The following is a 144179-nucleotide window of genomic DNA, read 5'->3' as shown; positions in this document are numbered from 1 at the left end:
CAGTAACAGTTGGGTCTAGAGCAATGATTCTCAACCTTCCCTTCCCACTCACATTCCACCTTAAACAATCCCTTACTAATCACAGAGCAACGATGGCATCGGGATTATTTAAAGTGGTATGTGAAGCAAGGCTGCGTTCTCGCACCAACCCTCTTTTCAATCTTCTTCAGCATGATGCTGAACCAAGCCATGAAAGACCTCAACAATGAAGACGCTGTTTACATCCGGTACCGCACGGATGGCAGTCTCTTCAATCTGAGGCGCCTGCAAGCTCACACCAAGACACAGGAACAACTTGTCCGTGAACTACTCTTTGCAGACGATGCCGCTTTAGTTGCCCATTCAGAGCCAGCTCTTCAGCGCTTGATGTCCTGTTTTGCGGAAACTGCCAAAATGTTTGGCCTGGAAGTCAGCCTGAAGAAAACTGAGGTCCTCCATCAGCCAGCTCCCCACCATGACTACCAGCCTCCCCACATCTCCATCGGGCACACAAAACTCAAAACGGCTGCACCATTTCATCAGATGCAAGGATCGACAACGAGATAGACAACAGACTCACCAAGGCAAATAGAGCCTTTGGAAGACTACACAAAAGAGTCTGGAAAAACAACCAACTGAAAAACCTCACAAAAATAAGCATATACAGAGCCGTTGTCATACCCACACTCCTGTTCGGCTCCGAATCATGGGTCCTCTACCGGCATCACCTACGGCTCCTAGAACGCTTCCACCAGCGTTGTCTCCGCTCCATCCTCAACATTCATTGGAGAGACTTCACCACCAACATCGAAGTACTCGAGATGGCATAGGCCGACAGCATCGAATGCACGCTGTTGAAGATCCAACTGCGCTGGGTAGGTCACGTCTCCAGAATGGAGGACCATCGCCTTCCCAAGAATGTGTTATATGGCGAGCTCTCCACTGGCCATCGTGTCAGAGGTGTACCAAAGAAGAGGTACAAGGACTGCCTAAAGAAATCTCTTGGTGCCTGCCACATTGACTACCGCCAGTGGGCTGATATCGCCTCAAACCGTGCATCTTGGCGCCTCACAGTTCGGCGGGCAGCAACCTCCTTTGAAGAAGACCGCAGAGCCCACCTCACTGACAAAAGACAAAGGAGGAAAAACCCAACACCCAACCCCAACCAACAACTTTTCCCCTGCAACCGCTGCAACCGTGTCTGCCTGTCCCGCATCGGACTTGTCAGCCACAAACGAGCCTGCAGCTGACGTGGACATTTACCCCTCCATAAATCTTCGTCCGCGAAGCCAAGCCAAAGAAAAGAAATGTGAGATGAAAGAAAAAGGTTGAGAACCACTGGGTTAGAGGCTTTATACAAGCTCAAAAGCGGGAGGGGCTACAGGTACAGTCACAGGATGGGGCAAAACCAGATAATCAGGAATACAGCAGTTCACCACATTGATCTGGTGGGAGGATGTTACTCCCTTCATTAGAAATACAAGGCAAAATATGAGAGCTAAATCATATCCAAATAAAGTAATATTTTCAAAGTCTTAGGCAAGGCTGAAATTCAACCCAATAATTTCTGGTGAAAATGAAATGAAATTTGATTTCATCGTGAATGGAACTGTACACTACTTTCAGTAAAAATATTTGTTATGTATAGTACAGTTATAATTTGTTTAATTAAATCCCAGGTGAGTATTTGATAATGGATACTCCAGGGGTTGTGGTTGTTTATTTTCTGGATCTTACTTCAAGCTCTATTTCAGATTCCAAGATCAGTTTTTTGTCATTTACCTACAACATAGAACTTATCAACATGTGCTTGCCATAAAGGCATACCAAGAGGTACCACTAACCTGCTGCCCCTACAAATGAGAAAAATACAAGCAAGTACCTTCAGAGACACTGAGTGTCCAGGGATTCACCTCCTGTGTTCTTGTAACCTCTGAAACTGCATGGACTTCGACCAATTCCAGTGGTGAACCGAAGCTCCTGGTTCTGAACCTTCGAGTTGATCAGGAAGCTACTTACACACAAGGCTCTTTGGGAGTCCTTCTTGACACCTTCCCTTGCCCTACTTCTTCCAGTGACCTTAATTATTCCAGAAACCTATAAAACAGCATATCATCTGTGAGTGAATTCCATTTGGAATTTGTTCACGTTGATTGAAAATCAAGTGCTCTGCTAAATGAACCAACAGAAAGTAGTGTTAACAAAGATGAGATTTTGTGCACTCAACCAGGCCATTTTAAGTGGATTCTACATGTGACATGACATATTGCAAACTAGTTATGTTTGAGGTTGCTTTGCTTTACTAAGCTACCAGATGAACCCATTGCCAATACTCTTGGGATATCGTTTGACTATTTCTTATTATTTGGTGTTTGTTAAAGGATGCTTTGGGCTTTCCACATCATTTCTGCTACTTCAGACCATAACAAAAGCACATGCCACATATAAGAATGGATTATTTTAACCCAGTGGTATCAGTCTGATTATGAAGGCTAAAGTGACATAAAATCAACGGTTGAGAGAAAAATCTAATGCATAAAATATCTTGTCCAACCCACACACACACCAACACAGCAGAAAACTCATCCAATCACTTCACATTTATTAATCACAATATATCTTGTCAATACAGTCTTTACATTAGACAACAAGATGGAATCTGGAGCTGCTTTTAGCTTTCCATGGCTGTCCATGTGGAAATAATTGGAGTCTGTTAAAAATTTTTCCAATAAATTATACCTCCCCTACTTACTGTAGTATCGAGGAATTTATTCCGCTATTTTATGGCTTGGGGCATATCATAATGAATTGTCCTTTTTCACAATTGTAACATTCATATGTAATATTTTTCAGAAGGGATGGGTGGGGTTAAAATTACATTTCCTAGAATAAGAACAGCCTGAAATAATTTGCATTCCTGTCTGCTTGATCAATTTGTCCATGTTGCCAAGAGAGCATGAAAAATACAAAATAACACATGGGGATGTGATAATCCTTCCAATGATACAACATTAGAGTTAGTATTGATATGTTTTCTTCCAACTCCAAACCATTGTGAATATCTCCTGGTGGAAAAGGTTCGAGACACATTAAAAAGGATGCAATAATAGAATCTACAGATAATGGCTCCTTATTTAGTCAGTTCTGTATCTGCAGGCTGATTGGTGCCTTACTATAAACCAGATAGAATGTGAGCAGGGAGGGGAAAGGACAATCTCCCCCTTCAGTAATCTGAAGCAACTTCATATGCATTCTACAGAAGGAGGACTAATTGTCTTTTGCATTCTATTGTACATTTATCTTTGGAGAAATAACATATACTGTAGTGTGTAATGACAAATGTAAAATCCAATGGACATAATCTTATGAGCCATGTTATTCAGCCAACATTTTGCAGTGAAACTAGAGACAGAATTAGACCGTCGAAGTTACCATTAGAATTAAAGATTAAAACTGTGTAAGGTTGTCAGATACAGAGGTCATATTAGTGCAAGGCATTGTTTAGTAATTTATATCAGCCATTATCAATCTTTTTTTTGGCTATGGCCCCCTTAGGTCCCTGCTCAAAGTTTATGGGCCCCCTTCCCTGTGAAACAGTCAAGTTTTGGTTTCTTCCGTACTTCTCTCCTAACGACGACATAAAAAACATTTTAAAAAATTTATGTTGCGTGAGGTGAAAAGTAAACAAGGCTTTTAATTAAATGTGGTATGCCCTCCCACCCACCCCCAAGGTGGGGGGGGGGGGCTGTAGAACCCCTGTTGAGAATGGTTGCTTTATATCATACAATCATTGCCAGTTTATTGTAGCATTTTATCATACTTTTATTTGTTTTATTTCATTTCCAGCATTTGTTTGGTTATAATAAACTTATGAAGGAGTTTTCTGTTGTGCTCCTCTATTACACCTGACCAGTTTCTCATCTTGTTGTGTTCAGGCTGAAATTGGAGATTAGGGTCAAGGAAAACTGTCTAGATTATGTATGGAGAAAATGACAGGATAAATTCATGCTATGTAAATTTAATAATGCATCTGAGTGATAAGATACAATTGCTCTCTTGCAATCAATGCACCAATTTTCCTTAAAATCAAGAACATCAATATCAGTTTCATGGAGAACAATGATATTTATAATACCCCATTATCTGAAATGTAATGACACATATATTGAAAGATTAACTATTGAGATACAGGATTAGCTGCAAACACCTGGAATTCAGGTTCAGTGAATGGGGACAGAGCTCCAGTCATCGGGAAGGTCCATCAGCCTATGGTTGACGGGATAACTTGGGCAAGAGAGAATCATGGCCTGTGGTGGAGGGAGGGGGTGAGGTTGTTGGGTTCAGTGTTTGGAGCATCGTGACATTGGGCAGTGGGGAAGGATAGGATCATTGAGTGTTTGGAGATATGGTTGATGCCTTAATGGGTTGAAGAGGCTGTCGGGTAGAACATAAGAACTGGCTCCAATTATGCGGCACTTTATCCTGGGATAAATTTACAGCATGGTAGAAGCTGATTCCAGCTATTTAAACACATGCACCCAATTGACCTTAAACTCCTGGTATATTTTGAACAGTGGGAGGAAACTGAAGCACCCAGAGGAAATCCATGCAGACATGGGGAGAACGTCCAAACTCCTTGTAAACTGTGCTGGATTCAAACCTACATTGCTGGCTCTGTAATACACTAACTGTGCCACCGAGGTGTCTTTTTAATCACACAGAGTACTGAAAAAAGCAAGTATTATTTTAATTTAAACATTTTGAATGGTGGGAGGAAACCAGAGCCTCTGGGGGAAACCCATGGAGACATGGGGAGAATGTACAAACTCCTTACAAACAAGTGCGGGATTCAAACTCTGGTCCTGATCGCTGGCGCTGTAAAGACGTTGCACTAACCACTATGCCAACCATGCCGGCCTATAAAATTTCTAGAACAGTGTTTCACAATAGTTTTTATTCCCCTCATGTATCAACTTAAGTAATCCCTTACTAACCACAGAGCACCTATGGCATAATTACTTAAGGTGGCATGTGAATGGGAAAAAAAAGTTGAGAAGCACTGCTCTAGAATATTTTCCACCTCAAATGTTCCACAGTAAGTTGCCACTGAATAATTCTATTGAAGAAATACACTCAAAATATTTGTCTTGGCCTTAGCTGAAAATTAATTTCGATAAGAAAGATTTAAACATTCATTGGAATAGGGGAAGAACCTGTTTGCTGAATTTGCCATGAAAAAATCTCAGTTGAAAAGAACTTTATTCTCAAAGGTCATCTCATCTAGAGTATGAAACTTTGAAAGGTTTATTTTCAAATAGAATATATGGTTCATTTTTTTTTTTTTGCTTCATATGAAGCAACATGGAAACTCCCTAGTACAGCTGATTTCTCCAATGGCAGGATATGGCAGGAAAACATTTCTTTCAACTCTACAGCTGTGACAGCTGTGGAAGGGATCACTTTTATTATTTGGAACACCGGTTTTTTCAAAATGGCAAGTTGCAATTGTATTTTGAAAGAATAGACCTTTAACTGTTACTATTCTGGAGTTTAGTAAAAACACACTGAAATACTGGAGGAAGTTAGCTGGCCAACGTTTCAGTCCTGAGCCCTTCTTTAAGGAATAGGGAAAGAATAAGCAAAACAGAATCTCAGAATAGAGACAGGGCTGGCTAGGGGGCAGAGTCCAGACCAACAAAAGGTATTAATTGGATATGATAAGGGGAACAATGAGAATTGATTTTGGCTGTGGAAAGGAGACAGAGGGAAAAGGAAGAGGGACAGAGCTGGGGAAAATCTGAGGGAAGGTGTGGGGAAGGGCGAGGGGGTTAACGAAAGCCAGAGAAGTTGATGTTAATGCCATGTGGTTGGAGGGTGTCCAGATGGAAGATGAGGTGTTGTTCTTCTTTATGAGAAAAAATGCAAGTTCTTCACCTCAAAATATTTATCTTGAAATAACCATATCTTTCATTTTACATTCTCTTGCATAAACTTGTTATTTCAAACATTTTAATCTTTTTTTCCAGGTCTCCTTCTACTTTTACCATTCTGTGAAAGAATAACTTTGAAAATATTTACTTCTTTCTTATCCATCTACTTCTGCTTCAATATATTGCTTTGTTGAGTACCGCTGCAATAGCGTGGATCTCCCAGTGGCATCCTATTTCAATTTCCCATCCCATTCCCTTGCTGACATGACTGTCCTTGGCCTCATGCATTGCCAGACTGAGACCACCTGAAAATTGGAGGAACAATCCCTCATCTCACCCTCCAACCGATGGCATTAACATCGACTTCTCCAGTTTCCACTCCCCCCCCCCCACCATCTTCTTCCCCCATCTCCTTTCCTCTATTTCTGTCTGTCTGTCTCTCTCTTCCCCTTTCATTCTGTCTTATTTTTCACAGAACCAAAATCAATTCTCACCTTTCCTCATCATGTCCAATTAATACCTTTTGGCTGTTAATTTGGACTCCTTCTTTCCTTTTCCCCCTTAATATCTAGCCTTTAATTAAGATTTTTGTATGTGCCTTGAAGAAGGGCTCAGGCCTGATACATCGGCAATATATCTTTCCCTTCTATGGAGTCTGCAAGACTGGCTGAGTTCCTGCAGCATTTCTGTGTTTTTACTGCAGTCTCAGTGTCTGCAGACTTTATTGTTTTACTGCATTTATATGGAGCCTTACCTAACCTCTGGATGTTCAAATGTTTTACAGCCAATCATATGCTTTTGATATATGACAGTCAATTCACATTCAGCATGCTTTCATGAAATAATGACCCGGGTTTAATTTAAGTAGCATAGCACAGTTGCCTCATTCGGCCAAAATATCATGGTGCACATTCAGATCAATTTGACTGAATTTCATTTAAATTGTTTACATCTCAGGTAACCGAATAACACAGACTGCTTTTCACAGTTATACAGAAGTTTTCATGACCTGCTGAGTTTCTCCAGCATTTTGCATTCCTGACAAAGGACTCTGGGCAGAAATGTTGGTTACCCTTTACTTCCTATGGATGTTGCGTGACCTGCTGAATTTCTCCCACACTTTTGTGTATTGCTTTTGACCCCAGCAACTGTAGATTTTCTCATTTAACAATGTATTGATTTTTTAATCCAGTGCAAGAACCACTGAGCATGCTATTCAATTGAAATGTCTATGGGGAACGATGTTTATTCGATGAAACTATCCACAGAATCAAACATAAGAACACTCTTTATAAAGTTGGTTTCCTAAAACATCTCTTACTGTTTTGAAATACATAAGAAGCTTTTACATTAATGGTGCAGTGTGGAACTCTATGGGAACAGATTAGTTACTTGTTCCATAAGTTGAAGCCAAAAGTGAGGCATGGATGAGGTTGGCTCATTTGCCTCACTATGTATCTACTTTATGCTAAATAAAATAGGAAATACCTGGAACCAAATTTGAGGAACAAAAAATGAAGGAACTTTCACTTCCAAGACTAATGAATTATTTTCAAATAGTGGTCCCTGAGGGTTTGTGGCCCAATAATACAGCAATAGAGGTGAAAAATCAAAGATAGAAAGTGACCCATTAGGCCCACTGACAGCAACCTATCCAGGTTCTCTAACCCTGCAACTCTTTTCCCTTTCAGCACTTTCTCAAAGCCAGTATCAGGACCCAAACTTGCTCCAGAGTGGCGAGGCTCTCTCGATAGGTTACACTGAATTGGACATTGAATGTGCCGTAAGTTCCCAAAAATGCTGCATCAAATCTCACCACTTTGTAAACTCCCCTAACTTCAAAGACTGCTCCCTTTCTCATTTTCCAATCGTTTATCTCAACAACGTTGAGAAGAAGTTCGACAGAAGGGTTCAACATCACGACAGGCCTAGACAGTGAACAAAAAAAATCACTTGAGGGAAGAGTTAAAAGCCAGAAGATGCAGGTTTAAGATGATTGGCCAAACAAAGAGGGTGCAGAGAAGATTTATAAGGAGGCTGCCTGGATTGCAGAGCATGCTTTACGAAGAGAGGTTGAGAATTTGTCATCTAAGATGTACATGGTGGAAACAGAATTGATTGTGGTTCAAGGAAGGAATTGGATAAGTTCTTGAAGAAGAAAAGAATGATGAGACCACTGGATACTGTCTATTAATGGCACTGGGGGATTATTCTCACAAAAAGAATGATGAGACCACTGGATACTGCCTGCTAATGGCACTGGGGGATTATTCTCACAAAAAGAATGATGAGACCACTGGATACTGCCTGCTAATGGCACTGGGGGATTATTCTCACAAAAAGAATGATGAGACCACTGGATACTGCCTGCTAATGGCACTGGGGGATTATTCTCACAAAAAGAATGATGAGACCACTGGATTCTGCCTGCTAATGGCACTGGGGGATTATTCTTACAAAAAAGAATGATGAGACCATTGGATACTGCCTGCTAATGGCACTGGGGGATTATTCTCACAAAAAGAATGACAGGCACAATGGTCCAAATCGTCTGCGCTGTTAAATGAACTGATTCCATTCTATTTGCACCTACAACAGAAAAATACACGGCTCTGCCCAGTCCAATTCCTGGGATCATACTGCAGCCTCCTGCATTGTTTCAGTTCTAGCCAGGCAACGTTAGACTGGATATCCAGCCGTAGACACCAGGCTGGGAAGACAGAGTCCAAATTAATTAGCCACTCACAACATCATCCTAATCGCTGTGTCTTCAAAGACTGTCGCCTACAATGTTGTGTGGAATAACCTAACTAGCTCTATTTTGGCTTGTTTCAATGCAATGAGCCAAATGGTCCACTGTGGTGTGTATGAATGACTATAATGCAACAATAACATTTTGTCCAACCACAAGTGACTGCCTTCAAAGTAGATGTTCCCTAGATCAGTTCTGCTTTAGCATTCTCCCATAAACTGATGAAAGTTTGAAAACAGGAAATTTGGTCTGGTTGAACACACTGTAAATTCCTCTCCTACATTTGATGAGAAACTGACAGATGCAGGTTAACTGCCAATTGACCAAAATAACTACTCACACTACCCTTCCGAGACTCTCATATTCATGAAACAATATTTATTTGTCCAAATGAATGTGTTTGCCTTGCATATGTATTTGTCTGTATGCACGTTATGTCTGGTTGTGTGTCTGTGTGTTTTGCACTGAGGATCAGAGAATGCTGTTTCGTTGGGTTGTACTTGTGAAATCAGATGACAATAAACTTGACTTGACTATTACATGATATGTTTGGCGTAGCCATTAAGAGGGGTGGACTTGCAGTGGACATTAATCGTGTAAAATGATTAAAAATGAAAAGTTGCAGAGGACACACTTTTGGATCAAAGGTAGAATCGCTGAATGTTTGTTCAGATTTAATTTTCTTAAAGCTAATTCAGCTTGTGAGTAGATGGTGTTAAATGCCATTTAACATAAGAGCATCACATTCGTTTTGAGAATAAAATATCAGTTCGTAACAATACGGTTTTCCGAAGGAGTTCCCCACTGTTGGCGATCAAACAGCCTGATCAATGGCCCAGAGTTGATGGTGAACATTGAAATCCTCTATCCAGACCATGTTCTGTGTCCTTGCAAAACCACAGAACATTACAGCACAGAAATGGCCCTTTCAGCTCTTCTAGTCTATGCTGAATCATTTTTTTTGCCTAGTCCCACTCATCTGCACCCAGTCTACTGTCCTTCATACCTCTCCCATCCATGTACCAAATTCAAATTCTTATATATTAAAATTGAGCCCACATTCACTACTTCAGCTGGCAGCTTGTTCCACACTCCCACCACTCTCTAAGTGAAGAAGTTCCCACCCTCAAACACACAGGCTTAATACCGTAAGATTGAGTGGAATCTGTTGAGAATTCCCAAGACCACTCATTCCCATCTCTCTACCACAATGCTAAAAATTTTGCTCGATAGACCTGGGAGAATCTGTGAGGACAATTTTGTCAGGCTGTTTCTTGACTACTCTGTGGGACAGCTGCCTCACTACAGCCTCAGAATTTTGTGAGGAGTGCCTTGATGCTGGACTGAATGAGCCAGTTCTGACTGAGCTGGTTAACCAATAATTATGAAAAAAAAACAGATGCCTCGATTAAGAGGTAAAACACAAAAGTCTGCAGACACCATGGTTGAAGTAAAAACATGATGCTGAAGAAACTCAGCAGGTCAAACAGTGTCCTTCATGTAGCAAAGACAAAGATCATCACCAATGTTTCGTGCTTGAGCCCTTCATCAAGATATCATCAAGGCAGTTTTAAAGAAAAATAAAATCAACCCTTGACAAAAATGTAATCATAAAATATTTTCACTACAAAAAAAGAGCATGTGATGCTTGAAATTATGTTTAAAAGTGAACATTGCAAAATAAAAGCTGTAATGGAAGATTTAAACCATGTTTTTTACTTTTGCAGCCTTTTGCTTCTGCAAGGCTGAGAACCTGCTTGTTTTTAGAATCAGCAGACATAAGCTAAATTCCACCGAGGGGCCAGAGATGCAGTTATCTGACGAAAGGACATCTGTGTACCAAGAACATTTAATCTTCCTGCTTGTTTTGGTCACAGACTGTTAGAGACCTAACCTTGACACAAATGGAAAGCATTCACAGATCTAATGGAGAAATTGCAAAAATCATTTATACCGGTTTGGCATAAAAATAAACCAAAAAAGATGACTCAACCGTGGATAACAAGGGAAATTAGAGACAGCATTAGGTCCAAAGAGAGAGCATATCAATTGGCCAAAAAAAGTACCACAACCGAAGACTGGGAGCAGTTCAAGATGCACCAAAGGAGGACAAAGGGATTAATCAAGAGAGCAAAAATAAATTACGAAAGTAAGCTTGCGGCAAATATAAAAACTGACTGCAAAAGCTTTTATAGATATGTCAAGAGGAAAAGATTGGTGAAATCCAGAGTAGGTCCTTTGCAGTCAGAATCAGGGGAATATATAATGGGGAATAAGGAAATGGCAGACCAATTAAATTCTTACTTTAGTTCTGTTTTCACAAGAGAGGGTACAAATAACCTCCCAAGGATGTTGGGAAACAGAGACTAATGCAAGGGAGGAACTGAAAGAAATCAGTATCTCTAAGGACATGGTCTTGGGGAAATTAATGGGATTGAAGGCAGATAAATCCCAAGGGCCTGATAATCTACATCCTAGGGTACTTAAGGAAGTGGCCATTCAGATAGCAGATGCTTTAAGAATTATTTTCCGGAACTCGATAGACTCAGGATCAGTACCCATGGATTGGAGGGTAGCTAATGTTACCCCACTATTTAAAAAGGGGGGAATTATCGACCGGTGAGCTTTACATCAGTAGTGGGCAAAATGATGGAATCCATTATTAAGGATGTAATAGCGGAGCATATGACTAGCAGAGAAGGGATCGGACAGAGTCAACATGGATTTACAGAAGGTAAATCGTGCTTGACAAATCTATTGGAATTCTTTGAGATGGTGACAGGTAAAATAGATGGGGGAGAGCCAGTGGATGTGGTGTACCTGGACTTCCAAAAGGCCATCGATAAGGTCCCGCATAAATGACTGGCTTCCAAAATCAAGGCTCATGGGATTGGGGGAAAAGTATTGATGTGGATTGAGAACTGGCTGGCAGGTAGAAGACAGAGAGTTGGGATAAATGGCTTGTTTTCTGAGTGGCAGGCGGTGACCAGTGGGGTGCCACTGGGATATGTACTGGGACCCCAGCTGTTCACAATTTACATTAATGATCTGGATGAGGGGATTGGATGTAATATCTCCAAATTTGCAGTTGACACTAAGCTAGGAGGGGTTGTGTGCACGGAAGAGGGGGTCAGGAAGCTCCAGTGTGATTTGGATAATTGAGGGACTGGGCAGATACATGGCAAATGCACTACAATGTGGATAAATGTAAGGTTATCCACTTTGGTCATACAAATCGGAGGGCAGATTACTATTTGAATGGCAATAGATTAAGAGATGGGGAAGTGCAGAGAGACCTAGGGGTACTTGTACACCAGTCTCTGAAGGTGAGCATGCAGGTACAGCAGGCGGTTAAAAAGGCAAATGGCCTTCATATCAAGAGGGTTTGAGTCTAGGAACAAGGATACCTTACTGCAGCTGTACAGGGCCTTGGTGAGACCCCACCTGGAGTATTGTGTGCAGTTTTGGTCACCTTATCTAAGGAAGGATGTTCTTGCAATGGAGGGAGTGCAGAGGCGATTCACCAGGCTGATCCCTGGAATGGCAGGTATGACTTATGAGGAAAGATTGCGCAAATTGGGATTGTACTCGCTGGAGTTTAGAAGATTGAGAGGGGATCTCATAGAGACCTATAAAATTCTGGCAGGACTGGACAGAGTGGATGCAGATGGGATGTTTCCAATGGTGGGAAAATCCAGAACCCGGGGCCATGGTTTGAGGATAATAGGCAAACCATTTAGGACCGAGATGAGGAGGAATTTCTTGACCCAGAGGGTGGTGAATCTGTGGAATTCATTGCCACAGAGGGCAGTAGAGGCAGGTTCATTAAATATATTTAAGAGGGAATTAGATCTATTTCTTCAATATAAGGGTATTAAAGGTTACGGAGAGAAGGCGGGGACGGGGTACTGAACTTTAAGATCAGCCATGATCTCATTGAATGGCGGAGCAGGCTCGAAGGGTCGAATGACCTACTCCTGCTCCTATCTTCTATGTTTCTAAAATAAACCATTGTATTCAAAGTGATAAGCTGAAAATTATGTTATTCGATAGAAGCCTAGCATGCTAGCTTGCTTGCTTATCTTTCTTGCTGTGCTGGGAATAGGTGCTTGGGTAAGCAGTTTTTGGGTAATATAAGCCATGGTCCCGCTGCTGAAGGGGAGTCTCTCCGAGAGGTGGCAACATCTCTCAGCAAGAAGAAGAACTTCTAGAGTCCAGCCAACGTCCCGGTTGGGGGAGGTGGAGAAGCTGCTACCGGTGCCCCGACAACCTACTACAAGTGTGCAGTCGTTGCCTCGCTTTGGCAGTTGGGACCAGTCCAGGCGTTGATAAGTATAATTGGGAAGGGCTTTGCATATTGTAGTTTGATATCAGCTTTAGAATTTGTAATAAAGATTTGTATAAACTGAAGTGCTCTCGGCGTGTGTGTCTATTTTCTTTCGGTAGCTCAAACACTGTGACCAATCTAAAACGAACAAAGTGAGAGGTACAAGTTTACCCAGGACAAAAGCACACCATACAAATGAATTTCTTTGTGATAAGTTTGCCTGTATTAGGCGTCATTGCTTGTTGCCGCTGTATACCTGTGATGCTTACAGATTGGTGTCACAAGGGTTGGGGTCAACCAGTGCGGTAACTCATGGTATCACCCAACTCCCCCCTTCTCCCCCATGGACCTTCTCCCATACCAGACCATACAGAATCCTTAGTAATGTTTTTGGTATTAATATTACTTGTAAATTCTAATCACTGAATGTAATGGCAATGGTAGCAAGATAAACAACTAGCAAAATTAAAATTACAGCTTTAAATTACAATATCATATGCACAGCCTAATTAATATATAATACAGTATATATAGTTGTAAAAATATAGAATATGTGATAAATTGCTTAAATGTAAATTGCTTAAATGTAATATTTCTTAGATTATATGAATACTATCCACAAAATTGTTGTGTGAAATCTTTCAAGGTTAAATTACAACATTATTAGTTACAACATTATTCTTATTAACTGCGTGGAAGCCTTCTTTTGATTTTTCTCCTTCTTTTCCTTTAATTACTACTTCATTCTCAAAAAGGTTATCGATACAAGTTCACAAATACTAATTATCACAATTTTGCAGCTAAAACACCAGAACATTTGACAAAAGCAGCGACTATAAAAACTCCAGCAGTTACAAAAACAACATCACGTGCTTGTAGCGCACGCAGACAAAACCATGTAATTCGAAGTGTCTTTGTAATTGGGCAATAATGACAGCTCTGACCGGAGTACATTAGAATGTTCAAAAAAAAAATGATCATAGAGTTTTAGCCTATTGATACATGTAAGCATCGGACTGGTCAGCCACAAACGAGCCTGCAGCTGACGTGGACTTTTTTACCCCCTCCATAAATCTTCGTCCGCGAAGCCAAGCCAAAGAAGAAAGAAAGACATGTAAGCTGGGCTTACAGAAAATGGTTTTATTGTTATAACTAACTACAGAGATATTTTTATAAAAGTAATCAATTTCTGCTGAAACACTGTACAAAACTTTTATAGAGAATCAATTTGGTGTCACCCTCTCTGATGGTGTCACCTGGTGAGGTCCGCACCCCCCTAGTGACACCAGTGTGCTTATGCATGAATGCGTGCCTACAAAAACCAATAAATTTAAAAAGTTTGAGAGTCCAGATTCTCAGGTGGTCTGGATTTCTGGCATCCAAATTTTATAGACTTCTACAGTACTGACCTCTGACTGGAATGTGATTTAATCTTCATATCTATTTGGCTCCACCTAGTGTAGGAACAGGTAAATGACAGCACTGATTTTTGAGCCTCGTTTGACCATCCCGTCGGATGCATGTACCCCTGGAGCACTGAACTTGGAAGCAGCTGGAAGTTATTACTCTGTAGGTGGCAGTAACACACTAAGAAAGTGGTACAGCTAAAACAATATATTGCCAACATTTTGAAATTTAAAAAGAGTTTGAAAACACGAGAGTTTAGCTTTCGGTCTTGAAGGCAATTTATCAGAATGCTCTTCTGAGAACCCATTGACTTCAAACTCTTTCTATCACCACTGTTAATCCACCTGTTGAAAATTTTTAGCATTTTTCTGTTTTATTGCTGATGCATAACTGAACAATTATTACAAACACAATACACATAATTATTCACATCTCTTATGGATCATTCAGAGAAAATAGAAGTTCTTTTCCTTGGGTGGGATGTTAACTTGGTATTCCAGTGGTTCTGGTTAACTTTCATTTCTATCACAATATCATGGGGGCCAGGAAAAAAAACCTTTAAATCTCACTTTTCTCAGTACTGTTGTGAGATCCTGATGCAGCATTTGTCTTGGGGTTCATCATTTTAAAATTTACATTTAAACATACAGCATGGTAATAGTCCCTTCTGGCCCACAATCCCAAGCCACCCAAACACACCAATTGACCTACAAATCCTGTACATTTTGAAAGGTGGGAGGAAACTGGAGCACCTGGAGGAAGCCCAGAGGAGTCACGAGGAGAACACACAAACACCTTATAGACAGTGCTGGATTCCAGCCTGACACTATGTTAGCCATGGTTGGAGAGCCTTGCTATTGCACGATATAAATACAGTAAAACCCCTGTTATCTGCAATTCAAGCAACTGACAGCCTCAAGCAACTGGCAAAAAACCCCAAAAAATAAATGGATAAAAAAATACAGAAGTTTAAAATTGTTGCAACTTGCTGTTCAATCCACGCAACGTGCAATCTCAAGCAACCGGAAAATCCCCCATAGGTGCCGGATCCCAGGGGTTTTACTGTATAAGCTTTCCTTCGAGAGTCATTATGTACACCAGCTCCATTTAGATCAACTTAACGGGGATGTGGATTGATGCTAGTTGAGGAGAATTGTTTCACATATTGAGTCAAAGGGATGATGGGAATACTGTGTTGAGCAGGCCAGCCTGCCCCAAGAAACAAAGTTAATATCTCAAATGAATGATCTTTTGAAAGACCGTAGTCCTTGCAGCTCGGTAGCAGAATGTCGAGCACCATCACGCTGAGCCCTGGCACACCGCAGAGCTGTGTGCTCAGCCCGATCCTGTTCACACTACTGATCCATGAATACATCACCAAATTCAGGTCCATCAGTCAGCAACAACAATGAGTTGCACTACAGAGAAGAGGTGGAAAATCTCATGAAATGGTGCGAGAGTTGAGAGACTCAATGTGGACAAGATGAAGGAGATTATTATAGGCTTCATGAGGACCAGGAATGACCGCCCTCCACAACACATCGACAACTCTGTAGCAGAGAGAGTGGAGAACACCAAGTTTCTTGGAGTTCCCTTAACTGTGACCTATCATGGACACTCAATATCTCCTTATTTGTCAGCAAGGCGCAAAAAAGCGACTACACTTCCCGAGAAGACTGAAGTGGTCAAGGTTACCAGCCACTATATGTCAACCTTCTATAGGAGCCAGCTGCATCACAGTGTGGTACAGTTTCTGCAGAGAAATGGATCAGAGGTCAATCTACAGGACCATAAGAAAATGGCAGAGAGGATCACTGGAGTCTCCCTTCATCCTCCCCCCCCCCCAACCTCCATTGACATGATCTACTGGGATCATTGTCTGAAGAGGGTGTGTATAATCATTGAGGACCCCTTCCATCCTCCACACAGCGTCTTTCAGCTGCTCCCATCCAGGAAGAGAAGTATCAGAGCTAGCACATCCAGGCTGAGGAACAGCTTCTTCTCTCAGACAGTGAGAATGCTGAACAACCAAAGGATCTGCTCATATGAACCATCCGAGACTCTCATATGTACAAAACAATATCTATTTATTTACAGTATTTGTATAGATAAAATACTTAACCTGCATATGTATTGTTTGTCGATGTGTGCTATGTCTGGTTGTGTGTTTGTATGTTTTGCACCAAGGACCAGAGAAAACTTGACTTGACAGATAAAGGATCATTAGCTTGAAGCTTTAATTTCTCCCATCTATGATGGCAATCTGATGGAGTTTCTATGCAAATTCTCTTGCTCTTCAAATGGAATTTTTAGCAGAGGATTGGAAATATAGAAAATGCAGACAATGCTGTTTCTCGAGGATTTCCATTGCTCTTCTGCCAAATTCACAGAGAATCCCCTACAGACTGTAAACCTGCAGTCTCTCTTTTATAAAAAGGCAATTGGACAGTTATCAAACAGTTGGTAATGCAGCTTTTGGGCAAACGAATTAGTCGCTACATCAATAACCATTAAGTTAAATTCATTGGAAGATCTGCTGTGAAACACAATAAAGCAGTGGTTCTCAATCTTTTTCTTTCCACTTTAAGTAATCCCTATGCCATCGGTGCTCTGTGGTTAGTAAGGGATGGCTTAAGGTGGGATGTGAGTGGGAAGGGAAGGTTGAGAATCACTACTCTAGACCCAATTGTTACTGAAATATTTTGCTTGACAAAAATTATAATTGGCCCATTTCCTTTGGAGTTATGAAACCATGCACATAACAAGTCAACGAGGGATGATTAAAACAGTGGTTTTCAACCTAACACCTTAAGCAATCCCTTACTAATCACAGAGCACCGATGGCATAGGGAATACTTAAAGTGGTATATGAGTGGAAAGAAAAAGGTTGAGAACCACTGCAATAAAGCAAGAAAGCATGGTATTAGTTTCTATTTATAGACAAGCCAATAATTGTTGCCATAAATCACTTTTAATTCTTAACCTAAACTGTGGGTAGTCACTGTAAAAATGGTATCTACATACATATTTCAAAGAGAACCAAAAGGGCAGTTTTTATTCTCTAATCCAATTGCTTCACACTGTATATATCTGTGTAAAAGTTGAATTTTGTAGATCATTTTATAATGCTAAATTTATGGGGTTGACTGTTACATGGATACTATTTTTGAGGGGCTGAAATTCACATTCAAATCCAAAATATTGTATCAGTAGCAGAAGTCCAAATGATCTCTAATTGAGTAAAGAGCAAAAACACAATGAATTAATGTAATAATAGAGAGTATGCACATCAAAACACACATCCTACCACAGGGGAGGTCGGGTCCGCCATAAATATCTGCGTCGCGGAGGTGTTGGGGGTACCAATTGGCGGGTGGTCAGGCTGTGGTGGGAGCCCATATTTGAGGAGTCGGGAGCTCCAATGGACAGGTGGCTGGGGCCAAGGCGTGATCTCACAACCGAGGCATCAGGAGCTCTGATTTATGAGCTGCTAGGACCGAGGTGAAAGACTTTTACAAGAGATATATGGAAAATTCCAGGTTTTGTAGCCAAAAATAGGAGGTTGGCCAAATTTGGAGTATTGTGTACAGTTTTGGTCACCAAATTATAGGAAAGATATAAACAAAATAGAGAGAGTACAGAGAAGGTTCACAAGAATGTTGACAGGATTTCAAGGTTTGAGTTACAGGAAAAGGTGGTGCAGACTAGGGCTTTTTTCTCTGAAGTGTAGAAGATTGAGAGGGGACTTGATAGAGGTGTTTAAGATTTTAAAATGGACAGACAGAGTAAATGTGGATAGGCTTTTTCAATTAAGAGTGGGGGAGATTCAAACTAGTGGGCATGGTTTAAGATTGAAGGGGGAAAATTATAAGGGGAACATGAGGGGAAATTTCTTTACGCAAAGGGTGGTGGGGATGTGGAATGAGCTTCCGGCAGACGTGGTCGAGGCGGGATCATTGGTTACATTTAAGGAAAGACTGGATCGTCACATGGATAGGAGGGGACTAGAGGGGTATGGACCGGGTGCTGGTCAGTGGGACTAGGAGGGTGGGGATTTGCTACGGCATGGACTAGTAGGGCCGAACTGGCCTGTTCTGTGCTGTAAGTGGTTATATGATTATAGGGTAATTTCAATTCTGCTGTCCAGAGCTGAATAGTCCTCCACAGAAACTGCCGGGCAACCTTGATCTAAGCACATTGCTCAACAGAGAATAGTGCAAAATTTAAGAGGGCATTGTATACCCTTCAGTGGGAAGCCCATTGGAGGTGAGGAGCAGCAATACCACATGTATGTTTCAGGGCAATGATGCAGCTTTCACCGAGTTTTACTCTGCTGTTGGATGCAATAGTTGAGATCATAACTTTCAGGCAATCATAAGTATCTTGAAATGGAGAAACCAGGGATCTCTGCTGTCCAGTAAACTACGATATTTATGCCCTTTTCCTATTTCAGCAAAGGCCTGTTCTGGGAGTCTGAAGATGATCCCGTAATCCTGTAGGCTAACATCAGACTCCCGGAACAAACTATTTAGAGATCTGTCACAGGCAGAGATTACCAGGTAGACAGAGGAAAAGATTCAAAGGTATCCTCAGGTTCAGGATGGTAGCAAAATCTTAGGTCCTATCACACTGAGCACTGGCGCATTTCAGGGCTGTGGGCTTAGCCCACTTCTTGTTTATACTGTTGACTCATGACTGCAATGCCAGATTCAGTTCCAATGGAATCATCAAATTTGTGGATTATAGAACAATAATTAGCCTCATCACCAAAAATGATGAATTACATTACAGAGTGGAATTTGAAAGTCCTGTAAAATAGGACAGGAGAACAGCAACCTGAGTCTCAGTGTGGACAAGACCGAGAAAATGATTGTGGTCTTCAGGACAAAAGTCGACTATTCTCCACTACACATCAACAGTTCTGTCATGGAGAGAGTGGAGAGATCTAAGTTCCTTAGCATGCATATAAAGGATGACCTATCCTGGACTCACAACAATGCCTCATTAGTCAGGAAGGTGCAGCAATGTCTACATTTCATAAGGGTGCTGAGAAGGGCAAGGCTACCAACCCCATCTTGACAACCTTTAACAGGAGCACAACTGAGGGAGTCCTGTCTGGCTTCATCACTGGTAGCTGCAAAGCATCAGACTTGACGTCTATACAGAGGATCATTAAAACGGCCAAGAGAATTACTGGGGATTTTCCTTTCCTCTACAGATGACATTTACTGGGAGTCTATCTAAATCAGTGGTTCTCAACCTTTTTCTATCCACTCACATACCACTTTAAGTATTCCCTATTCCACTGGTGCTCTGTGATTAGTAAGGGATTGCTTAAGGTGGTAGGTGGGTGGAAAGAAAACATTTGAAAACACTGTTTTAATCATCCCTCATTGACTTGTTATGTGCACAGTTTCATAACTCCAAAGGAAATAGGTCAATGACAATTTTTGTCAAGCAAAATATTTCAGTAACAATTGGGTCTAGAGCAGTGATTCTCAACCTTCCCTTCCCACTCACATCCCACCTTAAACAATCCCTTTGCCATCGGACAAAGGCAGACCCATGGATTCTCCTTGAAGCAACTCACCAAATCACCTGCAGAGCAATTATGCAACATTGGCAGGTGACTCAGCATAGTTTAACTCTGAGGATTTAAAATGTAATACAATATCAGCTGCAAATTGAATATTCTTAAATTGACCTTTCCTTTTCGCAACTTTATAATGGAAGTAACCCTATCCTTTCCTGCAATTTTATAAATAAAATCTCAGGTAGATTGTCTTCTCCTTTTCTAAATCACTGAGATTTCCAGAAGTCATTTTTAGCAGCCCAAACAATTCAGCTGATGTTTCCCAGAGGGGTTCCACTGCTTCATTTCTGCACCTGTCGGATTTTGCTATACACCTCATTAAAACAATGAGCTCGACACAAAACATTGTAGAGCAGATTCGCCGCTATTCAAGCAGAATTCAAAACATCATCAACTTGGAGTTTCTAATTCAAATTAAAATTCAACGGCAGAATTTGCTGCATACAAAAGTGGAATTTGATACACATTGGATATCGTTTAAGTCCAAATTCCACATTGTCTTGCGGGCTCTTCAGGCTTTTTAGAAAATTAGGGCAAAATGTAAATAGGGAATAGTTTATTTTAAACTATAAGCCTCTGTGAAATACATGATTTTGCTTGGTCTCATTATTTTTCTCAGTTGTACCTGGTTTTATTTGCAATTGTTTGCGATCTTACTCAGTAGTTGTGTTTGAGCATTACATAGAAATAATATTATTAAACTGCCCAATAATGATTGACTTCACTTATTGTGACAGATTTCAAAAAATGTCTGTTGTGGCTTGTAGCTTGACAATATTAATATCCATGCTGCTGTTAAACGCTAAAAATATCAACAAATAATTCACTCTAACTCAGTGTTGAGTGGCACAAAAAATCTCAGTTCTTGTTAAGTTTTGTTTGAAATATTTTTCTGCTCAAGGCATTAAGGTATAAGGCTGTACAGTCAATAACATGAACCTTTTACCTTAATTGAAGAACTGGTCCCTTAAAAGACTAATCCTAGGAAACTATAACTGTTGAATTGAGTCTTTGACATGGGCAGAATGAGCTAAATTAATTCCTTTTGGGCTGTTTATTTTTTATAATTCTATGTTTAATAACCTTGTTGTTCAAATCTTTCTTGAGCATATATGCTACTGTAGCACAATTGTCTGGACATTTACTCACAGAATCTTTTTAGGGCTGACAAGCTCTTGAAATTCCTCTGCTCCATACTGAGTTTTCAGGCAGAACTTGTATGAGGAAACTCACAGGGTAGAAAGAGCCAATAGTCAGATCAAAATGAAAGGATCCCAGATTTAAGAGACTAGGTTGGAGGTGGGAAGAGGGAAAGTGAGGGGAAAAGTTGCTTCAAGGGATTCAGATGTCATTGAAGCATTCTGCAAAGGAATGGTAGGCTGAACCTATAGAATTTGCAACCACAGAGGGTTGTGAAGGTCAAATCAGAAAATATATTACCTGAACAAGCGCCACAGGTCCGTGTTGATTACCCTTCACTTCCTATTGATACTGCATGACCTGCTGAGTTTCTTCACTCAACCCCAGCATATACAGACTTTATGGTTTAAATATATTTAAGATGGAAGTAGATAGATTTCGAAACACAAAGGGAATCAAGGGGAAAGTGGAGGGAGTGAGAATATGTCATTGAGATGGAAGATCAGACATGATTTTAGTGACGGAGGGGCAGGCTTAAAGGCCCAAATGGATTATTTCTGTCCTTATTTTTCTGCCATGAACAAAGAAAAACCTGATGTGCTATCAGGCTTGCCAGAAACTTGCATTCAATTTGAAAATATATGGAAAAAGCCATTACCTGCCTTGTACTGGGTTTTGTACAGAATTTGGACTGTATGTTTTCCAAAATGGGGATGTGATCAACATACTAGTAAATGCACCCAAACTGCGGCTTCCAATAGCCAAACCTAGATCCCAACACCCAAGGTGCAGCAATCAAAATTCAAATCACTGCATGGCAAACTTCCTTTCCTACTCTGTTGTTCAAGAGCTGGTGGTACGAGTTCTGTGGCACTGTACCTCCTTCCTGACGCCAGCAGTGAGAACAGAGCATGTCCTGGGTGATAATTGATGCTGCTCTCCGATGGCAGTGTTTATGTGGATGTTCTCGATGGTGGGGAGAGTTTTGCCTGTGTTGTACTGGGCTGTGTCCTCTACCTTTTCTACGACTTTCTGCTCAGAGATATTGGGGCCCTCATTCCAGACTTTGATGCAGATGGAGAGCACACTTTCCACTGAACATCTGTAGGAGTTTGCCAAGGGTTCCAGTGTCATACTGAACCTCTACTGACTCCTGAGGAAGTAGAGGCAATGTTGTGCTTTAATGATGCATTAATATGATGGGTTAAACTTGCATATTGTGAACTTCAAGGCACCAAGATTCATAAAGGCGTGATGCTGAAAAGCGTCCATGATCAGACATTGAAGGGAAAGACAGATGTTGACCACTTTAAAAATAAGTCAAAATATAGGGTGTGAAAATTCAACTAAAAAAGCTTTTAAAAGCAACATTGCAGATTTGTGAACATATTTTTTTTACCGAGAAATCTGAAATCAAGGAAAATGAGTTCTTATCCCGGATCCACTCTGGAACATGAATAGTGAGCTCTGAAGTCTTGATGCACCCATACACCTCTAACATTATTCATCTCTACATAGGCTTTGGGAGAGGTTTATTTGCACAGATGACAGAAATGTCTATAAAATCTAAAATTATAATTATACAATATATTCTGCAATAAAATCAAACCAAACCAAACCAAAACTTGATTTCAGAACTGTTGCAACTACTCCCTTAGGATGTGAAATAATATTCTAGTTTTATATCTCGAATGGTTCTGTGGTGTTCTGGGTGACAATATATCATCCGAGAGTTAAACCTCATTGATTCTTCAGGAAGCTGGAGAAGAGTTGAGTCTTTCAAGGACACTGAGGTGGATCTCGGTTAATATAACTTGCAGAAATGGAACTGCTGCTATTTATCATTTCAACAAGTGTAAATCCAAAGCTTGGACACAGAAGTCATTTTGAGTCCTTTCTTATTGTGATTCCCCAGTGTTGTCCATAGCATCCAAGATCCCATTGATTTTATTGGTGGTTGTAGGGCCTTGCTTAAGGTGGCACAGTCTCCATAGTGATTAGCGTGACACTATTACAATGCCAACCATCCCTGAAGTCCTCGAAGAGGCGGAGGTTACCAGCATCGAGTGTTGAAGACGCAGCTATGCTGGGCAGGGCACGTATCTAGGATGGAGGATCATTGCTTGCCCAAGATTGTGCTGTACGGCAAACTTTCCACTGGCCACCGTGACAGAGGGGCTTTGAAAAAAAGGTATAAGGACTCTCTGAAGAAATCCCTTGGTGCCTGCCAGATTGACCATTGCCAGTGGTCTGCTCTGGCCTCCAATCGCGCGGCCCTGCGAAACACCATTCACCAGTCTGCTCCTTCTTCGAGAATGCACACAGGGCTGTCCTTGAGGACAAAAGGAGATGGAGAAAGACCCTTGATACAGCAGCACCAAACCTAGAACAGAATTTCCCTTGTAGCCGCTGCGGCTGGGCATGTCTGTCCCGCATTGGCCTCACCAGCCAGCAACAAGCCTGCAGCAGACGTGGATGGCCCCCTTCCTAAATCTTCGTTCACAAAGCCAAGCCATGATTGCAGGGTTGTTCGAATCCAGTGTTGTCTCTTAGGAGTTTGTACATTCTCCCCGTGACCAGCATGGGTTTTCTTTGGGTGCTTCAGTTTCCTTCCATCCTGCAAAATCTACAGGGTTGTAGGTTAATTGGCTGAAACTGGACAGCATAGGTTTCAAAAGCCTCTGAGCGGAAAGTCCTACCTTGCTGCAAATTTAAAAAATTAAATTTAAAAAATCTTTTAAAATTATTTTGTTTCAATTTAATATTTTAATGTATTTTTCTTTCTACTCACATACCACCTTAAGTAATCCCTATGCCATAGGTGCTCTGTGATTAGTAATTGACTCGTTATGTGCATGGTTTCCTAACTCCAAAGGAAATGGGCCAATGACAATTTTTCTCAAGCAAAATATTTCAGTAACAATTAGATCTAGTGCAGGGGTTCTCAACCTTCCCTTCCCACTCACATCCCACCTTAAGCAATCCCTTACTCATCATAGAGCACAGGGACTACTTAAGGTAGTATGTGAGTGGAAAGAAATTTTTTGAAAGCCACTGTTTTAAATGGTCACAAGATTCTGGAGGAGCTTTGCTGTCTACGAAGCTCCAGAGCATTTTGGTGGTGGGGCCTTTTCAACAGAAGCTGAACAGCCACCGTAACTTTGGGCAGTTTTGGACCAACAAGCTTGACTCTCTGCATTCAGATTAGCTAAGTACAAGTGATCACTAAAGATGGGCAAGAGGAGAGAGTCACCAAACTCTGAAAGACCAAAAAAAAGCATGAAATATTTCAGTAAAAATCTTTTAAAATTGTGGTTATTTCAAAATATTACCTGCAATAAACTAAATTAAGGGCATGAAGAAAGAAGTTATTTATTAAATAAGTTTAATGACATGACATTTACACAGAGATCTACAGCCGAAGTCATGCTACGGAGAGGAGTGACTGTTGGACTACAGGAAGAAATATGTACACAGCAAAAACTCTTTAATAATGGATAGATTTGTCCTCAGCTGTACGTGGTAAACTATTTCGACATACATTCATTGAAATTTGCTTCTGCAAATTTGTTATCTTCTGTAGAGTGAAACATGATACACAAAAACACTGCCAGACTGAGGCCATCTGCAAATTGGAGGAACAACACCTCATCTTCCATCTGGGTACTCTCCAACCGGATGGCATCAACATCGACTTCTACAGTTTTCGTTAAACCCTTCCCATCTCCTTCCTGTCTCCCTTCCTGTAACTCTGTCTGTCTGTCTGTCTCTCTCTCACACACACATATTCTCTTCCATTTTCCTTCTGTCTCCTTTCACAGAACCAAAATCAATTCTGACCTTTCCTTTTATCAAATCTGGTTAACACCTTTTGTCCGTTGATCTGGACTCCTCCCCCTCCCATTCTCCCCCCTTTCTTTCCCCACCCTTTAATTCAGATGCTTTGTTTTTTCCCAGTCATACCTCAAGGAAGGCCTAAAACCGCAGTAATATATCTATGAACACTGCAAAACCAGCTGAGTTCCTCCAGCATTCCTGTGTTTTGACTTATGCAACCATGACATGCATTTAGTGCTTACTAAAGAGAACACATTTTTAGTGATATTGTTCACAACACAAAGTATAAAGTGCCTGATGGTGAAGTGTTTTCACAACAAGTAGGGCCCTTTTTTTCACGTTTGCTTGAACTATTGGTGATTTGGCTTCTATGCATGTGGAACATCTATAATTTATAGCCAGTGTGAGTTCTGTTACACTGCATCTCACTGTGTGTCAAGTGCAGAAAGAAAATAGCCAGCTCTGCTCAATAATCATCCCATTTCAAACATCATTCAGTAGGAACACAATCAGCATTGTCAATGACAAACTGGTTCCCATAAAACAACAAGAAAAGGTTTAAAGTTTAGCTTGACTGGTTTTAGAAAAATATATCCAATGATTTAATAGGCCTTTCATCATCTTGTGTGTATCCTGTGGAAAACAGCACTTCATCTGAGGGCTTACACACAATGACATTTTAAAGAAGGTTGCTTAGTAATGCAGTTTTCTCAGGCATGGAGTTGCCAGGCACAGTTCTGTGGGCTGTTTTATCTCAATGACACTTCTGAAGGTAATCTTATCTTGAGTACATTGAGGTAGCTTATTCTTACGAGGGTCAACAAAAGGGCTGGATGTGTCAAATGGAATCAAGATTAGAGAGCTGGAGGAGTTGTCTATTGTCCACAGCTCGTGCTCCTAAACATGGGATTAAAGAGGAAACAACCCCAGGCTGAGGGGAGCCATTCATGTGGAGCTTGTCCCAAAAATCTGACAGGGGCCTTATTCTATTCAACTGCTCCACTGACATCATCAGCCAACACAAAGAGACGTTAGGAGGTTAATTAAAACCAGGTAATGGAGGGAATCAAGTATCAGCTCTTCAGAATGCCAGCGCAGTCCCAGAGCAAATGAAAGGCATATGGCAGGAGAGCTGCCTCCCTGCTGCAGGCTCCCTTCTCACTTTCAAAGACTGATTGAAAACTTGCTTGTCTTCTTTTTAGGCAAGAATAACTAGACAGCATCTTCTTCTTAAAATGAAGTGGTGTGAGGAACTAAGCTCTCAATGAAACAAATTGAGGCAATCCTTTAGCTTTGGTTTGGTGACGAGAAGAAGCAGGAAAAATCCCAAGCAACAGCTGTGTCATGGGACTGTCACAAGGCAAGAGGTACAAATGCATATTAACTGAACTCTTCTCGTGCTTGTGAACAAAGGTAACACAAGGAGGAGTCATGTGATGGAGTAGTGGCCAGTAGGAGAATACCAGCCCTCTCCAGAAAAGAAGAAAAAAGTGAAGAAAAAGCAAAGGCCCAGACACACAAATCACAACAAATAAAAAATAAAGGTGTGGAGAAAATGGCACCTAAGAAAGAAAAGCCAAAAACAACAGGATGAAAAGAAGAAAGAAAGACGCTGGAAGAGAAAGATGAAGACCTTACCTGCAAGAAAAAGCAGGGACCCACCATGGAAAGAAGAGCCCACTCCCCGAGGTTAGTGGAGACCATGCAGGGTGCAAAAATGGCACATGGAGCCAAACAGGGGTGCGCAACTGCATATGACAAGGACAACACTGACGGGGGGGGGGGGGGGGGGGGGGTGGTGGAACCAGCTGTGGAGTGAAAATCCACAGCACGAACAGCTGAGAGAGACCCGACAACAGGGCTCCCAGCTGAAAGATAAATAAAACAATGGAAACGGGAGGGGTGAGAAAGAAAAAAGGAAACTAGAGACACAACAGATAACCAGCCCAGAAGAAGAGGACCAACATCAAGACACCATGGAAAAAAAAACCCAAGAAACTGAGACATGCAGCTCAACAAGAAAGTCAGAAGAGATACAGATACAAGGAAGAGAAATAGAAGACACAAACCCTAGAGCAGACACAGAAGAAGAAGTAGAACACCAAGCTCTGCACAAAGGAATAGGAGGTAAAATGAATGGACAGTACATAGATTAAAAAAAAATTCAAGAACAAATGAAACCATTAAAAGAATGGCTGACACTAGAATTTAGTGAAATGAAAAGAAAAATGAAAAGTACAGAAGAAAAAGTGAGAAGAATAGAACTGGTCATAACAGAAATGGGGAAAAGGTTAGAAAATGTGGAAGAACATGTAATGGCGGTAGAAATGGAAGTGAACGACTTAAAAAGAAAATTGGAAGAAAGTGACAAAAAAGTTAAAGAAACACAGAACTTGTTAGCTCAGAAGTTGGATATAATGAAAAACTATAGTAGGTGAAACAATATAAAGATAGTGGGCCTAAAGGAAGATGAAGAAGGCAAAGATATGAAAGAATTTATAAAAGAATGGATCCCAAAGGTCCTGGGAATGCCAGAAATGCAGGAAGGAATGGAAATAGAAAGGGCACAGAGAACATTAGTGTCAGAAATAAAACTTCTCACACATGAGTCTCTTTAAAACTGATGACACGACAAGCTTTATTTACAAGTCTGCAGAGTTGGACTCAACTGGTTTCTCACCAGTTAAGCCCCGATACATACAGTGCATTGATTTTTATACCCTTATTGTTTGCCCTTCCCCTTCTTATTCATACTGTTTTAATTGGTTAGTATTGCAAAAGCATTCTAAGTATAACTGCATTTTTAATTATCACGTTCGTTACGTACGCTGTGAACTCTACATACACTAAATTCTGTTTCTCACCCTTCTTATCAATCTTTTGTCTCCTGCATGTCTCTCACTATGACCATGAAAAGATAGGTTTAAAAAAACATATTCAGCAGCTCCTTCTGTCCTTGACTGCTAGTAAACTCTCTGTCCGTTCTGGCTTCCCTGTTTATGATTAATCATCACATTTTAACTTAAGTCTTTTTAACCTAAATTCTCTATATCACAATCCACCCCTTTCTCTCTTTAAAATGTGTGTAATATATATATAGATATGAATGGGGATTTTAACCTGGGGAAGAGAAACGTTTTATGATACATTAATCTCACGCTGAAATAAAAGTCTTACAGGGTCTCCCATCCCCCCTGGTTGCATAGCTTGTTCGACCATGGAAATCACCAGGCTGCGTAGACAGGGAATAATACAGGGCAAAATAAGTAGGAGGAATAAAATACCTCCGATGACCCACAAGAAGGTACGCCACCAGGTTCCTCCAAACCATTTGTCCATCCAATTAAATTGTGGGCTTGAGTCACCTTTCCAACCGTTAAGAGGGAAAGGAGTGGTATTAGGAATCTGTATATAATGACCCATATTATTTCCTTCTTTTTCCACACAAGGGGTATATGGATGTTGGGTGGTATTTTCTGCCCAGCATTTCTCAGGAACTGAGGTATGGGAAATGAAATTACCTTCCTTTCTTCCCCAAATGTGGTCCTGAAACAGGACCACTGTGTCTCTGCATTTCTTACATTTCAGACCTGATAAAGACATAGGCAAACTAAGAAAAATCAAAGAACATAACAATAACATTGTGAATCAAGTCTTTCTGTGAAATCGTAAGGTAAGAGGTTTTTCTCCAGGAACACAAGTCCAATCTGAGTTCGTATCAGGGTCCTGAGGCGCCTCTACAGGTCCCTTAAATCTGGATGCGTGCGTCCACCCCTTCTCTCTTGTTCGTGCTGCAGCCTCTGTAGTTAAGAGAACTTGGTATGGACCTTCCCACTGGGGCTGGAGTTTTTCAGTTTTCCAGGTCTTGATGAGAATCCAGTCTTCTGGTTCCACTTTGTGTAAAGAAAAGTCTAAAGGCGGTGTTTGTGCCAATAGTCCTCTCTTTCGTAAATCTGCAAGAGAGCGTGACAGTGCCTGTAAATAGTTCCTAACAAATATATCCCCTTCCCCCAAGGTGGGACACCCCTCAACTGTACTCCAGAAGGGAAGCCCAAACATCATTTCATAAGGGGACAGTCCTACATCTTTTCGTGGGGCAGTACGAATTCTTAATAAGGCTAGGGGCAGACACTTTATCCAAGGCATTTTAGTTTCCACCATTAACTTTGTCAATTGGATTTTTAGTGTTCCATTCATACGTTCGACCATCCCTGAGCTTTGTGGATGCCAAGGGGTATGTAATTTCCAAGAGACCTGTAATGCATCACAAATCAATTGCTGGATTTTTGAAGAAAAATGTGGACCCCTGTCTGAGTCTATAGAATCCATTATACCATATCTGGGGATTATCTGCTCTAGGAGGAGGCGAGCTACTGTAGAGGCTGTAGTATTTATTGTTGGGAAGGCTTCTACCCATCGGGTAAAGTGATCTATTATCACCAACAGATATTTCCATCTTTGAACTTGAGGTAACTCTGTGAAGTCGATCTGGATACGTTGAAAAGGGCGTATGGCTAATGGTTGACCTCCCATGGTCCCTGTCCTCATTATCTTCTTATTAATTTGTGTGCATAGGTAACAATTTTGCACCTCTTGTTGGACCAAGGTGTAGATTCCCTTACACACATAATCTCGAAGCACTGTGTCACATAAGGCTTGGGTGCCCCAGTGGCTCTGTTGATGCAGGTGTTTTAAAATATTGCGAGTTATTTCTTTATTTAGAACAGTTCTTCCATCTGGTGTTTTCCATGTTCCATCAGGTAATTGGCTTGCGCCCAGCTGATCCATGTTCTTTTCTTCCTTAGCAGTGAAAATGGGAGCTGTCTTTATGCCTTGCCTTATTGGGATTAAAGTCAGCAAACGGACTTCTTGTTGCATGGCTGCTCTTTTGGCTTCTTCATCAGCCAGTCTGTTTCCAATTACTGTCGGGTTATCTCCCCTTTGATGGCTTGGTATGTAGACCACTGCTATTTCTTGGGGTAATGTTAAGGCTTCTAAAGTCAGAGTAATCATCTGTTCGTGTGCCAATTCCTTTCCTCTTGATGTAATTAGACCACGCTCCTTCCAGATCTTACCAAAGGTATGCACTACCCCGTATGCGTATTTGGAATCTGTGTAAATCGTTCCAATTTTCTTTGCCAGTATTTTGAGGGCTCTCTGCAAGGCATATAGTTCACAGGATTGTGCTGACCAGCTTCCGGGTAGTCTTGTGGATTCTATTACTTTCCAAGTATTTCCTTCTATTATAGCATACCCACTTCTTCTCATTCCGTCAACACATCTGGCGGAGCCGTCAATGTAGAATTCATATCCTTCTCCCAGTGGAGTATCGCAAAGGTCTTCTCGGGTCTTGGTCTGAAGATCTGTCAACTCGACACAGTCGTGCTCCACCTCTCTCTCTGTTTCACTGCCGTATAAAAACTGAGCTGGGTTGCAGCTATTAATCTTTGCAAACTGTCGATCTTCTCCGACCATTAAAATGGTTTCATACTTTAATATGCGAGAATCAGTCAGCCATCGATGGGCAGTTTGTTTTAATAAAACACTCACAGAATGGGAGGTGTACACAGTCATCTTTCCTCCCTTAGATTTTGATCCTCCCATTTTCCCACCTAGATCTGTTTATCGTTGCTGAGGACCCTCTCGCTCTGGACCCTACTCCCTTCCTCTCAGACGCCTCGTCGGAGGTGCTGTCCCTCCTTCGGTTACCGCTGAGGTTTTCCTGGGGTTGACCCCTCTCTTCTCGGCACTTCGTCGGAGGTGCTGTCCCTCCTTCGGTTACCGCCGAGGTTTCCCTGGGGTCTATCCTAGAGTCCCGCGACAGGGTCCTCACACAACGACAAAAGATCTATACTTAATCTATTCCGTTAGGTTTTTATCCAAACAGGTGTATCCCGTTACACCTGTTACCCAATCCCCACACCACAATCGTAAGTCGTCACTTACCGGTGTCTTCCCGGGGATTGAACCGTCACCCTTCTCCTCTCCGTCTTGTCGTGTCACCCTGTCCGGATACCACTCGCTCAAGCCGCCCGAAGCGACGAGCAAGGGACTAGGAGCCGCTGAACTCAGCGGGGTGCACCGCCTCCGATGTCCCTCTTCTCGCCTCCCCTCACGGCCGGAGTGTAGATCCCGGACGAGCCCCCATTTGTCAGAAATAAAACTTCTCACACATGAGTCTCTTTAAAACTGATGACACGACAAGCTTTATTTACAAGTCTGCAGAGTTGGACTCAACTGGTTTCTCACCAGTTAAGCCCCGATACATACAGTGCATTGATTTTTATACCCTTATTGTTTGCCCTTCCCCTTCTTATTCATACTGTTTTAATTGGTTAGTATTGCAAAAGCATTCTAAGTATAACTGCATTTTTAATTATCACGTTCGTTACGTACGCTGTGAACTCTACATACACTAAATTCTGTTTCTCACCCTTCTTATCAATCTTTTGTCTCCTGCATGTCTCTCACTATGACCATGAAAAGATAGGTTTAAAAAAACATATTCAGCAGCTCCTTCTGTCCTTGACTGCTAGTAAACTCTCTGTCCGTTCTGGCTTCCCTGTTTATGATTAATCATCACATTTTAACTTAAGTCTTTTTAACCTAAATTCTCTATATCACAATTAGCACCGAAACCACAGTCACAACAAAAACCAAGATCCGTTTTAGTAAAATTCCTAAGATACATGACAAGAGAAAATATATTGGAGAAGGCAATGAATAAAATGAGAGAAGACAAAAAACCACTGGAATACAAAGGTCAAAAAATTTTTTTCTAACCAGACATAAGTTTTTAGCTCCTGAAGAAGAGGAAGGAGTTTAAAGCAGCAAAATCGATCCTATGGAAGAAAGGCTATAAATTTATGTTAAGCTATCCAGCGGTGCTTAAAATAGTTATCCCGGGGCAACAAAGCAGACTGTTCTCAGATCTGGAGAAAGCACAAGAATTTGCAGAACACCTGCAAGACAGAAAGAGAGATGAAGAGATGTAACAAGAACAAAGAACAATGACAAACTACATATAAAGAAGTAAAAGTAACGTATAAGTAAGAACTAAAGGAGGGAAAAAAAGAGAAGTAAGGGAGAAGAGGGGAAAAAGAGGAGGGATTAAATAAAATTAATAATAAATAAATAAAACATAAAAGAAAAAGAGAAGAAACGAGGGGGAGCTTTGTTGTAATCTGAAGATAAAAGTCTTTTCTGGAGGGGGCTGGGTGGGAGAGAATAACAATCACTGCAAAATCAGTTGACACTTGCGAATGGGTTCGCAGTCCAAATGGAGAAGGGAGTTGTGGTTACCCGGCAAGGGACAAGGGGTGACTAAGAGAGGGGGGGGGACGACACTTGGGGTTAAGGGAATTTTATGTTTTAGAGTGTTGTCATACAGTGTGTTCAAAAAAAGAAAACTGAGAAATGAAAATGGGGAAAAGGGGAAAGGTGGAGGTGAGGAAGCGGAAATGAGATGTAAACAAAGTATGAGATGGCCATGTTGAACTCTATGACTATAAACATTAATGGAATACATAACCAAATCAAAAGGAAGAGGCTATTAAATTTACTGAAAAAAGAAAAAATAGATATAGCATTCGTGCAGGAAACGCATCTAAATGAAGTGGAACATAATAAATTAAGGAGAGACTGGGTAGGACACGTAACGGCAGCATCATATAACTCAAAAGGCAGAAGTGTAGCTATATTAATCAATAAAAATGTACCAATCAAAATAGAGGAGGAAATAATAGATCCAGCAGGCTGGTATGTAATGATAAAGTGTCAGATATATTCAGAACTCTTGAATTTGGTCAATATATATGCACCTAATAAAGAGGATCAAAAGTTTATGCAAGGTATTTTTTTGAAGATTGTAGATACGCAGGGGAATATATTGATAGGAGGGGACTTTAACCTTAATTTGGATTCAAAGATGGATAAAACTGGACAAAAGACTAGTAGAAAGAACAAAGTAGCCAAATTTATGGTTAAATCAATGCAGGAAATGCAGCCTTTGGATATATGGAGGAGACAACACCCAAAGGAGAAGGAATACTCATATTATTCGAGTGGACATAAAATGTACTCAAGGATTGACCTGTTCCTGTTGTCAGCCCATATCCAAGGGAGAGTTAGGAAAACGGAATATAAAGCTAGATTGTTATCGGATCATTCACCCCTGTTATTAGCAATAGAGCTGGAGGACATCCCACCAAGAATGTATAGATGGAAAACTCCATGCTACTTAAAAGACAGGATTTTAGAGAATTTATTGAGTGCCAAATTAAAATGTATTTTGAAATAAATATGGAATCAGTGAAAGATAAATTTATATTATGGGATGCAATGAAAGCCTTCATCAGAGGGCAAATAATAAGTTATGTAACTAAGATGAAGAAGGACTACAATTGGGAAATAGAACAGCTGGAAAGGGAAATAGTAAGTACAGAAAAAGAACTAGCAACAAGGGAAGATACAACAAAAAGAAGAGAATTGGTGGACAAAAAAATAAAATACGAAACACTACAAACATATAAGGTGGAGAAGAACATAATGAAGATAAAGCAGAAATATTATGAGCTAGGAGAAAAAAACACACTAAATACTAGCTTGGCAGCTTAAAACTGAACGAGCTAAAAGAACCGTATTGGCATCAAGGAAAAAGGACAAACAAATTACATATAACCCAACAGAGATCAATGAAAACTTCAAGGAATTCTACGAGCAATTATACCGAACTGAAAATGAAGGGAAAGAAGACAAAATAGATAAGTTTCTAGCCAAAATTGAACTACCAAAATTGCAAGAAGAGGAGCAAATCAAATTGATAAAACCATTTGAAATAGAGGAAATACAGGATATATTCAAAAAGCTACTGAACAATAAAACGCCTGGAGAGGATGGACTCCCAATAGAATTCTATAAAACATTTAAAGATTTATTAATTCCTCCTCTCCTGGAAGTAATGAACCAGAATGAAGAAACACAAAACATGTCAGATTCATGTAAAACAGCAATAATTACAGTAATATCAAAGACAGGGAAAGATACACTAACACCAGCATCATATAGACCAATATCTCTACTCAACACAGATTATAAGATAATAGCAAAACTATTAGCAAACAGATTGGCCGACTGTGTACCAAAAATAGTAAAACTAGATCAAACTGGATTTATTAAAAGACGAACAACGGACAATGTCTGTAAGTTCATTAATTTAATCCATGCAGTACAAGGAAATAAGATTCCAACAGTGGCTCTTGCTTTAGATGCAGAGAAAGCCTTTGACAGGGTAGAATGGAATTATTTATTCAAAGTACTACAGAGGTTCAACCTACCAGAGAAATATATTAATTGGATTAAAGCATTAGATCCAATGGCGAAGGTGACAGTAAATGGATATATATCAAACCAATTTAAATTAAGCAGGTCAACTAGGCAGGAATGTCCACTATCTCCCTCACTGTTCGCTTTAGCAATAGAACCATTGGCAGAACTGATAAGAACAGAAAATAAAATAAAAGGGATAAAAATAAAAGAAGAAATATAAAATCAGTCTATTTGCAGATGACATCATAGTATACTTAACAGAACCAGAATTATCAATAAAAGAATTACATAAGAAATTGAAGGAATATTGAGAAATATCGGGGTAGAAGATCAATGCAAATAAAAGTGATGCCAATGAATAATGTGGATTTCACAAAGTTTAAAAAATAATCACCATTTAAATGGCAAATACAAGCAATCCGATACCTAGGTATTAGACTAGATAATAATCTAGGCCATCTATACAAATTAAATTATCAGCCATTAATGAAGAAATTACAAGATGACTTAGAACATTGGAAAGATTTACCACTAACACTGATAGGAAGGGTAAATTGCATTAAAATGAATATCTTCCCAAGGATGCAATACCTATTTCAATCGTTACCAATTCCCTTAACAGAGAAATTCTTCAATGAGCTAAAGAAAACAATAAGGAAATTCTTACGGAAAGTGGGGGGGGGGGGGGAACAGAGGATAGCACTAGATAAATTAACAGAATGGTACAAACAAGGGGGCTTACAGCTACCAAACTTTAAGAATAATTATTAAGCAGCACAATTAAGATATCTATCAGATTTTTATCAAACAAGGGAAAAACCAGATTGGACCAAGATAAAGCTAGATAAAATAGGGGAGAAGGTACCAGAACATATACTTTATAAGTGGGATGAAAAACTGATGCAACATACTACACCGTCTGGTCAACATTTGGAAGAAGATTGACATAGAAAGGAAAAAAACAAATTACCAACTACCAAAATTATTATTATCATTATTATTATTTTTTATTTATTTTTCACACTATAAACCATATTAACCAAAATACACACAAACATTTCCATCTTGAATATACACAGTGTCATTTTCTCCCCTTTTCCCCCCTCCCTTCCCTCCCTCCTTCACCCCCCTCCCCACCCACTCAACGTTCAACATATGATACATTAAACCCATTAAACAATGACATCACTCAATGAAAATAAACAAGAAATTTGTGTTTTCTACTTTTCCATACTGCGTCAGTTCATTTCGTCTTCTTCTCCTTCTGTCATTTTAGGCGGTGAAGGTCCGCACTAGGACTTCTCTGTTGTGTTCCATATACGGTTCCCAAATTTGTTTGAATACTGTGTCTTTATTTTTTAAGTTAGAGGTTTTTTTTTCCAATGGAATACATTTATTTATTTCTATGTACCATTGCTGTATTCTCAGGCTATTTTCTAATTTCCAGGTTGACATAATACATTTTTTTGCTAAGCCAAGGCTATCATAATAAATCCTTTTTGTGCTCCATCCAAATCGAGTCCATGTTCTTTACTTCTTATATTACTTAGAAGAAAGATCTCTGGATTTTTTGGTATGTTGCTTTTTGTGATTTTATTTAATACCTGATTTAGATCTTCCCAAAACTTTTCCACTTTCTCACATCCCCAAATTGCATGTGCTGTTGTTCCCATTTCCTTCTTACAGCGAAAACATCCGTCTGATACTGTTGTGTCCCATTTATTTAACTTTTGGGGCGTGGTGTATAGCCTGTGTAACTAATTATATTGTATCATGCGTAACCTCGTGTTTATTGTATTTCTCATAGTTCCAGAGCATAGCTTTTCCTATATTTCATTCTTTATCTTTATGTTTAGATCTTGTTCCCACTTTTGTTTGGGTTTACAGCTTGTTTCCTCATTCTCTTTCTCTTGCAGTTTGATGTACATGTTTGTTATAAATCTTTTAATTATCATTGTGTCTGTAATCACATATTCCAAACTGCTTCCCTCTGGTAACCTCAGCCTGCTTCCCAATTTGTCCTTCAAGTAGGTTTTCAGTTGGTGGTATGCAAACATTGTACCGTTGGTGCAATTATCAATTGGAAGTTGATAATTTGTTTTATTCCTTAGAACTAGATAAAAGAGGGGAGAAGGTACCTGAACATATACTATATAAGTGGGATGAAAAGCTGGTGCAACATAGGAATTCACCAGTACTGCACCATCAACATTTACCAAAATTATTATTGACGCAAAATCAACTAATCCCTTTTACAATAGATAACCTTTCCTTTAGAGAATGGGAGAGAAAAAGGATTAAAAGAATAGAAAATTGTTTTTCGGGAAATAAATTATTATCTTTTGAACAAATGAAGGACAAATATGGTATAACTCACAGTAAAATGTTTGCATACCACCAACTGAAAACCTACTTGAAGGACAAATTGGGAAGCAGGCTGAGGTTACCAGAAGGAAGCAGTTTGGAATATGTGATTACAGACACAATGATAATTAAAAGATTTATAACAAACATGTACATCAAACTGCAAGAGAAAGAGAGCGATGAAATAAGCTGTAAACCCAGACAAAAGTGGGAACAAGATCTAAACATAAAGATAAAGAATGAAACATGGGAAAAACTATGCTCCGGAACTATGAGAAATACAATAAACACGAGGTTACGCATGATACAATATAATTGGTTACACAGGCTATATATCACGCCCCAAAAGTTAAATAAATTGAACCTAACAGTATCAGATAGATGTTTTCGCTGTAAGAAGGAAACAGGAACAACAGTACATGCAATTTGGACATGTGAGAAAGTGGAAAAGTTTTGGGAAGATCTAAATCAGGTATTAAATAAAATCATGAAAAGCAACATACCAAAAAATCCAGAGATCTTTCTTCTAAGTAATATAAGAAGTAAAGAACTTGGCCTCAAACTGGATGAAGCACAAAAAAGATTTATTATGATAGCCTTAGCTGTAGCAAAATAATGTATAATGTCAACCTGGAAATCAGAAGATAGCCTGAGAGTACAGCAATAGTACATAGAAATGAATAAATGTATTCCATTGGAAAAAAATAACCTATAACTTAAAAAATAAAGACACAGTATTCGATCAAATTTGGGAACCGTACATGGAACATAACAGAGAGGGCCTACCATGGACCTCCACCCCCTAAAATGATAGAATGAGAAGAAGACGAAATGAACTGACCCAATGTGTAAAAGGAGATGACACAATTTTCTTGTTTATTTTCATTCTGTGATGACATGGTTTAATGGATTTATTGCATTGTATATATTGAATGTTTAGTGGGTTTGGAGAGGGGTGGGAAGGAGGGAGGGAAGGGTGGGGGGAAAAGGGGAGAAAATGACACTGTGTATATTCAAGAGGGAAATGTTTGTGTGTATTTTGGTTAATATGGTTCATAGTGTGAAAAAAATAAAATAAAATAAAACAAAGATAACACAAAATTGTGACTTTATCATTATATCCATGTTGTAGACCCCCTCCCTTATTATTCAATAAATCAATTACACATATGTTATTAACATACTTACAAATTAAATTTGTTGCATTATTTGTTAGTTTAATTCACCTGATTGATGGAGCTCAGCTATGGAATGGGGCAGCTGGGTTCACAGATGAATTCAAATCAGTCATCTGATTATTTTCCCTCTGGATTAATGGTTGTTGTTCTAAAGTGGTAATTTTACAAAATGGGCAACAGTGGACCAGCAGATCATTAAATACCTGCTCAAATTTATTTTCCATTACAGCATAATACATGGGCAAACAACCTTTGACCACTTGTTCTGCTCCTGCCAAAGGTTGATTCCATCTTCGTCAGCAAGGCACTGAAGGTTTCCTGATTGTGTCAGAGGTTCATCTCTGGAGCTTGGGCTGTTGATGGTTTGGACTGGATTCTGTGTGGCTGCGGGTGCACTGGAGGTGAATCCATGGACATGGCGGCTCTGAGGTGACTCTCTTTGCTTCTCTTTCTCTGACGTTAAGAGACGCTTCAGGCAATTTCTGTCAATGGCGAATGTGTCTGCCTTATGGCAGACTAAAACAAATTCCATGTAACATTGCACTGTTTTTATTACATGACAATAAAGGAACCTGGAATCTTGAACCTTGAATGTCTAAGCTATTCCAGTGACCCAGCCAAAAGGTGGAGGGGGAAATTCTATCCAAAAATGCTTAATGGCAGGAAGCAAAAGGTATCTTTGTGACTGGAAGGCTGTTACCAAAGCAGTTCTAAAGGGCTTATTACAGCTCCCTTGCACTTGACAGGATATTCTAATCATTTGAATTAAATATGGCGATATGATAAAGAAGTTAGAAAAATTAACAGTGAGGAAGACTTTAGTCTGCAGGAAGAAATGAACAATAGGTCAGGTGATGGAAAATGTGCAAAAGGGATAAAGTTCAGCTAGAGAGTGATGTGTATCCAGAAAGGCTGATAAAAGCAAACATCATAATTTCCAGAAAGTATCTGTGTTTGCAAATGAAGGGCCATTATCTGCAGAACTATGGGTCAGGACCTGAAGTTGGGTTTTGGCTAGTTAGCTCGTTTGTGAGATATGACCTCCTAGTGTTTTGTAAATGTCTATGATTATGTGATATTGAATTAATCAGTTAAAAAAGAACATTTACCAGAAGCATTAGTTCAAAACACTAATTCTTTATAACTTTTATTCAAAAAGGTCTGATGATGTTTGCTGTAAGACAGTTCACTTCAATGAACTGATATCCAAAAGGAAGATAATAATTTTTAAAAATCATGGATATTAAACTTCCTGTATTCTTTTCAGTTCAGTTCAACAGCATTGTTGTCAGTTCCTCCATACATACTTCTTAAATGTATGACAACCCCTCCCTTTTCTCCCACTTTCCTAAGGCTTTCATAGCTAATCTCCTCTCTTTCATTTTAAAATTTTAATATCACGCTGAAGTATGGGCAAAGTTTGATTTTATTCCTCCTTTATATCTCCTTTAGGCAAAGGTGAAAATTTACATGTTCTCTGATAATCTCCAATGTTACCAAATCACCCCAGAGGCACTGTCCATTTGGACACCGGCATTCACCTTGCTTCATCTTAAGGTTATCAAGACCAAGGCTTCCTTTTGGGTTTTCTGATAACCTAAATATGTTGATTGTATTTTCTTTCAAAGTGGCATTGTCAGTCAATTCTGCTAGTTTAGAGTTTTTGGCTAAACTTTCAAAACTGAATTGAACATTTTGATATCCATGTCATTACTCAATCTGCACTTTTTAACCTTTAACATTTTTTCTGGCTGCAACTAAAATCCTAAACCATGTCTTTATGTCCTCACTTGTTAGGTATTCTGATTCTAAAAAAGATATTGAGAATGCCATGCCTCATGTTTACACTCAGGCAAGGCCTCAAACGTCTCATTTCTCCTTTCTTTCCCACATCTGTTGCTTCCTCGTGCCTCATTAAATCTTTGCTTCAGTCTTTAAATCTTTCTTTGATTAAATGCTCTCTTCCTCCACGACCCCTTTCTGCTAGGATCTTGCATCTATTGGTCCTCTAATACTAACCATTATCAGCCATCTCCATGATCAGCTTTTGTATCTTGCCCTTGGCAGCTCTTCCAACCAGGCCACCACCTTCTCTCCTTTTTTCCAATCACCTTCAACCATCCCCATTTCACCAAGCAGTTACTTTACTAATTGTTTCAATTTTACCCTATTCATTACATCAGTTTAACTGTAAATCCTTTAAATTATCTTTTTCTGCATTTCAAAAATAATCTGAAAATAAAAATGATTACTTATAAAATTGGTTTCTGCTGTGGACCACATGCCTTGCAGGTTTTGGTTAGATTATATCAGACGACATTTTTTTCAGGTTCGCTTCCTGAAAAAAGGGGGTCGTGATAGCTTCAAGCTGAACATGAAGATAATGAACATGCTGAATCACGCAAGATGGAGAAACATTAACATTATTGAAAGTAGCAGGTTTAATCAGATAATGATGCTGACACATTGCATTAGTTCAACTGACTGAAAAATGTTTGCCGCTGATTTTCCCTTATACTTAGCATCTGATGCCTCTGCTATCAATGTCCAACAATAGTTGACCAGCATTGATGGATTCTAGTTGCCCTGATTCAGCTTTTCCATGATCACACTTTATGGTTTTGTATGCTTGAAATAGATGTTAATTATGACAGGAAATTAAAAAGATAGGTTATATCTAAACAACGGTATGTGATAGGAATATTTTAAGGTGATATTCATGATCAGCCCAAAATCCATAACATACACCCAAAAGTGTTCAGGAAGAAAAGTCTTCATTGTCTAGTGTTATTTAAGTAAATAGTCAATAATTCAAAATATGACTTGAAAATTATTGTTTTCTACATTATTGTAGTTGATATTGTCTTCAAACCAAAGAACTAACAATATTGTTGATTCAATTTGATAAAATCTTTTTTTTTAACATGACAGCAATCTAATATTTATTCTATTTCTAAATAATATAATTTTGTATAATTGTATGCTTTTAAGTTTTGTTGATTGAATGTGTTCATGTTTCTGAGGGCATATAAGCAGATGTGAATGTGTTTGCATAATATAATAATATATTTGTGTACAGAGATTTAAGTGTGCATATGTTTATATAGGTGCATGTGTGGATAATTGCAAAAATGCTTATTTGACATTTTAAAATCCATTGATCTATTTTGTGGCAAAAGCTTTTGTGGATGCTGTCCATGGTACTGATACATCCATGGGATAGAACAGGTTTAAAGTATGACAGGCTGGGACTGTGACTTAAGATAGTAAATATTCCTGAATTTTAATTCTTTAAAAACCTGAAATAGAACAAGAATTTAATAGATCATCTGCTCCATTTTGTTGATAATGATAATCTTATGCACATTATGAATTTGCAATGAGTAAAATGGAATTTTCTCCTCCGTAATCAGAATAACCTACATTCATGTGCTTCTTCTGTGACTTTGTCATGTTTGTAATTGCTGAAATTCAATAATCTCACAAATTAAAAGATCTGAACATTGCTTTCATGCTGTTTGTTCACAGAGGTAATCTTGTCAAGACGAGGCATAAGAAACTGACACCACGTGTCACGATGCAAACACTTGTGGAATTTGTGGATGTTACAACTATCTGCTTTAATGTCTTCACCACTTTAATGTAAGTAAAGTCTCAATTTCACTGGGGTTTCAGCAATAAAGCTTGAGAGACAGCATTCCATAGATTATAATTTTATTTCTTGCACGATAAGAGATATATTTATGCTATGTTGTCTTTTGAATTTGCGTCCATGGGTTATTTTCTCTTAAACCTATTTGGCACTGACATCTAAAGTCCAAAAGCTTCAGGTGCAGTGATGGGAAGAATTGAAGGTCGGAGGTAATAAATCTTTGACCTTTTACAGCTAACCCTTTCTGTCGGAGCGATGGCTTGCAACATGTTGAATTTTTATCAAATGTTTAAGACCAGGACGCAAATTGTGATCCCTGGGTGCTCGCCTTTAAAAACGGCCTTTCTTAAAGTATTTGTGAAAGTGCCATCCAGTATCCCAGATGGTTTACCGGATGCTATAACCAATTGGATTAGCTTCAGTTCCATGATCATTTAAAGGTTGACTAACTTAATGATTGGCTTATTGGTTAGAACAGGAAGAACTATCCCTGCTGGATTTGTGCAGCCATTTAAATTTGTTTTAAATCCTTTGGTGTGAATTTAAAAGAAAAACCCCATCAAATATGTATGTTTAAAAATATATATAAAATGATTAAAACGGTTCATTGAGTAGGAACCTCTATGAAACACATTAAACTGAAATAAATAATAATAAATATTTTAAAGAATCAAAAATATAGAGTCAAGCTTTATTTTCTCTTTACTATTGCATTAAATTTATAACATTGTCTTAAATAAAGCTCATCCATATAGCATTTTTGGCCTATCATTTTACAGTTATAGCTCAGGATTTTAGAACTAATTGGTTTCACTCTTAGTTTTGATGTTGAGTTCATTTGTGCATTTTTTTTCTCTATCCACTATCAAAAATAGACAGAAATATTGATGGAGACATTCAATTAGTGGATAATGGAGGAAAATATGTAGATATTTTCTGGAACATTCTTGCTCTTTGTTGCAAGACCTGTCTTCACAGCTAGTGATGGGTCATAAGAAGAATTTCCTCATGGTCAATGCCATGTCTCTGGCAAGATCCTTTGATGCCTTCATCTGCTGCCAGAGGCCACTGCTTCCCAAGGCATTGAATTCTGGGGGACAAGGACTACCCTCTATCTCCCTGACTTCTCCTCCACTCTGGCAGCTGAATGCCACCACAATGAGAGCAGTTGCAGGAAAAAGAATTGCTGTGGAAAAGGTCACTGGTAATCGGAAAATTCAATTATCCCCCATCAGTGCAGGACCCCTGTAGTGTGTAACAACTATGTTGGAGATTTTATCATCTGCCGCTGTATGCACCAATAGAGGGCAGTAGGCAGTGCTAGAGGATGAGCACGTAGAAGTCCCAGTGACTGAGTCAGAAAAAGAAGGAAACCGGTGTGATGCCACAACTCTACATCTACAGCCTCATCTCCTGGTCAGGTAGGTGAGGTTGGCATAATTTGCAGGGGACTTTGTTCTCTAATCATTACCACCAATAGTTCACACCAACAATCAACTAGGGGCAAGGTGCTGACTTTCTTAATTACATTAAAATATAGGAGGCCTTTCAGCCCATTGGATTCAGGGCAACTCCCAGCAAAGAAATTCCTTCAGTCCCATTCCTCCTTTTATTCTCCTGTAACCCTGGAGATTATTTTCTCTCACATGTTGATGAACTCCTCCTTGGTTCTTTTGCCATTTGTTTGCTCCAAGGATTAATTTGCATTGATCACTTTAACCCATTGGGATGTGGAAGGAAACTGGAGCACGTGGCAGAAACCCCCATGCAAACTCCTCACAGACAGCACCTGAGTTTGGGATCAAATCTAGGTCCCTAGGTTTTATCAGTAACTGCTGCACAACCACCCCACCCTAAGAATCTCTCACATGCAGCTTTGCAGTCCCATCTGTTCTGATTATAAATCTGGTCCAATTACCAAAATAGTCTGTGACATCTGTGCTCAATGGTGTGCAGTTTACTCTCTCTGTTTTCTGCAAAGAAATTAAATAGATGAATACATCTCTTACTTGAGTGGGGAGGGCCACATAAGGGGGAAATACCACATTACCCATCTCCTGCCAGGTACATCCAATAGAGGAAGGCTCCCTGACCCCCAACACACTGAATCTATTGCCTGCATGGTCTTAACTTGAATATACCTTTGAGTAAATATCAGAGCTGTCTTCCCATTCCTGCAACTATGTCTTCCATGGTAACAGTAGTGTTGCTGTTGTGTGGCACACATGTCCTGGCCAGTGTGTTAGAGAGGATCTGAGGGGGAACCTTTTTCAGATGGTGTGTATCTAGAATATACTGTCTGAGATAGTGGTGAAAGCAGAGTTGGAGAAGGTATTTAAGAAATGTCTGTATGACCACAAATCACCTAGGCATGGAAGGCTATGGGCCAAAAAATGGAAGATGGGATCAATACAGATCGGTGCCCACTAGGTGGCCAAGATGTTGTGGCAGAATTGTCAGTTTCCAAGCTGTAATATTATATGAGATACATGCCAAGAAGGTGGTCTTTTGTGTCAGGAAGGTTGAGTGTCCTGCTTGGACCTGCTGAAGAGTCTGCAGAAGGTACACATTTGTTTTCCAAGTTGTGACATTGGCATGAATGGAGAAGCATCCAATTAAACTCACATCCTCACAATGAAGGTCATGTTACGATGCATACCACTGAAGACAGTTGAAGCACCAGCTGCAGAAATTGGACGTGGACTTCCACACTTCTCAGATTGGTGCTCAGCACTCTTCTCTCTCAGCCATGTGTGTTTGCGCATGCACCCACATTTTGCAACCATCGCACAAAGGAAATGAAGGTGTGCACAAAAGGTTAATGACCTAAAATAATATAGTAATTAATAATTATACTTCGTGAAAATAATCTCTTAGCAAACTGTTTCTGTTTACTAATTAGTCGTTTAAACAAGTAGTTAATCATTAAAACATGACAATACAGATTTATTAGCCATGAGAGAGACTGTGCCAAAATTATCTTGAAACAATATCAAGTTTACATTTGCACAAGCCGTCAGGGCACACATACTCTTGTCACAGGGGAAAAAAAATTTGCACAACGTAAGATTTTTCCACATACTGACTACTAAAACTTAGAAGGAATTTTGGTGCTGAAACTGCAGTAACTGAGTGTGTTTCCATCAGGAACCACTCTGTCCCATGGTTTTGGGTGTAAATTCAGTTTCAAATAATTTTAGGCCTACTCCATGGTTCTTTTTAGTCAGGGATCTGATTGGTTTCAGTATAAACATAACAGTTGAGGACAGCAGGATAACATGAAATCCACTGATGGCAGAGTGTCCCTCTAAATCACGCCATTAGCCACATAAGTGGAGGATTGGCCTACTGGTTTTAGTGAGATTCAATAAATGTCAGCACGGGAGGAAAAGGGGGTTGTGTGAATTGTGACGTCATGAGGTGTGTGCCCAACACTAGAAAAATACCTCAGAGCCCACAGATATTAGATAATTTTCTCTCGAGTGAACAAAACATGCTCAGAACACGAGACTTTTATGTGTTATCTCTCCAGTAGAACAACATATATATGTGTTGATATTTTTGACAAGAGACCAAAATTCATAAGTTTAATTGGATGTGGAAAGATTAGGGACAGGCTTGTGAAATAGCCAATCCATCTGTGAAAATATCTTCTTAGTACTTGTGTGACCTTAGCTTGCTGGCTGATAACTGTGGAATGAACAGGTGAATTGATGCTTTAGGTTTACATTTACTTGAATCCTTAAGCCTTGGTCCTCAGTTCCACATCTGAACTAAGATAACTCACTTCTTCTGCAGGGAGATAGTGTGTGTGCATGGTAATTTTCATAGAGGCAGATTCATTCCCTGTGGATTCTGGCTCAAATGTTTAAAATTCATTCTTAATAAACAATATTGTCATTACATTTATTATTTATGTAATCACAGCTATCTGTGCTGTCTACTTAAACACACTGGAGTGGAGCACTGGGAGCTGGAGTGTGCATTAGATTTTGAAGGGAGCTGAAGGGCATTTTCTTCACACAGAGGATGGTGGGTAAATGGAACAAGCTGCCAGATAGGGAGAATTGTAACATTTATAAGATATTTAGACAGGTTCATGTATCGGAAAGGTTGAGAGGTTTATGGACAAAGGTCCTGTGTCTGTATTACCCAACTCTGTGACTGATTCCATGCAGTGGACATAGTACTGGTTGTGCTGTTCGATCTGCCAAGCTTAATGTCAGGAGAAATCAAAATGGGGCATGATGGAAATACTCAGCGGAGCAAGCAACTTTGGTGAAGAGAGGAACTGAGTCAATGCTTCAGACTGACAACCTTCATCACTGACTGCCCTTAGCCCCAGTTTCATTCCAGTGAAACTTCCTTAATTTCCTCCCTCTCTGAACAGAACAATTTCCAGGTGTGTTTTAGCTAGAGCTTTACACAACTGTGGTATTCCATTGAATTCTAGATACCGGCCAAGATTATACTACTGGTTTGCACACACACACGCACACACACCCATAGAGAGACCAACACACACTCTATATCACACACGAGGAAGAATGAAGCAATTAATATGTGACCCAAGGGTTTTGGATTATTGTTTCAGTCATGAAGACATACAGCACAGGAACAGGTTATTCAGCACATTGCATACCTCCCAGCATCTACCTGCACGAATCTTTAATTGGACCCTTAAAACATTGAACTCCATATTTCCTAGCTCCTCTCCATTTTGAAGGAAAATAGATCTTTGATCTGAAACATTACATCAGTTTCTCTTCCTCCAGATGCTGCCTGTCTAGCATCTCCAGCATGGTCTGTTTTTATGAAGTATTTAGACAATGATCTCATACTTCCTCACACTAAATTCCTTTGGGATTGTCCTGTTCACTCAATACCTCTTGGCTACTTTCTGCTCTCATCTACCATAACTATTGTTGCATCTAAATTGTCAGCAGGAAATACTGCACCATTCAATTTTGTCAGAAAAATTAAACTTAAAATACTGCAGGAAAATATTACCTATCAAGGGAAAATAGTCACTAATCTATTTGCACTGGATTTTCAGATAGTTTTTATTTAATGTTTAAGATTATTCAGCCTGAACTGACCTAGAAGTACAACCAAGGAACCAATTACTCTAACTCTCAAGTGACTGTCTATGGGTCTTACCATGAACCAGTTCTTTTGTTGGAGCACATACAACATTCAGCATCATCTTTACATGTTACCCTTGAATCATGTCTGATCAGGGAGTTTGATGAAGCTGTTTTGATAAACTGGCTCCTCATTATTTCAAGAATACAAGAACATAATAAATAGGAGCAGAAGTCGTCCATCCGCCCGTCGAGCCTGCTCTGCCGTTCAATGACATCATGGCTGATCTGATGATAGGCTCATCTCCACCTACTTGCCATTTCCCCCATATCCCTTAATTCCCCTTACTATGTAAAAATCTATCCAACCTTGCCTTAAATGTATTTACTGAGGTCACCTCCACTGCTTCAAAGGGTGGAAAATTCCACAGATTCGTGACTCTCTGGAAAAACTTTTGGGTGCAGGAGCATTACTGTCAATGCTTTACACAAAAATGTACAAATTGCCTCACCAATTTCTCAGAAATGTATAGCAATAACATGGAAGTCAGTAACAGATTTTAGGCATGAAAAGATGGCATGCAGAACTTTGTAACTATATACCACTTGAGACAATTACTTGTAGTTTACAAAATAAATATCGTGTATTTTGGAAAATATGGCACCCATATTTACGAAAGGTGGATTTGCATGTTTTATAGACTCTCTGAAGACCTGATCTTTTGGTAACCTCCAATATTAGACTTTATGATACAGATCCTCTACTCCTTTGGCATTTTCCGGTCTATTTTTCTATTTTCCGTTTTTTCTTTCTAGGGGTTTTGGGGGGAGGGGAGGTGGGAGGGTGTGCGTGTGTATGTGTGTGTGTGGCGGGTGGGGGAGTTATTTACCACATGTATAATTTTTGAATAATGTAATCATTAAATTTGTAAATAAAATATTTTGAAAAAAATGCACAATTGATGAGCAGAGAAATAATTCATGGCCCAAGTCTTCAAAACATATTGGGGTTGTAGGTTAGTTGGGGTAGTGAGACAGCAAGAAGGTCCTGTTACCATGATGTTTGTTTACACCGCACTGACAAAAGCACTGCACTGACAAAAGACAAAGGAGGAAAAACCCAACACCCAACCCCAACCAACCAATTTTCCCTTGCAACCGCTGCAACCGTGCCTGCCTGTCCCACATCGGGCTTGTCAGTCACCAACGAGCTTGCAGCAGACGTGGACATACCCCTCCATAAATCTTCGTCCGCAAAGCCAAGCCAAAGAAAGAAAAGAAAAGAATGTTTACATTTAAAATTAAATTGTTCTCGCAGACTTATTCGAAATAGAAATGCATATAGAGTACGAGGTGTAAAACATGAATGTCTACAGACAGTGTGATTGAAGTATGATGCATTATCAATAACTCGAAAGACTGGAGTTACAGAATAACAGTCTTTTAATTACAATAAACTCTAAGGAATTTTGTGCTGTGACCCAGGTTTTCTGGGGAGGGTTTATGGTGTTGGAGCCTTTAGACAGGCTCAAGAGGGAGGAGTCACAGGTACAGGCACAGCAAGTGGGAGAGCCAGATAACTGAGTGTAGAGCAGTTCACCACAAAGTAAAAACACAATGCTGGAGAAACTTAGCAGGCTCAGTACACTATATAAAGCAAAGATAAAGATATATAATCAACGTTTCAGGTTTGAGCCCTTCATCAAGGTATAAAACCTTTTTTTAAAACAAAGATTATGAATGGTTTAACATGACCTAACTGACCATTTAGCTTTAGGCAAAAAGCCACTGTTCACTGGCAATAAGACCTATCCTCCATTCTTTGGATCTATCTACTCATTTACTCAAAGAAATCTTATAATTTTACAATTGTTTCTTTAATCTTTGTGAATGATAATACTGGAGTAAATACTGATCTTAATTTTAGAGGTGGTACCCAGACTACATTGAAATAATTCCTCAGCAGCTCAAACAGCATCTTTGAAGGGAGAAACTGTTAACATTTCTGTTTTATTACCCTTCATTGAACTAAAATTAAAATATTCATAACATACATACAGCACAATAACAGGCCATTTTGGCCCACGAGTCCGTGCCATCCAATTTACACCCAATTAACATACACCCCCGGTACATTTCGAACAGTGGGAGGAAACCAGAGCCCCTGGAGAAAAAACACACAGATATGTGGAGAACATATAAACTCCTTACCGACTGAACCCAGGTCCTGATCGCTGGTGCTGTAAAGGCTTTGTACTAACCACTATGCCAAACGTGAAGACCCTTTTCCTTTAATCTGCATCGCTGCATGACCTGCTGAATTATTCGAGCATCTGCTGTATGCCAATTTTGTTCAATTTATTTCTTCGTCTTGGTGATCCTGTTATCCAGTAATAGCATGAGGGAAAATTTACAAACCAAACATTTATACTTTTCTTCATTTCACATGGTTTGCAAAGGTTCATGGACTCTGTGAAAAATGATTCCAGATTATAAAAACATCTCCAAGTAACAAGTGCACAAATCTGGAATGAACCAGCAAAGGAAACATAAAAGGTTAATTTAAAAAATATTGAGTCATACTTGAAATTGTAAATACAATTATTGGTATGGAATTCTATATATTTCATTTATCCAAAATATTTGTTGGTCTTTATGCTGTGGCAAAATAGCCATCCAATTAGCCTCTAATTTTTAGTCGTCAGTGCACAAAAAATCTTTTGTGGTCCAAAAAAATGTCCTGTGACAAAAGTACGTGCGCATTGAATGCTTGTGTAAATGTAAACTTGAAATTGTTTCAAGATCATTTTGGCACAGCCTATCTCTCATGGCTAATAAAACTATATTGGCATGTTTTAATATAATACAAGTGTGACTGCATTCTACGAAGTAATGTCCTTAGTTAAGATTTTATTCTATACTTTGAACTACTTTGTTCAGTTTGGTTGTTACATTAAATAAAAGATCAATGAGTATTTATTTTTATGTGATGCAATGTCAAAATACATTAATAACAATAATATTCATCAATTCACAGATTATTGCTATTAAAGTTGCTGGAAATGGTTAAATCAAAACTAGTTGACCAACTATCCAGATGCTTAATGTGAAAATCTTCACACATAGCATGGTTTATGTAGGTTTACAAAATATTTAATATAAAACTGCACAGAATAGCAGTTCTGCTATTAGTTATTTTGTTCTCTCTCCTGTCTTTGGTACTTACTCATTCTTTGTAAACTCTATCTAGACTAATAGAACTTCCATCCAAATGCTAGCTTTTGATTCTTATTAGCATATCCAAATGACATTCACCTAAACGGTTTCTCAGCTTGTTTTTGAGTTGATTCATTAAGCTAAAACCTCGCTCACAGTCCACACTAGACACGAGAAAGGTCCCCCCAATATCCATCGACTTTGCAAGGTTGCAAAACTGTTCATTTTGAAGTACAAATGCCATCATTTGAGCAAGGTTTGAAATAAGTTTGGATTTATTTTTTTCTTGCATGGAAAATTTGAAATCATTCACTAACTATTACAGTATTTTCATCTAGAAAATCTTGATATTTTAGACATAAGGCATTAAATGTTTATCGCCAAATGTGAAGTCACTATCTGCAATTATGGAGAAATCAAAAGCTGACCATTCTTGTACCTCATCCTCAGGAAACCTTCCTTCGAAATGAACATAAAGACGATTTATAAAAGTCAACAGTGAATTCGACATAGTGAATCAATATGTTTTTTCAATAAAAACTCAATAAGCTATCTATCCAGTGAATTTGAAACAGATCTTTGTAAACATGGCTGTAGTCGTGCTGCAGCTCTACAAACCGGAACAGGAAAAGTGAGGTGGCACAAATTAGTGATGTGCAAATGTGGTATTTGAAAAATGGACGAACTAGTTAACAGAAATAGTTGGCTAAGAGATTATTTTCATTAAGCATAATTATTAATTGCTGCATTATTGTGTGTACATTAATTTTCTTTGTGCGCGAGTTGCAAAACATGTGCGCGCGTACACACTCACAGCTTAGAGGGAACAGAGTAGGCATCATAATATATTCCCTTCCCCAAGAACCATTGTTTTATTGTTCAGAAATGGTTAAATTCTATTCTAAAATTATGTTAGAATTGATGACTTGGTGTTATGAAGATGTTGAATTATTTCTCTGGACAAAGCACCAGTGTAGCATTGTATTTTGTGGTGAACTAAATCCAAGAAAAATTATCTTTCTTTTTCCTCCCCTTTTTTTTTGTTTGGCTTGCATTCACTTGCAAACTTCTATAGTCCAGGATAATTTGTAATTACAAATCAGTGGATTTAAGTAACCTGGATTTAGAGCCATAAGAGGACACATGCTGTAACTGTTTGTGTGCCAATTGGTTTGTACAGTCTTAGCTGACAACATCAAACTATTTATTCTTTTGTGGCTTCCATTTCAACAACTTTAACCTTTAGAAACTCTGTGGTGTGAGGGCTGAAAAGCCTCTCACTGCAGAGCTTGTATAATGGCCACAGACTGTTTCATTAGCTGGATGATTCAGAAAACCCAGCCTCGCATTTCATGTTCGCCATCAGTTTTGTGAGTGGAATTGCATTTGGGATAGACAATGTGCTGAGGCCTCTATGTATTAGCACAAGTACGCCAGCCAATTTCATGTGTATTCGGAGTCTGAGCCTCACAAGGCCCCCAGCATGCAGATCAACGGATTAGGTGTCCATAACATCAGGTCAAGTGCCTAAAATGTAGCCGATAAACACCCAAATCTGACAACAGATTTTTTTCCCCCCTTTCTTAACAATTTCTGAAGGGTCTGATTAATCTGCTATGTCGCAGATGAAACTGGGATTGTTATCATTCTGAGCTGTAATTTCCAGAAGACTTGGGTTTTCTTAACAGTAACATGTATATCTAACTCTAATCCATTTAATTCCACCAAATAAAACATCTGTTAAAAGTGGATGTAGTTTGATGGTGCGAGTTTTCAATTTTTTCCCAATGCCTTGTGCAACTTTAATTAATTTTTTTTTTCTGTACTTTGGAGAAAGAATAAATGGAGTAAATCCTGTAAACCACACTTCCCTCAGAAATATTGTTCAATTTTGATATTTTTTAAAATGTGCCTACATGCAAGTTATTCTTATTTTATTTGGTGAAAGAAGGAAAGGATAGTTTTTCAGTGAATTCCTTTTAAATACAGGAGGAAAAAAGCAAATTATATCCCTTGCAACTGAAGGTAAGTTTCCACATGAGTTAATTCATTCTGAACCAACAAAAAATGGCCAAATAGTTAATTTTTTGTGAAAATGCACAAAAATTATCGACGTTCCTCATCCCATTATATGATGAATACTTTTGCCTGTTACGTGGAAGACTCGAAAATAAAGTATTTGAGGCACAGTGGACCAATCAACAAGATCATCTATCCTAATATTAAACATGTTAAGATAGTTTTTCTAACTAATGGTTGTAATGACAATCATATATCTTTTTAACATGCCAAAGCCAATCAAGACTAAATTCTAAAAAATCTGAGCTTCCTTTGCCACAGCTCAACTGCCTGTCATTAGTTCCATTTATATTTTGTACTTATCAATTGTATTTCCTGTTGTAATCATTGAGGCCGTAACCAGTTTACTCTTCCAAGAAATGAAATATCAAGTGATCGCAACAGCGGCTTCATAATATTAAATGTTTATTCCCATTAATTCTGGCAACCAGAAATATAATGTCTCAGTTCTTTCCTTTGTGCAGTCAGTTAATGTTATGCAAAAGCTGCTTCAGAATTAACAGATCCTTCATTTCTGGAATGTTTGGATCTAAAGTTTGACTGAATGTTAACCGAAATGCATTTCATAAGATGCGAGACCCATTAGGTTAGAGAAGTGTTAAGCGTCCCCTGCAAGATGTATTGCTCAAATGTAAAAAAGATTTCTGCCAATTAAAGTCTTGTCATTTTATTTTTTGCTGAGCAGCTTGCAACTAATGTGCGTGTGTGTTACACTGAAGGGAATATTGGATCTTGGAGCTTGAGCAGTTGAACTGTCGTGTAAGGTCTGGGGGTGTGAAATGCTTTGTAGGCTGCACCTTACTTGAGCATTGATCAGTGGGGCCCCACAGCTATTGAATGCTGTTCCTCTTGTAGGATGCAATTGTTCAAAGGTGTGGCTCATTTCAGGCATTTAATCTTGGGTGAATGGAGCTTCTATGCCCGTTTTGTTTTGACCTAGCGATCACCAGCAGCTGGTCAGTGGAAGGCAACAATGACCACAGGGGTGGGACAGGGCTTGTGCTGTCTGCAGATGCCTACAAACCCAGCATTGACCTTGGATGGTTCCATAGCAGGGTGCCTTGTTAGTCCCAGTGGGAGTCCAACATCCCAAACCGCTAAAGCCACAGGGGGCTACCTGAGGGCTTTGTCCTTGCTTAATAACATTTAGACCTGATACACATGCAGAACAAGTGACACAGATTTGAGCCAATATGTGCGAGGCTGCCAAAAACAAAACACAAACAAGAAAAAACTAATTTACAAACTAATTCCAGTCACCATTAGCTGATAAATGCATTCATGTTCGAATCTGCTGTTTGAAGTCACCAAGCATTAACATATGGTACTTTCAGTTAACATTCACTCAGCTGAATGTTGAGTTCCTGCCTAGGGCATACATTGCTGCTTGGCTCTGTAGAGAGACACACCGTGGAACAAGTTTAATGGGAATGATTGGTATAGTGATTACAAGCTTGTTCTCATTTAAAGCAGGTATCTGAACAAATTAAATAAGACATGAAAGTACAACATGAAAAAAGGTGTGTCACCTTCAACTAATTTACAGTATAACTCTTTGATATCTGTAACAGACTGATTTTTGACCTCTAAACTAGGGCCCTAATATGTGGAATTCCCTCTTAATCTCTTGTTGGTAATGCCAGTGGACATCAAAGGTAGTTTGTTTGACTCTCTATTGTTGAAGATGGTCAGTGTCAGGCGGTTTTTGTCTGTGTGAAATTTACTTGACAAGCAACTTATTGCCCCTTGTCTGAATGTTGCTCAAATCTTGCTGTGAATGCTTGAATTGAGCATTGTAAGTAAACATTCCCACTTCTGACTTCTGACTGAAGTTCATTGATAAGGCAGATGAAGATGGCCTTGCTCTGATGAGCTCCTGCAGAGATGTCCAACAGCAGGGAGAGTTGAACGCCAAGAGGAATGATTTTTCAGGCAGTATCTTGCTGCACCTTCAAAGTAATAATAGCAGATGTCTTGTCAACGTCAACTCTCTTTTAGGCCAGGGCATTTTCAAGGTTCAACCAGAAGTTTGAATCTTCCATGGTGGATGAACATTGCACATTGGTTTCAGGTTAGGATGAAGCAAAGGTCAGTAAGTGCTTGTTATTTCCAGGAGTCCCTAAGACACTGACATAACTCACTCTTGATATTGAGGCTTCCATTTTATTCCTCCAGAAGTAAGTGTACTCACAACCTTCTTTGAACTTGCAGTTTTGTGTCTGTGGTGTCTCACTCAATGCATCCATGTGAACATTAAAGTATCTGCAGTCCCGAACACCAGAGTAGGAAGGGAAATAGCCCTCTGGCAAAGTGTGATCAGCAATGAAGGAGGAGTCCCTTAACATTATGTTTGGAGTATGACCTCATCACAAAAAGGACCCTGTTTTATCAGGAGGAAAAGCTGAAGAAAATTCCAAACCCTGACAATACATCTTGTCCAAGTAAGAGACCATTAAAGTATCTGGTTCACCTGTGTCATGATGGTCATGGTGACAGTGGGACTGGCCATTAGCTAATCTGTCCCATTTGCTCCATCAACCTTTTGCATATAGGAAATCAGGGAAGCCTTCATGGTCTCTGATGACTATACCTGTAAGAAGAGGATCCAACTTACCAAGCATGCCAGGAAACTGGAACTGTAGCTGAATGAACTCCAGATTAGAATGAAGATTTTGCTTGCTATACATTTTTGGGTGTATTTTATGGATTTTTGGGCTGCTGTTCACGAAAGTCACCTTAAAACTTTGCTATCATGACTTTTAGATATAATTAATTTTTTGTGAGTCGTATTTTAAGTCTACAAGCCTGCAAAACCATAAATTGAAACGTCATTGAAAATTCATTTTCTGCATTCGCACTTGCACTTCTTCCCTGCTGATCTTGGTGCAGTCAGTGATGAACATGGTGAAGGGTTTCACCAGGACATTGCGACCATGGAAAAGCGGTATCAGGTTAACTGGAATCCATCAATGCTGGCCGACTATTGTTGGACACTGACATGAGAGGCATCAGATGCTGAGTACAAATGAAAATCAGCAGCAAAACGTTTTTAGGTCAGTTGAACTATCGCAACGTGTCAGCGTCATTATGCAATTCAACATGCTAATTCAATAAAAGTTAATTTAATGTTTCTCCAACCTCCTTCGTGATTCAGCAAATCTGAAATTGTGTTCAGCTTGAAGTTGTCTATCGTAATCCCCATTTTCTTCAGGAAGTAAACTTTTGAAAATATGAGTTGTTCAGTGTTATTCAGGGGTCTGAGAGGGTGATGGATAATAGTTACAGGGAGGCAGTCACACCAAGGAGGCAGGTAACTGCGTGACCATCAGGAAAGGGAATAGGCAGTCAGTGCAGGGAATCCCTGTGGGCATTTCCCTCAATAACACTTACAGTATACTATCTTGGATTGTATGGGGAGGTGGGGGGAGGGGAACAGGGATAAACCACAGTGGTGTGATCTCTGGCAGGGAGTCTGGCCCTTTAACACAAGGGTAGGGGGATGGGGGAGAAGAGGCAAGCTGTAGTGATATTAGATGTAATGATTAGGGGAACAGATAGGAGGTTCTCTGGATGAGATCAAGACTCCTAGATGGCATGTTCCCTCCTGAGTACCAGAATCAGTGATGTCTTGGATCAAGTCCACAGCATTCTCAAATAGGAAGGTGAGCAGCCAGAGGTCATGGTTCATATGGGGATCAATGATGAGGTTAGGAAAGGTAAGGAATTCTTGCAAAGTGGAGAGAGTTGGGTGCTACATGGCTAATGATATGCTGCAAGAGGGGAACCAGATTTTTGGATCATTGGGCTCTCTTCCAGGGAAGATCGTCAAGATGGGTTGTATCTGAACTGGAGGGGGGGGCCAAATATCCTTGTGGAAAGGTTTGCATGTGCTACTCCAGCGGGTTTAAACCAGAGTTGCAGGGAGATGGGAACCAGATGCAAAGCAGATAGTTGAATGGCTGTGGGGAGGTGGGGTGGGGGGGTGGGGGGAAGACATTGCTAAGCCTGTAGGCAAAGACCGAAAGGTTGAGCATGGTGGGAATAATGTTCTGCATTGCATCTATTTCAATGTAAGGAGTATTGTAGGAAAGGCAGGAGAGCCTAGACTCTAGGCTCTAGAGCAGTGGTTCTCAACATTTTTCTTTCCACTCACATACCACTTTGAGTATTCCCTATACCATAGGTGCTATGTGATTAGTAAGGGATTGCTTAAGGTGGTATGTGAGTGGAAAGAAAAAGTTTGAAAACCATTATTTTAATGGTACCTCATTGACTCATTATGTGCACGATTTCCTAACTCCAAAGGAAATGAGCCAATGACAATTTTTCTCAAGCAAAATATTTCAGTAACTATTGGGTCTAGAGCAGTGATTCTCAACCTTCCATTCCCATTCACATACCACCTTAAGCGATCCCTTACTAATCACAGAGCACTGATAGCATAGGGATTACTTAAGTGGTCTGTGAGATGAAAGAAAAAGGTTGAGAACCACTGGTCTAGCATGTGGAATTATGACATTGTGGTCAGCAGTGAGACTTGCTTGGAGGAGGGGCAGGACTGGAAGATTAATGTTCAGGGGTACCGTTGTTTTAGATGTGATAGAGTGTAAAGGATGAAAGGGGGACGGGTTATGTTGCTGGTCAGGGGAAATATCATGGCAGTGCTCAGACTGGACAGACTAGAGTGCTTGTCTGTGAAGGATATATGGATAGAACTGAGGAAAGAGAAAGCGATAACAACATTAATGGGATTAAATCATAGACCACTCAATAGTCAGTGGGATTTGGAGGAGCAAATTTGTAGGGAGAGATCAGAAAGTTGCACAAAATTCATATGGTTGAGATGGTAGGTGAATTATAACTTTCCACATATTGGCTGGGAGTCCCATACCATAAAAGGGCTGGATGGTTTTGATTTTGTCAAATCCATTCAGGGAGGTTTCCTTTATCAGCGTAGAGAGCTCTCAACTAGAGAGACTGCAATACCGATTTCCTATCAGTGAACAAGTCAGGACTGGTGATGGAAGCATGGTCCTCGGATTGAGATTCTAAATTGGAGAAAGGCCAATTTTGATGGTAGCAGAAGGAATCTGGTAAGTGTGGTTTGGGACAGGTTGTTTTCTGGCAAAGTGTGCATAGGAAGTGGGGATGCTTCAGAGAGAACTTTGAGAGTAAAGCGTTTGTACATTCCTGTCAGAATTCAAGGCAATACTTTGTTTTTGAGAGATATTGATGCACTGGTTAAAGGTTATCAGCAGCAAGAATAAAGTACTTGAGGAGAATAATAAATTAGAAAAAAAACACTTAAAGAAATCAGGAGGGCTAAAGAAGGCATGGGGTTGCTCTGGCAGAGAGTGAAGGAAAATCCCAAGGGCTTTCACAGCTATATTAACAGCTAAAGGGTAGCAAGGGACAAAATTAACCTTCTTGAAGATGACAGTGGCCATCTACACATTAGAATCAAAAGAACTGGGGAGATCATAAATGGAATTTTTGCATCTGTATTTACTTGGGAGACAGAGACAGAGTCGATAGAGGAGGAGGAGGAGGTGCCTGCTGTTTTGAGGCAAATGGGGCGGATCAATCCTTGGGGCCTGACATGATAGTTCCTCGAGGGAATCTAGTGCAAAGATTGCAGTGATCTTGGCATTGCCCTGGAAAGAAAATGTAACAGAATCATAATGTTGCATAGAAACACACCTTTTGGAGCAGCAAGTCCATACCTCTTTGCTGCACATATTCTAAACAGTTCCAAACCAGTAACTAAGATTGATTTAGCAGGAGGGAGATTGAAAAATTGGCTGAATGGTGTACTAACAACAACCTCTCACTCAGTGTCACCAAAACCAGGGGGATGATTGTCAACTTTGAGAAGCAAGAACCAGAGGTGTGCAATCGAGTGATAATTGAGGGAATCAGAGGTGGAGTGAGTGAACAAATTTAAAACTCCCGGGAGTCACTCATCTTGAGGTACCTTTCCTAGACCCAACATACTAATGTCATTGTGAAGAAAGAGCAGCAGCACCTCTATTTCCTCAAGAGTTTGTGGAGGTTTGGTTTGACATTGGAAACCTTGGCAACTACCACGGATGTGTAGTGGAAAGTGGGCTGACCAGCTGGCTTGAGGGAACCAATACTCCTGCAAAAAGTAGTAAACACAGCCCAGTACATCAGAGGCAAAACTCTCCGCACCATCAAGAAAATCGACATGGAACGTTGTCATTGGAGAGCATCAGCAATCAACAATGATCCACACCATCCAGGACATGCACTGTTCTCACTGCTGACATCAGGAAAGAGGTCTAGGTGCCACAAGACTGGAAACACCAGATTCAGGAACAGTTGCTACCCCTCCACCATCAGACTCCTCAACATAAACTCAAATCTATCCTGGGACCCCTGCTCTTTGTGATTCAAAAAAATATAGAACTGACCCAAAGTTTGCGGACAATATGAAAGTTGGAGGAGGAGTTGTGGATGGTGCTGAAGGTTGTTGTAGGTTACAAAAGGATATAGACACGATGCAGAGTTGGATGGGAAAGTGGCAGATGGAGGTCAATCTAGGTAAGTGTGAGGTGATGCATTTTGGAAGGACAAACCAGAAGGTTGAGTACAGGGTTAATGGTCATTAACTGAAGAGTGTGGATAACAGAAGGACCTTGGGGTCCAAATCCAAACATCCCTCAAGGTTGCCCCCCGCAGGTTGATAGGATAGTTAAGAAGGCCTGTGGAATGATGGGCTTCATTAATAGGGGGATTTATTTCAAGAGTTGAGAGGTCATGTTGCAACTCTACAAATTCTAGGTGAGACCACATTTGGAGTATTGCGCTCCTTTCTGGTCACCTCATTATAGGAAGGATTTAGAAGCTGTGGGAGGGCGCAGAGGAGTTTACCAGGACGTTGCCTGGATTGGAAAATAAATCTTATGAGGCAAGGTTAACAGAACTGGGACTTCTCGCTCCCTTTTGAGTGTAGAAGGATGTGAGGAGACTTAATAGAGGTCTACAAGATTCTGAGAGGTGTAAATAAGATTGACAGTTAGTACTTTTTTTCCTCCAAGGGCAGGAATACAAAACACCAGAGGACATATGTACAAAGAGAAGAGAGGGAAGTTTAGTCAAGAAACCAGGGTAAGTTTTTAACACAGAGTGGCGGGTGTCTGGAATGCCTTGAATATCTGGATGGTGGTGGAGGCTAAAACATTTAAGAGATTCGTAGAGAGGCAAATGGATGGAAATAAAGGTTATGGGTTGGGAGGGTTTAGTACGTTTTATTAAGAAATATATGGGTTGGCACAACATCCTGAAGGCCAAAGGGCCTGTAGTGTTCTGTTTTGAATCAGATACTCATTTAAGGGCTTACTTTGCACATTATTTATTACTAAATATTTATTTTTCTGTATTGCACAGTCAGTTTGTTCACATTTCTTCTTTTGTATACATAATTTTCTACTTGAGTAGAGTTAGTTAAGTAGTAATTCTGCCTGACCCACAGGAAAACAAATCTCAGGGTTATATGTGCTGCCAGGTATGTACTCTGACACGAAATTTGAACCTTGAACTTTGAATAACACGATTTTAAAGTTTTCAGTGTTTTAAGTTAGTTTATGGTCCTGCCAGTTTATTTCTTTGTGATCACTTCATTCCCTGTGAGATGTCCTGTATGAAATTTCAAAATACTTTTGAGGAGGTTACACATAACAGAGTAACTTATTTCAGGGATATATTCCTTGGACCTCTGCAAAACTCACAAAAGTTCACAACTGCAGGTTCCAATTAAATCATTTTAGTAGGGGATTAAGTGGTTTTGTGAACATTTCTGCAAAGTGCACACAATTAAAAGGAATCCCAAAATAACTCATCAAAGTCGTTTACCATCCCAGACATAAAATCTTGCTGGATATTTTATTAATCAGACACTTGAAACTGCAGAGAGCAATTTGTGGAGGTTTTGAAAAATGAGGATATAATCACTGAAGAGAACTTTGCAGATGGACTTTTAAGTGGTTGTAGAGCTTCCATTGAAGCCCTATCTGCATCACACTTTGGAGCTATCTAGCATCTCCTTAAATGCACGGATGATCTTCTTCTTTGGCTTGGCTTCGCGGACGAAGATTTATGGAGGGGGTAAATGTCCACGTCAGCTGCAGGCTCGTTTGTGGCTGACAAGTCCGATGCGGGACAGGCAGACACGGTTGCAGCGGTTGCAGGGGAAAATTGGTGGGTTGGGATTGGGTGTTGGGTTTTTCCTCCTTTGCCTTTTGTCAGTGAGGTGGGCTCTGCGGTCTTCTTCAAAGGAGGTTGCTGCCCGCCGAACTGTGAGGCGCCAAGATGCACGGTTTGAGGCGATATCAGCCCACTGGCGGTGGTCAATGTGGCAGGCACCAAGAGATTTCTTTAGGCAGTCCTTATACTTTTCTTTGGTGCACCTCTGTCACGCTGGCCAGTGGAGAGCTTTGTCACTTAATATATTCCACGTTCTTACCAGTCCTTAAATTAAAAAAAAATCTTTCCCCTGTCTTCCTTTCTGAATATATTATTGATTATCTTTTGGTTCCTTGATTTGGTCCTCCTTCCTAGTTCTTCGCACTAAGTGCCTAAATAGTTGTAGAATACTTAAATATGCTGCTCCGCAAACCTCATCTACTGATGAGAAACAGATTGTACTGACTTTCCTCACTCCTGGAAACTCTCCAATACATAATATTGGCAGATTATCTTCCATATGGTAAAGAATTACTTTCTCAAGGCAAGAAAACATTTGGATCTTGAACAAGTTCTAATGATAGTGGTAATGAGTTTATTGTCATACTCAAAAGTACAATATACATACGCACTGGAATTCTTATTTGCTGCAGCCAAAAAGACACTTTTGTAAGCAAAAATAACTCCAATGCTATATATTAAATCATTCTCTATGAAAAGAGATAAGTATAAAAGATAGATATATAATAAATATTCACGGTTCATTGGTGCAAGAAGTGGTATTTCAATAGTTCAGTCTGATCTTTTGTGGTGTCGCAGTAGTTTATTATGGTTTTTCCACAGCCGCTGCGATAAATTCCTATTGATAATTTTCACACTTCCCTTCTGGAGTGGCTGTTCACACAGGAAAGACATTTACACTAAATACCTGAGTTGTGGTAATACTGTCGGCCGGACGTGGGTCAGTGTCGACCGGGACATAGACCCTGCATGCATCGTACAGTGTCGATGCCATTCTATTCATTTAGCCCATTGTTGTGGACTGCCCGCTGTTCAGTTATGTCTCGGGCTGTTGCAGGAAAAATATCGGAACGGGAATGAGTCACTCATTTCCGTTCCGAACTTTTTACACAGCTTGCGATGCGGGGATTTTGCAAAAATTTCCCATTACACAGCAGCTGTGTAAAAACCATAAGTGATCTAAGAGGGTAATAGTAATAAAATGGGAAGAAATATATTGAAGCATTATAGGTATCTAGAAGTGGAGGTCTAATCGTAATGAAATACAATTAAAGAGGTCTGTCATTGAAGAACGGGGGCAACATAAAGTTAAGTAGCGCAAAGCATTAAGACTTAACGATGTAATTGGTTTTGATTTCACATCAGCATGTGTTAATAATGGCTTTGGATGTTCGGCTGGAGTGTCCTCTATAATTAATCTAATGGTGTGCTGCATGCCACTGAAATTCAGTGCCATAATGTCTAATCTGGCAGTGATTTAATTGGCACAATTGAATTTATTATACTATCAGTCTCTCAGCTGCTGCTGTGTAACCCCTCATCAGAAAATAAATAAAATGTGTTTCTAACACACTTTATTAGTGCTGTTAAAGAGTTGAACTGATTACTGCTAGAAAAGCTGTAAGTTAGTGGCAAATTTCTATAATTATCTACCAGGAAGGTCAAAGCATTTGTTGAACTCGGCCATCAATTCAAATTGATTTTCTCTCCTATTTACAGGCTGAAGTCACACGTGTTGTTAAAAGTGGATAGAGCACAGCAGATACTTGTGGTATGTTGTAAATAATTACTTGTTGGAATTCAAAGATTAATGCATGTAACATTGTCTGGAACACGATCCTAATTAGATTCAGAAATGATACAGTAAATGCTTTGAGTTTGTTCTTGTTGACATTCAGCCTCAATGGTATATTTAAGATGGTCTTGTGGGGCATATTTTTCACCCAAGGATTGGTTGAAATCTGAAGCAAGCTCTGATTAGAAAGTGGGTGCAATTGGGACATTCAAAAGACATTTTGACAGATATAGGGAATGTTTGTAAGGATATACACCAAAAAAGCAAGCAATTGGGAATGCCCCTAAATGCCAACCTGGTCAGCATAGATGAGTTGGATTTTGCTGTATGGTTCCATGCCATTTACCTATCATATCATTAAGGGGCAGAATGTTTGGCGTAGTGGTTAGTGCAATGCCTTTACAGCTCCAGCGATCGGGACTGGACCGGGGTTCGAATCCTGCGCTGTCTGTAAGGAGTGTGTACATTCTCCATGTGACTGTATGGCTTTTCTCCGGGGGCCTCCGGTTTCCTCCCACCCTTCAAAAACATACTGGGGCGTGGGTTAATGGGGTGTAAATTGGGCAGCATAGACTCTGGGGCCCAAAGGGCTTGTTACCGTGCTGTATGTCTAAATTTAAATTTATACAACATGTTTCTTTCTTTTTTCTTTGGCTTGGCTTCGCGGATGAAGATTTACGGAAGGGTATGTCCACGTCTGCTGCAGGCTCGTTGGCGACTGACAAGTCCAATGCGGGACAGGCAGGCATGGTTGCAGCGGTTGCAAGGGAAAATTGGTGGGTTGGGGTTGGGTGTTGGGTTTTTCCTCCTTTGTCTTTTGTCAGTGAGGTGGGCTCTGCGGTCTTTTTCAAAGGAGGTTGCTGCCCGCCGAACTGTGAGGCGCCAAGATGCACGGTTGGAGCCGATATCAGCCCACTGGCGGTGGTCAATGTGGCAGGCACCAAGAGATTTCTTGAAGCAGTCCTTGTACCTCTTCTTTGGTGCACCTCTGTCTCAGTGGCCAGTGGAGAGCTCGCCATATAACACGATCTTGGGAAGGCGATGGTCCTCCATTCTGGAGGCGTGACCCACCCAGCGCAGTTGGGTCTTCAACAGCATGGATTTGATGCTTGTGGACTCTGCCAGCTCGAGTACTTCGATGTTGGTGATGAAGTCATTCCAATGAATGCTGAAGATGGAGCGGAGACAGCGCTGATGGAAGCGTTCTAGGAGCCGTAGGTGATGCCGGTAGAGGACCCATGAGTCAGAGCCGAACAGGAGCGTGGGAATGGCAACGGCTCTGTACACGCTGATCTTTGTGTGTTTCTTCAGGTGCTGTTTTTCCATACTCTTTTATGTAGTCTTCCAAAGGCGCTATTTGCCTTGGCGAGTCTGTTGTCTATCTCGTTGTCGATCCTTGCATCAGATGAAATGGTGCAGCCGAGGTAGGTAAACTGGTTGACCGTTTTGAGTTCAGTGTGCCCGATGGAGATGTGGAGTGGCTGGTGGTCATGGTGGGGAGCTGGCTGATGGAAGACCTCAGTTTTCTTCAGGCTGACTTCCAGGCCAAACATTTTGGCAGTTTCCGCAAAACAGGACGTCATGCGCTGGAGAGCTGGCTCTGAATGGGCAACTAAAGCGGCATCGGCTGCAAAGAGTAGTTCACGGACAAGTTGCTCTTGTGTCTTGGTGTGAGCTTGCAGGTGCCTCAGATTGAAGAGACTGCCATCCGTGCGGTACCGGATGTAAACATTGTTGAGGTCTTTATTGGCTTGTTTCAGCATCATGCTGAACAACATGTGATATGCATACAATATGCGTAGCTCTTCACACCCGAGTTTTGCAATAGAACACAAAAGGATATTTTTGATTCCCACCCACTTAATTTTTGGAAGAAAAAATTTCTCACTCAAAAGGCAAAACAAAATCTCTAAATTTCATGGCATTGTAGATCCCAGAATGATATGGTACAGGCGTTCGTCATTCAGCCTGCCTTGTGCATCTTTCATAGTGATTGCTTTGGTTCTCCTGTAAAGCTGTTCAATTAATTCCACTTCTCTGCTCTTTCTCCTTTGCGCTGTAGATTTTTTTTCCCCTGTCAACTACATGTCCAATGCTATCACTGAAACCAAAAAAATGAAACACAATGCTGGAGGTACTTTCCTGTTTTACTTCTTACCATTGAATCTGCTTCTCCCACCCCACCCTTTCTGCAGAAAATAAAAATGACCCACGCTGTCTCTTGTCTTGATGCTGGAATTCCTTTAAAAGGCCTGCTACTGATGCACATGATAAGTTCGAGCTTAACTTTTGAATTTTCACTGTGTGACAGTTGGGCTTTGTGTGATGATGCCTTTAGGTGGTGGGGTTAGTTTAGGCTGCTGGCAGTGAGCGTTTGCGTGCAAGGATGCAAAAGAATCTCTGCTCACAAATGAGCAGAAATAACTGTTTCAGAAAAATCCAGAAACAATTAAGAATGAAATTGCCATTTATTTTTAAAAAAAAAATCCAGTTCACACAACCAGTTAAAAGACCTAGCCAATCTCTTTCTTTCTTTTCTTTCTTTCTTTTGCTTGGCTTCGCGGACGAAGATTTATGGAGGGGGTAAAAAGTCCACGTCAGCTGCAGGCTCGTTTGTGGCTGACAAGTCCGATGCGGGACAGGCAGACACGATTGCAGCGGTTGCAGGGGAAAATTGGTGGGTTGGGGTTGGGTGTTGGGTTTTTCCTCCTTTGCCTTTTGTCAGTGAGGTAGGCTCTGCGGTCTTCTTCAAAGGAGGTTGCTGCCCGCCAAACTGTGAGGCGCCAAGATGCACGGTTTGAGGCGATATCAGCCCACTGGCGGTGGTCAATGTGGCAGGCACCAAGAGATTTCTTTAGGCAGTCCTTGTACCTTTTCTTTGGTGCACCTCTGTCACGGTGGCCAGTGGAGAGCTCGCCATATAACACGATCTTGGGAAGGCGATGGTCCTCCATTCTGGAGACGTGACCCATCCAGCGCAGCTGGATCTTCAGCAGCGTGGACTCGATGCTGTCGACCTCTGCCATCTCGAGTACTTCGACGTTAGGGATGTAAGCGCTCCAATGGATGTTGAGGATGGAGCGGAGACAACGCTGGTGGAAGCGTTCTAGGAGCCGTAGGTGGTGCCGGTAGAGGACCCATGATTCGGAGCCGAAGGTAAGTTAGCTAATTTGACCTTAATCCCTCATGTACCTTCCTCTTTGTAGAAGTGAGTGAACTTGCTCTTCCTTTGCCAGGTCTAATTTGACAAATGTTCAGCAGACACCTTGCGCTTTGCTCCGAATTATGTGGTGGGTTCATCGTTTTTGTGGAGTCAGGCAATAGCCACTGAAGAAAGGTCAGTGAGTTCAAGTCTTCCTGTGCTGATCCCAAATTCACTGATTCTTACACAGGAAGGTACTCATTGTTCAACACAGAAGCATTGACTTTTCTGTGACCTGCTGAGTTTCTCCAGCACGTTTGTGTACTTGCTGACTTATCCCAGCAAGATTTGCCTGTTAAATCTGTGGCCTTTGGTTACTGTCTATTCTGCTGGCCAGAAACAATTCATTGTTTCATATACTTCTCAAAATTCAGGACAATTCTCACCATCAAGTGTTATAATGTTTATTGTTGCAAAATGTATATTGCTAAGAAGTAAGGGGTGGCACATTTAGTGTAGTGGTTAGCACAGCACTGTTCCAGTGGCAGCGACCGGAGTTCAAATCTCCCGCTGTCTGTAAGGAGTTTGTACTTTCTTCCTGTGTCTGTGAGAGCTTCCTCCAGGTGCTCCAATTTCCTCCCATCCTTCAAAACATACGGGGGTGGGGGGTGGTATGGTTTGTACAACAATTGGGTGAAACAGGCTCATGGTCTAAATTTAAATTTACATGGATTTTAATGATCCACGATTACCAAATGTATTATGTACATAATAACTTGCTGCCTTTACCCTGCTTCTCCAGCCCAGGAGATGGTCAGGGGAAGACAGTTCAAGACCATCTGCCTCGTGCCCCCTGACATCTGTTCATAGGAATGGGGTAGGTGAAGGTCAGGGTAAGACAGTATCAACTGGCATGGGCAGACCACGCCCTGCGTTTGGGGACTCCCTCAGGCCATAGTTTGTGGTCCACTGTGCAGCAGACCCACAGCAGGACCACTGCATGACCTCAGTCAAAGTTCAATGTCCTGGCAAAAAGGACTCAGACACAAAGCATGACCTTGCTGAGCAGTTCAGCCTATTCTAAAAGAAGTAAGGAGTAAAGTTACCTTTAGAAGGACTGCTACTTGGTAAATCGAGCACCTCCTAAGTTTTAAGTGCATAAGGCTCTTAAAGATTTTTTTAGTGGCCTAACAGAGTGAATGGAAAAAGTTGATATTAATATGGACTTCACAGATGAACTGTTCTTCATCTTAAGTGCAGGTTTTGTGTTTCAGGTCAAAAGTTTAGGCTGCAAGTCGAGATGTATCAACTGGTTTTCATTTCTTCATCATTGCATTTTGCTTTCACAAAATTTGGTTTTAAAAAAAAAAATTGTATTTACATTTAGACATGTAGTGTGGTATCAGGCTCATAAACTCGTGCCACCCAAATACCCCAATTAACCTCCAAACCCCATACACTTTGAACAGAGGGAGGAAACCCATGCAGACACAGGAAGAACATACAAACTTCTCACAGACAGCACTGGATTCTGTTACGAGCCTAGAGAACCCCAAAATCAAATCTGTAATCTGTCACGTTTCCAACCTGGATCATTGGTGCTGTAATAGTATTGTGTTAACCATGCTGTCCAATTCTTGCTACTTCCTTTATTTGATTAGATTTTAAAAATTAGGATTTTTACCACATCTCAAACTAATTCTGCTAATTCCAACATTTATTATGCTAAGTCCTATCCATTTATCTCACCAGCAGATAGATAGATCCAAATTTTTGTGGCTCTGGGTTTACAGAAAAATAGGAAACCTTTGCATTTCAAAGAACATTTTTCACATCTTCCAATCAGCCAATCTTTGAATTGCAGTCACTGTTTAAATGTGGGAAACATAAGCTAATTTTAATATTCCAAGGCCAGAAATCATGTCATACATCCACCTGGGAGCACAGATAGAGCAGCAACCCCATCCAAATGGCAGCAGCTCTGACAGTAGGCTTGTGGCAGTGTCTGCTTCAACTGGGACTTGAACCTACAACCATTGGACTCCGAGGTCAGATTACCACCATTGACTGGCACATAGCTGTTGTTGGTATAAAGGACAGGAATGATTCAGTGATACTGATTTCCTGGAATCCTAACTATGAACGCCAATGCTGGAGGAACTTGTTCTATTTGGCACCTAATCATATCCTCAGGACACCCCAAAGCACCTCCCAAACAATGAACCACTTTTGAAGTACATACACTATTGCATTAAAGTACATATTGGCAGACTACATAAATGGCATTAATACTGTAAAAATATAACACTAATCCTCAACAGTTTTGGAAGCTGCAGTGCTGGTACTTCTCACGATCCTGTCAGCCAATCTGGTGATTACTTGACATACAATTTTAATATTTTTAGCATTTCTAACATGCCAATCTAGTATGAATTCATAGCCCCCTCTAATTGGGGAGCGTGATCACAGAATCCCCGAAATAGTAATAAGCGTCACCATAAACAAAAAAATGACTGATTTCTCATCTGACACATAGCGCAGTATTTTCCCCTCTTGGGACATGTACAAATGAAGACGATCAGAGTTGGGAGACAGAAAAGACAGCTTTCTGTAACATTCCAATTTGAGGAAACTGAAATTGCAGGATAGATGGAACAAAAACTGTGAAAAGTTAAAGTTTTGATTTGAATTATACAAATGGACAATGCATTGCAGATCATTAAATTGATCTTGGGAAGAATGCAGCTCAACCAATTGTTAAAGGCTGAAATAATTGAGCTTCACAATCCAGTTAATATTGAATATGCCATATAGAAATTCATATTAATTGGCATCTAATGAAGACCCTGTGTGTGAAAAGTTTGAAAACAAAAATAGAACTGTGATATGGGTGTTTCTTTTAAAGTCAGGGTGAGGGTCCAGAATAGAGAAGGTCGTCTTGTACATCCAACCTTTAATCAACATTGATCCGGGAGTACTCGAAGGTCAAATTAATGCGAGTTCTTACTTGGAGCCGACTATTCCATTCTGCAATGCTACATTCAGTATGGATGCCTTATTATGTGTCGAATCTCAGCAGGGCATCTCCATGTCTGACTAATGTTTGTTGATTAAAGTTTGCATATCCACAAATGTTGATGCTGCAGGCATTTTGACATTACACTGTCAGCCATGATGAGCTGCAGGCAATCAAAATAACTTGTAACTAAATCTGATTTTTTTTTTACCCCAAATGCCACTGAATGCATTAGCAACTTATATTACCCAATAATAAACTGTTAATTATAACTACGCAGTCCTTAAGTATATAATGAATCATTTTGAAGACCGTGTTTCATGTAAATTGTTTATTATAATTATAGGTACAAAGAATTGAGGGCTCCTTTAAAAAAAATAAATGATATTGTATTATTGCAAAAGATTCAGAACTCCAAAAAGGTTCTATGACGCCATATATATTTGCAGTGAGGGCCATTAGTGCATCCACAATAAACATAAGCAAGAGGACAATTGGATACAAAGGTAGATGGGGTGTTACCCTCTTCCTTCAAGTGTTCATCTAGTTTCCATCTGAAGGCCCCTATTGAATCTATATTCGCCAGCCTATTCGTAGTCATTTTACAGAGCCACTCGTGTATCCTTTCTATTCAAACCCTCCATGGTTTTGTGAACCTCTATAAAAACTTTTCCTGCCCATTGACAACACAGCATTCCAGCCTATCTATGTAACTGTAATCCTTAACCCTGCAATCATTTTAGTAAAGACCCTTCTACAAGTAGGGCTTCCTAAGCTTAAGATCCAAGCTGAGGTGTCCAGAATTCTTCTCAGCCAAGCATGTAATTAAGTCTTCTGCCCGGCTTACGATTCTCCCAACTTACATCACCTGCACATCTTAAAATTGTGTCCCATCACTGATGTATATTAAAAATAGCAGTGGGTTCAGCACTGCATCTTCAGGAACCCATCTTTCTCGCCGGTCCAATGGTAGTGGGTTTTCGTTGATATTTGCTTACAAAGTCAGTTACTAGAATCCATCTTTCTCGAGTTCTCTATCTCCATTTCAGAGGATGGATCAGTTGACCTGTAATTACAATGACTGTGGATTCCATAAATACATCCTGCCTTCAGTAAGAACTCCATTCCATTTTGATTGTTTCTCCATCTCTGTCACATCCATTCTGCAAACATCATTTTTCATCCACTGCTTGTCTGTTTTCCTATTTTCCCTATCAGGGATTTCCTAACTGTTAACATTTCTTAACAGTTCCTCAATCATATTAGTTTCCTATCCATTTATTCTGCGTTCATCCTCCTCCCTATCACCCAGAACAAAGATCAGTTTTTTTTATTCTGAACTTCCACATTCAAAGGACGAATCCTCCATAACCTCCCACAGCTCCAGTAAGATATCACCACCCACCACATCTCCCGCTTGCCTCCCCTTTCAGCACTTCAAAGGTACTAGTATTTCTGGCTTGCTTTGATTTGCACTTGTACACATTTTACTTCTCGTGCTTCCTTTCTGTACCACATTAGGAAATACAATATCTACCCTTCTACCTCCTTTGTTCCCATTTTTGAGCGATCTAGACATTATGTAGAATGGAACTATAAATTGACAAGAACTTTTAATTTTGTAGATTGCACTTATTTCCTACCATTTTTTCTCCTTCTCATTGGCAAACACAAATGTGCGTTGGGTATCGACATTGCAGAACATCTTGGTTTGCCCCATAAGAGTAACCTGAAGCATTCAGCTGCCTGTCACTCCAGTTCTCCTACTCTGATCATTTCATATTCTTTCTGCTACATCATTCCAACAAAGTCCAACATAAGCTTGAAGAACAAGACCCCAACATCCGATAAGGCACACAAAGCCTTCTGAGCTCAATATTGAATTCAACAATCTCAGATAATCCTCTATTCCAGCCTTTGTAGTTCACAACTCCAGCAGTTAGTTTTACTCCTTTTGGAGTTAAAAAAATATAAGGTTTTATTCCTCTTTTTCAATCTATACTTCCTCCAGATCTACCTTTTACCAGCCTTTATAACATTTCTTTGTCCGGCTCCAGTAGCATTTGTGCTATTCAATCTTTCATGCTCACCCACCCACCTCATCATAGAGCTTTCCTTTTGTTCTCAACCTCTCTCCCTTTTCTTTGCATTTTAAAATTCTTCTTATGTCCAATGTTTTCCAGTTCTTATGGAAGGTCATTGACCTGAAATATTAATTCCATTGATGAAATGCAAAGTTGCCACAACATTGAAACTGTCCAGATCTCACACTGCTGTGCTCTTTGTTTTGACTTTTGTTAACGTGGTATTTAAAAATATGGTTATAATGCATTTAAAAAAAAGACCATTTTGGTGTGTACCATTCAGTAAGAGTAAGTGGAGTTGAAGGCCATGGCTGAGGCATGATCCACGTTTTTGTTTGGTTTGAATATGTGCACTGATTGACAGGGAATGCAGACACAGAGTAAGGTAGGTGGTGACTGTGGTGATAGGGGATGGGTGTTGCTATTTTCAAAACTAGTTAGACCTCAAAAGGAGGTCCAGTGAGATTGCGATTGTTTACTGGTTTTGGTAATGGGGAGAAAGCAAAGAATGTGTTGGGTGATCAGAGCCTCAAACACTTGGAATTGTAGGCAGCAGAAGGAGGAGCAGTAGATTAGGTGCCAAGAGGGTGGACAGGTTGTGGGTAGGATCCGGGGATCTGAGTACCAGGGATTCATAATCATGGGCCATGAGGGGGGTGGGATCGAATGTCAAGGCCAGAGTTATGATCCAGGACAGGGGAGTCGTTTGGACAGGCGCAGACCTGAACAAATGGTTGGTCAGGGTATCTCGTCAGTTCTGTGTAAAGTCAGTAGAGAACTAACCTTAACTAGGAGACCATTTCAGTAAACCATAATAAAGTTATTCCAGGTGTGAACACCAACCATTGATTGAGAATTGAACATGGAATAGCAACATTCAATTTCCCACACAAGATTCCTTAAGAAATGTCAGACATGAAAGGATAAAATTGAAGCATAGTGATAACAAATTCAATGCGAGGTGAAAGAGGAGCAGAATTAACTGGTACAATAGCAACCCCCTCAAAAATTGCAAATGTATTTTGTTGCTTACAGATGTATTTTGGATCAAATTGCCTAAAATAATAGCGTCGTGGGTTTAATTTTTAGCTGTGGGATCCAGAAACAGATTTGCTTTTCCTGGATAGCACTATTTGCCAGCCTTTACTTATTGGCTTGTGATCAACCTTAAGGCATAGTTTGAAAAAAATTACATTTTTCTTCTAACGTAAAATACACTGCCTAACATTCTACCTCAAAGTGTCTTTTCTGCATTTTCTTCAACCACCTATCGTCTCATTAATTCAAAGGCAGACATTGTGGTGAACCACTGTATATGTTTGGATGTGTTAGGACATGCCCCTTGCTGACTGTGCCTGAGGCTTCTCCCACTGACCCCCGAATAAAGGTGACTGTGCCACAGTCCAGAACAGTTAACCAGCATGGATGTACCTCCATTCAGTTGTGAATAAAAGCCTATTGGTTTCTCTTCAACTTCTATTCTTTGAAGTCATTGATAGTGCATCAGGCATTTTCCAAAATGATGAATTTGAATTGTGGAGATGGAGTTTTGTGAGTACCCCATAATCAAGGCTGTGAGTCTAGATCAGAAAGCCAGCAGTGAAGCATAAACTTTTATTGTAGAACATTACCAAATGCCATTTATCATCTGAGTTCCATAAGAAAATCCAAAACCTGTTTGTCTGCTACATTCTTGAAGAGTTATTGGCCAAATAGTCAAGTTGTTGACTTAACTCGAGCCTTACAATTACCTTGTCAAAAAAAACAGTACCCCTCCAAAAAAAAACAACATGGAGTCTTATTCAAAGTAATTCTCTGCATGGGAATGGATACAGTTAAGTCTAAAATGTCAAAAGCACAAATTTTTCCATTGGGAACGTTTAGCTTTCCAATAGATGCTTTGACACTGAAATTAAAACTGCAAGTGTTAGAAACAAAGTTAGCATTTCTGATCAATGACCTTTCACCAAAAGTGGAAAATGATGAGAGGTGAGAAGCTCAATGCAAGTAGAGTCATGGAAAGGGGGGGAAAAAGGGGGAAAGAATGACAAGGGAAGAGCTCTGATTGAGTGCATAAATGATGAAAGGGAATAATGATTCAAGACATAAAAGGGATGATAATAAGAAATAAAATGAAGAGAAAATAAGTCTAAAGGAGCAGGAAATGACAATGGCAAAATCATTTCCCATAACTGAATAAATTGGAGTTATGATTATTATCTGAAATTGTTGAGTTCAGTGCTAAGTCAGGAAAGCTTTAAAATACAGTTACTTTTGTCTTTATTGTTAGAATGTGGTAGGTCATTGAGTTCAGAGTGGGAGCAGGGTAGAACAGCCATTCTCAACAGGGGCCCAACAGCATCCCATCCCCACCCCTACTCCCCTCATCACCCCTGGGGGCCACAGCACATTTAAGTTAAAACCTTGTTTTCTTTTCACCTCACATAACATACTCTTAATGTTTTTTTTAAGGGAGTTGGTAGGAGAGAAGCTCAGAAGAAACCAAAACTTGACTGCTTCTCCGGGAAGGGGGCCCGTGAACTTTGAGCAGAATCCTGGGGGAGGGGGGAGGAGGGGCCATAGCTGTAGAAAGGTTGAGAAGGGCTGGGGCATAAAATTAAAATGGAAACTAACCGAAGGTTCAGAACTGAATGGAGATCTATTCAATCTGTATTTTATCTCCTCAATGTAGAGGAGGCCAACCGTAAGCAGCACATGAACTAAGGCTGTACACAAAAGATATGCAAGGTAAAATAAAATAAATCCAAAGGGTTTCTACAGGTACATTAAAAGTAAAAGAATAGTGAGGGGTAAAATTGGGCCCCTTGAGGATCAGTGGGGTAGGCCATGTGAGAAGTCAGAAGAGATGGGGGAAATTTTAAATGATTTTATTTCTTCAGTCTTCACTAAGGAAAAGAATATTGAGCCAGGTGAAGTGGGGAAATCCGGTAGTGAGATCATGGATAATATACAGATTAATGAGGCTAATTTAAAGAGAATAAAGGTGGATAAATCTCCAGGTCTTGACAAAATATTCCCTAGGACCCTGTGGGAGGTTAGTGAACAAATAATGGGGGCTCTGACAGAAATATTTAAAATGTCACTGGGCTGGGGGAGGTGGAGGATGGCTCATGTTGTTCCACTTTTTTTAAAAAAGGCTCCAAAAGTAAACCTGGTAACTATAGGCCTGTGAGTCTGATGTCGGCAGTGGGTAAATTAATAGATAGTGTTCTTAGAGTTTTTCGAGGAGGTTACTAAGAAGACTGTGGATGTTGTCTGTATGGACTTTAGTAAGGCCTTTGACAAGGTCCGCATAAGAGGTTAGTGAGGAAGGTTCAAGCATTAGGTATTAATGTGGAAGTAGTGAACTGGATTAAACAATGGTTGGATGGGAGATGCCAGAGAGTAGTGATAGAAAATTGTCAAATTGGAGGCAAGTGACTAGTGGAGTGCCTCAGGGATCGGTACTGGGTCCATTGTTGTGTGTCATATCTATTAATGATCTACATGATAGGATAGTAAGTGATGTATAGATTGGTGATGTGGTGGACAGTGAAGAAGATTATCAAAGCTTGCAGTGGGATATAGGACAATTAGAAGGGTGGGCTGAAAGATGGCAGATGGAGTTTAATACTGATAATGTGAGCAAAGGTCATACATGTTAAATGGTAGGCAATTGAGGAGGACAAAGGGATTTAGGAATTCTGGTACATAATTCTCTGAAAGTTGAGTCACATGTAGAAAGTATTTGGTATGTTAGCCTTCATAAATCAGAGTATTGAATACAGGAGTTGGGACGTCACGATGAAGGCATTGGTGAGGCCATATTTGTAATATTGTAGGCAGTTTTGGTCACCAAATTATAGGAAGGATATAAACAGAATAGAGAGAGTGCAGAGGAGATTTACAAGAATGTTGCCTGGATTTCAGGGTTTGAGTTACTGGGAAAGGTTAACAGTCTGGGACCTTATTCCCTGGAGTGTAGAAAATTGAGGGGTGATTTTATAGAAGTATTTAAAATCATAAGTGGACAGATAGAGTCAATGTGGAGAGGCTTTTTCCATTGAGAGTGGGGGAGATTCAAACAAGAGGACATGGATTGATATTGAATAGGGAAAAGTTTAGGGGAAATAAAAGGGGGAATTTCTTCACTCAGAGGGTGGTGGGAACGTGGAATGAGCTTCCAATCAAAGTGGTAGATGCGGGTTCAATTTTATATTTAAGGAAAAGTTGGATAGGTCTATGGATGAGAGAGGTGTGGAGTGTTATGGGCTGGGTTTTGGTCAATGGGACTAGGTGGGAGAAGATATTTGGCATGGACGAGAAGGGCTGAACGGGCCTGTTTCTGTGCTGTAATTTTTGTATGATTTTAATGTAAAATAGATTCTTAACATTCTAAAAATGTTAGAAAAAAATCCCCTCTCAGATCCCCTTTCAATTTTTTCCAACTTAACCTAAACTCACACCCTTTAGTTTAACTTAATTCTAAGAAGGGGAAAGAGTCCTCGTAATTTATATATATTTCATTCGTATCCTCTCTTAAGCTCATCTCAGGCCACATCCTGGTGAAGTTCCTTGGCACCCTCACTGGAATGATCACATCTTTTGCAGAGTGTACCTGAGGCCATGGATAATAGGATGTAGAACATAGAACATTACAACGCAATACAGGCCTTTCAGCCACGATGTTGTGTCGACCCATATATACTTTAAAAAAAACTAAACATTCCCTACCTCATTATTTCTCTTTCATTCTCCAAGTCTCTTAAATGCCCATATTGTTCTGGCCTCCACCACCAACCATGGCAAAGCATTCCAGGGACCCTTAACTCTCTGTATTTTAAAAAAATCTTATCCCTGATGTCGCCCCTAAACCTCCCTCCCTTCAAGGTTTTGATGAAAGAATCCAGGGCTATTATAATTTCTAAAGCTAAGTATGGAGTGGTGAATAAAATGGGAATATAAATGCACCTGGAATAATAGTCCTAACATGCTGAGCCACTTAATATCCAAGTGTTGGGGAAATTCATCCTTCTCTTCTGAATGACTACTTTCCTTATGGTGTCTAATTAATTTCTTATTGCTTAGCACATCCCTTTTGTTTCCAATGTTCAACAACCATCTCATTGCTGATATTCTGTTATAAAATTATGCCCAGCAGATTAAACACATTAGCAGAGAGATTTTGTACTTTTTGAGTCAAGTTCATTTGTCAATTCTACTTTGGTGAACAACCACATTCACCTCTGGCTAAGGTTAAAACCACCTCCTGATAATGACCACTGATCACGTACTTCAAAATAGTGCACCATTAGCGATAAAATGAGTTGCAGATGTGAAAGGTATTTTATAAATACAAATCTGTGTTCCATTTCTTTTGTGCATGAAGCATCTTCTGTTCAGAATAACAAAGGAATTATAGAAATTTACAACACCAAAGAAGCCATTCAGTCCATTTTGAACATGGATGACAAAAAGGGCATAGAACATTACAGCACAGTACAGGCCCTTTGGCCCATGATGTTGTGTCGACCCATATAAACCTACTCAAAAACAAAACCATCTTAACCCTCTTTTTATCTTTATTTGAGAAAATGTAGACATATTTAAGAGCAATCCCTCATTCCAGAACTTGATCCCTAACCTGGTTGTTCATAGTCTATCAATTATGCAATTGGATTCTTCATATATATGCTGAGGGATCCTGGTCCACCACCCTTTCATCTGGTGAATTCAAGACTCCTAGTATTCTTTGAGGGAAAAGTTAACTCTCCACTAATCCATTTAATTGCCTACAATTTGATGCCCCTCTTTGTGGACCTATCTGCTAATGGAACTGAGTCCTGTCCTCCTCCAGTGATGGCCTACTCATGCTCCTGATCACACATTTACCTACCCTTTAAACTTCTGCTCTGGACTGCGCCACAGCTCCATCTCCTGACTACCCATAGTTTTGCCCAAATTCTCTCTACCCAGTCCCTGTGGACCAGCACAAAAGACTTCATATACTTGGTCTCCATTGTAAAGATGGCACTGGAGGGGGCAGAGTACAAAGCTCCTACAATTAGATCTGTTTTCTTGCAATATAGCATTGAATCTCCAAGAACAACTACATTTTGCATTTGAGAACTAGGAGAGGATCTCCCTTTGTTAGTCTTCTCAGTAGATGGTATCCTTGCTGAAGTTCTCACCCTTCTCAGAGAGAAAAATGAAGTCACAAGTTCACAGCCTTGTTTCCTATGTATGGGAAGAGGAGAACTTGTTAGGGAGCCTAGAGATTTTGTGATTGTGACTGTCTTCTCAAAAGGGGCAAATTAAATTGCAGTAACGATAGAGGACACTCTCTTCTGTCTGCCAACAGGAGACCATTCATCAGGATCAACTATGTTCACCAAGTGGCTTAAGAGATGCTCCCTGCATTGTTATGTACATTCTACCTAGCTAGAAGCACAGTGGACCTAATCTTCACTTCCTGTCACCCAAGAGAAATCTAGAATGTTACATGGCACAAAAACTGTTGACTTCATCAATTGAGATGAGCTGTGGATCTTTCTCAAATTTTCTACGTACAGAAATTAATCTCCACTTTACATTTAGTTCATGATGACGTGCAAACAGTGGAAACTGGTTTCCAGCAATGTTGTATCATTGCTGCAATATATTTCTCAGTCTTTCTTGTTTCAATGTGACTCTTTGCATTCAAAGGTTCCCCCATTGGAATGGAGCTACCCCACAGGGCTTTGCCTCCACTCCTGAAACAAGATCACCACAACTTCAGTCATTTGCTGAGGGTGAGCTCACGCTCAGGAGAGAGTCGCTGTGGTGTTGCCTGAATTGGAGCTTTTCAGTTAAGAGAAAAAAATTAGATAGGCTGGGTTTGTTTTCTCAGGAGTGGAGGAGGCTGGGAAGTAAGAGATAAACACAATTTTGAGTGGGGTCATTAAGAAGATTTGTAATAAGAATCTTTTCTCCAGAGACAGGAGATAATGATGGTGAAAGTGACTATTTCCTCTCAAGTGCCATCCCAGTCTTTGTTTGCCCGACGAAAAGAGTGTTTTAAGAACAAGACCTCCAAGACAGCTCAAGCCTATGGTCTACCAGGTAGCAAGTGATCTGAAGCCTTTCGACATGTGTTTGAAAGATGGACTCTCTCAGCAGGCACTTCAAAGCATTGGAGAGTTGCTACCAATGTTGTTTTCACAAAATCCCCCAAATCTACTCAAAGTGTAAGTGTAGCAATTTGAGTATCCTCTTTCAAAAACCACTTCGCAGGCAACGAGGCTTTAATTATACTCAGCTGGTTCCATGACAGATCATGTTTTTGAATGCCCATTACCAGAATAAAAAAAGCTATACTCAAACTTTTTCTTTCCACTCATATACCACCTTATGTAATCCCTATGATTAGTAATGGGTTGCTTAAGGTGGTGTGTGAGTGGGGGGGGGGGGGGGGAGGAAAGGGTGAGAACCTCCCTCTAGACCCAATTATTACTGAAATACTTTGAGAAAAATTGTCATTGGTCCATTTCCTTTGGAGTTATGAAACCATGCACATAATGAGTCAATTGGGTACATTTAAAATAGTGGTTTTCAAATTTTTTCTTTCCATCCACATACCACCTTAAGTAATCATTATTAACCACAGAGCACCGATGGCATTGGGAATACATAAGATGGTATGTGAGTGGAAAGAAATAGTTTGAAAACCATTGCTCTATTACCTTGAATAGCTACACAAATTCCTGAAGAGACTCAGTGGGGAAAGAAGTTTATGTTTTAGGTCAGTGACCTTTGAACACTATTCCATGGTGCATCACAGCAAGAGATTATCAGGTGGACAGAGGAAATCGGGCACATTCTCAAAATCTCCTTGACAGTGTGCAACATCTCTGATTCCTGATTGGTCCAAATGGAGCAAGAACATTTAAGGTCATAAACTCAGGTTCTCCCTCACTGGAAACACAGTCAGGTCCAGCATGAATGGTGGAAGCATTGCTCCACCTCTCGAAGAACTCATCTCTTTGATCCTCTGCTCCTACCTGTGGCAGAGTCTATGGGTCCCACAGGGGTCTCATCAGTCACCTTGAAACCCATAAAGCTTGAATGTAAGAAAGTAATTTTCAATCATGAAGACATACAACATGGGAATAGGCCCTTTCGCCCAACCTGGTCTCATAATCCCTCTGGTTTTCAAACTTTTTTCCCCACTCTCATACAACCTTAAGTAATCCCTATGCCATAGATGCTCTGTGATTAGTCAGGGATTACTTAAAGTAGTACATGAATGGTCACGTCTCCAGAATGGAGGACCATCGCCTTCCCAAGATCGTGTTATATGGCGAGCTCTCCACTGGCCACTGTGACAGAGGTGCACCAAAGAAAAGGTACAAGGACTGCCTAAAGAAATCTCTTGGTGCCTGCCACATTGACCACCGCCAGTGGGCTGATATCGCCTCAAACCGTGCATCTTGGCGCCTCACAGTTTGGCGGGCAGCAACCTCCTTTGAAGAAGACCGCAGAGCCCACCTCACTGACAAAAGGCAAAGGAGGAAAAACCCAACACCCAACCCCAACCAACCAATTTTCCCCTGCAGCCGCTGCAACCGTGTCTGCCTGTCCCGCATCGGACTTGTCAGCCACAAACGAGCCTGCAGCTGACGTGGACTTTTACCCCCTCCATAAATCTTCGTCCGCGAAGCCAAGCCAAAGAAACATGAAAGGGGGGAAAATGGGTGAGACCACCATTCTAGATTGTTACTGAAATATTTTGCTGGATAAAAATTGTCAATGGTCCATTTCCTTTGGAGTTATGAAACAGTGCACATAATGAGACAGAGGTACGATTAAAACAGTGGCTTTCAAACTTTTTCTTTCCACCCACAAAGCACCTTAAGCACCCCCTTACTAATCACAGAGCCCTTCTGGCACAGGGAATACTTAAAGTGGGATGTGAGTGGAGAGAAAAGGTTTGAAAACCACTGATTTGAACCCACCCTGAGGATCTGCTGAAGAAGGGAAGAAAAATCAAGTTAATTTGTGTGAATTAAATTTTTCACTTCAACAAAAGGGGAAATTCTCTCTGGTGTCCATGTCGGATGGTAGAAGCCAAGAGTTCTTCAAATTTTCAATGATTTTGAAGCCTGATCCTGGAATGGATTATTTCTTATTTACCAAATGAATTCAGGACCAGATGCTTCATCTCATTGTGTCAGAGTTTAGCCTTTGGTTCAGAACATCTGTACAGCTAGGGACTGAAATGGACTCTTAAAATGGATGTTGTCCCAAACATTTATCATGACTAAACATTTCGTACTTTCAGTAACTGTTGACTTGAATCAGAAGTTGATTTCTAAACAATGCATGGATTAATATTGGCCAGGTCTAATCCATGTGATTCTATACCGCTGGCTACAATTTATATTTTGCTTAATTATTAACAAAAGGTTGACTGAGAGACAGATGATGACTGTTTCAATTAGCAGTAACAGAATATTAAAGTAGAATTCTTTTCAATTGAATAAATGGGAGGAATTTTAATTTTAAACCACTGTTAGACAGAAGTCAGATTAACTGTGAGCATGCTGGGCCAGTTTCTCTTGTTGCAAATTTATACTCAGAAAGCAAGTGGATATTATTCACCTCTAACATATACTTCTTAATGTTCTAAATATGAAAGATTTAAATAGGAACCCTGTAATTTGTTTCCTATGCTTTCTAAAGAATGGGGGGAGCTACTCAATACAGTTCTAGCATTTTTAAATTAGCCACAAGATATTATTGTAGGAACTTTAGAGATATTGATTATACCTGCAAGATTGATATTATTTTAAGAAGGAAAACATGAAAGTCTACAGACAACATGACTGAAGTAAATCCTCAATGCTGGAGGAACTCATAAAATATTTGCTTATACCTTGATGAAGGGCTCAAGCACTAAATGTTATGTATCTTTATCTTTGCTACATAAAGTACACTGTTTGACCTGCCAAGTTTCTCCAGCATTGTGTTCTTACTTGGTATTATTTTGGTTTAGCAGTCAAATAAACAATATTAACAGTATGATCTTCAAAGTGAAATGGTGGATTATCACACTTGGCCTGAGTTCAGAGATTTTTCAGGTTGAGAGGATGAAAGTTTGTATGTGAAACTAACTTCATTTTACTTCTATAAAGGCAAGACTGGTAGCGGTAAAGAAAATAATGTGGTGGGGAGAACTGATGGAGGGATAGATGTAAAACTTCCAAGTATAGATCATTTAGCTGAGCATTGCAGAAGAATTTCTAAGCAGGGCCTGCAAAGGATGTGCTGTTATTGCCTGTGAGCAAATATCCATTCCTACTAAAATTATTCATGGCACAAAAATACTTGTCAGATTATGGATATTTAGCTAATCCATAAAATTATATTACCATGGATCTTTTTTTATTGCTTCAATGCAAATTTATAAAACATGTTAATGATTCATTAACATTTCATCTGTGATTAGCTTCTTGAATTATTTCAATAATCGTAAAAGCTGGGCGATAACCAGTGGCATTACTCATGATGACATGGGCAATAGGTTTTATAGCAATAGTGATGGGACAATCTAACAAGGAATATCCAATATAAAGTAAATGCAAGGCAGGAATGATAGGTATATTTATTGAAGACCAAATATATTACAAATAAGTTGACTTCAGCATTGTTCCAACTGAATCTAGAGAAAAACCTTTCTGCAATTATATTCATAGATTAAAGGTTCAATAATTCATAGATTGCAATGATTAAATTCATGCCCCAAATTATTGACCCAAACATTGTAGAAAAAACTGAAGCGATAGTTTAATTCTTGGAGAAACTTTCATTGATTAAAATCATTCACACAACAAAATGTTTCTACATTTGAAAATCTATTCCACTGCCATTCATGTGATTGACCAGTCAATTTCACTGGTTATTGAATTATGGTTTATGTTAAATATTAAAGCTAAGCTTTATAGCAGAGAAATTAAGAGACATTTTTGTATGAAGAGGGTGGAGATAGTTTGGAGCACATTTGATTTATGTTCATTGTTAACTTAAAACTTGATACTTTTAGATTTTTGTTAAAGAATGTAGGAAGGGATATAGGTAAAAGCAAATAAGTTAATTTGGTCACAGATCAACACTCTGAATGAAAACACCCTTGGAGTGAAGCTCAGACGGAAAAAAATTGTGCAAAATTCCACTTGATCTGATTGCGTTCCTATATGTCTGATATATTGGAAATTATAGGATGCACTGGATTCTTTAGCAACTCTCCTGTTTGGCTGTCATAACTTTGCCAGCAGATCTGCAACAAACCTGGGACCAGGTGTAAGGTCTGAAAGAACAATTATGCTAGAATAGATCTTATAGAATAAAATGGATTTTTTTAAAAATGACTTCTTTAAAATATTTTGTTTCATATCCAGATGACAGTCATAAACTAGTAATATAATTTCATGGCAATTTCACAAGGCTGTACCTTTCAATAATGCTTAGGTTTCCATGGTACATTCCCATAAAGTTTCCATTGTCCATTACTCTATTTAGCTATTGCTAAAATCTATTTGTTGAAATATCTGCTGAACTTTACGAAGATGATTGCGTTCCATGTATTTGTTATAATTTGCTGATTTTTGCAGAAATATACAATTCTTATGAAACATATTCCATGATTATGAAATATGGTATAATCATTATTAATGTTATTTGTCCTTTTGCCCTTCTAAACAATGCGAGGAGGTATTTTTACATTTCTAGTATTTTGAATTTTGTTACCCGATGTTATTGTAGAATTTTTGGTTTAGCAGTCAGTTAAATAATGTTAACAGTTTTATCTTTAAAGTGAAATGGGGTTATCACACTTGAGTCACAGTTAGGTGCTGTGATCGGCCACTGCTTTTTTTTTATACCATTTTTCATGAAATAACTCAACTTTTCAGTCCAAGCCCATATTAATGATTGGTTGAAAGATAAAATGTTAATTTTCAAATCATTGGATGATTTTTCAGTAACTATTAAATTCCACCCAGTGTAACTATGGTAGGGTAGTTTATAAACTCTAAAGCTATTCATTTTTCTGATCTCACAATAAAGCAATAATTTGAATGTTGATGCAATCCCTTGTACAACATGTGTATCCCTCTCACTCACATGCAGTCTAATGGTGTGCATGAAATAATTATAGAAAATCACTCACTCTGTATAAGATATCTGGTTATCTGTCTGCTCAGTTGTCAGCAAACATGTTGGTAAAATGCCACAGATGTCAGAGAGATATTATCACATTCTGTTTGATTATAACATATTCCTGAGAACTGAGCTGTAACGTCAGCACTGAACATATTCACAGTGACCAGTTGTAGACTGTATGGTTGGCATAGTGTTCTAATTTTCATCTCTGATCTCTGGAACATTTTGGGTCATGCCCATTTTGAAATCTGAACACAATATCTCGCTTGATGCATCTCTGTGGTACTGATGAGCTGTTTGTTTCCAGAGTAGGTTTTAACCTGTCTCTTTATTAAGTAGAAATAAAATATTCCATTCCACTATTTGAGTAGGGTCTGCATAATATCCTGGTGATATTTAGATCATGATTAAATTTACATTAATTTTTTTTTGCCTGATAACCGAAAGGTCCTTCTAGCCCACCAACATGTTCCCACCAAATTCCCCAGTTAACCTACAACCCCTGTACATTTTGAAGGGTGGGAGGAAACCAGAGCACCCAGAGGAAACCCACATAGACACGGGGAGAATGTGGAAACTCGTTACGGACAGCGCCGGATTCGAACTCTGGTCACTGGTGCTGTAACAGCAATTTTGAATATCAATTCTGCTTCTTGCTCCAAAGATGCTGCCTGAAATATGCTTTTCCAGAAATCCACTCTGTAGATTATTTCATTTGCTATCATGGTTGCCTTTATAAAAACAGTTACTGAAGCCCCTAAATTAACATTATTTTTGCTGTGTCAGTGGTGCACTTTTCATTTCAGTTACGTTAGCTGCACAATCCTCCCCCTCTTCACATAAAGCCTCATTGCCCTCCCTCGATTGTCCAGCTTGCTAGGAATGCCTAGTATTACAACTTTTGCCTACTATTACAAGCTCACATTTCAGTTGGTGTGACTGTCATTTTAAGGATTAGTGCAAGCTGCAAGTATTGACTAAAAACAAAAGTTGATACTCTGGAAGAAAAAAATAACAATGGTTTTTTTATTTAGGAAAAAACAGATGGGGAGAGAGTCATGTGATTGGGACATTTAAAGAAACAGGATTCAGTTTGATCAGCCAGCCATCTGATAAACACACAGCAGTGGAATGACTCTGTGTGAAATGGACAATTCTTCTGATTCTCCTTGTTAAGGGAATTATTGATCCACTGTAACCATGGTAATGGTCACTTTGATTGACCCATATCTGGGTAAAGGAAGTAGGAGAATTGCTTCATTGGATCATGACCATTGGGTTGGTCATTTCATTTCATTGGGTTTTGGAAGACTCATGGACATCACGTTTTATTTCCCCTACGCAAGGAAAAGGGGAGTTGTGACATTTCTCTGGAGGCAACTCAACAAGAATTTCTGAGTTTTTGACAGTCTGATCACTCAATCTCTCCTCCTTTGTGATTACTTCTGGCATCAGTTGAAAAGGCTAATTTTCAACACTGGATTTCTAAGACTGAACTTTGGAATGACTTTCCAGAATTGTGGCAAAGCTATAATGGTTTTGCTATTTTTTATACACACACACACACACACACACACACACACACACACACAAAACAGTTACTTTCCTGTTGGGAGCTTGTCTCGGCAACAGTCCCCTCCACACCAAATACAGCAGCTAACCAATTCCCACTGTTATCCTTCAGTGAAGGTTAATGTATTCTGAATCAGCTATATCTAATCACCCCCCCCCCCACCCCCATCTTCTTCCTTTCCCTCTCTCTCTTCCCTGTTTCCTTTCATGGAGCAAAATTCAATTCTCACCTTTTATCATACCTAATTAACACCTTGTGTCTGTTGGTCTGTACTCCTCTGCCTCCCTTTCTTCCCCCTTTCTTTCCCCAGCCTTTCATTCAGATGGTGTATTTTTTTTTCCACTAACACCTTGAGGAAGGGCTCAGGACCAAAACATTAGTAATATATCTATGGAAGCAATGAGACCAGCTGAGTTTCTCCGGCGTTTCTGTGTTTTTACTCTTTGGCTTGGCTTCGTGGACGAAGATTTATGGAGGGGTATGTCCACGTCTGCTGCAGGCTTGTTGGTGACTGACAAGTCCGATGCGGGACAGGGAGGCACGGTTGCAGCGGTTACAAGGGAAAATTGGTGGGTTGGGGTTGGGTGTTGGGTTTTTCCTCCTTTGTCTTTTGTCAGTGAGGTGGGCTCTGCAGTCTTCTTCAAAGGAGGTTGCTGCCCGCCGAACTGTGAGGCGCCAAGATGCACGGTTGGAGGCGAGATCAGCCCACTGGCGGTGGTCAATGTGGCAGGCACCAAGAGATTTCTTGAAGCAGTCCTTGTACCTCTTCTTTGGTGCACCTCTGTCTCGGTGGCCAGTGGAGAGCTCGCCATATAACACGATCTTGCGAAGGCGATGGTCCTCCATTCTGGAGACGTGACCCACCCGGTGCAGTTGGGTCTTCAGCAGCGTGGATTCGATGCTTGCGGATTCTGCCAGCTCAAGTACTTCGATGTTGGTGATGAAGTCATTCCAGTAAATGTTGAGGATGGAGCGGAGACAGCGCTGATGGAAGCGTTCTAGGAGCCGAAGGTGATGTTGGTAGAGGACCCATGATTCAGAGCCAAACCGGTGCGTGGTTTTGACAACGGCTCTGTACACGCTGATCTTTGAGGCAAACCTCCAAGCAAAGCTCGAGGATGCAAACTGCCTCACGGACACGTCTCCTGAAACCCTCTGGGATCAGCTGAAAACGGCCATACTGCAATCCACTGAAGAGGTACTAGGCTTCTCCTCCAGGAAAAACAAGGACTGATTTGACGAAAACAACCAGGAAATCCAGGAGCTGCTGGCAAAGAAGCGAGCTGCCCACCAGGCTCACCTTGCAAAGCCTTCCTGGCCAGAGAAACAACAAGCCTTCCGTCGCGCATGCAGCCATCTTCAGCGCAAACTCCGGGAGATCCAAAATGAGTGGTGGACTAGCCTCGCCAAACGAACCCAGCTTAGCGCCGACATTGGCGACTTCAGGGGTTTTTATGAGACACTAAAGGCTGTGTTCGGCCCCTCACCACAAGTCCAAAGCCCTCTGCGCAGCTCAGACGGCAAGGTCCTCCTCAGCGACAAGATCTCCATCCTCAATCGATGGTCATCCCTTTTCAGTGCCAACCGCTCAGTCCAAGAATCTGCCCTGCTCCAGCTCCCTCAACAACCCTTGAGTCTAGAGCTGGATGAGGTCCTTACCCGGGAAGAGACATATAAGGCAATTGAACAACTGAAAAGTGGCAAAGCAGCAGGTATGGATGGAATCCCCCTAGAGGTCTGGGAGGCTGGCGGCAAAGCTCTGCATATCAAACTGCATGAGTTTTTCAAGCTCTGCTGGGACCAAGGAAAGCTGCCTCAGGACCTTCGTGATGCCATCATCATCACCCTGTTCAAAAACAAAGGCGAGAAATCAGACTGCTCAAACTACAGGGGAATCACGCTGCTCTCCATTGCAGGCAAAATCTTTGCTAGGATTCTTCTTAATAGACTAATACCTAGTAGATCTTGGAGGCTTGGAGGTACACACTGATCTTTGTGTGTTTTTACTACAATAACAGCATCTGCAGATGTTCACATTTCACTCTGTTCTTCAAACTGTCCAACAGAATTTCTTGGATAATCTGTATTTTTTTCCATCAAGCATTGATGGGGAAAAATAAGCTGCGCATGTAGTGTCATCAATACTTAGTGTGAAGTATTATCACTGTTCTAACACACAGGACAATAAAACTGACATAATTATCTTCAATGCTCACCACTGTCCACTTGGCTTTGCCGCAATGGCTACTGAGCAGGCCATTGACTACTCATCCCTTGCTACTTCTCCTAGTCAACCTTTCGACTCAGAATTAGCAGGAGTTTTCTCAGCCTTGGCCAAAGGATATTGCACACTATTTTTGGTCTTGCATCCTCCAATATGCCAAACACTGATTTCTTCCTCCTTCCTAACAATCTCTGCATCTCAGACCTCAGCTCAGCCGACAATGAAGGACCTCCCATGTGCCTCCTAACTCCAGTCTCCAGTATACCAGTATTCTTCTGGCCATCCTTCAACATCTTTATGATTCACCGCATCCAGAAACCTATCGGTCCAAAATTAAGATCTGCTGCTGTGAAACTGATTGAGATGAGGCGATGGATTAGTGTTTAGCTGATCATTTCTCATTGGCTCCATAGTCATCACTTTTGTAGGTGGTTTTGTGATAGAAATAGCATGTAGACTCTGGATATGCTAAGGTACAGTATAAAGATTACCATATTTGATGGCATACAAGACCCACTTTTTTCCCCAGAAAATCCCCTGGGACTTGAATGTGAAATTGAAATTAGGGTGATAATGGCGAGTAAGGCCAACAGGGATCATCATTGCTGCAAGGCTCTGTATCAGTGAAGGAGGGATCCCTCGCTATCCATCCAGTATTGCTGCCTGGCCCCAATATCAAGGAAGGAGGGAGCCCCCACTGTCCGCTCAGTATTGCCGCGATGGCCGCTGAGCAGGTTGCCGGCTACTCTTCCAGCTTCAAGAAGCCCGCAGCTGTCGAGGAAGTGGGCTTGCAGCTTCATGGGCCATCTTTCTTCGGGTGGTCCATGCTTTCCGGAGTGACTGCCACTGCTCACTTCCCTCGGTGAGAAGGCCGACCATGGCAGACCCCGCTAGCAGCACAAGGTGCAGGAGGAACCGTTCGCGAACACCTGTGGGTTGCCGTCGGGGACCCTGGGCTCCAGGGCTCGGCGGCCTGCCGAGGAGAGGCGGTACAGCAAAGTGAGGGAGAACTAAATTAAAAACATTCTGCTTACCCCTAAATACACTAAAAAAACTAATCTGAATATTCCCTGCTGAAATGGAGGGGGAAATGTCTTATATGCCATCAAATATGGCAATCGAGACAATTTCAAATTGGGCGACTTGCATTTTAATTTAACAGGCAAATCTGATTCATTCACAGTGGCTTCCTGTCATCCCAGGAGCCAAATGCCTTCCAGATAAAAAGAGATATTGGATGATTCTCCAAGGAGACTGCCAAAGCCATTTGGCAGTAAATCTCATCACCAGAATATTCACACAAGACCCTGCTCAACTGAGAAGGCATTTTCCCCTCACTGTTAGTTCTTCATATATAACCAGAGATTCAAGAGCACTGTGTGATGGCTATGATAGGGATGAGACTATAATTCACCTCCTCCCAAAAATATGCACTTGCCATGAAGGTCTGGAAAGAGATGTGGTAGCCTGTTCAAAATTCAGCTTGAACAGAGTATTGCTCCGTGCCTTGGGATGCAGGGTAACTCAGCGATCAATTGTTGCTGGAACATTATAAGGGCAGGAAAGGATGGGCCTTTTCTCCTCCCGAAGCCTACTGATCTTCGAGAGCATCAAGCAGTTCATTATTGACTGCTGCAATCTGGCATGATGCAAGGTCAAGAAGAGCGTGCTGAGGATGTTCTAAAGTTTGTGTGGTTTTATTGAGAGAGATGAGTGCTTCAGGCCCTCTTGCAATTTCACACAGAAAGGCTGCAACTATGTAAAAAAAAATGAAAGCAATGTTAAATGAGCATTCACAGATAAAGCTCAATCTGTGGTAACAAGTGAATCTACTATTTAATATACTGTATATTTTATGAACAAAATATAATTTTGGGGAAAAAAATGCATTGCTCCTCCCTCAACCGAAAATACAACATCTCGCTGAGCGATTTCTAAGAAGGTGATCTTTCGGGGTGGCACGGGTAGTGTAGCAGTAAGCGCCATGCAATTGCTGAGCTAATGGCCTTGTTCAAATCCGGCACTGTCTGAAAGGAGTTTGTACGTTCTCCCCGTATCTGTGTGGGTTTCCTCTGGATGCACCGGTTTCCTCCCACCCTTCAAAACATAGGTTAATTGGGTGCATTAGGATGGCACGGGTTCACGGGCTGGAAGGGCCTGTTACCGAGCTGTATGTCAAAATTAAAAATTAAAGGCAGGAGTGTGTATTACAGATATAAAACAGAAAATAGTAGGATTATTCAGTAGCTCAGTCAACTAAATTGATTTAGCTTTATAGGTCAACAAGCCTATAAAGAAAGGCTCAGGCCCGTAACATTGGTTACATATGTTTACTTCCTAAAGATGCTGTGAGACCACCTGAGTTCCTCCAGCATTTCTCTGCTTTTACAACATGCTCAGTAGAACATGAGAACATAAGAAATAGGAGCAGGGGTTAGTCATTCATCATGCTCAGCCTGCACCGCCATTCAATAAGATCATGGCTGATCTGATGATAGGCTCACCTCCAGGTACCTTTTCCCCACCTCCCTTAATTTCCCTACAATGAAAAAATCTATCCAATCTATTAAATGTTCACTGAGATAGCGTTCACTGCTTTCAATGGGCAGAAAATTCCATATATTCACTCTGCGAAAAACAATTCGTCATCTCTGTCCTAAATATACTACCCTGAATCTTGAGCTCTACCCCCTAGTTCTCATCTCATGTACCAGTGGGAAAAAAAAATACCTACCTCTATTATGTCTATGGCTTTCATAATTTTAATTGTTTCTATAAAATTCCCTCTCATTCTTCTGAATTCTGGTGAGTACAGTCCCAGACGATTCAATCTCTCCCCATAGACTATCTGCCTCATCACTGGAATCAATCTAGTGAACCTCCTCTGCACCGCCTCCAAGGACAGTATATCCCTCCTCAAGTAAGGAGACCAGAACTGCATGCAGTACTCCAAATATGGCCTCACCAGTTCCCTGTACAGTCAAATTTAATAAATGAATATGACTTAATAAAACTGTCTATAATTGTTGAAGAGAAAGGAGATCATTTTGAAAGAGATTCTAAATTACACCATATTGCCTCAGCCTTCTCTATTGAGTATTTTCCACGCATATTTCAATAAAAATAAAAATAAAACTCAGAAAACTGTTCATGCTACGAATTGACAGGAATATTGACCCTCGGATCCAATATCCAAACCCTTGTTCTTTTTGTGCATGAGATGAGAGAAAGGAGGAGATAATTTAGTGAAGATCGCTGAATCCTGCTGCACAGAGATGCAGCTTCCTACAAGTGATCCAGGAACCTCCCGTGAAATTTGTAACTCTTGTTGGATTTTTTTTTCCAGCCCAAGGATACTGCAATTAATTACATTTCTGTAATTCACACAGTGGTGCAAATGGGCAGCTAAAAAGCTGCAGTGACACTGATTTGATTTGGATTTCTGGTGCTTTCCAAATGGAGTTTTTAACATATGGATTTCTTTCTGGTGCTCCAGTTTCCTCCCACATTCCCTGGTTGTTCCATTATTAGTTCGCTGTAAAACCAATGTTGGTGGGAGGTAAGAGAACTGAGCTAAAGTCTGTGGGCACCTGAGAGAGAAAAGGTTGATATTGATGGTCTGAGAGCTAGCATGGACTTGTTAGGCCAAATGGATTCCTTCTATTTCAAGAGAAGATTTGAAAAACTACTTAGATGAGCCAACTCCCAAAAAAAAGAATGCGCATTTTACTTGGTCAAAGAATATCTTGCTCACTATCAAATTGTTAACTTTTTTCTGGGAAAAGGAATGATCCCAAACAAAGTGTATTGTTTAAGTCTCATTATTATTTTGTAAATTTCACTTCCTACTATCAATATTTTGGACTGATTTAAAAAAAAAACACTTTTGTTGCATTTGTTGGTGGGTAAAACTGCAAACTTTACATTGGAATCACAAATGCATATATTATCTAGCTAATGACAAGGGATTTGTTTAAAAATAGCTTCAAACCTTGCTTTCTGCCTCATTGTCTCTGTGGCTTGTCGTTAATGAGAAAATAAACAGGACTCGCTTGCCTGGAAATATGACCGAGTATCGAGCTAATTGCAGCACAAATTTGATGTATTTCAGAGATTGCGTATGCTTTGGGACAGTAAGGGTTAATTGTAGCTCCCGCAGCCCCATCTACAAACCACCCCACAAGCCTTAACCCCCCCCCCACCCCCATCCCAATCTTCCACAGTTTCTCCAGAATCCTTCTATCCAGACGTCAACTCAGCAAACCCTGTTGCCTGTCAGAGAGTACAATGTCGGACCATTAGTATGTTAATAAGGTCTGAGGGTGACAGGTGGCCTACTAGACAGCTCAATTAAGCTGCTCATTAAACACACGCTAACGAACAGGCATGGTAGTGCCTGAACAGCACCATTCTGTAATGACATGATGTCAGAGTGAACAAACGAGAAAAATAACAAAAACATTACAGCAGTGCCAGACGCCACTAATAAGGACCCTTGCACTACATCAGACCTCAAATCAATGAGCAACCGGATCAAGAAGACTCAATCGAAACTCCCTGAGGGACCAAAACTGGGAGATTTTCATGTCAATTTTTGCAGAAATTATCATAGAATAACAAGTAGAATTATTAATATAAACTGCCATCAGTCGACATTCAGTTTAGTTTCCCTGCACCAGCATAACACACTATGAGTGACTTAAATTAAACTTCCCCAAGGGCAGATTTTGATGCAGTTCATTATTTAATGGTGTCATTTCCAAATTGAATTAATTCTTTTTTTTTTCCAACACCGAAGGCTGGTTTTGCTTGTTCCGTGCGCCTGCCTCCCATAGTTCGGGGTCATAATTGCATCTGACAGCTCGCCACACAATAACAAACTAAATGGCACGTATGGGTCACGTCAGGCAACATTCTGATTCTCAGTGCGGTTTAAGATTGGCAGCTGGCAGCAGCTGACAATCAGCTCCTATTTAGCTCCAGTACAGTACTTACAGTGTCATGTATGCTGGTGACTGACAGGTGAACGGTCATTATGTGACTAAACAGTTAGGTTGGCTGATTATTAAAGGGTCACGGTCATAATTTGTCTTATCTGTTGAAACTGACTACTGTTTACTGTAATAGCGTAGTGACTTTGAGAAGCATATTGGACCTACTTCAATGAAATATTTACCAAAACACTTGGCGAAAACTGGTGGGATTAGAAAAAAGGCAGGCATCAGTCCATAAAGAACCCAGTCCCAATGCTGGCAGTGATATTAAGGGAACAATCATGTTACCCTCTCTCTTATGGCTCCAGAGGACTGAAAATTGAGATAGTCTCAATCAGTTCTGCATGTTAATTACACAAAACTGCCAATAATTCTAAACCTTCCCACGTAAAGAACACAAATAGGTGCAGTAGAAGGGGGTACTCTGGCTGAGTTGTAAATTTGCAATAAGTAAAATTAATTTATATGGAACCATAAGCACTTAATGCTAACATTAGAGTCAAACCCGTGGAGATGGTTCATTCTGTGGCAGGTAGAAAATCGAAACAAAAAGCTATTTGCATGGTAAAGCAATTTTGGTATGGAATTAAGCTCAAACACATAATCCAACAAATAATATGGGGAACTAAGGGTGGAATATTAAGAACAGAGTAAAGTGACTTGTCCATATTATAAATTTTAAAGTGAGGGGCAGAGGGCTAGAATTGCTGTGGTAAACATCGAAGAAGATGAAGGTATTTAGAGAATGAATGTCACGTCATTGAACTAAATTGACCGAAACACTGACAATTTTGGTGGACAATTAAGGAATAGAGCATTTTAAGGCTATGGGAGCACATAAAGATAGGGCAAGGTCATAAACTTGTGTAAGTGAATTTTAACATGGAGGCACTGATGGAATAAAAAGTAATGTACGAATAAATAGAATCTTAATTAGCAACTCACATGCTAGATGAGCAGGCATGTTATTGGATATAGTTGGAGAACACACCTGTTGGTGAAGCATTGCAATCGATACATCAGCAATATGTATTGGTTACGTGTATGTGTAACTGGTATACCAATTCCCCTGAGCGTGAAGCCCTGCAAAAAGGAATGGACTCAGCCAGGACATCACTGGCAAAACCCTCCCCACCATTGAGAAAAACTACGTGGAATGCTGCAGTCGGAGAGCAGCAGGAATCGTCAAGAATCCACACCACCCAGCACACGCTCTGTTCTCGCTGCTACCATCAGGAAAGAGGTATAGGTGCCTCAAGACTCAGGAACTGCTATTTCCCCTCCACCATCAGATGCCTCAATCAGAGACACATTAAAAGACTCTACTTCGCACTTCATTGGTTTCTTTTCCCCTCTGTATTGCACAGTTTGTTTATATTTATTTATTTGTTTACTGTGTATTGTATATATTTTTTGTACTGCCACTAAGTGGTAATTCTGCCTGTCTCGTAGGGAAAAGAATCTTAGCGTTGGATATGATGTCATGTATGTATTCTGACAAGAAATCTGAATCTGGTATTTTCAAGGTGTGGTACCAAACATGATTGAATTGAGAAGGAATAAGCTGCTACTAAATCTCTACACCAGGAGAGTGAAATCCTCATCAAAATGTTATCTGGTGTGTTTGTGCCATGATTTGCACATTGCATGTACTGACAATTATTACACTTAAATTTGTTTCACCTCAAAATTATTAATAAACATTTGGAGTACTTAGTTAAAGAGTGACAGAGTTTCAGAGAAAAATCGGTTCGAAAGAAAAGCAAAAGCTACATTACTTTCTCAGTGTGGGGCTTCATTGAGTCTGAGATTAGCTGGAATTAAACTAGTCTTGAATCTGGAGGTGCATTACCTCAGACTCATGAATTTTCTTCCCAATGGGAGGAAATAAGAAGAGATTAAGATGAATTTTTTAATACAGTAAAATCCCTGTTACCCAGAATTCAAACAACTGGAAGCCTCAAGCAACCGGCAAAAAAATTGTGGAAAATAAAGAGGGAAAAAATACAAACATTTAAAATTGCATTCGCCCACCCCCCACAGTGGTCAGTTTGCAATCTCAAGCAACCGGAAAATTCACTTATCTGGCATTCTACCAATCCCAGTGGTGCCAGATACCAGGTTTTTAAAAAATGCATATTGGCTACTTTTCTGAAGCATCAGGATATGTTAATGGATTTGATTCAGGATAGGGACTTTTGTGCGATAAGCTGAGCTGTGTTCTCAATTCTCTGCACTACACTGTGATGCATCCTGACAGGATGGTGTACCTGTGGCAGATGTTGAGGGACACAGCTGACATCCCAAGTTTCCTGACTCTACTGAGGAAGTAGAGGTGCTGGTGCACTCTTAAGGCTGTCACATCAACCTGGTTGGACCTGAACAGGTGACTGGAGATGTTTACATCTAAAAACTTCAGTCTGTCAATGGTGGCACTGCTGGAGTAGCTGTAATAGCAATGCTGTGGCTATGCGAACCTGAGATAGCAGGGAGTAATGTCACAGTGTTGCTCTGCAGGGTCCTATTGTCTGGTCCTGATGCTGAGACCTCCATACAAATTTTAAACTCTCTGTTAAAGGAACTGATGGTGAGTATTTAAAGAGAATCTTGCAACCATGGAAGTCTGCACCCATGACGGCAGCGCCTCTGCTGGGCAGTGAACCACGAGGGAGCAGTGGACGGTGCATGGCACCAGAAATGGGGAGAATATTCCCCCCCCCCCCAAATTGAGAGAATGCATGGAATACAAGCCCACAGGACGGTAAAGGGCTCAGTGGATGAAAAATCCACCCTGCCTGCGGGCAATTGCCTACTTGCAGTGGAATGGCTCACATGAAGCTGCCGGTTGCTGGAGACTTGCTCTTGGGAACCAGATTCAGATTCAGATTTATTGTCAGAATGAATACATGACATCACATACAACACTGAGATTCTTTTTCCTGTGAGTGCGCAAGAATTATGACTAATTGGTAGTGCAAAAAAGTACAAAGTGTAAACAAAGAACTGTAACCAGATAACAAATGTAAACAAACTGTGCAAATAAAATAAAATAAGAGAATAAAAAAGAAAATCAATAAAGTGCACAAGTAAGAGTCCTTAAATGAGTCCCTGATTAAGTTTGTCATTGAGGAGTCTGATGATGGAGGGGGAGCAGCTGTTCCTGAACCTGGTGGTGCGAGTCTTGTGGCACCTACACCTCTTTCTTGATGGCAGCAGCGAGAACAAAGCGTGTGCTGGGTGATGAGGGTCTTTGATGATTGCTGCTGCATTCTGATGGCAGCATTCCCTGTAGATGTACCCAATAGTGGGGAGGGTTTTGTTTGTGTTGTCCTAGGCTGTGCACACTACCTTTTGGAAGACTTTACATTCAGGGGTATTGATGTCTCCATACCAGACCGTGATGCAGCCGGTCAGCACACCTTCCACCACACCTCTGCAGAAATTTGCCAGAGTTTCTGATGTCATACCGAACCTCCGCAAACTCCTAAAGAAGTACAAGCACTGACGTGCTTTCTTCATGATGCCATTGATGTGTTGGGTCCAGGAATGTTCCTCTGAGGTAGTGACTTCCAAGAGCTTAAATATGCTCACCCTCTCCACCTCTGATCCCCCAATGATCAATGGATTTTATATCTCTGGCTTTCCTTTCCTGAAGTCAACAATCAGCTCCTTAATTTTGGTGCCATTGAGTGCAAGGTTGTTTTTGGTGCATCATTCAGCCACATTTTCAATCTCCCTCTTGAAGGTTGACTCATCCCCTTCCTTTATACAACCCGCTACCATGTCACCTTGTCGTGGTGGAGAAGCTTGTGTGGTCCTGAGATCCTGAGAGTGATGCCATCTAAAGCTATGCTAGGACCACCCATGGCAGTAAGACCATGATTTCAGAGTTTGGGAATGATCCTGATCCATGAGTTTGTTCTGGCACTTAATTATATTCATGTTATTTTGGGGAAAATATGGTGCTACAATCAGATTTTATTTTGTAAAGTTAACAGATCCCTTTACCAGACATGTAGCCTGCTCTCAGGTAACCGCCACACAGTTCCTGGTCAATTCTGTTATGGGTGTGAAAGTGGAAACCCTTGCAGAACTATCTCATCCAACTTTTCTCTACCCAGTTGTTGAGTCTTCTGCTTGACCCTGAAACTGAGATGTGCAGGACTTTAATGCTTCTTTGTTTCTATCCAAATGGTTGTGCATATGCACTGACCGATCAAGTATTTTTGTGATATCAGAATTAATCATTTTCTTAATAGAACCATAGAATGCTACAGCACAGAAAACAGGCCACTCGGCTTTTCTAGTCTGTGTCAACTATTATTTTGCTAGTCCCACTGACCTGCTCCCACTCCATAACCCTCCAGACTTCTCTCATCTATCTTTCTACCCAATCTATTTTTAAAACACAAGATCGAGCTGGGATTCACCACATCAGATGGAGCCCATTCCACACTCCTACCACTCTCTTAAGTGAAGAACTTTCCCCCTAATGTTTGCATGTATCAAAATAAATATTGACTGTTGGTGGATTTAATAATTTAGAGCAGCCGATCTTGGAACTTAAACAGGCTCAGGACTGGTCAGTACTTGGAGGGGAGACCACCTGGGAACACCAGGTGCTGTAGGTTTCTGCGAGGGGTGCTGGACAAAGTGGCGACTCTCTGTCTGCCTTACGGTAGACAAAAGTTAAAGAATTTCATGTACTTTACATTCTTAATGTAGTATTACATGACAATAATGGAACTGTACCTTTTTGCCTTTACTGTTCTAAACCTTTCTTTGGCTGTGCCCCCTGAGGTCTCTACTCAAAGTTCATGGGCCCCCTTCCCCGTGAAGCAGTCAAGTTTTGGTTTTGTTCGTACTTCTCTCCTCCTAACTACATAAAATAAATGTTGTGTGAGGTGTAAAGGAAACAAGGTTTTCATTGAAATGTACTGTGGCCCAAAGTGGGGAGGGGAGGGGGAGTGAGGGGTGGAGGGACCCTGTTGAGAATAACTGATTTAGAACACCTTCAACATGGCCAAAACAATTCATTCCTCTGCTGTTCAACTTAATGCCATTTTCTCATTCAAATTTAAAATGGGTAGCTTAGAATTTTAATGTTTTTCTACATTCTGGAACAAATATATACATCATAAAATATTTATCTATGTGGATATTTATTATTTTCTGAAAATAAAAATAGAATTTTTTATTCTTAAGCTGACAAGACACACCATCATTTTTTTGGATGATCACCATTACCTTTTTAGTTTTGTTAAAAATTATTTAATGGAGAAAACAAAGCAAATAAAATAATAACATCTCTTTAGGTAATGCACTGCGTGTAAATACAAGCAAGCCGGTCTGTACCAAATCATCTAAAGACAGATGACTTACTTGGGATGGAAGATATCATGAAAAATACTCAAATAATTCTGAAGGCTTATCATAGTATATCAGGAATACAACTGGGTTACAAGGAAATACTACAAATACAATGTGAAGTTTGGCATGGTGTGCCAACATTGAATAATATAATGATGCAAAATTTTCCATATGTTCTTGGAAGCTAGCTGTCTTGTGACTTCACTTCAAAACTGAACAATAAAATTCACAAATAATTGTCTCTATACTAATTTTCCACTCATTGTTCTAGAAGAAGGTATTTGATAATATATAGTTTAGTCCAGCCATTTTCAACGGGGGGAACAGCTCGTTTAAGGGGGCGGGGTGCACGGACTGAAATCATAAAACACTTTTTATGCTTTTTATGTAGTCAGGAGGAGAGAAGTATGGAAGAAACCAACTAAACACGACATCTTCACAGAGAGAGGGGCCCATAAATTTTGAGCAAAGTCCTAAAGGGTCCATAGCCAAATAAAATGTGAAGAATGGCTGGTTTAGTCATTTGTCGGTGGTATAATTAAGTATTAATAACACACTTCCTCACAGGAGATCATGCCCACCATTCAATCGTTCCACAGAACCTGCACAGATTTTATTGGTTGACATAGAAGGGCGGCAAGAAAAAACACTAAGCATAGTGGAGGAGAAACCAAGATGGAAGGAAAGGAATTAAACATGCTGACCAGGCTGAGGTCCTGCATGGTCTTTTTACCAGCACGTTTAAGGCCTCCATACCTGGCCTTGACTTTGGAATGAATTAATGAACAAACCCCATCTCCATTGGTCTGTAGGGGTTATCAGAGAATGTTCAGCACAGAACCACTAATGGCACTGTAGTTCCACACAAAAATAGTTCAGTAGAATCCTCATTATCCGGCACTTACAGGGATCACGAATGCCAGATGTGCAAATTTTCTGGTTGACTGTGACTCACTCTTACAATGCCTAACTAATACACCTGCATTAAAAATACGACATTTAAAAGACAAAAGGCAGGGCAAAATGTCATATAATTTGAAAAAATCATTATTGTAGTCTTTAACCATAGAACATTACAGCACAGGAACAAACCCCTTTGGCCTTCTAATCTCTCAACCATTTTTTTGGCCTAGTCCCACTGACCTGCACCAGTCCATAGTCCTCTATATCTCTTTCATCCATGTACCTGTCTAAATTCTTCTTAAATGTTAAAACTGAGCCCACATTCATCACTTCAGCTGGCGGCTCATTTCACACATCCACCACTCTCTGTATGAAGGAAGTTTCCCTTGATGTTCCCATAATCCTTTCCCTCTTAACCCATGTCCTCTAGTTTATATCTCACCTATCCTCAGTGAAAAAAAGCCTACCTTCACATTGTCTGCCAAAGCAACCTCATGTCTTTTTTTAGCCTTCCTGATCCTGATTTCTTTCATGAGGTTTTTCTTGCATTTTTTACACTCCTCAAGTACTTCATTTGCTCTCTGTTGCCTATACCTGCTATACACCTCTCTCTTCTTCCAAACCAGACCTCCAATATTCCTCAAAAACCAAAGTTCTCTATGCCTGCTAACCTTGATTTTAATCCTGACAGGATCATACCAACTCTATACTCTCAAAATTTCACCTTTGAAGGTCTTCCACTTACCTCGTACATCCTTGCCCAAAAACGACTTCCATGCATTCTAGATCCTTTCTCATTTCCTCAAAATTTCCATTTCTCCAATTTAGAATCTCAATCCAAGGCCCAGACCTATCTTCTCCATATTTAACTTGAAACTAATGGCATTATGATCACTGGACCCAAAATGTTCCCCTACACATACTTTGGTCACCTGTCCTGTCTTGTTCCCTAATAGGAGATCCAGTATTGCATTATCTCTAGTTGGTACCTCCATATATTGATTTAGAAAACTTTGCTAAACACATTTGACCAACTCCAAGCCATCCAGCCCTTTACGGAATGGGGGTCCCAGTCAATATGTGGAAAATTAAAATCTTCTTCTATCACAACCTTGTGTTTCCTGTAGCTGTCTGCTATCTCTCTACAGATATGCTTTAATCAGGTAATTCCTGTCACCTACAAAATTTAAATTTGAACTCCATTCACTCGCACTGTAACAACATTGTGCTAGCCATGGCACTAACCATGCCATCGTCATAATTAACTGCCTCTCCCCCCAAGTTTACAGATAAAGCCTCACTAATATATGGTCTTATTAATATACTAATAAAGATAAAGACTCTTACTAGACAAGGTTAGGGAGAAACTTTGGAGAGTTGCCCCAGTGGCGAGTACCATCAACTGGCTCTTCATCCTGGGTGCCGCCATTTTATTCAAGCAGAACTTTATTGAAACAGCTGATGCAGGTGGGACACGACCAGGAAGCTCTGCTGATTGAATGTTTGATCCCAAGGGGTTGTGTGTTGCTTCAGAGTGCATTTATTTTAAAATCTTAAACTTTTATTTAAAATTTTGTTTATTTTCCAAATTATTTATATATTTGTTTCCTTTTTTTTTGCCAGTTGTTTGAGTTTCCGGTTGATTGAATTCCAGATAATGGGGATTCTACTCTATTTGAGTTGAAAGTACCACACAATGAGGAGCACCCTCACAGCTCATTCTACATGAGCCCAAAACAGTAGCAAGCTAACATGGTGCTGAATTCCCAGATGATCACCATGACCATGGAGTCAAGCTTTATATAAAGTGAGTTTGGATTCTTTTGATTTCAGAAAGTTGAAGGATTATTTAATTGACATCTTTCAAACAATAAAACTATCTGAAATATTAGATGCAGAGCAGCTATTCCTTTTGTTATGGGAATACAGAAAGAGTGGAGCATGATCTTAAAATTAGAGTTAAGTAATTTAAGAGTGAAGTCAGAAAGCACAGAGATAAGAGAAACTCTAGAACCTAATCCCAAAAAAAACTCTTCAAAACTGAGCACAATAAATATTTGGTTAGGTCAAGGTCTCTTGAGATATGAAGCTTAGGCAAATAAACAGAGCTAAAGCGCAGATCATCTGTGATCAAACTGAATACTGGAATAGGCTTGCGGGGATGAATAGTTTAATACTGCTCTTGTTTTCCTGAGATCTCAGGCACCCAGCTACAGGAATCTGCAACTTCTTGACAGAATGGAGGATCAACAAGGTCCTGGGCACATGCTGTGCTGAATCACCCAGATTATCCAGATCACGAGGCATCCATCTGGGAAATATACCTTTTTGAGTTTTCTCCATGAGATTTTAGTCCTGCATTTCTGATCTACATTATTTTAGAGCTGGCATTAATCCATTTATTTTAAGCAATTTAATATTGGCATAAAACCAAGCTGATCACAAAATTCCAAAATGTACGGGATTGGAAAGTTAATTGGGTGAAATTGGCTGGCACAGGGTTTCATGGGCCAGAACGGCCTTCTACAGTGGTATTTTGTTAACATTAAAGCATGAGAAAAAATTTAGACATTTCTGTGTCAAAGCTGCAAAACAAATTAGGTTGAAGAATTCATTAATTAAAAGCACTAAACAGAGCAGAATCTCATTGCATCCACTGATAGTCACAGACTGACAGTGTTGCAAGAGAGGAGTATGGCTTGGGAATAGAATGACACATAACAACTAATGCTGGCCCATTAAAGTATTCAAAAACAGATGGAATAGATTCCTAATTCAACAGAGAGAGACATAGGTTTTCACAGTGAGCTGTAGGAAAATCATCTGCACATGTCCTGGATGTGGTCTTTTGTTGAGACTAGTTGATGGAGAGACCTTTAAATCATGTTTCCTTATTCTCAGCTTCCACTGCTCTAGGCATGCTTTACTGCATTATTTTCTCCTTAAGCTGTAATGACCAACACAGGGATAAAACAAAGAAAACAAAATCTCCCTCAATCTCATTTTTAAATGAAAATAATTATTTATAATTTGCTTTTTGTTTCCAATCTGTTACTGTTTGATTTTATATTTCATGCAGGTATCTTTTCAGTCAAATTCAGTTTCTTGAATTTTCCCCATTTTTAGGCCTACCACTAATCTTCATAATTTTATATTATTTTTATTTCAATCTTATACTGTACTTAATTTCCTTGCTAAGGTAGCAATCCAAAGATGATTATTATTGAGATAATTAGCTGCTCGAACTCCCTCAACTGAACTTCTTCCTTTGATCTGCCGAGATTATGAGTACCTCCGTAGCCCACACCAATGGACGTTTTCCTCCCAACTTCCTGAGGAAATATCCTTCACTCTGGCAAACAGCCTTTGAAACTTGTATCAAAAGCTGAAGAGAATTCCAGCCCTTAACTACACCATCTCCTACCACTATTATGCTCCTTCTTGGGGAAAGGAGATTTGGATATTGTAGGCTTTCTGCTGCCTGTGGCTATGTGCCACACTGCATTGTAATAAAGAGGGATGTGCATTAATGAGCTTCGGGCATTCATTTTCATTGTCGATTGGTTGGTAGTGTGTGAGCTGTACGATATGGGGCAAAGCTGGAAGGAGTGCAGCATAATGAAGTAAGGCCTATGTTGTTGTTAGAAAAAAAGGCTGAGGCTCATTAAAAGAGATGATAAAAATTGATCAAAATTATAAGATAACTAAGAGTCCTGGGCTTTGACTCCTAGCATTGACTTCACTATGTCTGTAGGTAAGGCTGGATGGTTTCCTTGTAGCCTTCAGATACTGGAAATTGTTTCTTTTCACCATATCTTCCAAAAAGACCGGGTACAATTCCAGATAACTGTTGACCACACTTTTCAGGGTTTTGCTTCAAGCCTTCAAATGAATCACTTTATTCTAATTGTTTTCAACAGTTTTTTGGGGATTGAGGATTACTCTACTATTTATTAAATAATATTTATATCTTTTACGTTTATATATTCTCCTGCCTATGTATTGCTTGTCAGTATGTGTGTAATGACTGGTTGTGTGTTTGTGTGTTTTGCCGGAGAATGTTGTACTTGTGCAATCGGATGATAAATACTTGAACTTGCTCGCACTCTGGTTTGTGGGGTTGTGGTTAGGGCTGGGGTTAGGGCTGATGAGATGTACGTGAGAACTGCAGACTCTTCTGCTAGTCTGGCAGAAAGTGCATAGCAGAACGGTATTTTTGAGGTGGCGCACTTAATTTGTAGTTTGCACGGGGCTTCTGATGTATGGACCTAAGGTTCTCAGTGCCCCCTCAATAGCTCCTTCTCCATTTTGAGAAGTTGTGCACCAGGGATTCCCAGAAGCCATAGAGATGTTACTGTTTCCTTGGAGTTTTTGAGGATATCTATAATTGTTTTCCTCTGTCGACAGAGCTCAGAATTGAGTGTCTGTTTTTGGAGTCTTGTCATAGAGTCATAGTGCATGGAAGCAGGCCTTCTGCCCATTGCATTTACTTTGACCATCAAATAGCCTCAATAATCTCAATTTACTTCCCCTCAAATTCCCAGATTATACCATTCTCTTAAAAACTAGCGATGATTAAGGAGTTGCCTAATCAGTCTCCCAACCTTCATGCCTTAGGATGTGGGAGGGAATTGGAAAGATAATATGAAAACTCCACACAGTCAGCTACTTGACTAGCTGTGATAAAGCAATGCCATAGAATCAGGCACATGAAGAATATGGCCTGCCCATCAGATCGGTCAAAATGTAATTAGAGTGGAATGTTGGCCTGGGAGAGATTGCTGACTAGTAAACCATGGGGCAGGTCTGAGGACTTGATCTTCAAACACTTTTTCCCTCAGTTGACTTAAAGGCTGTGCTGGCACATTGAAGGTGATACTAATAAAACTAACCCTTTCCCTTTATGAGATTTTGATTGGCTTCAAATGTCACTTGCCACTCGTGATATAAAGTTCTCTGCTCAGACACAGAGACAATCAACAACGTATTTAGACTTGTGTGAACATTGAAATCATTCTTAAAAGCAGGCAGAATAAATCTGCTGTACTGCCTGTGAAGATTCAAATTATTAATGATTAAATGCTCAGTTCCTTTTCCCTGCCTATCTTCCATCAGCATTTAATTTGTGTTCACCTTTGAAATTTTGCAGAAAAGAAGTCAGTATTATTTACAGAAGTGATTCATTGGCTTTAAAAAAGGAATTGTATTTTTAGGGAAGAATTAAATAAAAATATGATCAAGGAGTTCAGGATTCCAAGACATTTTGACAAGGTAATGAAAGAAAAACCATTAGCACTGATGGGTCAGCTGCATGTTATAACCACTTGATGAATGGGGTTTGGAGAGGTGTCAAATTCATAGATTTAAGGTGAGAGAGAAAAGTTTAAAGGCAATCTGAGGGGCAAGTTTATCACGCATGTGAAATAAGCATGCAGAGGAAGTGGGAGAGGCAATTACAATTGTAACATTTAAAAGGCATTTTGATAGATTCATGGATAGGAAAGGTTTAAAAGGGTATGGGCAAAATCAAGAGAGCGTCCTGGCCAGCTGAGTCACAGTGTGGTACCGTTTCTGCAAAGAAATGGGTTGGAGGTCAATCCGCAGGACCATAAGAATGGCAGAGAGGATCACTGGAGTCTCCCTTCCACCCATTGATGTGATCTGCCAGGATTGTTGTCTGAGGAAGGCACGCAAAATCAATGAGGGCCCCTTCCATCCCCACACACAGCATCTTTCAGCTGCTCCTGTTGGGAAAGAGATACAGGAGGATCAGAGCCAGCACCTCCAGGCTGAGGAAGAGCTTCTTCCCACGGGCAGTGAGAATGGTGAATGACCAAAGGAACAGCTCACACTAACCATCCAAGATTCTCATATTCATGAAACAATATTTATTTATTTGTGTTTCTTTTTGTAAGATATAATTACTTGTCCTGACTATGTATTGTTTGGCTTGATGTATGTTACGTCTGGTTGTGGGTCTGCATGTTTTGCGTCGAGGACCAGAGAACGTTATTTCGTGGGGTTGTACTTGTACAATAAACTTGACTTGACTTGAAATGGGACTTGTTTAGCCAAGAATCTTGGTTGGCATGGACAAGTTGGGCTGAAGGTTTCTGACCTGTTTGATTCTGTGACTCTGATGGATGCTGGAATTTTAAAAGAACTTCTGGCAGAAACAGAGGTGAACACAGTATTCAAATGATCTTTTAAAAGAGTAGAAGAAAAACTTCAAACAGCATCTGATTCCAAGGCGAGTTTTCTACCAGAGATCCAAACAAATATTTCAGTGCTAAAAGAGTGGAGATGTAAAAACAGATGACCTGTTGTGTGTATTAAAACAACCCCAGAAGTCTCATAGCACTGGACAATGAAGATTTTGCTTCCTGAACACTTCTGGATCTATTTAATGGATTGTGGGTAGCTGATCACAAAAATCACCTTAAAAACTTCCTATCGCATACCGATTTTTAGATATAAGCTATTTTTGTGATTTCCTGTCATATTTTAAGTCTACTTCAAGCACACAAAACCATAAAATACAACATTCATTGGAAATTCATTTTCCTGCATTCGCACTTGGACATCTTCCCTGGTGGTCTTGGTGCAGTCAGTGACGAACATAGTGAAAGGTTTCACCGGGATATTGTGTACATGGAAAAGTGGTATAAGGGCAACTGGAATCCATCAATACTGGCTGACTATTGTTGGACACTGGCACGAGAGGCATCGGATGCTGAGTTCAAACAAAATTCAGCAGGAAAACCTTTTTAGGTCAGTTGAATTAATGCGATCTGTCAGCATTATTATCCGATTAAGAATGCTACATTCAATAGAAGTTAATTTAATGTTTCTCCAACTTCCTACATGATACATAAAATTTGAAATTATCTTTGTGTTCAGCTTGAAGTTGTCTATCATAATCCGCAAGTGTTTTTCATGAAGCAAACCTTTTGGAAAAAAATTATTGTCCAGTGTAATGCAATGAGAATTTTGCAATGGATGTCATGGCATTGGCTAAAATCTGCAGGTTTCCTTTACACAAGGAAGCTGGATGCTGCCGTGTTAATTTCTATGCAGGCTTGTGTTAACTATCATTTTGGTGTCACAATTACCAAGAAAGTTCACGTAAAAAGAATTCTGCTCCTTTGCAGGAAGGGGTGCAAGCCAGTGAACTCGCCTTCTGGTATTTACTGCCTGTTACTGGGGAAAGAGCACAGAGCTGGAAGTAAGTTTGCAATAATAGCTGAAAGGCGAGCTCTTCCTCTCTTTGGGGAAGGTTGTTTGCCTCCGAATGCCAGTTTGTTTTTTGATTTTCCATGGTCCAACCCAGCATTTATCAAAGAAAGGAAACATAAATAGACCAACGTTAGCAGGAGAGTAATGATAAACCAATAGGCACATAACTCTTCTGTGACCAAAAATAGCCACCACGGATCACTTTTGATCCATTGCTTAAAAACTATCATAAAATGTAGACCCAATCCCTGGTCTGGTTTTTACTGGATGTTATATTTTGTTAAGTAAATCTCAAAAATGTCCATTAGATTTTAAAACAGATTTAGAATTATTTTTTACCTATTTACATTTTTTGTTCTCATATAATATTGCCGTATATTCTCGTCAGCATTTGCCAAAGGTAAGAGATGTAACTGCAAACCAAAATAATAGTAGGAAATTATGAAATACATTTCCTTTTAGAAGGATTATAAGGACATAAGAGCAATGAAACGGGAGCAGGAGTCGGCCATCTGGCCCGTTGAGCCTGCTCTGCCATTCAATAGGACCGCAGCTGATGTGGTTGTGGACTCAGCTCCACTTACCCACCTGTCCCCCCATAATCCTTAATTCCCCCATTCTTCAAAAATCTAACTATCTCTATTTAAATATGTTCAATGAGGCTGCCTTTTCTGGGTAGAGAATTCCACATATTCATTGCTCTCTGTGGAAAAAAAAACCCAGTTCCTCTTCGTCTTTGTATTAAATTAATTCCCATGAATGTTGAGGTTACATCCCTTGGTTCTAGTGACACCTGTGTAGTGCCAGTCTATTCCTTCTCACATACATCACAAATGCATGCAGTACTCCAGATGTGGCCTCACCTGTACCCTGTTCAGTTGCTACAGAACTTCCCTGCTCTTAAATTCAATCCCTCCAGCCATGAAGGCCAACGTCCTATTTGCCTTCTTTATTATCTGCTACACCTACAAACAAACTTTTTGTGATTTAGACACAAGCACTCCCAAGTCTCTCTGCATAACATCATGCTGCAACTTTTCACTACTTGAATAATAGTTGAATACATCATTTAATGATCGTTTATAACTGTTGTGAGGCAGTAAGCCACATATTACACTGGCAAACTAGTGCAGTCATCTGCTTGAGTTTCCTATGATCTTTTTACTAAAACATAATTAAGTATATTGAAAGTTCAGTCAGAATTAATTGCAAATGAGGTTCTGACTAGAATTTCAATTCAATGACATTTTTTTTGTACGGGCTCAATCACAACAGAATTTTCATTTCAAGACAGGTATCAAATGAACGGTTAATTTGTGTCTGCATTTAAAATCATGGATGTTAATTGAATTTTGGCTATGATTTTGAAAACTAGCAAATCTAAGATGAGTTGGCATAAAATCAGAATTAGAATTTATGGTCATGAATATGTCACAAAATTTGTTGTTTTGTGGCAGCATTTACTGTTGCAAAATTATCAATTTCATTAAAAAAGATAAATTTGTGCTGAAAGTAAGATAGTGTCTGTGGTAAATTGTTTATTCATTCAGAAATCTGATGGCGGGGGAGGGGGAGGGTGGGGGTGGGGGAGAAGCTGGTTTTGTACCATTTGGTGTTCCTCTTCAGGCTCCTGTACCTCCTTCCAGATGATAGCAGTGAGAAGAGGGCATGGCCCGGGTGGTAGGGGTCCTTAAGGATAGAGATTGTTTTCTTGAGACGCTGCCTCTTGAAGATGTCCTCAATGGAGTGGAGATGCCCATGGTGGTGCTGGCCAAGTTCACAACTCTGTAAGTAAAAGCACAAAATGCTGGAAAAGCTCCACAGGTCAAACAGCGCCCTTTACGTAGCAAAGGAAAAGATGCAGATGCGACGTTTCGGGCTTGAAGCCTTCATCAAAGTAATCACGTCGGTTCTGTAACTTTACCTTTGCTACATAAAGGGCAACTGTTTGACCTGCGGAGCTTCTCCAGCATTTTGTATTTTAACTTCAACCCCAGTGTCTACAAACTTTTGTGATTTACTTTTCACAACTCTCTGTAGTTTTTCCCTGTCCTGTGCATTGGCCCCTCCGTACCAGACAGGGATGCAACCAGTCAGAATGCTCTCCACTGTACACCTGTAGAAATCTGCAAGAGCCTTCGATGACGTACCAAATCTCTCAAACTCCTCACAAAGTAGAGCACTGATGATGATTCTTCTTCAACATGGAGGCCCCAGGGTAGATCTTCAGAGATGTTGACACCCAGGAATTTGAAGTTCTGAAACCCTTTCCACTAATGCCCACTTGATGTGTTCCCCTGATTTCTGCCTCCTAAAGTCCACAATCAATGCCTTGATTTTGCTAATGTTGAGCGCGAGGTTATTTTTGTGACACCTCTTAACTTTGCTAATCTTTATTGCCGTTTAATTTTAAGCTTATGTTCTTGCAATGTGGTGAGGTCCAGAGAACCAAAAAAAAAACCTGAAGAATTGAGGAAGGCTTTTAAATGAATGTTTAGCAAAGAAAGAATTTACTGATTAAGAAGAAAAGGAGCCAAGAAGTGAATCCGAGCCTCCTTTAGAAATGTTCAGGCTGCCTGAGAACGGAACTATTCATATTAATTGAGAAAACAATCAGAAACATTAAGACCATTGTGAATGAGAGGCATATTGACCAATTTAGATTGTTTTACTAAACTGGATCGAGTTCCACGTTGAATTTGAAATGAAAAGTAAGTCTGGGTGGAGGGGGGGAGGGGGAGGGGGGGTTGTAGTTGTTTTGGGGTAGTGAGTGATACCAAAGATGAAGAAAAAGACTTTTATTTGGCAGCTTCCCAGATCTTTGCTGCTTTTTACAGACTGAATCCTGAAAGCGTCCAATCACAAGTGCCCCAGATTTCCCAGTCATGTCATTTGGGATACAAGGATGTGTCAGGACAAAATAAAGTATTTTCCAATTAACACTGAGACAACTCACTTCACGTTATTGAATTTCCAGGCATAGAAGATCAGTGAGTGATGTTCATAAAAAGAATAAAAGTTATACAGACCAGTTTAGATCATTAAGAGTGAAGATCTCCCTTCCTGGACCACCATAAAAGGGCAAGGACATAACACTAAAATGAAAATCAGGCCAAAAGTAAATTAAATCAAGCATAGGTGATAGGAGAGATACAAAGGCCACAAAACATATGGTAAGGTAGAAACATAGAAAACCTATACAGGCCCCTCAGCCCACAAAGTTGTGCCGTACATGTCCCTACCTTAGAAATTACTAGGCCTAAAGCCCTCTAATTTTCTAAGCTCTATGCATCTTTCCAATAGTCTCTTAAAATACCCTATTGTATATGACTCCTCCATCATTGCCAGGAGCCCATTCCATGCACCCACCACTCTCTGCACCAAAACTACCCCTGACGTCACCTCTTTATCTACTCCCCAACATCTTAAACCTGTGTCCTCTTGTGGCAACTATTTCGGCCCTGGGAAAAGCCTCTATCTGCACGATCAATGCCTCTCATCGTCTTATACACCTCTATCAGGTCACCTCTCATCCTCCATCGCTCCAAGTAGAAAAGGACCTCTTTTCATAAGGCATCCGGGTAACATCCTTATAAATCTTCTCTGCACCCTTTCTATGGTGAGGTGACCAGAACTGTGCACAGTACTCCAAGTGGGGTCTGACCAGGGTCCTGTAGAGCTGCAACATTACCATAAAGTATGATTGAAAATAGATTTTATACACACAAAATTACAATTACATTGGGCAAAGAAAAATGTCAAGACTTTTGAAAACAGATGATAATAATATTGTAATTTGAAAAAGGAAAATGCCAGATGTGCTGAATACAATACTTGGTGGTTGTGAAAAAGCATGGCAGATTTTGGGTCTTGATAGTGATAGAATGTTGATGCAGTGGCAATGACCAAGTTGGTTGCTCCCACTCCATCTATTCTCATAAAGAATGGCAGACATCCCAAGTAAACTGATTTTTAATCAAGGCTAAGGACTCACCATAATTAAAGTACATTAATCAAGAAAGTAAATACTACCAAATAGTGACAAAATCTTGGAGTTAGGCCGCTTTCTTCACCAGAGTTTTAATTTAAGCTTCCATTATAATTTTGCCAAGTGAGGCAATTATAAATCAGTGCAGAAGTGGTTGATGGGAAATTACTCTGGTTTCAAATCAAAAGGGGGAAAAAAAAAGATATGCATTTATTCTGTTATTCCATGCTCTTTCGGTGTGAAGGATCTTTGAATTCTACTCACCGTTAAGGCGTGAGAAGTACAACGACCTGACAGTGAGTCAAGTTCATTGTATCCACGAGCACACTGACTGGCAGATTTTCATTAACTAAAGTTAGCAAGGGGTTATTGAATTAGACTGATCAGTCATAATCAGTCCTGAATTGCAGGACAGAATAGGGTGTCACAGTTAATGTAGAGGTTGGCACAACGCTCTCACAGTGCCAGCCACCCAGGTTTGAATCTGGCACTGTCTGTGAGGAGTTTGTGTGTGCTCCCTGTGACTCCATAGATTTCCTCCGGTTGCTCTGGTTTCCTCCCACCCTTCAAAACGTACTAGGGTTGCAGGTTAATTGGGGTATTTGGACAGCATGAACTCATGGGCCAGTAGGTCCTGTTGCTGTAATGTATGTCTAAATTTTTTTTTAAAATTCAAAGCAGATTTAAGAATCATAAAATTCGAATTGTTCCTAGAATTTGGGCATGGTCCACTCTATAGAATGAACTCCACAATGTGTTTAAATGTAAGGAAGAAAATGTGGATGCAGGCCATTCACTTCCTCCAATTCACAATTCAGTAACATCATGGCTGAGCTTTCACCTTAGTATCACTTTTTGCACAAACCCTACACCCCATAATATCTAAAAACTCATCGAATTTTCTAATGAATATACAGAGGTCCTGAGGTTCCACATCTTCCACATCTCCCAAATAGTCCCCTTGACATTATCAGATGTGGTCTGTGGTGGTATACCACCGGCCTACTGCAGGGGGCAACCTCTGCACCTGCAGGAATGTAAGGGGACAAGACAACACCTGGCTGGCTGCCAATCAGCCGGCCTGAATGGATCAATCCTGACCCGGTCAGGTGTCAATCACCCTCTGGGATATAAGCCTGCACCGGCCTCCTGAGGTCTCACACAGAGTTGCTGCAGCCACAGCCAGCCTGGCTCTGTGGAAGTCTTTGTGGATTAAAGCCTGTTGTACAGTCTTTACCTTGTGTGTGTCTGATTCTGTCTAACAGTGCACCACATGGTCAGTCGGAGATGCTGAGTTAGTGCAGCTGCTTTTAAAACTTATATCGTTAAACATTTCATCTAATGAATGACAAGATCTCATTGCGTGAGGTGGTTCATTATACTGGGTGTTCCATTGTCTCAGACATTTCTGACTGTTTTGGAGGATTGCTTTTTTTATATTTAATTTAGACCTTAGCAGGTCCTTTCGACCCATGAGCCACCTGATTGATCTATATCCCCGGTACATTTTTGGAACAGTGTGAGGAAACTGGAGAACCCGGAGGAAACCCACGCAGACTCGGGGAGAATGTACAAACTCCTTGCAGGCAGTGCTGGATTCGAACCCCAGTCACTGGTGCTGTAACAGTGCTGCACTAACTACTACGCAAACCGTGCCACGCCTTCTTTTAAATTTTGACGTGCAGTACGGTAACAGGCCCTTTGGCCCACGAGCCCAGGCCACCCGATTATACCCAATTGGCCTACCCTGGAACATTTTTGAACGGTGGGATGAAACCGGAGCACCTGGAGGAAACCCACATAGACATGGGGAGAACATACACACACCTTACAGACAGTGCTGGACTCAAACAGCAGTCGCTGGTGCTGCAACAGCGCTGTGCTAAAGGCTATGCTAACCGTGTCACCCCATGCTTGATGAAACAAAGAGCAACAAGTGGTAATCCTGAAAATAGCACATCTGACCCAATGAAACAATGTTTCTCTGGACCATGGTGCATACACACTATACACAGTACCTAATAATTACATATAGTCTATACATAGAGATATGATTTAAAATAAATATATATAAATATTTTGGGATAATTTACTTGGTTAGAGGATACTGTTTATCAATCTCTCAACCCGCGGGAAGAAGCTACTTCCCAACCTGGCAGTCATAATTTTAATACTCCCTCTTTATGGTAGTGGGTCAAAGATACTGCGAACGAGGTGGAATATGCCACAGCTTTTAACTTTTGCTTACTTATGGACTATGGTTGAATAGATTTTGACTCCACCCTCCACTGTTTCATGCCAGATTTGCACAAAGTAGAGATGATCTATGTTTTTGTTTCTTTAAATATTTGGATCCAGATTGCCAGCTTACATGGCACAGGCTTTTAAAATGTGATCTTGCATCATCTCATGCTGCCCTGTTAATTGCAGTGACTGTGCTATGGGTGTTGAGGGAGCTCCATAAACCCTATAAACTCACAATGGTAAATTAATGCTTGCATTTTTTTATTACATGTAAAAAACAGTTCTATTGTAGCAGACGGATAGGACATTGAAATGCAATAATAAAATTAGTAGCATATTTAGTCGTTGGCCTTTAGGTACACACTTTAGAAAGATAAGATTAGAATCTCAATAAAGCATAAGAACTAGGAGCAGAATAGCCCAGCGAGCCTGCAGAACATTTAATAAAATAATGGCTGATCTGACCATGGCCTCAGCTCTACCACCTACTTGCCTTTTCCCCATAATCCTTAATTCCCTTACTTTTCAAAAATCTACCTATCTGCATTTTAAATCTATTCAATGAGGTAGGCTCCACTGCTTCCCTGGGCAGAGAATTTCACAAATTCTCTGGGAAAATCAGTTCCTTTTCACCTTTATCCTAAACCTACACCCTTGAATCTCGAGGCTACGTGCTTGAGTTCTAGTCACAACTATCAGTGGGAACATTTTCCAGCCTCAATCTTCTGCATTCCTTTTCATAATTTTGTTTGTTTCTTTAAGATCCCTGCTCATGCTTCTCAACTCCAGTAAGTATAGTTCCAGGTGACTTGATCTCTTCTCATAGGCTAACCCCCTCATCTCTGGAATCAACCCGTGAATCTCCTCTCCAATGGAAGCATGATTGAGGCAAGAGCAAGTCTCGAGGCTGAATCCACCCAGAGGAAGCAGAACATTTTATAGATTTTTGGACCATGATAAATCTTTGACATTACATTTGTTGTAATCTTGTTTTGCTTCATTTGTTTTTGTTTTGAAACTACATAAAGACTTCTGTGAGCTTGGGTCTCCTAATAGGCTTTACAGTCAATTAAATACTTTTAAAATGTTATTATTTTAATTATATAGTTAGACATGCAGGGAAACTGAAGTTGTATATTGGCTCTTGATAAATGGTTCTTCCTTTGTAAAATTTAATTTAATTTGGACATGCAGCATTGTAACAGGCCCTTTCGGCCCACAAGCTTGTGCTATCCGATTACACTCAATTGATCTACAACCCTGGTACGTTTTGAATGGTGGGAGGAAACCGAAGCACCCAGAAGAAACCCACACAGACACAGGGAGAACGTAAAAACTCCTGACAGACAGCGCGGGATTCGAACCCCTGGTGCTGTCATGGCAACGCTCTAACCACTATGCTGTGTCACCCCTTACACTAACTGTGTCATTATCCATTCCCCCGATCTCTCCTAAAGACACTATTTACAGCAACAATATTGATGGCTCTACACCAGCAGCTCTACAATACTTTGCCGCGGAAGTCATTCTTCACATAATGTGGGTGATGAGTTTTTGCGATCCCTTTTAATCATGGTAGACATCAAAGTTGAACCTCATCTTGTTTTTACCTGAAGCTCACAAGGGCTCATGCAAATGTCACTGGCAAATGGAACCTGTTGATGCTGAGGGCAAATTTGATCAGAGTCTGAGATGAAGAAGCAAGAATACAACTCAGGTGATGTAGATCAAAATAGACCAATTGGTAAGATAACCATTTCATTTATTTTTTTACTCCATGCAGCATTTCTCGGTGGCGCAGTTAACGTAGCAGTTAGTGCGATGCTGTTACAGCGCCATCGACCAGGGTTCGAATTCGGCGCTATCTGTAGGGAATTCTCCCTGTGTCTTCGTGGGTTTCCATTGGGTGCTCTGGTTTCCTCCCATGCTTAGGGATTGTAGGTCTATTGGGTGGCACGGGCTCATGAGCCATAAGAGCCTGTTACCGTGTTGTATGTCCAAATTTAAAATAAATTAAGACCTAAGTTGTTTGAACCATCAGCTGTCTTTGCAAAAAGCAATGTACAAAATCTCATAACTGTGAAATGCACAAATTCTGCTGATGACCTTTTGGATCAATACCTCAATCTTACTGTTGTAATAAAAAAAAGCATTGCATAGCTCTATAAGTGTTGAAGGGCTATTCAGAGCATTGCTGGACATCTTTTCTTTTCATCATGAAATACTTATTACATTATTCCTTAAATAATGTAAGAAATAACTATGAGAACTGGAGAACAAGAGTTTAAAGTGTACATATTCCAGCCACTAGAGAGTTAATTTTACTCTTTGCACTCCAAATCCATTAAAATAGATTGAAAGACATGAATAAATATTGCACAGAAATCACAAACCACACAGGCTGCTGTGAAGTGGACCATTTTACTGTACTTTTCTGAAGTTTCCTTGAAGCATGTTTGTGCTACCCGAATACACAATCCAGGATTAAACAGCTCAACCTACCACCGAGTTCTTACACCCTCCCACAATCATTATCCTAAATCCGCCATCATTTCAGATTCATTTTTCCCTTCTTCATCTGTCCAACTAATTCCTGTTGCATTCACTAAGCTTACATCTTAATCTTTTCTGTTACATAGAGAATACAAAATGAAAAGCTGCATTTTCTGGGTACATGCACACATTTGGAACGGATGAACCATATGTGAAGTGACATACAATACTGAATGGAGACTGAATGGTGTCCGGTGCTAAAGACAGTGCGAGCCAAGAACAAAGGCCCAGCGAACAAGAGGGCTGCACTGGGGTAGCTTCAATCTAACACTAGGGGATTGGCCAGTAAAACATGGGTATAATTTCACTGTTTTCACTCGCACAATCTGTGGGAAAAGAATCACCATCTGATGTTTGATTGTGGCAGATATTTTCCAGCAGTGGCCCTGGTATTGCAGCTGAAAAAAAGAATAGGGCTACATTTGCTTCTTTGAGCACCCGGTCTGGCAGAGGCACAGATGATCGACTCCATGACTTTGGGAGGTTGGTGGCAGTAAAAAGGTTGTGGGCTGTCAGGTGGGTGTGGGGGCGGTGGGGGGGGGGGGGGGAGTTGGTGGTGTGTTGAGGGAGGGGGTACAATTTAGTCAAAGGAGAGGTTGGGATATCATCTGATGTGAGCTGTCAGGCTGTTCATTTATTTGACACACTGAGACATGATGCAGTAATTAAATTAGTAAACTAACTGCTTAAATAAATCTCTTGGTGCCTGCCACATTGACCCCCGCCAGTGGGTTGATATCACCTCCAACCGTGCATCTTGGCGCCTCACAGTTCGGCGGGCAGCAACCTCCTTTGAAGAAGACCGCAGAGCCCACCTCACTGACAAAAGGCAAAGGAGGAAAAACCCAACACCCGACCCCAACCCACCAATTTTCCCTTGCAACCATTGCAACCGTGCCTGCCTGTCCTGCCTCGGACTTGTCAGTCACCAACGAGCCTGCAGCTGACGTGGACATACCCCTCCATAAATCTTCGTCTGTGAAGCCAAGCCAAAGAAGAAAGAAAACTAACCATAATTATAATAATTTCATAAAAGATATAGACTGTCTTGTTGGAAGAACATCATCAGACTCCCAGCCAATAGTGATGTATTTTTCAATCGTCAGGATTAACTACAACCAACCACAATTAGTTTTTTTCCTTTCTGAATGCTTCATCCAGGACAGAACATTTATTTTTGCCTTCCTTTGTTGAATACACTTAAATCAACATAATTTTTTTTTTCAGATTTAAATAACTAGTCATTTCCTGATCATCCATCCATCTATGGAGCATTAATCTGAGTTTTTCGTACATTTTTAAAAATCTTTTTTTCTGTACGTTCTGAAGTGGTAAGCATTTATTCAAAACATTCCCACTGCTCTCCTGAAGATATGCTGGTATGCAACTTCATGGTGGAAATCGTGTCAGCAATATATTTGACTTCTAAAGGCATCGCACTGGAACTCAATTTTTTTTTTATTTTATGGGATATGGAAATCATTATCCAGGCCAGTTTGGTCATCTCTGAGTGTGGTGTTCAGCTGCTTTTTGAATTGCTGGAGAGAATGCTCAATATATTTGCAAGCCATATTGATGTACGTCATGGTGAAAACTTGAGATGGCGGCATTCGGATGCATCAGCAAGCCTTATCCTTGGTATCAGAAGTCGGGGGTTGAGAGATGGTGCTGAAGTAGCTTTAGTGAGTGACTACAATGCATTATGTAGATGGCCTGAACTCTGAACTCTGGTATTACATTGGTGGAGGAAGGAATGAATGATTAGAGTGATGAGTTTCAGTCAAATTAGCTATTTGTCACAGGCGAGGTCAAGATTCCTGAGTGTTGTTGAAGTTGTAGTTGTCCACGGAAGTGGAGTGTGTTCCAACGTACTCCTGACTTTTGGCCTCCAAGACATACTCCAACATACTCCTGACTTTTGGCCAAGATGTACTCTAACGTACTCCTGACTTTTGGCCTTCAGGGAGTTAGGTGGTAATCCACTTGCTCTGATATCCAAACTCTAACCTTCTCTTGTAGCCACAGTATTTAAACGGATGGCCCATTTATGATCTAATTTCTAACAGTTTCAATGAATTACATAAGATCAGTCAATAAATAGTAAATGAAAATCAAATAGCTGTTAGATCCTGGAAATGTGAAGTAAAATTAAATAGTGTTTGAAGCACTCGGAGGGTCACCAGTGGAAAGGGAAACAGATTTAATGTTTCAGGTTGAACATCTTCATGAAGGGTATTTTTATTCATTAGTTTGGATTGGAAACCTGGATAGTTCATCATTTCATTAACCATGATGATGAAGATTTGTTTGACAAACCCCTTCTTCCATTCACAGAGAAAGGAATGAATTCAGTATAGGTACTACTCAAAAATAAATATTAGTTTTACTGGTCTTGATTGCTCAGTTATACCCTGACATAACTGTGGATAATTTTCAGAAACTTTCTAAAATCCACTTATTCACTCAGCTGTTTTCCTTTCTGTGATTAGATGCCTAGTTTGCCTTTGTGAAGTTAACGGGGACTATTTTAAAATTAAAGCAAGTCTACGTTGGAACTTATTCAAAGCTGTCTTTTTTTTACTAAAACCATCACTTGACCTGACCAGAAACACTGGGCAACAATGATTTTTATTCCTGAACACTTTTGGGTGTCTTTTATGGGTTTATCCCCTTAAAATTTTCCTTTCACGTACAATTTTTTAGATATAAAATATCTTTGTGATTTCCTGTCATATTTTAAGTCTACTAGTACATTGCCCACAAAGCAAGCTGCTTGCAGGTGCTATGTAAATGTCGCCTTAGGCCTGGGCATGGTTGGAAGGCATTTAAAAATGTTTTTGAGAATCTTCTTGGCAACTACAGTGCATCAAACTCCATCCAGCTGATTGACAACATCTTTCAAGCATTCAAAGCCATGAAATGCAACATGTCATTGAAAATTCATTTTCTGCACTTGGATTTCTTCCCTGCTGATCTTGGTGCAGGCAGTGAAAAGTTTCACCAGGACACGTGATGATGGAAAAGCGGTATCAGGGCAACAGGAATCCATCAATGATGGCCGACTATTGTTGGACACTGACATGAGAGGCATTAGATGCTAAGTACAAGTGAAAATCAGTGCCAAAACATTTTTATCTCAGTTGAACTATTGCCATATCTCAACATCATTATGCAATTAAACATGCTAAATTCAATAAAAGTTAATTTAATGCTTTTCCAACTTCCTACATATACAGATAATCTGAAATTATCTTTAAATTGCCAATGGTAATCCCCAATTTTTAGGAAACAGACTTTTGGAATTTGTTTTGGTCCGATGTAATCCAATATTTTTGTTTAGTTCAAAATAAATGTTTTAAATTGTGCATGAAACAATCAATAGATGGAAATCCAGTTTACAGAGAAAAAACTTTCTGACATTTTCACATCATTCAATTTCAATAACTAGTTAATGTTATTTCAAATTAGCCAAAATGTTTCACACAACAATTCAATTATTTTTTTTAATTTAGTTCTCTGGTTATTTCTATTTTACTGGCAAGGGAATTACTTCTGATTCTGAAAAGTAGATTATATCAAAAGATGAACAGACTAATTATATTTGTCATCTTTAAGACTATCCGATCCAGATTACCTGTTCATTAGCAAATTGATGTTCAAGGGATTTCAATTCTTCAAAATTGTCTCCCAAATTTCTTGCATTAGAACAGTGACTCACTGTTTTAATGGAAGAAATAAAGGAAATTGATTGACTGTGGATTAATTAAAGACCCACACTGAAGTGCATTGTAAGTGCTAGTATTTACTTTTCTCCAAAACCAGTGCAATTAATGAAGCATACACCAATATCAAGACAACGTTCAAGTCATTAGGGATTATAATTGTCCTTGTCATTGGTGACATTTAATATGTAGCAAGGAGAATAAATTCTCACTGGATACCTGTATATTTTAGAGGAGTGAAAGATACTTAAATGGTACTTATACTGCTTTTGATGGAAACATAAATGTTGAATAGGATGCTCTAAGACCTTCCCTGGTCAACTTCAAAGAGTGTAACAAGATTTTTTAGATGCTTAGGTCCACCTTATCAATACAATGTTACTTCCAACAATGTGCCATTCCAGTAACTGGGCTTGAATGACTGTTTGGTTCAAAGGGTTGACTGCCATCGCTTAGCCAAAGCGACATTAGGTCCAAGAACATCTGATATCAGATATACGAATCAGTGACACTAACCCATTGATAGTCCACTCCACACTTTGTATACTGTACGAAAAATGTTCTACTACATCTAGCGGTATATGCAGCTACATTTAGATATGATCCTTTTATTACTTTTACATCTCTATGTTCTTTTAGGTGTGAATTTCCTTTTATGTAAGTTCTTAATCTTTGATCTAATGGGGATTTGTTCACTCAGACTGAATGATACCATAAAGATTTACTGCTCCAATCATCCATTTCATTCACTAGCATGCTCTCAGCACACAATGCGACAGTTTAACTATTGTAGATGGTATCAGATTTTGGAAACATCGAAGACATGTTTCCTGAATATTAAAACGACTGCCAGTGCCAGCTGCGTCTGCTTAAAGAATTCATTACTTTCTGTTTCAAAGGCTTGTTTGTCTGAACCACCTGAATAATTTTTGCTTTTGTCTAGCATTTAAAGAGTTTGTTCAGTGGCTGCAAAAATGTCCCATGACTGATTCGACTTTCCTCTACTGGATCAGGTGGATGTGAAATGTGCACTGAAAGGCTCACAGTGGTATAATATGCTTCAAATAAACAAGTCATTCATATTACTGTAACTACAAAAGTAATATTTTGAAATTGCCTAAACTGACATCAGTAATTTAGCTAGCAAAATTGAGATGATACTAACTAATGTGTTGCTGGAGCCAGATGAATCCTGACAGATAGGTTTAATCATTTGTGAGAGTCCAAGATAACTGCCAATTAATTTTTATCTGGAAGTAATGAAAGAATGCTGTTAAATAGCATTGTGTCGAAGATCATAATTATCAGATGTTGGATTGGTATCGTTACAATTAGCATATCGGAGAGAGTTTTGTGTCACTCTGTTCCCCTCTTCACAGATGCTACCAGACTTGTTGAGCATCTCCAGCATTTCTTCTTTTGATTTCTTATCATGAATAATATTAGTTTTGACCCCAGAAGTTAAAGGTCGCTGCAATACCCTGTGGTTCATCAAAGTATTTTATAAGCCAGTTTGAGATGTAATTTCATGTGAACATTATGTATAAATATTCTGCATAACTGAAATGGAGAACCTCCTCACGAGGAAAACGTTAACATGCACTTCAAGACTTTCCAACTGGCCTTCTCCATTTATCATAACATAAAAAGAGCAGTGTAGCAACTTTCTTACACTACACCCAAACACAATCCTCTACTGTCAACCTAAACCTAAATCAGTGTCTCTTAAATAGAAACATTGAGTGCGAAGGACTGAATGCCACAACTTTTTGAAAAGAGGCAAGAAAATTCCTTGAGAAATAATATTACTACCAGTTTCTGGTTTTGGTGCCTTTTGCTGGAATGAAGGAATATAGAAAGAAATTCATTCCCTATATTTTCTTCTAGAAGAAAATTCCAAACAATTACACGCATGGAATAATTGGTTCCCCTCAGAACAATACCTCTCTTTGCCTGAGATGTTCAAAATGGAAAGTGTTTGCATAAGGTATTACAATTGTGTGGAACAGATTGGATGCTTCATTTCTAATCATCATTCCTTGTATATTTGAAGATCATTTGATTGAGTAAACTCATTTGGTGTACATTGCTGATGTGAGTCAATGGTCCAATAACATCCCATCATTCCAATTCTTCAAACTCTACAACTTCTTCCTCACCGACCACTTCAAAATTCCAATTCCTTTATTGTCTATTAGTCTTCTATAAACCAAGATTTCCCTTCTCAGCTTCCTACACTTTGCCTTTGATCGCTCAGATCTTTTGATCTCTCAGTAAGGTCCTTCAGTCTTATCCTTCTGCTCCATGCTTCTCAATGCAACTTTTCTTTGACTGTACCAATGATCAACTCCCAACTTCCTTAATTTTCCCTTTCTCAACTCCTGATTGCGTCCAAACACAATGCTGGAGAAACTCAGCAGATCAAATGGTGTACTTTATATAGCAAATATAAAGATACAGAACCAACATTTTGGGCTTGAGCGCTTCATTGAGATATGAAAAAATGTCAGCAGATGCCAAACAAATTGGTGGGGGGGAGGAGGGGCAGGGAGAGGAACATGGCCCAAAAGGCAGGAGGGAATTGGTAGATAAGGGAGGGAGGACACACGAGCAAGAAGGGGGAGGAAAAGGATGACTGTGAATGGAGAGGGAAGGGGATGGAGAGCTGGAGGAGAGAGCTCTTTCCCCCAGCTCTCCACTCCCTTCCCTCTCCATTCACTGAGATTTTTGCACTAGTGCAGCCACCATGTTTTTACTTCAACCACAGTTGTGTTTTACTCCTGATAAGGTCCAGTGTTTCCTCCTCCTTGATATAATATCTAGTTGCACATGGGAAGAAATAAAGATGCAAATTGCTGTCAATAAGTTTGCTCTGTTCTGCATATATTTTTATATCTGTAAATAATGAAAGGATCACTTTTCTATGATGTAAAATTTTAAACCATAAGCCACAAATGCTCACTGCACTCTTGTTTCAATCTTACCAATGAAGATGAAAGGCAAAAAATATGATGAAAACTAAATGTGAGATGTGGACCATAAACTAGAATGCAGGTGAGATTTCCAGCCACTAATTAAATGCCATGAGTTATTTTTAACAAGTCCCAGATGAACGGTCATGCACCAACTCGGCCATCCTCCCACATCTGTTGTGAGGCTTGAATGACTTGCACTGTGTGCTCAGTTCACTCAGACGTATGAAAGACATGTGTTGTGCATTTCAATATGTAAAACTGGGATACTTTGCTAAGTGTCAGATCAGGAATTAAGTGAAGCAACAAAACTGTGCAGAGAGCAAAGGGAAGAAGGGTTTCAACTGCGAAATGAAGGAAGCTGCCACAGCTGCTGAAGATGCCCTATTGTTTTGCTGTCTAAACATTGACAAAATATTCAGGGAAAATGAAAGCTAAAGAAATCTAAAATATGTAATAATATAAAAGATAATTGCTCCAGTAATTTGTACCATTGCCCCCTCTACACCCTCTGTTTACTTATTTTTAATTATGGTTCCCCTATTACTGACATGTAGATCCCTTATTAGAAAAGGAATGGAATGATGAATATGTCCTTTACTACACCAAGTCACTTTAATGGCACTTCACAGTTATAAATTAGCTGAGGAGCCATGCTTGGCAGAAAGAACATTAGAAGAGGAGCAGGAGTAGCCCATTGAGACTGGCCCATTGAGTCTACCCCATCATTCAATAAGATCATGGCTAATCTGGCCATGGACTCAGCTTCACTTACTCACCTGTTCGTCATCACCCTTCATTTCCCCTATTCATCAAAATCTATCTGTCTGTCTCTAAAGTAGTTTCAAAGGGACAGCCTCCATTGTTTCCTTGCACAGAGATATCCACAGATTCACTGCTCTCTGGGATAAGATGTTTCTCCTCATCTCTGTTTTAATCTACTCTCCCAGGTCTTAAAACTATGTTCCCTGGTTCTGGTCTTGCCTGCCAGTGGAAACAATCTCCTGGCAGCTGTCTTATCTATTTCTTCCATAATTTTATATAACACTATAAACCTCCCCTTCATTCTTTTAAATTCCAAAGAATATAGCCCCAGACTACACAATATCTCCTCAAAAGCTTACTCCTTCATTACTCTAATCAACTCAGTGTACCTCCTCCATTTCCAAAGCCAGTATATCCTTTCTCGTGGAGAAAACCAACAAGGTCGGGTCAGATACAGCAATGAGCTCTCTGAACCCTTCTCCATTAACAATGGCGTGAAGCAAGGCTGTGTCCTCGCACCAACCCTCTTTTCAATCTTCTTCAGCATGATGCTGAACCAAGCCATGAAAGACCTCAACAATGAAGACGCTGTTTACATCCAGTACTGCACGGATGGCAGTCTCTTCAATCTGAGGCGTCTGCAAGCTCACACCAAGACACAAGAGAAACTTGTCCGTGAACTACTCTTTGCAGACGATGCCGCTTTAGTTGCCCATTCAGAGCCAGCTCTTCAGCGCTTGACGTCCTGTTTTGCGGAAACTGCCAAAATGTTTGGCCTGGAAGACAGCCTGAAGAAAACTGAGGTCCTCCATCAGCCACTCCCCACCATGACTACCAGCCCCCCCACATCTCCATCGGGCACACAAAACTCAAAACGGTCAACCAGTTTACCTATCTCGGCTGCACCATTTCATCAGATGCAAGGATCGACAACGAGATAGACAACAGACTCGCCAAGGCAAATAGCGCCTTTGGAAGACTACACAAAAGAATCTGGAAAAACAACCAACTGAAAAACCTCACAAAGATAAGCGTATACAGAGCCGTTGTCATACCCACACTCCTGTTCGGCTCCGAATCATGGGTCCTCTACCGGCATCACCTACGGCTCCTGGAACGCTTCCACCAGCGTTGTCTCCGCTCCATCCTCAACATTCATTGGAGCGCTTTCATCCCTAACGTCGAAGTACTCGAGATGGCAGAGGTCGACAGCATCGAGTCCACGCTGCTGAAGATCCAGCTGCACTGGGTGGGTCACGTCTCCAGAATGGAGGACCATCGCCTTCCCAAGATCGTGTTATATGGTGAGCTCTCCACTGGCCACCGTGACAGAGGTGCACCAAAGAAGAGGTACAAGGACTGCCTAAAGAAATCTCTTGGTGCCTGCCACATTGACCACCGCCAGTGGGCTGATATCGCCTCAAACCGTGCATCTTGGCGCCTCACAGTTTGGCGGGCAGCAACCTCCTTTGAAGAAGACCGCAGAGCCCACCTCACTGACAAAAGGCAAAGGAGGAAAAACCCAACACCCAACCCCAACCAACCAATTTTCCCCTGCAACCGCTGCAACCGTGTCTGCCTGTCCCGCATCGGACTTGTCAGCCACCAACGAGCCTGCAGCTGACGTGGACATTTACCCCCTCCATAAATCTTCGTCCGCGAAGCCAAGCCAAAGAGAAGAGATATCCTTTCTCAAGTAAGGAGGCCAGAACTACACCCAGATTCCGTATGTGGCCTCACCAGTATTCTGTACAGTTGCAGCAGAACTCACCTGCTCTTAATTCAATAGCTCATATGCTTTTAATCAAGAGATTACTTAAATTAAAGGTTGAAATTTTATACCCCATGGTTTTCCTTATGGGAAAACATACCATCTTCCATTGTTATGTGACCAGCACATTGCGAATGGGAAGTTGGATTCAACCCTGTCCCAATAGCAGTTGTAATTATTCTGCAGGATTTGAGTAGTACTTCTGTTGAACTCCTCTAAATGTTGGTACTAAATGGGTAGTACAGTTGGCAGGCAGGCTTTGAGCATTAATGTGTTGGGTGAGGTCTTCCTCAAAAATTCTAATGCTGGTATCTGGAAAATTGTAGAATGTTCATTTCAAGCCATGTATGAGAATAGCTGTGGATTGAGAATGAACATCCTGCTGCAGCGCACCAGGACTGGAAATTCCAGAAAGGAGACAAGGGGTGGTTATGAGCTGGTATGGGGCTGGAGTTTAACTCTGGATCTTAGAATAAAAGCACTGCTCCTTGGAGCCGAACAAAAATCAAGTAAGCTATTCTTTGTTGAGCTTCCAATGTCAAACCGTTTGAGATCACTTGGTAGAGCAGGAAACTCCAACTAAAAATAGACAAATACCTTTTGAGAAACTTTGCATATTTATATCTGAAATTGCACATGGAGTCCACATTTGCGACTGGATGCTCATCATTTTACAGATTCTCCTGAAAGTAACCTTGAGTGCCTACCTCAGCGATACGCATTAGATGCTTGGGAAACAAATGAGTCTTTTTCCCTCTTGACTATTACATTCCTTCAATGTGTTATTTTAAAATATGAAGACACAATTAACAACTAACGAGAGATAAAATCATGGCAAATACCATGATCAGCAGACAACACCATCAGGTATAGTGCTGTCCAAGCACTGAGTACATCTCCACACAGGTGCAATGAACTCAACAAGGAAGAAGCAACTTTATAACCTCCAGGTTCCAAGGGCACTCTGAGGGTGCAGAGTTTGGAATGCTGGATAACAGCCTCCTACTTGATTGAGTTGAGAATCCAGTATGAGGAGGCTTGAACACTAGATGGAGCATATAAAGTCATAGCCAACTTGCCCACTCTAACCAAAGTATCCCAACCACCCTAGTTCCATCTGCCTGCATTTCGCTCATATCCTTCTAAACCTATCCTATTCACGTATCCATTGAATATAGTAACAGCCTCAACTATGTCCTCTGGTAGCCTGTTCCATACACTCACCACTCTCTATGTAAAAATGTCATCCTTCAGGTTCCTGTTAAATCTCCTCCCACCCCCATCTTAAACCTACATTCTCTGTCACCAATTCCCCTAATCTGGCAAAAGACTCTGCATTTACCTGATCTATTCCTGTCCTGATTTTGTATACATCTATGAGATCACCCCTCATCCTTCTGCACTGCATGGGATAAAGTCCCAGCTTGCTCAACCTCTCCCTATAGCTGAGTCATGGTGACAGCTTCTTAACTCTTGACTGCACCCTCTCCATCTTGACAACATCTTTCCTGCAGCCCTGTGACCAAAGCTGAACACAATATAGTACACCAAATGGGGTCTCACTAACATCTTATACAACTGCAAAATGACCTCCAAACTTCCATGCTCAATATTCTGACTGATGAAGGCCAATGTGCCAAAAACCTTTTTGGTCATGCTATCTATCTATGATGCCACTCTCAAGGTATTATGTAACTGTATTCTTATATTCCTCTGCTCTACAGTGCTCCCCCGATCCCCACCATTCCCTGTGTAAGTGATATCCATGTTAGACCTTCCAAAATGCAGCACATCACATTGGTATGTATTAAATTGCATCAACCATTCCTTTGCCAACCTGCCCAACTGATCAAGATCCTGCAGCAATCTTTTGTAACTGTCTTCACTCTCTATAATACCAGAAACTTTAGTGACATCTGAAATTTTCTAATCATACCAAATATTTTTTCATCAAAATTATTGATGAAGATGGCAAAGAACAATGGGCTCAACACAGAATCTTGTGGCACACCACTAGTCATCGGCCTCCAGTCCAAAAAACTACCTTCTACCATCAGTCTCGGCTTTCTTCCATGAAGCCAATTTTCTATCCAATCTCCTATCTCGCCTTGGAACCCATGTGATCTAACCTTGTGCAGAACCTTATTGAATACCTTGCTGAATTCCATATTATACAACATCCATAGCTCTGTCCTCGTCAACCTTGGTCACAGCTTCAAAACGCTCAGTCAGATTTGTGAGGTGAGAAACCCTCCCCCCAACATTAAAAAAAAACCATACAGGAAGTCCCTATCCCTACACGCCATCAGGAAAGAGGTAAAAGTTCCACAAGACCCATACCTCTGGGTTCAGGGATAGTTTCCAGCCCTGAGCCATCAAATTCTTAAACAACAAACTCAATCAGAGACTCATTTAAGGATCCCTACTTTGCACATTATTTATAATTGAATATTTATTTTCTGTATTGAATAGTCAGTTTGTTTACATTTCTTTCTCTCTCAGAATACTCTCAAGTAACTTACCAACCACAGGCTTAATGGCCTGTAGTTCTCTGGTTGTTCCCTTCTTGAATGCCACCCTCTAGTCTTCCATATCTCACCCATAATTAATGATGGCTCAAAAATATTAGCCAGGATACCTGCAGAGATACTTGTCTTTTTACTTCAAAGCTGGCCTTGCCCCAATTCCATATTATAACTCATTGTCCTGCTGTTCCTCTATTGATAACTGTTTTAAACATAATTGAACAGCGGTCACTGGTCCCCAAAGGTTCATCCACAAATATTTCATCCACTTGTCCTTCCCAATTTCCCAAGACTAGATCAAGCATTGCTTTCTCCCTGTGGGACCCTCTACATATTGCCAGAAGAAACTTTCCTGAACACATTAAACAAATTCCACCCCATTTAAACCTTTTGCACTATGTCTTTCTCAATATTTGTTCCATAGGACAAGTTGCCACAAGTTATGGTTGCCATGAAGGCACCAATCAAGAGAGTCATATAATTTAAGAAACAGTAAGTTCTAACCTTGCTCTGTTAATTTGAATGGAATCAATTATCTTATGCTCAAATCCCAGCATTGTCTACACAACTCAAGAGGCTTATAGAGCAAGGCCTGTTTTATTACACATTATGCCTTGGGCTGCAAGCATGATGGAATGTTGCTGCTAAGGAGCTTTGTATGAAGGGCTCAAGCCCAAAACATTGGTTATGTAAAGTGCACTGTTTGACCTGCTGAATTTCTCCAACATTATGTTTTTACTTCAATCCCAGTGTCCGCAGACTTTCGGATTTTACCCAAAAATTTGCTGTTTAGTTTAAACTGCTCTTTCAGGTCAGATGCAATTACTGCAACACCTTGCCAGAGTGTAGAGCAGGGGTGTCAAACTCAAATTCACGGAGGGCCAAAATTAAAAACTTGGACTAAGTCGAGGGCCGAACTAAATATTTATTGAAAATTTTCAACAACATCTGCATGTTTTCTCTTCTTTCAACATATGTAATGTTAAACTTTTTCTTATTAAAATAAATGTTTAATAATAGTTTTGGATAAACTCTTTCCAGAAGCATTAACAAATGAGAAATAAAATATTCAATAAATAATATTTCTCTATTGAGGATCTGTCAAATATTGCTAGTGTGCTGTCGAATAGTAAAATCTGAGGGCTATTGAGAATGTGGGAGAATAACATGATTCCTGAAACAATCAAATGGGTGACTGATTGTGGGCATGAACTCTAGCAGGGTTATTTGCCATGCCCTTTTTCCATTGGTACAGATATCCTTTGATTTACACACTTTTCAAGTTTTATGCCTAATGAGCTTGTATCCAGGTGCAGGACCATTTTTAACCAGGAATATATTTATCACTGTGACATGAAACTATTGGAAGATCGTTTTATCCTGAGATTAAAGTTGATAATCCTTACTGGGGCCTGTGTGCGGGAGGGCGGGGTTTGCAGGCGATCGGGTTGGACAACGACAGTGCGGGGGCATCGGCTCTCGCTGCAGGGCGGCATCTCGGCGGATCAGCGGCCCCGTCACCGTGAGTCGCGGATCGGCCTGCGGCAGGGAGGGGGAGTGGGCAACGGTCCTGGCGAGGTCAGGCCCGAGGCTTCCGGTTCCAGGTGCTGGAAAGCGGCCTTGGCTTCCCCTGACACCGGCCAGGCCCCAAAACCAGAGTCCAAGGTGAGACCCTGCAACGTAAACAGAGGAGGTGGGGGCGATTAGCAGGCTGATGCCAATGCATTCTGGGATTTGTTGTATTACTGTGCATGCACTATACTGGCACGGCGGCCAGCGGGCCACCTCTAATACATTTTTGAAATGATCTTGCGGGCCAAATATAATTATATCGCGGGCCAAATTTGGCCCGCGGGCCAGAGTTTGACATGTGTGGTGTAGAGAATACATGAATATCTAACAATTTAGCATTTTTTGAAACTTTTTTTTGCTGAGAATTAAGTTCTCTGCATCTTTTACATTCAAGGCTTAGAATGATCTCTTCTCCTTTCCTTGTGTAGTGAAAGATTTGTTTTGTTGACCAATAAGAATTAATTTGCCTACATTAGAAGATTTAATTTCTAAATATTATTGAACACGAATTGTTACCTTTAGTTACAGCAATACTGTTTGAGGTTATTCATTTGTGTTTATTTTCTGAGATTATATTTTGAATCAAAGTGAGTGTGATTTTTTTTCCCCAAAAATCTGAGATACGATCCTTCTATGTTATAGTTAAATCGATGTCAGTCTCGTGGCATTAATAGACAAAGAGATGGGTGGCACAAGTGGCTCATTGTGTGGAGCAGATGCCTCTAACACCAGCAATCCAGGTTAAATCCTGGCATCCAGCGCTGCGTGCTAAGGTGTGAATTTCCTCCGGGGGCTCTGGTTTCCTCTCACATCCAAAAGATGAGTAGGTCAGTAGGTTAATTGACCCTCTAAACTGTCCCCTAGTGTGCAGGTAAATGGTCGAATTTTTAGAGATTTGATAGAAAATGTTGGGCGAACAGTTTGTGGGTAAAGATTACTGGGTGGGGGGAGGGGGGGGAGGAATGAAATTGCTCCGTGAGCTGCCACTTGATGAGCCAAAAGGCATCCTTCTCTGTCATAAAATATGGAAAACCTATCACGATATGTTCTTATTTATTTCTGAAAATATTCACTCAGTTGGAGATTCAGAAAACTCAAATGGTAGGTTAGTTTTACATCATTGCGAGATCATATTGATTTGACAGACAAACTTTGAATTTGCAGAACCTCTACATTAGATTACAGACTATTCAAAAACTGGTTAAGAGTTGGTCAAAACCCCCACGAAATAAAACTGCTGCCCTACATGACTTTGCAGAGCATGCTGTTCAATTTGGAAGAGTGACCCTGCGCTTCCAGTTCCTTATCACTTCAATTTTTCATTCCTCTCTCACTCTGACTTTGTCTTCTGCCGCAGTTCCAGTGTGAAGCAAAGGACAACCTTTAGGGGGGACTCAACACTGAATTCAACAATTTCACATAATAAGAGTAAAATATGGAAGTCTGCAGTCACCGTGATTGAAGTAAAAACACGGTGCCGAAGGAACTCCAGATCCCAACTTCTCATCTGAAACCAGATGAGATTTGTTTTCCGTACTTTCATGTCTGTTAGCTAATACATGTCTGTTTTCTGGTATCCATCACCCCTGGGAATTGGTAAATGCCAGATAAGTGAATTTTCTGAGGTTGCGTGTTATGTGATTGGCAAAATAATGGTCAGGCGCGTCAATTTTAAACCTGTATATTTACCTATATATTTTCCACAATTTTTTTTTTGCTGGTTGCTTGACACTGCAGGTTGCTTGAATTCTGGGTAATGGCGACTTGATGTCCTGAGATTCCGGTTACATTTTTAGTCTCACTTTTTGTGTCAGATGCTTTATAAAAATATGGAAGAGCAGGTCTTTTCATTAATGTTAAGAATACCATGGGATACTAGATGAATATTAATTAATATTCAACTTCTTTCTATTTTAAATCTCCTCCAGAGATGCAAATATAATTTTGTTAAAGTTATTGTTTAATATGCTTGAAACACCCATTCCTTTAGGATTGTGATCAGCACCACAAATTTTAATTTTATCTTTCAGAGGTTTTTTTTTGATTGGTCAACTCTAAATGCGTTCTAATATCTCATCAAAAGTGAATGGGTCTGTGTTGATCGTGCCTACAAAGGGGAGAATATTGAAAACACTTTGTTCTTGTTTCGAGAAGTGTGCACAACAGTAGGCCTGAGCAGCAGGGTGTCCTACCTGCCACTGTGCAACATGAGCCAAGTCTTGCATCTGCCAGCTTCGTACCACACACACACACACGACCAAAACAATGGCTTCTCAGTTGTTCTTCTTTTGTTCGGGCATCGTTAGAAAGAGAGGGGCAAAGAAAAAGCTGATTAATTAAGACCTGTCAGATGTTGCGAGTCATAATTGTTCCAAAGTTGGTGTTCTAAACTGTCACCATAGTGTACAGTGAGGAGACAAGAGCTTTCAATCAGTAAAAGGCTAGAAAGCAGCAATTCATGATAGACAACTGTTTATTTTTCCCTATCTTCTAATAATAATGAGATTGTCTGCAAGCGTTAATTGCATTCTGTTTCCTGACAAATTTTGAACTACTTTCAGTAGTGTCTTGGAGGACTCAAAGCATCCTCTTCAATTAGAAGCAGAAAACAAATTACATAGAGTGCACAGGACTGACTGAGGCCTTTCAGCCCAGCCAATTCATGGATGCATTCATGTTTCACTTGAACTCCTTGCCTTTACACTTGAACTCCTTGCCTTTATCATTGATAGTCATCCATTTACTTATCTACCGACCCTTTGGACTCCGGCCATTTTTAACTTTTCGTAGTATATACTCTGGACTGAGTCCATGGGTAAACTCCAGTACGAACACCAGTACGAAACAACTGCTGGTTGGGTATAAAACCAGTCCCAGAAAATAGGGACACGGAGAATATATATGGTTGTTGTTAGTCCCTGAAAACAGCAAGACGGAGTCAAAAGGTTAATTACAATCATCACGTCGGAGGGACTGGTTCCTGTGCTATTTCCATCTCTCTCTCATAGTACTTCCCTCTACCTCTCCTTGTGGCAATGGGTTTTGGATTCTCCCCACTTTCTAGCCCCTTTTCCACTGGCATCCTGTCCCAGGAATTAACTGGGCATTTACTGAGGCAGGGTCCAGTGGAAAAGGAACGCTGTTCGAATGACATCATTTCACGTCAGGGATCAAACCGCCTTTGCCCCTACTCATACCCCTGGTATTTGCTGATGCCCGTGTGCTGATAAAACCAGTGGAAAAGGGACAACAGAAAGTCACCCATTTCCATTTGAAGGTTGAACATTCCAATCCCCAGGGATGAGTGTGTTCAATGGAAAAGCAATTAGTGTCCCCAGTTAAGGGTGGCCCAGTGAAAATGGCACAAAGGGATCCTGGGATGCTGCACGGCCAATTAACTGGGATGCCAGTGGAAAAGGGGCTTCTGAATGAGGGAGTTTCCACTATATTCTGAGTGACTATCCAATATTGATATCCCACTGCTTTAAAATTTGCCACATTTTGTGTTGCCTCTATCAAGTCCTTTGAGAATCTCCATCAGATCACCTTTCTCAAGAGGAAAGTGTCAATGTCTGTTTACAATTAAAAACAAAGTTCGTCGAGATACTCAGCAGGATGGCAGCCAGTGCAGAGAGAGGGAAAGAGTAGATTTCAGTTAATGACTCTTCATCAGAACAGCTCGAACGAAACATCTTTGACCGCAACATGAACCCCGTTTATCTCACCATGATGTTAAATATCTCGAGCAATTTCCATTTTACTTCAGATTTCCATCATCTGCTTTCTTCACCCTGTTCACCCTGTCCTAATACGTACAGTTAGCATTCCTGATACCATTCCTCGTCAGATTTCTCCTTTACATCCTCTCCATCATTTACACCTTTTCAAAACAATGGCAAACACAATTAGTAAATGATTCCATTTATATCTAGATCCCCTCATTTACTTTGAATAAAACATAGGAAGCAGAGGTATTTAAAAATGACTGATAATTATTTTTGAATTTTAATTTGCTTCCATGAAAGATTATAAGTTAATAGGAGTTTTCTGAATGATCACCTATGACCTGTTTAGCAATTTCTTGGAATTATTTTTCCATTAATTTCAGAAAAGTAAACAGGCATCAAGAAAAAGACATTCATTATTCAAATTGCCATTGCAGCTGCTTTGATATTCGTAACTTCTTTTCCTTCCCTCCTATCTTTTTTTTCTCTCTGTTCTATTGCTGGAAGCAGTATCATTTACTGAGTAAAAGCTCTGTTTGTTAGATGCAGCTGCCTGTCAAAGGTACATTGTCGCCATTTAATTAATCGACTTTTTTTTTAAAAACAGAGCAGTCCACGGCTAAGGGAAAACAAAATGGGTTCTCTGCTTTTTGCGTGCATAGTTGTACTTGCTTTCGGCCAATTCTTGACTACAGCAGCTTTTTATTTAAAATTAAAATTTACCCCCCCTTTTCCCAACTCCCTCTGCTTTTGCCAATGCATAAAATTACGACCATTTACCAGGAGAATCCTGAACTAGCCAAAGGCAGCAGCTGTTCTGATCATGCCTGCCCTCAGCTAGGCTTATTCCCTTGACAACAAGCCCTTGTTTCAAATGACTCTTCTTCAGTAAATTTTGCCACTTTCTTACATCCTAACCCCGAAGGGGAGGGGAGGATAGGGGTGGGGGTTGGTCGTATCGGGGTAGAGAGGTTGAGCTATAAATTATGTCCTCCATTCCTTATTGTTTTAATGGAATACATTCCACTGAGCAACTGGAACTCAGCCCCTGTGCTGCCCTTCCTTGGCATTAGAAATGGAACACCTAGGTGGTCAAATGAGAACCCCTGACCTCTATATCCTGTTCTTTTCTTTGAGCTTTTCTGCAAGTTTTCTTGATAAAAGAAGAGAGTAAGAGATAATGAACAAAACACATGGCCTTCGAACAATAGAACAACTGGCCTTGGCCTGGAAGAAATTTATCCTGGTTTCTTGGAGAACTTTCTCCCATCAATCTTGCCTTTTTTTTTAAATAAGCGTCCATGTTGGTAGAAGCAACAGGCACACCCCTCCCTCCCCTGAGCAAATGCTTTATTTTTTTTCACACAAAAAAGGATCAGGGGGTGGGACGCTGGCTGAGGTAGAATCTGGGTGGTATTGAGCCCCAGCACAATGCCAGCACTGTTGAGCTGGCACTAGCTTGTGTTTTACAACAGGGGAGGGGAAGCGATGAATAGCCTGATGATGTGAAACAATCCTCACAATCCACGCTAACAAAAACATTCTCTGTTCTATAGTGATTTTAACAAAGAGCCAAAAAGAAAGAAAAGAATAGGACAAAACAAAACAAGGCGAATCTAAAACCTTACTTATCCTGGATACATTTATCTAACTTTCTCGGAAAAAAAAGGGCGATTATGACCCCCACCCCAAAAAAAGGAATACGTTTTTCTCTCAGCCATGAACAGAGGGTCTGCTGCATTCTTTGTGCGAAAGGATAAACCACAATAGCCACAAGTGGTAACTTCTTCTGGATTGCACTTAAAAGTCTGCTGTGGCAGTTAAAAATGGTCGGTACGTGAATATAAGAGGCATTACAATGCACTCATCCACTTCACATGCTGTAAGAGGGCATATGGTTCGGGAAAATATTTGTGTCCTGAAGATGACACTCTCCATTTTCTTAATAGCTCTCATCTGGTAAGTGAAAATCACACCAACTGCACTCCTGTCAATTGTGTTCTGGATACAATTAACAGAGCTGGGTGAAAGCCATTGCCTGACTCCTTTTGAAGAGACAACGTCATCGTGTTTGCCTACTTTAGAGAATAAGATGAATATAGGGGCACTCCCGGTTGCAACCTTTAAAACAAACAACAAGAAAGGACTACGGCAAATTAGGATGCAATTTCTATTCCAATTGGGATGTCGAACAAATGGCACTCCTTAACTGCAAGAAATTCACACATAAATTCACAATTCTCCCGATAGTTTTATCAGTTTAAAAAGAGATGCCAGAAAAATCTGCAGAAATGCACTGCCCTAAAGAAACGTAGCACTTAATATCGCATAAATGTCTCAGGATGGCAAGTGAAAAGAAAACTTTGTTTACAGTGGTTAAAATGATCAAAAGGCAGCCCAGGACATCATGGGTAAAACCCTCCCCACCAGTGAGAACATCGACAGGGAACGCTGCCGTCAGAGAGCAGCAGCAACCATCCAGGATCCACACCACCCAGCACACGCTCTGTTCTCGCTGCTACCATTGGGAAAGAAATATAGGTGCCACAAGACTCGCACCACCAGGTTCAGGAACAGCTGCTCCCCCTCCACCATCAGACTCCTCGACAACAAACTCAATCAGGGTCTCATTTAAGGTCTCTTACTTTTGCACTTTATTGATTTTTTTCTCTCTCTTGCATAGTCAATTTGTTTACATTTCTTTTTTTGTTGTCATGGGTTCATTGAATCAGGTTTTTTTTGCACTGCCAATACATGGCAATTCTGCCTTGGAAAAAGAATCTCAGGGTTGTATATGATGTGATGTATATAGATATGAAACCTGAATAAATCTGTAGAGTTTGAAAGATAAGAGTCACTACATTTTATGTGTCAGGTCATTCGTCTGAGTGCTACTGGTACCACGTAACCCAGTAATACCTGTTGCATGGTCAGATGGTTAGCGACTAAGCCAGCTCCTCCACCAGGCTTGCCTGGTGCAGGGGGTGGCTAGACACACTGCAGAGTGAAAAACAAGACCTGTCAAAGGGCGGATGAACCCGCTTGTAGAGTCAATGGCCATCAGGCAAACACGTGCTGTGAAGTGCAAAAAGGGCATCCCTTGTAACAAAGCTTACTCTGGCCATTCACAGAGCACTTATGGCATAGGGATTGCTTAAGGTGGAATGTGGGTTCAGGAGGACAGTTTGAAAACCACTGATTTAGAGTATAGGATTATACTCAAAAGGAAGATCAACAAGCATGAAGCAAGGGCAGCACCATAACAATGTTGTGGGGGTTATTCGGGAACCTGATGGCTGCAGAGAAAAAAAAACCGTCTTTATGCCTGTTGGTAAATGCTTTCACAAAGCCATTTCAGGTGAGTCCTCTTGCCTTGAGGCCGGCAACAAGAGCAGATTGAAAACTATGAACTCACCTTTCAGACAGCTGCCCTAAAAGGCTGCTCCAGCATCCTATTCATACTCAGAGGTGCCTTATAGCGCCCTCTGGATCTGATGGAGGTGGGGAGACTGGTTCTGCAGCGCCACCCGTCATAAATATGCAGCATAGCAATGGCCATCTTCTTACCCATAATCCCCCATGCAGGTGGAACTGCTCTGTGTTTCCCAGAAAAGTTCCAGCAGCGCGGGGGTTTATAGGTAGGGAAGACCGCCATTACTATGCCACATTTTGAGCCATAGAGACCAGCCCAGAAGACCAAAGTGCCCAGTGAGGTGCTGGAGCGGCCAGCTGGGCTGTCACAGCCTGCACTGGCCACCCCCTGCCCCAATGCCCCCTGTAGACCTCCCCTCCCCAGTGGAGGAGCTGTCAGGTAGTGGTTTGGGGTCTGTCAGGTAGCAGGGAGTTGGGTCGCGGGTTGATGGAGTCATTAACCCGCCCCTAAACAGCCCCTTAGCGCGGCTGTACATTCAGGTGAGCCAGCAGAGCGCTGCACTCCACTGATTATCCCTCCCCAAGGAAGGTTGGCATTGGTGCCTCAGAGGTGCTCTTGCTGCATTCAGGTAGGTAAGTATTTAGCCACAAGGGGATATAATCTTCACCTTTACACAAGGGTGTTTGGTCCACCTGAAAGGGCCTAGACTCTTAAGCCTTATCCCTTGCGACACACAACTGGTCACAGGTCTCCAATGTGAGGAAAAAAAACCTCCACCACCACTCTCAGTCTCCCACCATCAAGACAATCTTTGCCAATTGGCCACCTCAGCCTGGGTCCTGGATCCCATGTGATCTGATCTTCCAGAACAGCCTACCCTGTAGGACCTTATCAAAGGCCTTTGGGGGTGGCACGGATGGCGTAGCAGTTAGCGCAACGCCTTTAAAGCTCCAGTGATCGGGACAGGGGTTTGAATCCCGTGCTGTCTGTAAAGAATTTGTACGTTCTCTCTGTGTCTGCGTGGGTTTTCCCAACCTATCAAGGGTGTAGGTTAATTGGGTGTAAATTGGGAAGCATGGACTCATGGGCCGAAATGGCCTGTTACCGTCTTTAAAGTCCAAGTGGCCAACATCCAGCACCCAATTCATCATCGGTCTTTTTGGTCACCTCTTCAAAAGACTCAATCAATTTTGTGAGTCACAATTTCCCAGACATAACTGTCCCTAAATCCGTCCTTGCCTTTCCAAATGCAGGCTGAGCTTTTCTCTCAAAATCCCCTTCACTAACCAACCCACTGTGGTGATACAATCGCTACACTGACTGCACACCTACCGGCCTACTGCAGGGGGTAACCACTGTACCAGCAGGTAGACAACCTGGGAGGCTGGCCCCACCTGCCCGCTATCAATCACCGGCCCATATAGACTTGACCCAGCCCCTTTGGGAGTCAGTCGGGCACATGGAGCCAGGAAGGTACAGAGACCGGGTGTGTATAAGTTTAAATTGATTAAAGTCTGTTGTGTAGTCTGTGGACTTTGTGTCTGAACTCTTCGCACGGCAGTGCTCACGCCCACCTCTACTAACATTAATGTCCCTGGCTTGCCCTTACAGCCTTTTTAAAAAAAAACATAATATTTGGATGAGCACTTGAATCACCAAGATACAGAAGACTATAAGCTAAGTGTTAGTAATTGGGATGAGTATAGATGAATACCTGATGGTTAGTATGGATATAGTGTGCTGAGTGGCCTGTTTCTGTGCTGTATGATTCAATGCCATCTTTGGGGTGTGGAAGAAATGGGAGCAGCTGAGAAAACACACATGATCACAAAGAAAATGTGCAAATTTCACACAGAGAGCATTAGATTTTTCACACAGAGGATGCTGGATATATGGAACAAGATGCCAAAGGAAGTGGTAGAGGAGTATAAAATTGCAATATTTAAAAGTCATTTAAACAGGAATAGGAATAGAAAAGGTTGACAGGGATATGGGTTGAATATAGACAAATGGGACCAGCTCAGGTAGGCAAGAGTGAGTCAGGCTGAAGTGCTTGTTTATGGGCTGATTGATTCTAATGAACCCAGATCGCTGGAACTGTAAGATAGCAACTCTATAAGCATTCCACTCTGCCATCCTGTATAACAGTATCTTCTTTGTCTTCGTTTTCTTAGAACCATAGAGCCATAGAACATTGCAGCACAGAAATAGGTCTCCTTGGCTCTTCTAGTCTGTGCCAAACCATTTTTTTCCATAGTTCCACTGACCTGCATCTAATCCATAGCACTCCATACCTCTCCCATCCATGTACTTGTCCAAATTCTTCTTAAAGGTTAAAATTGAGCCCGCATTCACCACTTCAGGTGCCAGCTAATTCCACACTCCCACCATTCAGTGTGAAGTTCCCCCTAAACTTTTCCCCTTTCATTCTTAACTAATGTCTTCTGGTTTGTATCTCATCTACCCTCAGTGGAAAAATCCTATTTACATTTACTTTGTCTATGCCCCTCATAATTTTAAATACCTCTATCAAATCTCCCCTCATTCTTCTACCCTCCAAGGAGTAAAGTTGTAATTTGTTTAACCTTTCCTTGGAACTCAGTTCCTGAAGTCCGGGCAACATCCCAGTAAATCTTCTCTGAACTCTTTCTGTCTTATTGATATCTTTCCTGTAGTTAGGTGACCAAAATTGCACACAATTTCACTCCAAATTTGGCCTCACTAATATCTCATACAACTTTAACATAACATCCCAACTCCTATTCTGAACACTTTGATTTCTGTATCCCCAGATTCTTCAATACTACCGTACTCCTCAATGCCCGACCATTTACCGTAGGTCCTTGCTTGGTTTGTCCTTTCTAAATGCAACACCTCACACTTGTCTGTATTAAATTTCATCTGCCATTTTTCAACCCATTTTTCCACCTGGTCCAGATCTCTCTGCAAGCTTTGAAACCCTTGTTCGCTGTCCACAACACCTCCAATCTTAGTGTCACCTGCAAACTTGCATATCTACTTTACCACATTATCATCCAGATCATTGATATAGATGAGAAACAACAATGAGCCCAGCACTGATCCCTGAGGCACACCACTAGTCACAGACCTCCAGCATGAGAAGCAATCATTAACCACTACTCCCACTAGCATGTGGCATGGGAAGCAATCCTAAGATCACTACCCTGGAGGTCCTGTCCTTCACCCTAGTGCCCAACTCCCTGAACTCTCCTTGCAGGGCCTCCTCACCTTTCCTACCCACATCATTTGTCCCTATATGGACTGCAACATCCAGCTGCTCAGCCTCCCTCCTGAGAATGCCATGAATTTGATTTAAGATATCTCGGAACTTGGCACCAGGGAGGCAACACACCATCCGGGATACTTGATCTTTTCCACAGAACCTTTTATCTGTCCCCCTAACTAGGAAATCCCCTATTACTATAGCTTTTCCCCCTTTCCCTTCTTAGCCACAGGACCAGACTCTGTGCCAGAGACCTGTGGCTTGTCCCTGGTAGGTCGACTCTCCAACACTATCCAAAATGGTATTGTTATTGAGGGAAATGGCCACAGGGGTGCCCTGCACTTCAAGCCTGTTCCCTTTTCCTCTCCTGACTGTCACCCATCTACCCTCCTTCTACCTTCTAGGTATGGTGTCCCTATAACTCCTGTCTATCACCCCTTCTGCCTCCCAAATGATCCAGAGCTCATCCAACTCCAGTTTCAAGTCCTTAACTCAGCTTGTCAGGAACAGCAGCTAGAGGTACTCCTCATGTGAAGTTGTCAGGGATACTGCTGGCTTCCTGGACAACCAACATTTTGCAAGAGGGGCATTCTCCTGCCATGGCTGCCGATCCCACTGTTTATGACTGTAGGAAAAAATAGGATACCTAAAACCTGCCCTTATCTGTGCCTACCGGCTGAATACTTGAACAGGGTGGCCCTCTCTTACTTCAATTCCTACTATCCCTCACCTCCTACCTGTACTCACTGAAGCCCGTTGAGACAAAGCCTTACCTCTCTGACTCAGCGCACTCTGACAATCACTATCCTTCTTCTTCTTTATTTTTTTTCTTTATCTTTTTCATCTTCTTCTTCCGCTATTGCTCAGGATTTGGAAAAACCTGTGTCCGTTGCAGTTTTCGGGATTTCAGGTGTTACCGTTTTTCAGGGAAGCTTTAAGGATGGCCTTGAAGATTTTTCTTAGCCTTCCTGGAAATATCTTGCCATGATATGATAGTGCATGTTTTGGGTTTCTCTTGTTAACATTGGAGTGGGAATGTTGACCTGGGAGATAATGCAGATTGAGAGGATTTTGCGGAGGAAACATTGGTGTGATTCCTCCAGTGCTTTGAGATTCTTAAGGCATGTTGTCCATTTGCCTGATGTATACAAGAAAGCAGAGATCACTTATCCTTGCGAAACTATCAACTTAATAATGCTTTTGAAATCTTGCTCTTCAATCATTATTTTTCTTAGATAATTAAAGAATGCTTTGGTACTCTGTAGGTAATCCTGGGTTGTCTGACCTGCTGGTGCTATCTATCCTCTCCCAGCCCATTCCACAGTTTCATACCTCCTTGTGCAAACATAGAAGCTGAGAGCACATTGTTCTGTGACTGTTGGCTTTCCAACGGTGCAGTCTGGACCAGTCTCCTCAAGACAGATTTTAAAACTGTAAGGGATCAAGGATCATGGAAATTAGGCCAAATATCAGATCAGACATGATCTTATTGAATGGTGGAGATGGCATGAGGTGGTGTTCATCATATCTACAACCAAAAATACTAAATCTTGGCCTTCTCTTGCAGTTCTCATCCAACCAATTCACTCCACATGATTTCAACTAAAGGATAAGAACAGGGCAAATGGAAAAAGCTTGGATTTGGTATTAAAACCCTCTTGCTACAAGCTGAACTGTTTCAGTGAAGGTACAATATTCGTATCTACTTAACAATGCAGAAAATAATCAGTTTCTGTCCTCTATATGAAAGCCGAGACAATTGCTTGAGTTGGGTATTTTGCATGTACTTCATAAGGTAGACAAAGGTTTTGTTTAATGTTTCCACTATATACAGATTGGTGCCCACTTTTGGACATGAAGGTGGTATAGTAAATGGTCTGTTTCTAAGCAGTCTAACTCTATTAAAAAAAAGACCTCCAGCAATATAGTCAAAATGTGTTAGATTATGGGCTCAAATCTCTGAATCTATATAGTTTGGAGTCTGAATTTGTGTGTTATTGCACAGACAAAACTGAATGCTGACAGTTTAAGTAAAGGAGAGAATAAATGAGAGGGGCCACAGATGCTGGAAAAGTGAAGCAATACACAAAATGCTGGAGGATCTCAACGGGTCAGACAACATTCATGGAAAGGCAATGTTTCAGAATTAAACTCTTAATCAGGAATTCCCAATGAAGGGTTTCGACCGAAATGCCCGATTGCTGGATTCCTCCAGGATTTTGTGTTCTGCTTAAGGACAGAGTATTGACTTCCTTTACCAAATTGAATTTGGTGGGCTGGAAACAAATGAACTTGGAGCCAGGTCAGTTTACTTGACCTTCAGTTTGTTCCAACGCAATATGCTCCATGGGGAGCTCCTAATTGTAAATTAACAGATTTATAAAAAAGATGTTGAGATCAAATTATTTTTTCTCCTGAAGGGGCACCTTGAATACGAACATCTGAACTCACCAATAACACCAAAAGGGTGTCATGGTTAGTGTAGTGGTTAACGCCTTGCTGTTATAGCACTGGCAACCAGGACTGAGGAAAGAATCCCGCACTGTCTGTAAGGAGTTTGTACGTTCTCCCTGTGTCTGCATGGATTTCCTCTGGGTGCTCTGGTTTCCTCTAACTGTTTAAAAATGTACTGGGGTTGTAGGTCAATTTAAATTTAAACAATCTCTCTCAATCCATAATTACTCAACAGATCATGAGGGAAAACATCAATGCTGTATGTCTGTATTATATACCATCATAAGAACATAAGCAATGGGAGCAGGAGTCGGCCATCTGGCCCATCAAGCCTGCTCACCATTCAATGTAATCATGGATGATCTGATAACAGGCTCATCTCCACCCACCTGGCTTTTCCCCATATCCACTCATTCCCTTACTATGTAAAAATCTATCCAACCTTGTCTTAAATATATTTACTGAGGTCACCTCCACTGCTTCAATGGGCAGAAAATTCCACAGATTCACTACCCTCTGGGAAAAGCAGTCCCTCCTCATCTCCATCCTAAATCTATGACCCTGAACCTGAGGCTATGTCCCCTAGTTCTGATCTCACCTACCAATGAAAATAACTTAACTACCTTTATCTTATCTATGCCTTCTCATTTTTCAAACTTTCAGTGAGTCTAGTCCCAGACGACTCAATCTCTCCTCATAGGCTAAACTCCTTCCTCCCTGGAATCAACCTGGTGAACCTCATCTGCATCGCCTCCAAAGCCAGTACATTCTTACTCAAGTAAGGAGACCAGAACTGCATACAGTACTCCAGATGCAGCCTCACCAGTACCTTGTACATTTGCAGCATAACCTCCTTGCTCCTAAATTCAATTCCTCTAGCACTGAACATCCACGAGATGTTCTGCAGCAGCTCACCAAGTCTTTGTCATCAGGCTCTCAAAATCCAGGAACATCCCGTAACTATAACTAAAGGAGCTTCAAAAACAACAACTCTTAAAACAGGTGTCTTAAAAAAGGCAGCCTCTATCCTCTGCCACCCAGGCCATGTCCTCTTCACTCTGTAACCATTGGGAAAAAGGTACAGGAGCCTAAACATGAGCACTCAATGGCACAAGGACAGCTTCTTCCCCACTGCCATCAGATTCCTGAACAATCAATGAACCAAAGGTACTGCCCTACATTTCGTGCATTGTTATTTTTATTTTTGTTATAGTAATGTTGTAAAATGGTTATAATGTGAATGTTTGCCCTATGACGTTGCCCCAAAACACCAAATGTCATGACTTGTTCGTGACAATATAATTCTGATTCTGAGAGTTGAGGGTGATATCTTCAGCGTAGATACTTCTTATGAGTTGAAGTTGAGATAAAAACAGTTTAAGCCAAATTTATGCTGAGCTGAGATTAGCATGAGCTTGAACCCAATCCGTGAGGGGGAATGTACTATAAACAAGAAAAAAAAGTGACAGCCATGGGATACGAAAGGGCTATGAGCATTTTGATGAAGTATATCAGTGACACACAGGGCTATGAATGAGAATGTTCACAAATTCAAATTGGGATGATTTCCAAATGCTCTTTAGTGGGAATGAATAACAAATTGTATTTATGCAGAAGTTGCACCAGGGTAGTGGGCCATCTAGCCTAACCAGTCTGGGTCATCATTTACCCTCTATGCAAATATTCCTTAATCGCATTTGGCCACCTGTTCCCTTTTTCATTTATTTCTTTGTTATCAACCTACCAATCGAATCTATAAACTTCACTGGATGTTTCAATCAAATGTCACGGCTGTTCCAAAAGGAACTTGAATGTCTCTTTTTGTATCAGGTTAACAGTTTCCTGTGCAACACTTTGGATTTTAGATGCTTGCCAATTAACTTCAACCCCTGTGGAATTAAAGCTGATTCAAACGTGGTGTTCTGCTCTCTAAACCCCTTTAAAACATCTTGCTCCTCTTTTAATATTGAAATTCATATTGCTGCTTGAATTATGAATGTGTCCAATTATTTGCATTTTATCTTCTTAATAAATTGACAGTTTCATGACATAATAATAGTACATGTTAAATCCTGTTATTAATTAAAGAAATAGATAGTATTAATAGGGACAGTTACCTTTCACGGCTCATTCAGACCCTGCAGTATGCTACAAGCACCATTATTAATTATTAAAGGAATTATTCTATTTTTAATATTTTCCTTTCTCTAATAGAGGCTTCTCGTGGATTTTAGTTCCAGTTAATAAAGCTACCGGCAAACAGATGCCTTCTTCCCGTGCTGCTCTTAAAATGAAGGTATGTAAGAATATGTCAGGGTAGCTCAACTGATCGAATTTCTTTTCACTCCCTAATCCATAAAGCCTTGAAAAGTATAGTACTGGATCTATAGTTTTGGTTCAATATCATGGTGAATTGGAATAGTTCAGCAAAGAGGAAGTTTTTTAAACTTATAATCATTCATTATTTGGGTGGGTAATTGCTAAATGCTGTCTTAATTTTAGCTTCCATCCCTTCATAATAGTCATCCAAGAAGTGGAACAGGGGAAACTATGATCTTACACCGTCTCTTTTAAATGCAGGAAACTATGGCATATTGCAGCAATTGCTACAAAATATTTGCTGAGATCATGTAACAGCAAATATAATTCATGATCAAACTATTTGTGAATGACCATTTGCAGTGCATTTAGCATCGAAAAGTTTTATTTAGAATTACAAAAGCATTTTGATCACATCAAGTCAAGTTCATTGTCATCTGGTTGTACTAGAGTGTTCTCTGGCCCTCAGAGCAGACACACATACAGACAAACACAATACAAATGCCGGGCAAATATATGTTCCTTAACAATTTGAAATTGACAACACCAGTTTTTCATCATAATAATTAACCTCTGTTCTGGGATCAGAAAATGCCATTTTCTTTGTAGTCTAGCTTCTAGAGAAGACTTTCATGGATATTTTGCAGATGAGGAGAATGTCAGAGATGAGGCGAGATTGTCTTGGATGTGCTTGTTTCTTTGCAATGAAAAAGGTTGGAAGTATTTAAAGGAAATGTATAAAATTAAGAGATGCGTTAAAAAGGTCAGTGGGAAGATTCTATTTCACAGAGTGAGTAAAAACAAGAGACATAGATTTAAAGCAATAAATAAAACACAAGTCACCATGGTTAAAAAGACAATGCTGGAAGAACTCAGACGAAACCTTCCCCACCGTCGAGAACATCTACAAGGAACACTGGAGGGCAGCAGCCATCATCAAGGATCCATATCACCTAGCACACGCTCTGTTCTCGCTGCTACCATCAGGAAATTGGTATAGTTACCATAAGTCTCACCACCAGGTTCAGGAACAGCATCTTTCCCTCCACCATCAGTCTCCTCAACAATAAACTCAGTCAGGGACTCATACAATGCAGGAGAAACTCAGCAGGTTAAACAGTGTACGTTGTCTTTTTTCTTTGGCTTGGCTTCGCGGACGAAGATTTATGGAGGGGGTAAAAAGTCCACGTCAGCTGCAGGCTCGTTTGTGGCTGACAAGTCCGATGCGGGACAGGCAGACACGATTGCAGCGGTTGCAGGGGAAAATTGGTTGGTTGGGGTTGGGTGTTGGGTTTTTCCTCCTTTGCCTTTTGTCAGTGAGGTGGGCTCTGCGGTCTTCTTCAAAGGAGGTTGCTGCCCGCCAAACTGTGAGGCGCCAAGATGCACGGTTTGAGGCGTTATCAGCCCACTGGCGGTGGTCAATGTGGCAGGCACCAAGAGATTTCTTTAGGCAGTCCTTGTACCTTTTCTTTGGTGCACCTCTGTCACGGTGGCCAGTGGAGAGCTCGCCATATAACACGATCTTGGGAAGGCGATGGTCCTCCATTCTGGAGACGTGACCCATCCAGCGCAGCTGGATCTTCAGCAGCGTGGACTCGATGCTGTCGACCTCTGCCATCTCGAGTACTTCGACGTTAGGGATGTAAGCGCTCCAATGGATGTTGAGGATGGAGCGGAGACAACGCTGGTGGAAGCGTTCTAGGAGCCGTAGGTGGTGCCGGTAGAGGACCCATGATTCGGAGCCGAACAGGAGTGTGGGTATGACAATGGCTCTGTATACGCTTATCTTTGTGAGGTTTTTCAGTTGGTTGTTTTTCCAGACTCTTTTGTGTAGTCTTCCAAAGGCGCTATTTGCCTTGGCGAGTCTGTTGTCTATCTCATTGTCGATCCTTGCATCTGATGAAATGGTGCAGCCGAGATAGGTAAACTGGTTGACCGTTTTGAGTTTTGTGTGCCCGATGGAAATGTGGGGGGGCTGGTAGTCATGGTGGGGAGCTGGCTGATGGAGGACCTCAGTTTTCTTCAGGCTGACTTCCAGGCCAAACATTTTGGCAGTTTCCGCAAAGCAGGACGTCAAGCGCTGAAGAGCTGGCTCTGAATGGGCAACTAAAGCGGCATCGTCTGCAAAGAGTAGTTCACGGACAAGTTTCTCTTGTGTCTTGGTGTGAGCTTGCAGGCGCCTCAGATTGAAGAGACTGCCATCCGTGCGGTGCCGGATGTAAACAGCGTCTTCATTGTTGGGGTCTTTCATGGCTTGGTTCAGCATCATGCTGAAGAAGATTGAAAAGAGGGTTGGTGCAAGAACACAGCCTTGCTTCACGCCATT

At 40.6% G+C, this 144179-nt stretch overlaps 1 protein-coding gene and 1 long non-coding RNA gene across 2 annotated transcripts in view; one reads left to right on the top strand and one right to left on the bottom strand.

The window, feature by feature from the left end:
* The window catches only part of LOC138738494 (exosomal polycystin-1-interacting protein-like), a 42023-nt gene extending 39951 nt beyond the window's left edge, over window positions 1–2072 (bottom strand). The window contains exon 1 of the mRNA XM_069888788.1: window positions 1862–2072. The gene's annotated coding sequence lies outside the window, so the exon portion shown is untranslated. The remainder of the gene's footprint in view (window positions 1–1861) is intronic.
* A 36017-nt stretch (window positions 2073–38089) lies between these two features.
* On the top strand, window positions 38090–141827 carry LOC138739768 (uncharacterized). Its single transcript, XR_011342404.1, has 5 exons — window positions 38090–38263; window positions 41363–41476; window positions 61811–61862; window positions 138648–138767; window positions 141749–141827. It is a non-coding gene; the product is annotated as an uncharacterized lncRNA (long non-coding RNA).
* The last annotated feature ends 2352 nt before the right edge of the window (window positions 141828–144179 follow it).

The sequence above is a fragment of the Narcine bancroftii genome, chromosome 7, assembly GCF_036971445.1.
Source record: "Narcine bancroftii isolate sNarBan1 chromosome 7, sNarBan1.hap1, whole genome shotgun sequence".
Taxonomy (NCBI): Eukaryota; Metazoa; Chordata; class Chondrichthyes; order Torpediniformes; family Narcinidae; genus Narcine; species Narcine bancroftii.
Note: the sequence above shows the minus strand (reverse complement) of the source record. Positions and strands in the feature narration are given on the sequence as shown.